Raw genomic sequence first — 117,700 nt, 5'->3', positions numbered from 1 at the left:
TTATCCATGGCCACGTACGGGGGGGGGGGGGGGGGGGGGGTGTCTTGTGTTGGCCGCTTTCCAATTTCCACGTACTGTCATCGAACTGAAAAATAATAAAGTATTAAAGTTGCTAATGTTTGTTAGACGTGTGATGATGATGAATGAGAATCGATCTTAACAAACGTAACAGATCGAAAAAGGTTGAGAGATCGAGAAGAGTATTGATCAGTTCCCGACTATATATTTTGGTTTTAATATATATTTTTTGTCGGTGGGTTTCCAACTGCAATATCTCAGCTCGGAACTTGGGGAGGCACATACGTACGTACTCTCTCTCTAATTATTTTAATTTTAGTGGAAATTTCACTGAAATTGATGTTCAAACTAAACAAATTGAGGTTGAAAGTGTTTATCATTGACTATAAAACAAAAGAAAGTGGGGGAAAAAGCAATTTGGCATCAGATTGACCACGCGCGACCTTTGCTGCACATGCACGTTGGCTACATCATCTGGACCGGACCGCAGTGTTCGGTTTACAGGTTGCCTGCTGCATGCCACTATTGAGTTTGCCTTATACGTTGTGCTCGGATGCAGGGTGAGTTTGTTTTCGCGTCTTGAATTTGGATCGTGTTGATGTATGGATAGGTCAAACCTCTCGACCCTAATTAACTTTCTAATTTTGTATTGAGACCGTGTCGGGTTCGAAAGTTATAATAAAAATTGACTATTATTATGTCTCGTGGCGGGTTTTGATCGTATCGAAGTATATGTATAAAACTATATAAATTTTTTTTTGATAAGTAATGTATAAAACTATATAAATATTCAACCTTAACCTGACTCATTTAAATAAACGAATCAAACTCTTAAATTCCAATTCGATCTTTAATTTCGTGTTAAGTTCATGTCTGGTTCGCAGATTGTGTCAAAAATAAAAAAATCATCGACTGTATGTAAAGAGGAAAATATGATTGGGACAAAATAGGATCCTCTACATTTAATTATAAAGGAGGGGTATAGTTGTCTTTTCACATTTTTATGGAATGTAAAAAGACAATTATGTCCTTACTTTATAACTAAATGGAGAGAAATTGAGAGGATCCAAATTCGGTTGGGACAAGGGGCGGAGTCACTAAGAAATTTGGGGGAAAACAAGATTTTTTAGATATAGATATTATGGAACCAAATCTCATCTATTTTTTTTTTTTTCAAGACTTAAACTTACACGATACACAAATATCTTTTTATTAGAATAAAATATTTGATGTGGTTTCCCCCAAGCATAAGCTATTTGAAAAAAATGAGATTGGGATGAATGTCTGAAATGCAAAGTTAATGCATCCATATTTAGATATCTATAGGGAGTCATGCGTCCCCCCCACCCCACACCTCAAGATTTTTCAAAAAAATCTAAAAGTTTTACCCTTAATTTTTTTTTTTTTTTTAATATGAGCCCCTAAGTTGCAGGTGCCGGCTCTGCCCTGGTTGAGACTAGTATAAGGAAGAGTTTTTCCATTTCAAATATGAAATACTCATCTATATATATATATAAAAGAAAAAAAAAAGAAAAAAAAGAAAGATATATGAAATACTCGACCTTGTAAAGTAGAGGTCGTAAAGGAGAAGATCAAAACAGATTTGTTAGGGATAAAATTAACCCTAGAGACATATGGATTCAGAAACATCTCAGAGTTAAGTCTCGGACACTCGTTCTGACCCAGGAAAGAAAAGATCGTCTAGGTATAAAGACGTCTCGGTCTTAACATTCCAGGTTACGGTGTGTAAAATATCTCGAGATCTCCTAGTCTGATCGGAGCGAACATATCTCGGATATTTGCGTCTCGGAGTAATAACGCCTTGGGGTAATAACGCCTCGGGGTGATATCGAGTCGGTGTGATATCAAGTCGGTGTGACAACGTATCGGAGTAACAACATCTCGGCCTTACACAACCCTGTTATGGTGCGGCGATATCCCGAGATCTCCAAGTCGGAGCGAACATATCTCCGGTATCATCACCTCGGAGGTTGGCTGAAGTGTATCGCAGTCGTCTTAGAATGCAATAAGGATAGAATCCCATAAAATCAGGGATAAAACCACAATTCCATAATTAATGGGATAAGGTAGTTATTGATACGGAATCAAGTTTAAAGAGGTACAAACGCAATCAACTTCGGACTTTACAACCTCATTCGAATTCCCTGAAGATATGGTTAAAGTTCAACCAAGTTAGGACTCAAACTCCTAATCCAACTAGGCGTCAAGAATTCTGGTAAGACCGCAAGTCTGGCCTATAAATAAGACTGTCGCACCAGGTATGAGACTGCGAATTCTCTGAGCTCTTGAGATTGAGATTGAAATACTCTTCAGAAAATTGATTTGAACTGACTTAGGCATCGAAGTGGGCGTAGTCGGCACCTCTGACGAGTTGTTTGTTCTTTTTACAGGATTGAAGTAGTAGATCACAACCCAGCAGCGAATCATCAGGCGACACGTCACCATACCGGAAACTGTACCAACAGTTTGGCGTCGTCTGTGGGAACGATAAGTTGTTCTTACGAAAAACAAATCCATGATGGTGACTACGAGACGTTCCAAGTCGATTCAAAACGATGCACGAGAAAAGGTGCCGCCTACCAGCCGAGACGATGTTCGTGGAGAAGCAGAATCTGCTGGACCAGAGGCCAGAATAACCCAACTGAGTCAACAGTTGGCCCAGGCACAGAAGAATGTGGAGGATTTGCTGGCTCAGAATGCTCTGCTCCTAGCTGCTCAGACTCCGCTGCCATTCAATCATGATGCAGTTGAAGGGACAAACCTTGGTGGCAACCCCGAAGGGTCAGGAGAGAAAGCCGGGCCGCGGAACGAAGACCATGGAGAGCCCGCCAATCCGGCTCCACCAACAGAATCAAAAAAAAAGGTTGCAGAAGATGGTTCAGGACCTGGGCGCAAAATATGATGCACTGTCGAAAACAATTGATCAGAAGCGTGATGGGAAGGAGTCTATCGTTGACAACCTCTTTCAGCACAAGGAGTCGATATTCACCGAAGAAGTATCCAACTTCGACCTGCCCGAAAGATTCAAGGTACCTGACATCCCTGTTTTTTCAGGCAGTGAAGATTCGGTGGAGCACTTGGACAATTTCCGATCCCATGTCTCCCTGCACAAGACACCAGAAGCTGTGGCATGCTGAGCTTTTCCTCTCACCTTGTCAGGAAAGGCCTGAGACTGGCTCAAGAATCTCCCACCGAGGTCGATTGATTGTTTCGTCGCCCTTGGAAGGAAATTCCTGGCCCAGTTCGTGTCCGGGAGAGCAAGAAGAAAACCCCGAGGGTACCTACTTTCTGTACGGCAGGGGCCAAACGAGTCTCTAAAAGACTATCTATGGAGATTCAACCAAGAAAAGCTGGACACAGAGAGTGCACCAGATGATTTTATCTACGGAGCAATCTTCCAAGGCTTGAAGAAGGATGGACCTCTGATGGCAGAACTGGCGTTGAAACCACCGAAAGATCTTCATACCTTTATGGTAAAGATGGACAGGTACATCAATCAGGAAGAAACGCTCCGAGCCCTTCTCGATAACTCCCAGCAACAACAACAGCCATCCACCGAGAAGCCTAAGAAGAAGAAGAATCCTGAGCCTATACAGGACGCCGGTCCTGGAGAATACAAGAAAGCAAAGAAGAATTTCGAAGATTACAAGTGGACATCATTGAACGTCTCCCTCACCGAGGTGCTCATGGAACTCAAAAAAGATCCAAATTACCAGAGACCGAGACCCATTCCAGGAGATCCGCCCCCGCGTTTGGCTCACAAATACTGTGCCTTCCATGATTCATACGGTCATCTGACCAAGCAGTGTGTATCATTGAGGCAGTTGATCAAGAAATTCATCGAGAATGGAAAACTAGTCCGATTTCTCGTCAATGAGAGGAATCATCAGGAGCAAGACCATTATCCGCGGCCCAGGAGGGAGGAGGATTGGAATGAAAGGAGGAATTATCAACCGAGACAAGAAGACAGAAGAGGAAGAAGCCGAGAGCCAGTACCTCGACCTCGGAGGGATAAAGGAAGGGAGAGAAGTAGGAGCAGACCTCGGGTGGTGCAGCAAGGTAATCTCCCTATCATCCACACTATCTCGGGAAGATTTGGAGGAGGAGGTGAGTCCAACTCGGCTCGGAAGGCGTATGCCAGGCAGCTGGACGATTTTGAAGTATACTCGGTCCAGAAGCCCCCAAAGTCTCAGAAATATAACCCTCTGGTTATAGGGTTTTCTGATGATGATTATGCTGGGGTCTCACTTCCGCACACAGACGCCCTTGTGGTCACCTTGACCATAGCAAATTATCAGACTCGGCGGATCCTTGTTGACACAGGGAGCTCGGCTGATATTCTGTTTAAATCAGCTTTCGATTACATGGGTGTTCCACGAGAAAAGCTGGTCCCGGTCTCATGCCAGTTACAGGGTTTTGCTGGAGAAAGGTGCTGCCTCTCGTTTCTATTGATCTACCTGTGACGGCAGGGACTTATCCGAGGCAGAAAGTCATTATGGTAAAGTTCCTGATAGTTCACGAAGTCTCGGCCTACAATGCCATTATAGGACGGACAGCTCTCAATGACTTCAAAGCTGTGACTTCAACACCGCATCTCAGCATGAAGTTTCAAACAGAAGAAGGAGTTGGAGAGGTGAAGGGAGACCAGAGGGAAGCTAGGCGATGCTACAATCTGTCCTTAAAAGACACCCTGAGGCAGCACAGTCGGGGGGAGAAAACTAAGGAAGATGAAAAATAGCAATCACCATTGGGGGAGCCTGTGGAAGCCTTGGAGGAGTTTGAAATAGGTGACTTAGGAAAGAAAGTTCATATAGGCTCACAACTCCCTCAACCTATGAAGGAAGATCTGGTGGCGTTCTTGAGGCGCAACATTGATGTATTCGCCTGGAGCCATGAAGATATGCCGGGGATTGATCCCTCGGTTATTGTCCATAAGCTAAATGTGCACCCAAATTATCGCCCTATGAAACAGAGAAGGAGGGCTTTTGCCGCCGAACGAAACATGGCTGTTGCGGAAAAAGTAGAGAAGTTGCTGAAAGCTGGATTCATCCGAGAGGTGGATTATCCCGAGTGGCTGGCCAATGTGGTGCTGGTAAAGAAGTCTAACGGCAAGTGGAGGATGTGCGTAGATTTCACCGACCTGAATAAAGCATGTCCGAAGGATAGCTTTCCTCTGCCTCGGATAGATTTATTGGTTGATTCAACGGCCGGACACGAGCTCTTAAGCTTCATGGATGCCTTCTCGGGATACAATCAGATCTACATGGAAGAAGCAGACCAGGAAAAAACTGCTTTCATTACAGACCGAGGACTTTACTGCTATAAGATGATGCCTTTCGGACTGAAGAATGTGGGAGCCACGTATCAGCGACTTGTGAACCGGATGTTTCAAAGTCAAATTGGCTGAAACGTTGAAGTATACGTAGATGACCTGCTGGTTAAAAGTATTCGGGCAAACAGACACATAGAAGACCTCCGAGAGACTTTTCGGACTCTAAGAAAATACAACATGAAGCTCAACCCCACGAAGTGTGCCTTCGGAGTTTCTTCAGGCAAGTTTATGGGGTTCATGGTGTCGTAGAGGGGCATTGAAGCTAATCCAGAGAAGGTCAGGGCTGTCCTTGAGATGGAAGCCCCGAGAACAACAAAGCAACTCCAACGGCTGACAGGAAGGATTGCGGCTCTGAATCGTTCATATCAAGGTCAACAGATAAGTGCATTCCTTTCTTTAAAATTTTACGAAAAGCATTTATGTGGAGTGAGGAATGTGAGGAGGCTTTCGGGAAGTTGAAAGAATACCTAGCCAACCCACCACTGTTGAGCCACCCAACCAAAGGGGAGATACTTTATCTCTATCTGGCAGTATCTCCCTCAGCGGTAAGCTCGGTGCTAGTCCGAGAAGATTCAGGAGTTCAGAAACCAGTTTACTTTACAAGTAAAGCATTACATGGCGCGGAAGAAAGGTATCCTCGGATCGAGAAGTTGGCATTCGCTTTGATTATTTCAGCCAGAAGATTGAGGCCATACTTTCAGGCTCACGCTATCAGAGTTCTAACCGAGTATCCGATGAAGAAGGTGTTGCAAAAACCTGACCTCTCGGGAAGATTAGTCAACTGGGCGATGGAACTCGGACAATTTGATATCGAGTTTCATCCTCGGACGGCTATCAAAGGACAGGTTCTGGTAGATTTCCTGGTAGAATTATGCAACATTCCTGAAGCAGAAGAACTTCCTAAGGAGTTAACCTGGGTTGTTTTTGTAGATGGCTCTTCCACACAGGGCAGAAGCGGAGTAGGAGTCCTCCTCAGGAATCCCGAAGGACAAGAGTTCGGTTTTACTATAAAACTGGACTTCGTTACGACGAACAATGAAGCTGAGTACGAAGCGGTGATAGCGGGTTTGGCTTTATCCCGAGAGATGGGGGCAACTAATGTCGAAATCCGGAGTGACTCTCAGGTGGTCGTAGGCCAAGTCCAAGGACAATTCGAAGCACGAGAAGACCGAATGGCCAGGTATTTGGAAGAGGTACGGCGATTCCAATCTTATTTTGAAAGGTTCGTTATCACAAAGATACCTCGGGAGGAAAACATCCGAGCCGATGAGTTCTAGAAGATTGCATCGGGAACGGAAGAGGAGATTGAAGCATCAAGGAGGCAAATTATTGTTCTGACCGAGCCGTTGATAGCCCCGAGGACCAAGGTTATGGAAGCAGATTCAGCACCAGATGAACCAGAATGGGCAAGAGACATTATCCAGTTCCTTAGAAATGGGTTGCTGCCCGAAGACAAGGTCGCGGCTCGGAGGGTGAAGATACAAGCAGCACGGTTTTGCCTTCTCGGGGAGATACTGTACAAAAGAGGATATTCCGAACCCCTGCTCAAATGCCTCTCCAAGACCGAGTCGAATTATGTTCTTAGGGAAATCCATGAAGGTGTGTGCGGAGACCACTCATGAGGAAGGATGCTGGCGCAAAAAAACATCCGAGCAGGCTACTATTGGCCTACGATCAAAAAAGATTCGGCTCTTTTCGTCAAAACCTGTGACAAGTGCCAGAGGTTCTCAAGAATTATGAAAGCAAGTCCCAAGAAGCTCACCCCCCTCACTTCTCCATGGCCATTTGCGAAATGGGGGGTGGATATAGTTGGCCCAATGCCAGTAGGGAAAGGTGGACGGAAGTTCTTGGTTGTAGCTGTAGACTATTTTACTAAATGGGCGGAAGCGGAAGCAGAAGCATTAGCAGCTATAACCACAGCGAATATCATAACTTTCCTCTGGAAGTCGGTGGTGTGCCGGTTTGGGATTCCTCATACTTTCGTCACGGATAATGGGAAGCAGTTTGACTGTGAACCATTTCGGAAGTGGTGTTCGGAGCTCCGTATCCGAAACCATTATGCTTCGGAACTATACCCAAAAGCAAACGGTCAGGTAGAGGCGACGAATAAGACCCTGGTAAAGACTCTGAAGAAAAAGCCTGATAAGAAGAAAGAAGCATGGGTTGAATATGTTCCAGAGGTGCTGTGGTCGTACCGAACCACAAGAAGAACTCCAACAGGCGAGACATCATTCTCACTTACGTATGGAACCGAGGCGGTGATACCAGTCGAAGTAGGATCTCCAAGCTTCCGTGTAGCTCACTACAATCCAGGACTCAACGACGAAAAAGCTAAGGTACACTTGGATCTTTTGCAGGAGAAAAGAGACGACGCTCACGTCACATGGGCAGCATATCATAATTGAATGGCTCGGTACTTTAACAAACAGGTGGTATCCAGAAAGTTCCAGCTCGGAGATTGGGTACTCAGGAAGGTGAGCTTAATGACAAAAGATCCAGCGGAAGGCAAAATGGGACCTGGATGGGAAGGTCCCTATAAGGTAGTAGGATGCCATCAGAAGGGAGCTTATCGCTTAATGACCGAGACAGGGAAGATACTCCCGAGATCATGGAATGCCGAGCACCTGAAGAAATATTTTATGTAATTTATTGCTTTTTCCAAACAATTTCATATTCAATAAAGAATGTTTACTTCCAGTACATATTAACAATTGCAAAAATCCGAGAATCAATCTGAGTTATACTTAGAAAAGAATCCACTTGCATCCTTTCCTCGAACAACCCTAGAGGGTCATGGAAAGGACGCAGTAGAAAGAAATCCCTCGATTAGGGGTTACGGGAAGACTGAGAGTATCTGAAGCTTCTCGGTTAGTCCAACACCGAGAACAAGAAAGAACAGAGAGTCTCCTAGATTCGATCAATCTATGAGCAGCAGTCCGGGATAGCATGGAAGCACTTCTCCATCAAACTTCCCTAAAGTTGATCAAGCTACATCAGCGTCCATCTGACTCCCCACCTCGAACGACTCGAAAGAGTTATGGTGGGGATGTTCGGGAAAGAAATCTGCCCGAATCCTTTCCTCGAACAACCCGAAAGGGTCAGGGAAAGGATACAAAGGGTTGAAACCTCCCGGTTGGAGGTTTCCGAAGGATGAGGACTAGAATCCGCCCGAATCCTTTCCTCGAACAACCTGCAAGGGTCATGGAAAGGATACAAAGGGTTGAAACCCCTCGGTTGGGGGTTTCCGAAGGATAAGGCTAAGGATATCCAAAGAAGAATCCACCCGGATCCTTTCCTCGAACAGCCCGAAAGGGTCAGGGAAAGGATACAAAGGGTTGAAACCTCCCGGTTGGAGGTTTCCGAAGGATAAGATGATGGATATCCCGATTAGAATCCGCCCGAATCCTTTCCTCGAACAACCCGAAAGGGTCATGGAAATGATTAAATGGGAAGAAACCCCTCGGTTGGGGGTTTCCGAAGGGATAAGATTAAGAACTGGTTCAAATCCTTTCCTCGGACGACCTGAAAGGGTTATGGAAAGGATACCACGACAAAGTTAGAAGATCTAAAGGAAAATAGCATTCAAGATAGTCTATTCCTCAGATGACTTGAAGAGACTACAGAAAAAATATCAAAGTAAAAGGCTCCTCCGAATGTTATGATTATTCAAGATCAAAGAAGAAAGAATCAAAAGGTAAGAGTTTCATTCAAAAGATTTCATTTCATATTTGAAGTCCTTTACAGGTTGATAAAAAGAAAAAGAAAGATTCAGGCCAGGGGACAGCTTCTAGCTTGCAGGATCGTCAAGAGGATCCTCTCGAGGATCTGGCGCGTCATCACCCCAACTCGGAACATCGGGCATAAATTCCTTACCGAACTCTTCCATCTCTAAGATGGCTTCTTCAGGAAAACCAACAAGCAGCGGCCCAACCGTCTCGGGATCGAATTTATACTGGGGATTCGTTACCAAAGTTTGAAAATTTTCGAAACCCCAATTGCACCCCCGAGCCCAACTCGGGTCCCGAAGGAATGGTACATAGCTCAATTGTTTCAGATAACGCTTGAGCTTTGCCCGATCCGTGTCATATCTGGCCCTGAGCCTAATTAAGAGGCTCTCCGAATGGTCCTGCGCCTTAACAACTTTATTTCTCTCGGCCTCAAGACATTCAACTTTAGCTTTCAGTTTATCCTTTTCGGCTTCGGCATTCAGAGCATTTTTGTACGCTTCGGAGCATTCGTTCTGCACGGCCGATAAACGAATGGACAACTGGTCTGTACGGTCCAACTCGGTAGAAAGGCTTGCAACAGAACGTGTGTACCGCTCATTGGCCTCTAGTACTTCTTTCTTCAAAAGAGCATTGGCAGAACGCATCTCGGGTATAGTCAAATCCCGAGATGCGAGTTCCTCATCCTTAGATTGAAGAAGGGCCTTCAGTGCCGCAACTTCGTTCTCCAAGCCCGAGATGCGAGCTTGCACTTCGGGGGTAGGAACAGGAGGGGGCGCTGGACGATTTTCGTACTTCTGCCAAAGAGCTGTCATCTTCACAAGAAGCTATAATGAGAAAAGTAAGCAAATTTAGAATCAAGAACTGAAAATTGGATAGAATGAAAAGGCCTGGTTTCAGAAACTTACCTGATAATGAGAGATAAGAATGCCTTGAGCAATCTTCTCGGGAGAAGACACCCCTGCATTTCCCAGATACCCCTCGGGAATTAGGTTCTTTATGGCCTCCATTGAAAGATGACCCAGAAGGCCTCTGCCCAAGACTTTAAAACCGGCTGAGACCCTAGAAGAGGAGATAGGACCCACAGGAGGTACAACCCCTATACTTGGAGCCGCATTGGACCCATCAAATCTTAATCTGGAAGGGCTGGCTTCAACACGAGACCCGCTCCTAGTAGAAGACTCAGGAAGCACACCTGCCTCAGGAATGATGTTCTCGGAGTCGATCCGAGACCCTTCAGGCACTCCGAGATGGGGAGTTACTTCGTGTTGACTTGCACCCTGTACTTCAGAAGCGGCGCCCGGCATATCCTAATCAACCACTTCCCGAGAAATTCCAGGCTCTTCGATATTTTCAACCTCAGGTGCTCCAGTATGAGTTTCAGGTTGTACATGTGTTGAATATGGAGCTTGGCGGGTGGCATGCCTCGTTTCACGGTTTTCCTCAGGAGGTTGTGGAGTTCCTGGACGTTCCGAGGAAGGAGTCCGGGGAGTACCTTCGGCCTCAAAATCCTCGATAAAAGGCTCATCTCAGGGGGTGCTAGCTTCTTCATCCCTCTCTTCAAGAGAGTCACCACCTGAAGCAGCGGGCTCTTTACGCACCTCCTCGGCATCAGAAGGTCTTATAACCGCCTTGCCCCACATCCACTTGGCCTCCAAGATCTTTTCAGCAATTCGGTCCTGGGCTGTGAACTTCCGCTTTCTGGCCGGATGTTTTACCCTGCGCGTGGAGAAGTTTCTGCACCCTGTTCACCCTGATACGATGCCTCGGAGCCGGACTCATCCCTTAAAACAAAGGAAGGAGCAGCACTAGCTTCTGGTGTAGGGGAAACTTTTGGAACAAAACCCCGAAAACTTGCAGATCCCTCTTCAACGTTTACTCTAGATGACGGTACCGAAGGGGGAGTTCTCCTTACACCCAAGGCAGCTAGAGGAATGTTCTGTTTCTTCCGCAAAGGGACATCTTCGGGAACTTCTTCGGTACTTTTAAATGGCCTCTTCTTAGTAACAGGCCTCGGAGATGGAGGGGCATCATTCCTCTTCTTAATAGCCCCTCTCTTGGTAATAAGCTGTTTGTCTCTCGGGATGTCGTATCCGAGAAATCGCCTTAAGTTCTCCTCGGTGACAAGATTGTCAAAATCAACTTCCTCAAATTTGTCAGCCTTGACCCTAACTGCGGAACACCCACTTATCTTCTTGACATCCTCCTGGTCGGATACACTGAGTGAAGGGGGGTCGCTTCGGTCAGGTCGTAGCAATTGCCAAATCCGAGGCATCCTATGATTCTCGGGCAGAAGAGTACCTTCAGGGCATTCCCACTCCCCAGAAACACTGAAAAATTGCATTTCTCAGAATTTGTTGTTTGTTAGCCCACTCTTGAGCTTGATGAAGATAGGCGGGTGACGAACACAGTTCAATCATCCCCTCTGAAGTTTGCCTCGGTCTGTAGATGTTGAAAAACTGCAGGATATCCATCTCCTTCTTCAGCACGAGCCTCCAAAGGATGTACGAGGCGAACAAATACCTCCAGGCATTAGGCATGATCTGATTGGGTGCAACCATCAGAAAAAGGACGAAATCCCGAGCGATCTCTGAAAATGGCAACCGTAGTCCAGCAAGAAACATCCTTTCAAACAAGGTGATGTCGCTGCCATCAATAAGCCGGGCTCCAGGTGCTTGATAGAACATCCTCACTGTCGGAGGAATTTCGTAGTTCATACGAAGAACACCCTCATGCTTCGCAAAAAGGGCGGTTTCCACCCTACTCTCTAGGGGAGAGAGATCCACGAAGCCGTCGGACCTTTTTGTCCTAGCCCGAGATGTAGCAGGAACAGTCGAAGCAACCTTCTTAGGAGCCATGGAAAAAAGAAGAAAAGAAGAAACAGAGGATACAAGGAAAGAAAAGAGTTTAAGAAGAAGGCAATAATGGAGGATCGAGAGAGAGAACGAGTAAATGACGAGGAATGAACAGTGAAAGTATTCAAAACTTTAAATACCCCTTCCCCTACGTGTCCAAAATATCAAAAGGCGCCATCATTTCAAGATTTTCGAAGATTGAAAAGGCGCGCGTTCAGTACTCAAGAATTAAATGCGCTACCTCGATAGTACCGTTTCATGATGACAAAGGACGACGGTTCAGAGCTGACGTCGTCATTGGAAAAAGAAGCGGCAAGGTTTAAATGTTTGAACTGTTGAAAAGACGTGCCCTTCACAGTAGCAGGTACAGGTTGGCAGGTTTAAATAATTCTCTTATTTCCATTTATTTCTAAAATTAGAGAATTAGGGGGTAACTGTTAGGCATAAAATTAACCCTAGAGACACGTGGATTCAGAGACATCTCGGAGTTAAGTCTCGGACACTCGTTCCGACCCAGCAAAGAAAAGATCGTCTAGGTATAAAGACATCTCGGTCTTAACATTCCAGGTTACGGTGTGTAAAATATCCCGAGATCTCCTAGTCTAATCGGAGTGAACATATCTCGGATATTTGCATCTCGGAGTAATAACGCCTCGGGGTAATAACGCCTCGGGGTGATATCGGGTCGGTGTGATATCAAGTCGGTGCGACAACGTATCGGAGTAACAACATCTCGGCCTTATACAACCCTGTTATGGTGCGGAGATATCCCAAGATCTCCAAGTCGGAGCGAACATATCTCGGGTATCATCACCTCGGAGGTTGGCTGAAGTGTACCGCAGTCATCTTAGAATGCAATAAGGATAGAATCCCAGAAAATCAGTGATAAAACCACAATTCCATAATTAATGGGATAAGGTAGTTATTGATACGTAATCAAGTTTAAAGAGGTACAAACGCAATCAACTTCGGACTCTACAACCTCATTCGAATTCCCTGAAGATATGGTTAAAGTTCAACCAAGCTAGGACTCAAACTCCTAATCCAACTAGGCGTCAAGAATTCTGGTAAGACCGCAAGTCTGGCCTATAAATAAGACCGTTGCACCAGGTATGAGACTACGAATTCTCTGAACTCTTGAGATTGAGATTGAAATATTCTTCAGAAAATTGATTTGAACTGACTTAGGCATCGGAGTGGGCGTAGTCGGCACCCCCGACGAGTTGTTTGTTCTTTTTGCAGGATTGAAATAGTAGATCAAAACCCAGCAGCGAATCATCAGGCGACACGTCACCATACCGGAAACTGTACCAACAAGATTGAAACGAAAAACACGAGCATAGCGAAAGATCGTTTTTATCATGATCACTTTTTTGAAGATTTGGCAAATATGGTTACGTTCTTATAATGCGGGGAATATATATTTGGTATACCTTTTTTCATAATATATACTTGTAAGAAAAGCGTTATTTTTATTTTTCACCAAAAAAAAAAAAAACCATTAAATTTTGATTAAAAAAAAATCATTATGAAGCAACATCTACCAAAGCATTATTAAGCAATATTATTAAACTACTGATCATTCTAATAAAATAAACAGCTCAGAAAAATTAAAGAAAAGATTAATTTAATAAAACATATATAACCCTAGTTTCATAATTTCCTAACATTAATTAATTAATTTTAAATTATCTTAAACTCAAACAGGAATGAGGTAGATATTAGCAAGTGCCCTCAAATTAAATGGCCTAACGTGAGCTAACCATCCGCCCCACAAGGCCTTTGCGATGAGTTCATAAGCATGCTGTGTTGGATGGAATAAATCCCAGAACAAGAACTCATTAGGGTTTGAACACATCGTATAATTCCCTATCCCACATTGCTTTTCTCCTCCCAGACTCCCGCCTCCACAGCATGCACTTGATACGTCCAAAAAACCTACACAAATTAAGGATTAATCCTAATATTAATATAAATTAATTCCATCAAATCTAGAAGTTAAATATATATATATATATATATATATATATATATATATATATAAACTTTATTTACCGAAGAATCTTGGAAATATTCGGAAATGATGGACAATATCATAAACTGCGGCATATGTTCCAACAGAACCGGGATGGTTAATGTGAATGTGTTTAGCCATTTCTTCCAAGCCATGGTTGTAGCTTCGGACCATTGCATTAATGTTTTCATCACACCTGTCAGTCGGTGAACCCGGCAACATAGCTCTTCCCGGAGCACAACCGACCGGACCCAGAGAAAATAAAACAATCCGACAAGCGCCAAGGCTGTAAATCTTTTCAACAAAATTTGTCACTGAAGAAAGCAGGAGTTTCACGTAGGCTTCTGGATCCATTGGAGGCTTAGTAGGTACAAAGAAGTCGAATATGTCATTAGAACCGGACTCAAACAAGAAGAGAGACTTTTGGATCAAAGTTCTATCAATCTGATTTTGCTCCACCATTGTTACAAATTGTTGCAGCTGTTCTTGGAGTGGGATGACTCCCTGTGCACATGTAAAATATATGATATAGAATGCCTTTTGTTTTGGAGCTAGACCGAAGATTTATTGACCTCCAGTAATATTAGAGGTATACATGCCGGCGGATATTAATCAGTTGTATCGATCATAGTTTATTATTCGTTATCCACAATTCACATATGTCGCATGCCCTTCATATATAAATATATATTTGATTTAATAAATTCACCAAAAAGATGTCGTTTTGGTATTTAATATACCACAATGACGTCGTTTTGGTTTACGTTATGTTTACATTATTTTAAGTTTTTTTGGTTGGTGCATAAAGGTAAAAGTAATATCTATATATATATATATATATACATGAAATTAATATATTTTCAAAATATTAGGACACTTTAAAAAAAAAAAGATTAAAACAGGCCCAAAATACTAAATACCGTCCCAAATTGTTTTCAAAATCGTTTAAAATAGGTCCTGATAGAGACCCGAATGAAGGCCAAAAAGACAATTACATAATATGCAGATAGTGAATAATAATCATAATAACCACTGAGGCATGCAGATATCTAAATATTGTGATATTTACATTTTGTGGATGCGGATCGGATGTTATAAATAGTCGCATGCGCAAGTACAGTAACCCTATCAAATATATGATATAAAATGCAAATTATTTTGCAGAACTACGTACAAATGTTGCAGGAAGATTTACATACTTCAGCCTTATCTGTGCCCGGCAAAACCCCACTGCCACCACTAGCAAAATTGACTCCATTGCTGGGATAATACTTGAGACTTCCATTCACAACGGCGACGTTTAACTCCAGGTATGGTTTCTGGAAACCAATGCCAAGGAACTCGGCTGCATGCGACATTCATACGTACAACTTGTATAAATAAATTAATTAAACCAAAGAAACAAATTAAACTATACAAATTAATAATTAACTAAGAAATGGAGAAAGTACTAAAGGTCGATCTCCTGATCCAGTCCTCACAAATGAAGTCAGGTACTGTTCTTCCATTAGTGAACCTGCCGGTGGGGTGGGGGAAGTAGCTTGATCCATAAGGTGGGAAATCTGCCCGGGCAGTGCAGTTCTTGAGGAAGCGGTTGTTACCGGCATCCAAGATGGAGTCGCCAAAACTGAAGATTGCCGGAGAAGAGGTTGAAGAAACTAGAACGTCTAGTGTAGAAAGGACAAATATTAGGAGTATAACAAAGAATTTCTCCATTTCAAATATATATGAATTAAGTTGATCACTTCGTAGTGATATATATATATACACGTGGATGATAAAAAATAAAAAATAAAAAAATTCCCATATTTGGATATCCACAACAAACCCAGATAGGATTTATGTAGAATTTATAAAAGATAAGGATAAGAAATCAAAGTTTAAAATTTAAATCCAAACAAATTAAACATCTATCAAATCACTACTTCAACAGGATCGATATATATATATATATAGCTCATCTCCAATAATTGAGATATATTATCATTCTAATTTAGAAAATTTAATAAGTTATAGAGCTTTCTAATACAACGAAGCGAAATAATGTTATTTACTAGAATGAGGTGTCATTGGTTCTTTAAGTGAAAGTGGCTTAATAAGAATGCAGAAATGATTAAAACACTCACACTACACAACAATGACACAACATCAAGGCACAATGGAGTGGGGCCCATACATTAATCTCACTCTGAAAATGTTAGATTTACAACACCAATACAACAACTGTACAACAATCCCTCACATGAGGGTGGGTCCCACATACTGGGGCCCACCCTCATGTGAGGGGTTGTTGTACAGTCGTTGTATTGGTGTTGTACAAGAATCAAATCCCATCTCACTCCATTGTACCTTAGTGTTGTGTCATTATTGTGCATTGTGAGTGTAAAGATCACACCCCATAAGAATGACACTCAGAACATCATATCAAGGTATGCAGTTAGGAGTTATTAAATGCTTTCGTCTATCTTTAAAATTGCTAATCGACGAGTGACATCTACATCTAGGCAGTTAGTCATTATGCAGTTTGGAGTAATTAAAGGAGATAATTGCACTGGCCACTAGTCTTTAGGGTTGGACTTAAATTACAAATTACTCCTTGAACCCGTTTTTCGTCTATCAAATTAACAAATTCCATTAGTTTGCCACGTCATTCCTAATAAGAAATTGACACGTGGCAACCCCATGCCTAGGTAGGGCCGTGCGCCACCCCTCGTCGTGGCCGGCCACCCTCGATAGCCACCCCTTTGCTATTTTTTATTTATTTTTAAATAAAATATTTTTTAAGTTTTATTTATTTATATTTTTTTTATTGTAATGGATACGTGTCAATTTTTTATTGGATATGAGTGGCAAACTAACGGAATTTGTTAACTTGGTGGACGGAAAACGGGTTCAGGGAGTGATTCGTAATTGTAGTTTACCACATAGAACCTTCATGAACTTTTTATACTATATGAATTAATTTATAATTTAAGCCAACCTCAAAGACTACTGGTACAATTATTTCTAATTGACGATTAGCGGCTAATAACCGCATACTTGTACGCTCTAGACTCCACATGGATGATGGACCCATCTGCTTCAGACGAGAGACGTCACCGTTTATAATACCGATCTTAACACCGCAATTCCTCAGGCAGAAACAAACGCTGCGTTTCGTACGTAGTCTCTCACACTTCGCTCTGTTCATTCTCGCAACTGTATCTGCTCACTGCGCATTCTCACTGAGATGAGCAACCAGGCAGAAGAAGATACAATGGCCAAAGCCACAATCGCAGCCGAGGACCTTTACCACATTCGGGACGCGTATTTTCCTGCAAACCTAGATGAGAAAATCTCCAAACTGCAAAAAGAGTCCGATCTTGCTCTCAAGCTCCTCGATTCCGTTCCTTCAGGTCATTTCTCTTTAATTTCAAGAACATCCATTTCGATTCTTTGCTCTATGTTTGTGTCACAACAAGTTTCTCGTATTGTGCCCTGCTTGGCTGCCGAGAAAATTGAGGAAGAAGGGAGAAAATGGGATTATAGGATTGTTCTTATCCCGCTTTTTAGCATTGAAAGTTGAAAGAAGGAATGATTTTCACAAACTATAGACGAATAGGTGTACAAAATACTTATGAGGTTGCAAGAATTCTTCTCTTTCAGTTTCCTACATCCATAGAACGGTAGAAGTCCCACGTGTGTCACTCTTGTTTCCTCAAAAAAAAAAAAAAAGTGGCTTTTAAAATCATCATTGGGCTATTAATTGATCGCTATTGAATTTTGATCGAAAGGTATTTTAAAAGCCACCTCATTTTAAGAGTGATACATGTGATAGTTTTAGAATTACTCCTTTATACAAACAAAGCTAGGTTATTTTCACAATTGCATTATAATAAGTTCATAATCGGAATTGGTTAAAAAAAAAAGGGTATAGAGCAGTAGTGAACTTGTGAGAAAGTTTTGTTTGTATTCAGGTCTCGTATGTTCCCATGAATGAGCTACTGACCCACTATTACCAATTTGTGAGAAAGTTTACATGCCTTCTCAAAATAGGGCTCACAAACCTTTAACATGCAAGGCCAGATCACAATCTTATTGATATTTGAGATACAAAAAGACTCTGAATTATGAAACACATTATGTGGTTATGATTGGACTGTACAGTTTTTACATGATTGGACTCTAGGGTTCTTTTACATGATGCTTAATTTATAAATTTTTGATTATTTGAAAATACCTATTGATGAAGGTGTTTAATAATATCTCGATTACTTATAAAAAAGATTGATTGATGGAGGTGTATAATTCTCTTTCTCTGTATATTGATGTTATTAGGACAATGCTTGATACCCATCTTTAGTAGATCAATGAGCTCTGCCTCAAACAGTATTTCCTCCCCCTGTAAGAATGGGATGGAGGGTGAGGTTGTAGGTTCAAAACCTGGTGGGTGTTTGTGTAACTTACTAATGATAAGAACAAAAGATACGTATGGTTTTGTCTCCAATTTATATCATTATCAAGAAATTGATGGAAGCATTTGCTTCAAGACTTATGGTTCCTAATGTAATCTACCATTGTCCAATTTTATATTTGCCCTAGGGCAATCATGTTGATGCTCTGAGGTGTCATTTATTCCCATTTGGTAGAGTGATAGGGAAATTTTGGCAGCTCCCGTTTGAAATTTGTTGGGGAATTTCTCAAGAGACAAAACCATAGGTACAGAGTGTGTCAGTAGTTCTATTAGGATATGGCAATCCAATTTTGTGCATATTTAAGGCAGTTTTTTTTTTTTTTTTTTGCTGTAGTTTGGAAGATTTCTTGATTTGGTTTTGCTGGAGTGGTCTATAGATTTTCGGATGTAGACATAAATGAAACAAATGATTGCATTGAGAATATTAGGTAACCTGAACCCTTGCCATTTATATGTGGAAGTGAAACAAATGATTGCTTTGAGAGCATAAGGTAACTGGAAGTACAGGCATTTGTATGTGGTTAACTTCTTAATGATCATATGCAGTATGTATGTACATGGGATGACACTCTACATTGCTTATGCCAATGATACAGCTGACAATAGATTAGTGCTTAAATGATTGTCAATACCCCTTATTATTTATTATTTGGGGTTTTTTTTCGTTCAGTTGTGTTGAAAAATTATTGTGTCCTCGGGCAGAACAAAGGAAATCACCCATGCAGCGTGCAACATATGAATATCTGAGAGGAAAGATACTAGATGTATTTCCAGACTATAGGAAAGAAGCAGAGGATCATCTCTCAAAAGCTGTAAGTGAGAAGCAACTGTTAGTTTCAATGGTTTAACATATTTTAGTGCCCAGGCTGAGGTTCCCATTTAAAATTTGGCTGTTCCATGCTCCAGGTTAAGTTGAATCCATCTCTTACAGATGCTTGGCTATGTTTAGGCAACTGCATTTGGAAGAAGGGAGATCTATCTTCAGCAAAGAACTGCTTCACTCTTGCATTAAGCAAGGTTATCACTGATATTAAATACTTCTTGTTCTTATCACCAGACCTGCCCTTGTGCTTTCATATCAGTTACTGATAAATGGTTATAAATTGTCTCATGCAGGGTCCTAACAAAAAATTACTTTGTCAGTTGTCCATGCTTGAAAGAAAAATGGCTCAAGGCAAGGCTCTTCTCCCTCTTGGAACTCATTTGTCCTGTAGTCCACTTTTGCTTGATTTTTTTGGTGCTTTTGAAGATAATACGAGAAGCCAGTAAATGTTTATGTGCTTTTGAAGAACTGCTTGAAGTTTCGGGCTTTTGGTGCTTTATGTCAGTCATTTGCATGTAAATTTGGTAGGAATTCTTAGTCCATTTGTCAACAAAGTGGTTTGGGATGATACTTGCATTAACATAAGAAATATTTGCTTAGAAGCTTTATGAAATTTACTTATTTATTTATTTGGGAGGATGGCTATTTTTTATGAACAGAAACTAATATTTCCAAGATTGTCAAAATCAGCTCCTCTACCATCCAAGCTAAGTTGCAAAACCATGATACTTGCATACACATAAGAAATATTTTCTTAGAAACTTTCTGCAATTTACTTAGTGATTTATTGGCGGATGGCTATTTCCAATTAACCGAAAACTAATTTTTCCACAATTTTCAAAATCATCTTCTCTACCATCCAAGTGAAGTTGCAAAGGCACAAGTGAGAAACTATCATTACGAACCACTTTGTTCACAGATGGACTAAGAATTCATGCCAAATTAACATTTAAATGACATAAAGCACCAAAAACCACTTTGTTGAGCAATGTTGTATCACATTATTGTATTCCCCTTTCCTCTGTTCTTTGTCAAGAGAAACCCAAAGTGAATAACATTGGACTTTTCTGTTGTTTTAAAATTTTATCTGGTCTTTTAACCAGTAAGTTGAGCTGTGAGTTCTTTATTCTTATTTGCTTCCTTTTTTTTTTTCTTTTTTTTTTTTTCATTAAAGGCGGCAAAATTGCTTCTCATAAAGTAGTTTAATTTGCCATTCACGCAATCTGCATTTTCTTTGATGCTTGCTATGGTTTTGTTTCCAATTAGAGTACTTTATCGAGAAAGTCTAGAAGACTCTACATGCAAAAGTATGTAGTTCTTCACTTTTGTAGTGATCAGATCTCAAAACTTGTTCTGCTTCATTTTTCAAGTGCTTTACGGAATACCTCGCTACTCCCAACAACATTACTTCCGTGAGTTTGCTAGTGCCATGATTTAGTTTAATCCAATTGCCTGCTATCTTCCTCTTGCAGTGAATACTAATTGATCAATTCCTTTTTTTGATAGGTATAAATTGATCAATTCCTAACAAATAAGATCTGTCAAACTGGTCTGAAAAGAAATATTGATGGAATAAACTGGGTAGAAACTATTTTGCTATGTTTAAGTCAGAAGAGAAGCCTTGTTGAGAGACAAGAGGGCTGTGTCTTCTTTTGCCAGAGAGAAGACATCACTGCAATATTTTATAAGAATACTTCCCTTGAATTTGGAGGGGTAATCTTTTCCTTCATTATCTTGCCAGCAGTAAACATGCTTGCAAGTCTCAATTATTCTCAACTTAATTGAACTATGTGGTGTTTATTTATCCAAAAGAAAGAAAGAAGCACTATGTGGTGTTCAAAATCAAGCACTTTGGGTGTTTGATGGGGGTTTCTTCTGTTTTTTGGGCTCTAGGTGTTATGGGTGCTCCTTGTGGGTTTCGGGTTTTAGGGTTGATCCTTGTGGGTTTGTTTTGGTTTTTTCCTTTTGTGGGCTGGCTTTGGTGATTCCTGTATATACTCCCGGTGTACTTAGGGCGCCTTACGCTTTTTAATAAAATCTTCGTACTTATCAAAAATAAATAAATAAACCTTAAGTTGGAGTTCGATTACATGATATCATTGATGGTGTTAATGTTCTGATCTTAAGTTACTAGTAACATCCATGGTTCCCTCTTCTTGAGCAGCTGAATTGTTCACTAGAGTTGATGTATAAATTCTTTGTGCTTGGCCTCTGATATATAGACATGATTATGGCTGCCAAAATTCCTGTTTTGTAGGAACTGAGAATGAGGCAAAACTTGTCGAGGAAAGCATTCAACATGGCAGGGAAGCTATTACTTTGGATGTCAAGGATGGGAACTCTTGGTGTAAGGATAAAGCTCTTCAAATGTGACATACATGTGACATGTTAAATTACCACTTATCCTTAAAGTTTAAGCCTATAGAAATAGTAAATTTAATCATTTAATTCATACTTTGGGTGTGTTTGGTAAACCCTTTTATAAGAGAAATGGAGAATGAATTGATTGATGTGATATTATGGTGAAAGAAGTTTTGAATTTTTTGTGAGAAAAGTGAAAAAATGAGTTTGACTTTTTTGGAAGAAATGAAGGGAAGGGGAAGGGAAGGGGTTGCCAAACACACTCTTTAACACTCTTCCTCACGTGTGGGCTCAAATTCTCTCTTAACAAGTGAGGTCCAATACGTGGAATATTTAATTGAAAAGGGAGGTAAATTGTAGAGTCAGGATTCGAACTTAAGATCTATGACTCTAATACCATGTTAAATCACCAGTTATCTCAAAAGTTTAAGTTTATAAGAAAAAGTAAATTTAATCATTAAATCAATGACATAAATTTCCTACAACCCACATATAAGATTGACATGGGTCTCTTGGCATGTGAGAAACACATGTTATTTAAATAGCATGTGCTTCTTATATGCTTTTTTAATAGGATTAATTAAAAAACATGTGATTCTCACATGTTTAAAGAACACGTCTTTTTTATATATGGGTAGAAAATTTCCTACAAACCAGTTTGTAGGAAATTTATTTCCTTAAATCAATACTTTAACTAAATATCACAATATACTCTCCAACATATATTGACTTAAAAATATGATTTATAATTCATTCTTGGTAGTCTTTCTTCTGACTTCTTTCAAGCATAGTTGATAACCTGACTGGTTTCTCTTTATGCTGCACATAGATATATATTGATACTCCATGTGCTTCTATAATAAGTATGATGTCTTTTTTACACTTAGGCTGCTGTTTTTACTTCTAGTTTTCTTATTTTCTTGAAAATCTTACTGAATTCTTGTTCATTCCATCTTCTTCAGTCTCTATATCCTCTAATATGATTTCATCTTATTTACAGACAACCTAGGAAATGCGTGTCTTACAAGTTTTTTTGTGACTGGAGCTTGGGATCATAGCAAACTTCTGCAGTCTTTGAAAGCATACCAAAATGCTGTAAGTCTACTGAGTAGGAACAGTTTCTTGGTAATTTCTGGACCATTGATGGTTTTGTAATGCTTATGGGTTGCTAAGCATGTTGAATTTTCTCTCATGCTTTTCTATAAAATAAAAAAAAAATAAAAAAAATTCTCTCATACTCTGTTTATTGAAGGGTTTGTTTGTTTGTTTTTTTTTTTTTTTTCCTTGTGTTGTAAATTTTGCCTGTTCAGTGTGGAAGAAGTTCTAATTCTTGATAATATATCAGGAGAAAGATGAAAGAATGAAGCCCAATCCAGACCTTTATTTTAATTGCGCCACTGTAAGTTGCAGCCCCTCTCTCTCTCTCTCTCTCTCTCTCTCTCTCTCTCTCTCTCTCCCCCCCAAAAAGGAAAAGAAAAGAGAAATAGAAAAGTTATGACCAAATAAATGTTGAACCTCCTTTTTTGATGCATAGACTGTTGGAAGATCACCAGTTCATGATGATCTTGATTCAGTTTGAGAGAAGGGCGTCTCTGAGGATGGGATAAAGAACTAGGATCTCAAGTTTTGTGAGGACAATCTCAGCCTACCTTTTTTTTTTTTTAGAACTCAGAATGGAATACAGGGATTTGATGGTTGTAATTGAGAGATTATTCTGAAGGATGGGTTAATACAGCTTTTTGGGTGGGCAACAGAGTTGTGATAAGAACTATAGAGAAAAGAATAATAGTAATAGTGAGATGCTGCAGGGTAGTTAACAGATTGGAGCACGTTGTTTTAGATGCAGGGTGGATCTCTGATCAAGCTGATGTAGGACAGCAAATTGGAGGTGAAAATTTGATGGAGATCTGTTTCTGATGGAGGATCCTTATAAGCTTCTGTGCTCATCAAGCACCCAAGTGGCTTGCCTTGGTGTGAACTGATTTTGTAATCTAATTGTCCTCTACGCCCCTTTCTCATTCTGCATCAACTAACAGCAACAAAAACATGAAGAATACAAGCATCTTGTTTTTAGCTAGTCACTGATCAATCACTCATTTTCTGTACAACCGTACAAGTATCTGATGGAGTTTCTGTTTTCAGGTAAACAAATATCTAGAGAACTATGAGAGGGCCCTTAGTGGATTTGAATCTGCTGCTTTAAAGGATCCTGGTCTCAATGCCACAGATGAGGTTCAAAAGCTGGTTAACCTTCTTGACAAGTTGGAGAATATGTTGAGGGTAATGCATCTATTTGTAAATGCAGCGATATGGCAAATTAGTATTTATATAAATCCAGTATTTTGGATGGTTTGGGTCATCTGTTCTGTTATTAATTTTTCTTCACTCCCACGGTTTCTAGTGTTTCAGACCATTTGCTTATGAGACTATGGGAATAAATTTAGGATTAGGATCCCCTATAATTTCAAAGAAATTGTAGATTCTAAAATTATGTGAATTCAGACCATTCCTTGCATCGAACAACTTGAAAAATATACATATTAAAAATGTGGCATGTTACTAGGCAGCCAAAAATATTTTTTCTCCCAAAAGGCTTTTTCTTCACTTTTGAAGACACTTATTCTTTAGAAAATTAAAAAACAGCTTTTGGCTCAAAAACTTTTCTGTAACAGAAAGCGCAAGAACATAATGAAAATATACTCAATTCTTATTGGTAACATGTCACATTTTAATAGGTAGTATTTTTTAAGCCGTTCGATGCAAAGAATAGCCTGAATTCACATAATTTTAGAATATACAATTTCAAAGAAATTGTAGGGGATCCTTATCCAGAAATTTAGAAGCACGTGCACATTGTTGTCAGTTTTCTTGCCATAGATTCGTATTTAAAGGAGCGGTCAACTAGTCAGAAGATTCTTAATTCAATACTTTCATTTCTAACAACATATTGTCAGTCTGAAGTCCTTATAAGATCTTTGAAATATCCTTTATAAATATGCAGCTGGTTCTTAACAAGATTTTTCTTTCCAGGGACATGCTAGAGCTAAACGACTAGCATCTTTAGTATCATCGCTGGATGCTGTTAATTGTAATAATCCTGACTCCTCCATGCATATAAGTTTGTGGTTGATTGGATCTGCGTAAGCCTGATTTATTTATTTATTCTGTTACTTTGTCTGCATCTTCTTCGGAAAGTGAATTCCTCATACAAAAGAGCCACTATAGATCTTCTGTCAGAAGGTTTAAACAAAGCAGTGGCAGTAGTTGGAAAAGTGCTATTCTTCATTAAGCATGAGAGTATCGCTCCCCTGTAAGTCTTCTGTTGACGACACTATCTCAATTTGTTTATGTGGATGTCTAAATGTATTTCATGTGAGAGTTTGCTATGCTGTTATAATTTCTTTTGCTTTTCATAAAACTCAAAAAATTTGAATTGTCAAGTGGTTGATAAACACTCCCTCCCTCCCTCCCTCCACTAATTTATTTATTTATTTTTGCAGATACTACCTGGTATGTGATTCAAATCAAATATGCTTCATTCTATCGGTGTATGGTATACACAATGATGCGGTAAGATTACCTGCTTAACTTGAAATTTATATATCTTTTCTACCTTGTTCTCTTTGGGGTTTTGGTTTTCCTTTTTTTTTTTTGGTGGGGGGTGGGGGGGGATGGAAGTTTGAAGCACGCTGGTTTCTGCTGCATGACCATGTGGAAAGCTTCTTTTTATCTTCTACAGATTTATTCTTTTGTCTTTCATTTTGTTTAGTTATTTATTCAACTCTCTGAATTCCTTTCCTGTATTAGAAGAATTTGGTATGGGAAATGACTTGCAGTGATTAATGCCCAGTGAACTTTACTACTAGGACTACCGCTGCTACTAATACTCAAAATAAGAATGATAGTGATAATTATAGAAATTAATAACATTGGGAATATTCATGTACCAACTCAATAGGGTAATTGACTTAGCGGAAGCGATATGAAAACTAAAGAAGTTCGACGACTTCAATTCTAGGAACTTAACAAGCTAACAAATAGCTTAGAAAAGCAAAGGAAACCGAAACTTTCACTATTATTCAAATATTTTTTTCTCAAAACTGTCACTCCATGCCAAATATATAGTTGCTTAATTCACCATTTGATCAACTTTTGTGTTCCATCGCTACTCTGGTGAAATTCGCCTATGTAATAGTTAAGACTAATGTGGAATTTGCCCTCACCATCCCAGGAATGTCTTTTAATTATTGTTATTAACATTTTCTTTTCATATGAGAAACATCAATAAATTGTTCATGGTTTTAAGTCTCTTCTGCTGAAGGAAGATATCTATAATCTTTAAATTCCATGAGTGCAAAAGCTCGTGTCTGTTTATTGGCGCACATGTGTGCTTTTGTGGTTCAACAAATGGTTTTTTGGTTACTTAAACTAATTGACTTCCCATTACTTACTACCAGCAGTATGGTAAATCCTGAGATTTTTGACGGAGGGTCATGGATCAAGAAAGGATAGTTCATAAAAATTTAATTGATTTGTGCTCAATTAAATCATGTCGTCGAAGATTATGTCTTCCCATGGATTAAAGAAGTTGACCAATGTTTTCTGAAAACTGTGCAAGTTTATAACACTTGGAAATGTTTGTCCATTAGGGTTAAGAGTCTTTATTTAGATCCATTAGGGATTGGAAGTCCTTACTTAGGATTAATGTTTTTTTTTTTTTTTTCCCTAATAATTCTAGGATAGAATTTTTAAGTAACCTTCAGGATTAGAATTTGTAGCCTACACAAAGGCATGCAGTGAACCTTATTTCATTATAGAGTTTTAGTTGGTTTTTAATAAAATTTCAGAGAGAGCTCTCTTTGTGTTTTTGCAACTGTTGCTAGTCTTAGGAATCAACAAACATTGATAACCATGGCACTCTAAGAAGAATAAATAGGTTCCGAAAAAACCATGTTTCGATATTCATGCACGAATCAGCAGAGTTAATCAACGTTTTATTTTTTTTTATGCATAATCCTTTAATCCTACGCATCTCCCTGCATCTGTTGGTATCATAGGTATGCTTTCCCTGCATCATAAACCTTGCATATACTTTGCCAACAGATGGTTCCTTCTATTCATTTTCTTAGCTAATATTGTAATTGAACCTTGTCCTCACAGATCAAAGAAGGTGATCAGCTAACTCTATTGGAACCTTGTTATCGTTACATTGATTTTTCTTGGAAGGAAAAGGTAATTTCTTTTGCAATATTTTAGACGTTCTTGCGTTTTGATTAGCAGATATAAAAACTAACTTGCTTCAATTCAACCTGTTTAATGAAATGTTGTATTATCCAACTTTGTAAATAACTACAAAATTTGCTTATTCCTTTTTTATTGATCTACCCAAGTTAAATAATGAAACCACTCTGATTTCTATCTTTCTATTTTTGTTTCCATTTATATTGAAACAGCACTACCAGTTCAAATCAATCCGTGTCGATTTCTTGGAACAAACTCTTGTGAATGGGAAAGCCCCGGCTCCTCGCCACGCAATCCGTACATCAATCTATGCACAACATAAACCATGAACAGTCAAATCAAGTCACTTGTGTACTTTGCCTGGGTTTTGGGTTTTTGTTTGCCCTCGTTGATTTGTGCTGTATCATTTGTAAATAATATAGGGAAAAAGAAGAAAGAGTAAAATCTGAGATACGTTTTTGCCCCCCCCCCCCCCCCCCCCCCCCCCCCCCCCCCCCCATGTCGCATGCGAGAATCGAGTACAGAAAGAAGTACATTATGTTGGAGTTGCACATAGATGCATATTAATTACTTGTATCAGTGTGTGGGCACCCTGGGATGCCACTCTATGATTTTGTATTTGCCAAATATTCATTTCAAAAACCTTTTACGATTTCATAACACTTTGTCATGTAATATTTCAATGTTCTACTCTGCTGATCGACAGGTTATTTTAAGACTTCGTTTGTTTCGACGTAAAATAATTTTTTGTTGAAAATATATTTTCAAAATTTTCAACAAAATCATTTTTTTATACGAACCAAACACTTTATATCCAAACAAACGTAGCCTTAGTTTTTGTTTGGCCATAACAGGATCATCTCGTGTTTACCTCTCATCCCAGCATATCTCATACTCTCTCAAAGCTTAGTTTTTTCGTCTTCTTTTTGTTGTTTCTTTTTTCTTTTGTTTTTTTCCTGAGAAATATGTCTTTGTATTTTGGGCGTCTATCTCATTTACATGTTGGCTGAACTGGCATATTTCATTTATCATTGATGTTTTTCTTTTTCTTTTTAATTAAGGTAAATGGAAGATGCCAACCCACCAAGATGCACACAAAATCAGTGCCAGAATTCAACTAAGCATTCCCCTTTTTTCTTTTTTGGTGTCGCTTCCGTTCGAGCTCACCCAACTTAATTAATTTACCTAAAGAAAAGCCAAAATATCTCTAAGAAAGGTAGCGGCTTGATTTTGGGCAAAAAAAAAAAAAAAAAAAAAAAAAAAGTTAACTGCTCTTTCCTCTCATCCAACGTCGTCTTTGAAAAGAAAGTTTGGGAATAGGGAACGCCAAATCCCATCAATAGTCATTACATTTAAATAAGATGTCTTTTTCAAAAGAAAATAATAATAATAATGACGGACCCAAAAAAAAAAGGTTAAGATGTACCTGCCCGTTTTAAATACATGCCAAATTGCCAATGATTTCGGACCACGGAAAACCAAATCACATCACCAGATCACTACATTTAAATAAGATGACTTGTTGCTGTATTGAGATAAGTGGTTCATGCACCACATAATAAGTTTTCATATTTTTTCTTCTTTAAAGTTGATTTAATTTTTAAAATTATCGTTATATTAAAATTTAATAATCATTTATCAAAAATTTAATGATAATTTTAAAGTCACTATCAGTTTTGGAATGATATAAAGAAAATTTTTAGCATTACTATGTACAAATTGTTTTTTTTTTTTTTTTGTCCTAAACACTTTTTTACTATTTACTATTGAGTTTTTTTTTTTCTTTAAAAAAAATAATAATAAAAATAAAAAATGAGTAAGAATAAATACAAACAAACAAAACAATTACAAATACAGAAAATTACATAAGTCAATATACAAAGTTCAAAAAGAAAAATCAATCTTAATAGTGATCTATATAGCCATAGCTCCAGAGTCTCGAAAGTGTGGAAGACAATCAAAAATGTTGCCAAGGAAGTTGATTGTAACGGCCTATGGTGGATGTTGTGGGTATCAACAAAAGAAACTCATTTTAACTTAGTTCATGTAAGACTAAGAGGTAGTTGTACATTGATGGGGGAGACACCATCTGGGCGATGAAGAAGAAAACTACTAAAATTGGATATTTTTTAGGTCCATATTTAAATAAGAAATTTTTGGTGGACTAAAATTTCTCTACAAAGGAAAGCCAAAGATATTGTGACAGAGGAGAACAATTGCAGAATAACAAAAGGAACATCAGCGCATATAACTCACGTGCGCCATAAAGGCTCATAGGCTAGCTACACAGGCGAGGGAGGGGCCAATGGATGGTTGAACGACTACCGGCGAGGGAGGAGGTGGGTAGTGGAGGTTGGGAGTTTTCTATAGATCTAAATTATAATAATCCAAACAAAAGACTAGAAAAATGAAATGAAAAAAGAAAAAAAGAGAGAAGTAACAAAGAGGAGATGGTAAAGAGGAAAACATGAGTGTTGTGGTGGGGCCTCCTCCTTGACTGAGAACTGAGAAGGCAGGAGGTGGGGGGGTTTGGAGAGAGAGAGCATTTACTATGAGTTAGTTGTTAAATAAGATTTTCTAAAGATGAATAGCAATTGTAAACTCTTAACACTTTTGAGACCGTCACTCTGAACTAATCAAAGCTAGCATAACAAGCAAGTATCTCTTGTTTGAAGATGAGACAGTAGAAGACCAAGTTGACATGATAGATCCTGTTTTTTATGAAGGCGATGACAAGGAAATTATGCACTGAGATGGGAATAAGACTCTTGTTGTCCGAAAAAGCTTACTCACTTCAAAAGATTACTCCAGAGAATATTGGTTGAGAAACAATATTTTTTATACCATCTACACGATTGCGGTGCAGGTTTTCAAGGTTATTATTAGGGATAATTATAAAAAGCCCCACAAACTACCGAAGAGTGCTAAAAAGGCACATTTTGTTGAAATATTCCTATAATACCCTTGTCAAGTGTCATATATTCGATTAAAATTTTTTTAAAAAAAATAATAAATAAAAGCTTAAAAAAAAAAAAAAAAAAAAAAAAAAAAAAAGGAGGGGTTGCTCCATGGTATCTTTTTAAAGCTTTTATTTTTTTTATTAATTTTTTTTTTCAATTGAATATATGACACGTGGCAAGGGTATTTGATGTAGTCTTTTATATACAAAAATATATCAATAATAAAATTATCACTCGCAATAGTACGAATCATTGTAGGATAGGACTATATTGAGGGTGTCAAACCTCAAGGACTGCTTAAATGTTGTTATCAAGCTTTTCGAGATTATAACTTAATTTAAAAAATGTTTGATTTTTGTTTTCTAAAAATAAAGACAGAAATGTAAAGTGAGTAGTGATGAGAGAAAGAATATGGGGTTGATTTCACCACTTACTGCATAACAATGGTCAATCATAAATAAACAAGGGAAATTCATACTATGCATAGGGCTCGTCTCACTCGAGTAGTCAAGAAATTACCTTTAAAGAATAAGTATAATCCATCTTCGGTTGGCACGGACCATCTACCTAAACACTAAGATGCGGAACGACCCGTCTTCCCTAGGTATAGATCAGCTACGTCTTTAATAGGATACATACAATCAATGGAAAAATATAGCTCATCTTCAGTTGGTACGAACTGTCTACCTAAATTACACTAAACTAGGGTGTAGTATAATCCGTCTTCCCTAGGCATAGCCTATCTAACCCTCTTGATCATATATCAATTAAAACCGTTGTTTAACAATCATTTACATAATCATAGAAAATATGAAGGATTGAGTTTAACCAATATAAAATACTTTCTAAGACAAAATAAGAAATTCATAATGATTGAATATAAACATTAAGATCAATTCTCACAGTTATAAAATCATCATGCATATAGAAAATCTCAAACTAAAATATAATTAAAACATTGTTACTTGAAAATGGCTACATCAACACCTATTACGAATTTAGCCGCTCATCGTGGTGTTGGGATGGCTTCCTGCCATGTTCTTTTCCTCTTCAACTTGTCAAGTCTCCAAGAAGAATTTTCTGTCTAAAGCTAAGGACACATTCTCTTGAAACTTAACAGTCTATTTATAGAGAGTAAGAGAGGCCTAGAAGCCCTAGAAATCCTAGAAAAATTGGAACTTAGTCTCTTAGTTCAAGTAAGAAATTGAAAATTTAATCCAAGTAGGAAAATGATTCAAAATTTGTCCAAATTTGCGGTCTTTTATTACGGAACAATTTTGGTATGGTAAATGTCCGAATTAGGAAAAAAGCTATTTCTGATATATTCATGTCATTTTTTATTAGCTTTCCAACGTTACCAATTTTATTTCAATCCGAAACTTGAACAGAAAGTTATGATCAAAACATTGAAATGTGTGCAAAATTCAAATTTGGATCCAATCCGATTTTGACTCTTATTGGAAAAATTCCGATTTAATTTTTTCTTGATTTGATTAAACTTAACCACATCATATAAGTCTTCTATTATGATTGGTTAAGCTTACCTATATTTTCTAGGTCTTCTCAAAGTGTGTTTTAAGCTCAAAATCAATAGAATTATTTGTATATTTATTTAAAACCTGAAAATAATAAAACAACACAAAATCAAACAAATAACAATGTTAAGGAATTAGCATATGCAAATTAAGGGGCTTGAATGTGCAACATTTAACGCGTATTAGTATTATAAGAATATTTCGATAAAATGGGCCTTTTTGGCACTCTTTGGTAGTTGGGGGGTTATATTAGTATATTTAGTAGTTCAAGGAACTACTTTAAAAACGGGGCTTGTAGTTTGGGGGTCTTTTCTTTTCTTTATATATATAGTTTTCCCTTATTGTTAACAATGGCAGTTGTGAGAATGTGGTGTCAGATGATGCAATTAAGAAGGTTCAGCTGAAGATTGATCGCCATCCAAAACCATACAAATTGTCCTTGATGAAAAATTGAAGTAAGGTAAAAGTAGATAAAAAGGTATTTGGTTTCTTTTTCAATTGATATAAAATATTTCAATAATGTATTGTGCGATCTAGTGTCTATAGATGCATGTCATTATTAAGTAGGCCTTGGCAGTATGATTGGAGCGTTGTCCATGATGGACGGTGAAATACTTATACCTTGAGCATCAATGGAAAGAAGGTGGCGTTAGCACCTTGGCTAGAAGGTGTCATCCCTATCCTAGTGACTGAGATGTTGAGGTTTATATTCAAAATTTTAATATACTGTTGACACATAAGTTTGTTATGAATAAATATTGTTATTCATTGATCTATTTTTTTAGCATAAGACATATGATATTTTACTTGCTTAATAATGATTATATATATATATATATATATATATATGAATTATTTATACTTAACCATATCACATATGAATTGTTAAATCATATTATATGATTTACATGATTATATCATACTTAGTCAATAGTCATACAAAATAAATGATGTTGATATCATGATACGAATCATATAATTATTGCATAATTTATATTATATAATGAAGATACATTAATTGTGCCACCCCGCCATCACTATATCAGTACATCACTTAACTTCTACGTGTTTGACCCATTACTCAATCAATTAAAGTAGATTTAGTGGCCTTACTTAAAGAATATTGACTATAATTAAGCCTTTAAATATCTTTATATATGTATAAAAAAAATCCTTATTAAGATTCATTAATTAGGAAACTTAGGCGATCGCCTAATTTTTTCTTAGGTAGAGCCGGCCCCGGTTGGAGTGGGTCGTTACAATTAATCTATGAAGAACACCAAACATAGTGTCAATAACACATAATAAAAACACTAAATTTTACTCATAACCCTAACTAAAAAGATTAGTCCCTCATTATCAAAGTGCTAAACATAAAATGTAATAATATAAAGAAGATACCCGTTTAATAACCTCCCTCCCCTCCCTTATGAGGAGAATTTTTTTGTTAAGTAAAAGTAAAAAGTAATTGATGTGATATAAAGTAAAAATAATTTATATGAAAAAGTAAATTTTTTTATTTAAATATTAATAAAAAATTATTGATGTGATATAAAAAATAAAAAATGTTATGAATACTTTGAAATTGATTTTTTTTTTTTTTTTTTTTTAGAAATGTGAAAAATAAGAAGAGGGGAGAGAGGTTATTAAACTGGCCAAATTTGGCTAAAGAGCCAAAATTCTTGTCCTCTTGTTGGTACTTGGTCCCATGCATGCATGCAGCTTGACAGATAAGGTGGCCAAAATTATCTTTTCACGTTTTCTTTGCTTTGTTGCCCCGTTGCTTAGTAGACACAAATGCTGGAGGTGTTCTGGCGTTATTATACGTAGCATTAATTACGAGTAGCTGGGCTTTGTAGAATCATATTATTGATTTCCATTAAGCAAGTTTTGGCCCCACGTAGTATAGAATCCACCGCCAAGTCATGCTGGTGAAGTAAGCGAAAACGAAGGTACGGAGCACTTCCAATGCTTGCCAAAACCATGACGCGAGAAAGTTGTTGAGAAAAGACTGAAGGACAGGGACTTGAGTGTTTAATTATAGAAAGTTTTATATGGGCTATTAAATTTAAATATTGGATGGGCAGCTAATGGGTTTTTCTAATTCTTTATATTATATAGAAGGTCGTTATATTTACACCCAACTCTTCACGTCCAAATTCCTACGACCTGACGTGGCCTTCCACATCAGGTTGTAAGGATTTGAAGTGTGAGTATAACATTTTCCTATTATATATATTTGATGGTATTGAATGAAAATGATTGTTCGAGACTGTGCATCAAGAGAAAGTAAGAACGAAAATGGTAAAAGAAGTTGTAATGAAATGATGTTAGCTTGCTTTGCCGATTGGGATTGGGATTGGGTTGATTACGATTTCATGTTCTTCAAATACAAAAAGTTCAAAAGTAAATGTAGTTTATTGTTTTAATGTTTTTATTTTCTTTCATACTTCTGTTTATTTTCTCTCTAATAAAATAATTTTTTTTCTTTCAATTTTAGTTAAAGTATAGAAATAGTTACATGTTTAATAATTTTGAAAAGTGGCCAATTAATTTAACTAAAAAATTATTAAAGTTAAAATTTAAAGAATTTTTGCTGCCTTCCTACTCCCGGTCTTTGGCCCTCCTGGCCTCTAGGAGGATTTTGTTCCTCCATGGCTCGTTCCATTGGAGGGTAGTTTTTCTCCCTGCCGTTAGGGCCGGGAGCTTTGTTTCCTCCCGGACTTGTTCCGGTGGAGGTTTTGTCCTCCTAACCCTTTTGGGTTGAGGAGTTTATGTTCTTGTTTTCTTTTTTCTGGCCGAAAAGCCTACATGCAGTGTTGGTTTGGAGGATCGGCCGCTTCTTCTTCGTGTCTCCGGTGGATCTCTTGCCGTGCTCACGGTTTGCTTTCTGTGCTAGATCTGTTATTTTCTACTGGGTTCCTTATGACACGAGCTTCCCATCTGCATTCACTGTCGCCATCTGGTTCGGCCGACTCAAGCTGGTGGTCTTGCCGCTCGTTCTTCCCGGCGCGTGGTCTGCACGTTGAGAATGACTTCTTTCTTTGGTTAGGCGCGTGTGGGTCACGCCATTTATTTCAGGCCCTAGCTGATGGTGGTTGGTCGTTGGCGGTGGTTGTTTGCTGTGTGGGGTGCATCGGGGGACGGCGCGTGTTTCGCACGCGCCATCTCTGTTTAGGCAGTGGTCCTCTTCTTTAACGCTTGCTATGTTGGTTTTTTGGTGTTGTATATTCTCTTGTTGCTTTGTTTTCACAGTTTGTCTATGTAATGCACAAATTTTACTAGTAATTTGTGCATTACATAGACAAACTGCTTTTAAGGAGTGGCATTACATAGACAAACTATGTAATTTGTGCATTACATAGACAAACTGCTTTGTGTAAGGAGAGGCTTTAAGGAGTGTCCTTGTAATTTTTGTGTATTAGTTTAGGCAGCTGCTTAATTAATTTTAAGTCAGACCTGGTTCTGACTTAAGATGTAGAGGTTTCTTTGTACCTCTAGTCTATCTCTGTAATGCTTGATGGCTTTGTTTAGCTTTTAATGTAGCACACGCGGCATGTTAAAAAAAAAAAAAAAAAAAAAAAAAAAAAAAAAGAATTTTTGAAGAGGTAAATGTAAATGCACTTACAGATTGTGCCTATAAATCTGTACGTACCTAGCATCTAGGCTCAAAGACTACATTTATCATTTATGTGTTTCTCTCTTTTCACGATTTATTTGATAGGGATAGAGTCATGGAAGTTCTCCTGGACTCCCACATCCTTCTCCAATCATGCATCTCTCCGCCAGCACTCTCTTCGGTTCTCCTTTCACCCTCCGCCAGATTCTACCGACGCCCGTGCTCCATACATGCCGCTTTGGCGCACGTGCAGCTTTGGAGGGTCGAAGGAGTAATGATGAATCATTTCCAATGCATGGCGGAGATGGAGCTTACAGCTATGCTCAAAATTCCAAATATCAGGTACCATTTTTCTGTTAGGAAAAATAAGATAGTGATACTGAAAAACACAAAAGAGAAATGCTTACGAGATGGTGACACATGTTTTTGAAATTATTAATCACGTGGGATTAATTGTGACCAAATTTTGAAGAAAAAATTTAAAAAGTGTAGCATTTTTTGAAACGAAATGCCATGTGTTATTGCAGATTCTAATGAACTGGTATGCAAAGAACTACAATAAATATTTCTGCTCCAAGATACAGTGAAGCCGAAAAAAACTTACGGTTGTTAAGTTGCGTTTTGCTTGTATGAAACCGAACACCCTAATATTTTTTATTCTGGCAAGAAAGAGATCACTCGAATTTTAAAATTAGATAAAAGTGTTTAGAGAGAGTTAAGAAAGATATCATTTTTCTTTCTCTATTTTTCCTTAACTCACCGTACGTATCTCTCTAAACTGTAAGTTTGAAAATAATGATCGAGTTAGCTGGTTTGTAGAGAGGATCTGTTGAAGCATCCAAAGAAATGATCAAGGAGGCAATTGTCAAGAAATTTGACATCAAGACCCTTTCTGCACCTTTAAACTCAATTTCTGTTGCAGACTTGGGCTGTTCAACAGGACCCAACACCTTTCTTGCAGTGCAAAACATTGTAGACGCCATAGAACTCAAATACCAGCAGTCAGAAAATGAGATCCCAGAATTCCAAGTTTTTTTTAACGACCATGTCTCCAATGACTTCAACACTCTTTTCAAGGCTTTCCCAGCAAAGAGAAAGTATCTAGCGGCTGGGGTGCCCGGCTCTTTCTATGGCCGCCTGTTTCCCAAAGCCAGTATTCACATTTTTCACTCCTCTAGTTCCGTAAACTGGCTCTCCGAGGTGCCCAAAGAGATAACGGACAAAACTTCTCCTGCATGGAATAAAGGAAGGATATCTTACACAAATTCTGGAAAGGAAGTTGCGGAGGCCTATGCAACTCAACATGCCATGGACATGGAGTCCTTCCTGTGTGCAAGAGCAGAAGAGCTTGAAGTTGGAGGGTTGATGGTGCTTCTCATAGCTGCTGTCCCAGACGTCATTCACTCTTCTGACACCACCATTTGTTCACAGATAGACCTTCTGGGATCTTGCCTGATGGACATGCAAAACATGGTAAGAAAAATAACATTACACTAACTTTAAAAAAAAAAAAAAAAATAGTTGATTTTCAGTACTGTCATACCATTCTAGTTGTACGAGAGTTTAGTAAGGTCCGTTTGTGTTTGTAATTTTAAAAAGTTCGATTTTAAAATTATAATTTTATATGTACAATTTGAAAAAATAATTTTTAGAAACGCAATTAATTAAGTGTTGGGCAAAATCGCAGTTTAGCCTTAATAATATGGCAAATTAGCCTTTAAAATTATGTACTTTCAAAAAAGCATCCCATTGAGTGCGATTTGAAAAAAATGTTTTATACGTTTTCAAATCGTAATTTTTTAAAAATGTAATTCTCAAACGATTCATTTTCTGTGATTTGGTTTAAAATTGTATTTTTTATTTACAAAATTGCAATATCAAACGCACTATAAATACCATTACTCAAACTAAAAGACCAGATTATTTATTTTTCATCCTGCATCAGGCCATGTCTTTCCAAAATGTCAAACACCGAAAGCAAAGATTTTGGTTAATTTATGGGAAAAGTACACATAATCCCCTCAAACTACCACCTCATTGTCAATGTACCCCCCAAACTACCAATTGTGTCAATGTCCCCCCCCTAAACTATCAAAAAATGTCAATGTCCCCCTAATGACAAAAATATCCTTTATAAAATTATTAAAATAAAATAAAACTAAAAAAATATAAAATAACAAAAAATTCTTCCAAAAAATAATAAAAAATTTAAAACTGTTTTTTATTTTTTATTTTAAAAAAATAATAATTTTCAGTTTTTTTTTCGTTTTTTTTTTTAAAAAAAAAATTGTTCTTTTTCGTTTTTTTATTTTAATAAAAACTGGTTTTTTTTTTTAATTTGTTTTATTTTTTACAAAAATAAATAAATTTCTGTTATTTTTGTTTTTCGTTTTTTTCTTTTAAAAAAAAATTGTTCTTTTTCGTTTTTTAATTTAATAAAAATTGGTTTTTCTTTTTCTTTTTTTCATTTGTTTTATTTTTTATTTTTTTTAAAATAAATTTCAGTTATTTTTTTGTTTGCTTTTTTAAAAAAAAAAAAATTGTTCCTTTTTCGTTGTTTTTTTTTTTAATTTTAATTTTTAGTTTTTAATTTTTAATTTTTTAATTTTTTAGTTGTAGTTTTAATTTTTTGAATTTATGAGGACATTTTTGTCTTATTAAAAAAAAATTAAGGTCATTTTTGTCTTTTTGTTGTTTTTAGGGGGAACATTGACATTTTTTGGTAGTTTAAGGGGGGACATTGACACAATTGGTAGTTTTGGGGGTACATTGACAATTGAGTGGTAGTTTGAGGGGGTTATGTGTACTTTTCCCTTAATTTATATATAGATGGTGTTTCCATGAGAGCTTAATTAATGGGGGTATATATATATTCTGATTGCAGGGATTGGTTAGCGAAGAAAAACTGGACTCTATTAATGTGCCCCTTTATTTCCCATCTCTTAAGGAGTCAATGGCAATCTTAGAAAGAAATAAGCATTTTAGCATCGAGAGCATCCAAGAGCTAGATATCCCAATAAGCCTCCGATCGCTTGCTTTGACCCTCAGAGCCGCAATCGGAGGAGTAATTGAAAAGCATGTTGGAAATGACATCGTGGATGAGGTCTTTGATCGCTATTCTAAGCTTTTGGGAAATGACATCGTGGATGAGAACAAAATTACATTGGTACTGTCTGTCATTTTGAAATGCAAGCCAAAATGATCGATTATTCTAATAATTAATTGGTGATGCAGGACCGACATTATTAGTCTTGGTTTAATTTATTTATGCATGAGTTTTATTTTTTATTTTTAGTTTTCGTTTCTATAAGTAATAAGGATTGGGTTTTTCCTTTTCCAATTAGGATTTGTTTAGTTTTTCGTTTTCCTTGTCAAAAAATAAGAGCGAGTGTATCTTACACTGGATTGAATAAAACTCGATCTTGCAATTCCAGTAGCACATGCATCTTAGTGAACGTGGGATTGGGATATTAGGTTTTTGGAGTGGCAAATCGTTTTGGTTAACTCTTATAGATTTTTCTTCAGTTAGAAAGGGTGTTTACAATGTTTGTTGCAAGGTAAAACTTTATTTCATTTATTAGTTTAATATCAGGAATGGATATATGTATATATATATATACTCCATTGAGAGTGGTATTACTATATATCATTCTGAAGCAGTTTGTCAGTGGTTGGCTGAAGATAAATTCCCACAATATTGAAACTGCGAATGGGCTTCTATTACACTAATATTATCCTGCATGGGTGTGTAAGTTCTGTCATCTGTTGGTGGCCGGTGTGTGAACTTGGTGTGTTGCTACTTTTATTAAATAAGATTGTTTATTCAGCCAATTATTTTGTGGGCTTCGACTGTAGAATCATATACTTTGATGATTAAAAAAAACTTAAGATCAAGATATAAAACTATTAAAACATGGGGAGATCACAAAAGGCAAAGAACTAGACAACAAAGATGAATTGTCTATATATTCACATGCAATGAAGATTATATATATATATATATCAGTGAGTGTGTAGGATTGATACAATATTTACATATTTTGGATATCAAACAAAGTAGAGAAGAGGAAAGAAGTAAATCAATCATATATACATACACAGGGGACACAAAGTTTACATGATTTGAGGCGACTAGAAGAAACTCCAATTGATAAAATATGAAGTGCAAAGGTGGTAAGAAACACTCGAATCCTAGCCCCAATATATTAGTCTTGTCTTGGATAGTGAGTTAGTAAGAGTAGGGTTGGAATAATAAAGTCATTTGGCAATTATGGGTTTAAGTAAACTAGGGTGTATTTTAATTCTTGTAAACCTTTGCAACCTAATTAAGTTAAGGTTGGATTAGAATATTAGTAGTTGAGTCATATTTATGGTTTGTAATGGTTGCCTATAAAAACCTGTTATTGCTTAATAAAAGCCATTATGAGTTTATTGTCTGTTAAAATATAAATGATTAAATTCATCTCTTTCCAAAAGTTTAAGTTCTTGGGATAAATGATGATTTAACATGATATTAGAGGCAGAAGTCATAAGTTCGAACCCTGATTTCATCATTATATTCACCCAAATTTCAATTAAATATTCTACGTGTTTGGCTTGGCCTCACCCTTATTAAAATGGAATTTGAGCCCACACGTAAAGGGGATTGTTAGAATATAAATGATTAAATTTACTTCTTTTTATATAAGCTTAAGATTATAAATATTAGAACATAAATGATTAAATTCACATATTCTTATATAAGCTTAAGTTTTTGAAAAAAGTGGTAATTTCACATTGCCTAGCTTGCTCATTTGCATGAAATAGGAGGACTGGCCCTATTTTGCTTCTACATTAGAAGTACATTTAGGTTCCAAACAAAGTCATGTTCCGAAATCATATCAAATTGTATCAGAATGCAGTGACGAAGGGTCGGTTTTATCAACTCACACAAGCTACACAATCCATTTTTAATTGACAAATAACAACTTTCTAATCAATTCTCTGAGTTGGCCCCCTTGTGATAGGAAGTTTGTGATTTTTTTATGTTCTTTTTTGTATATATTTATGTCCAAGTTGAAATTTTCTTTTGGATAGAATTTTTTAACTTTATTTTGTGGTAGCATTATTTCATTAGTTAGATCAAATAATGAAATAATACTTCCACAAATACTCTGGGGGACTATAAAATTTAAAATTTAAAATTTGGGGAGTAAAACTATAAAATAAAAAACTTTGGGGGGTAAAATTTTGAAGATCAAAGGATTATAATAGTATTTTGCGGAAAACATGGTAGCTTGGGAGGCCCACCATATAGCTCCACACCCAATTCCTGTTGATTCTGACAACCTTAGGTCGGACATGTAGAATCGTATAATAAACGGCCACGTTTTTTTTTTCTCCAATAGTTTATGTCTTCCTATGCACATTGCTGAGGACTCTACCTTGCTTTGGACAACATATTTTGTTTGTTAATTATATAAACACCTTACAATTTGTAAGTGTCTCTCGTTTCCAGATTTTATTTCTTTGAGCACAACTAGTTTTCTCTCTTTCAAATTGTGAATGAGAGGAGGTGGGCCTTTGGGCCCAAGCCCAGACCAACCGCCCGCCTTAAGCCCCTCTCTTTGCCAAAAGGCTCTTTCCTACCAGGAAGGCTATGTGTGTCCGTAAAGTTGTTCCAAAAGAGCCTCTAACCACCTATTAGACTGGAACCATTGCTATATCTCTACAGAAATAAAGGTCGAGGAGGTGGCCCAAATCATGCCCTACCGATGGAATCCTCAACTAATAACATAAATTTATTAATATTGATAATATTAACTCATTTAGGATAGGAGAGACCGTAATACCTCCTTCTGGGTAAGATATACCACAAGTTAATTCAATTAGTGCCGGAGACAAACCACAAGCAAGCTTTTGCTTAATAATTCTTAAGAAATTGCTAACATAATACCTACAGAAAACACTACTAAACTTAGATTATGAAAGTATCGTATAAAGCAAAAAATACTACAACTAGACTTAGGGTCCGTTTGGGTTTGTGATTTAAAAATTAAAATTTTAAAACGTGTGATTTAAAAAAGTAATTTTTAAAAATACAGTTTGACCTTTAACATCGCAGGTTAGCCTTTAAAATTATGCGTTTTCAAAAAAGCACCACATTGCCTGCGATTTAAAAAAGCAGTTTTTTGAGTTTTCAAATTACAATTTTTTAAAAATGCAATTCTCAAACAGTTCATTTTCTACGATTTAATTTAAAATTACACTTTTTATCTACGGAATTACAATTTCAAACACATCCTTAAACTACTACAAATAAGCTAAAGTCTAAAGAAGATAACTATTGAGATAAATAAGACGTCCACTTCGCTAGAACTTCAACTACACTTGATTTTCACTTGGTCTTGGGTCTTGGACTTCTACTGCATGTTGGAAACTTCCTTTGGACTTGCAGTCTACGTGGAACTCTATCATTCTTCCTCCCTTAAAAAGGACATTGTCCTTAAGGTCTAAGGCGTTTTCTCAAAAAATAAGAAAAGTACTCTTAAAATGCTAAACATATGATACCTTGGATATAAGGATAGAAACTAATTACCTTTCGATGAATCATAATTAAATAAATTTAGATGAACGTTTTCACCAATGTTTTGGTGGTCGAATATGCTTGGCCAATGTTTTGACCACGTCACCCCACCATTTGTAGCTCATGCATCCCCTTTCATTCTCTCCTATGTTTGCCTTTATTCCCACATTATAAAACAAATTCCACTTTGTGTTAGAAGATTAATTACCTTCATATGAAAGAAAATTATAATGAAATAGAAATAAAATATAAAAGCAGAATAAAGAAAATAAACGCAAGAATTTTATGTGGTTCGGTCTATGGCTTACGTGAAAGAAAAGATAATCAAATGAAAATATAAAAGAATAGTGGAATAAAATAAAATAAACACAAGGATTTTATGTAGTTCGGTCAATGACCTATGTCCACAATATAAAGCTCAAAATGCTACATTTTGCATTTATTCTTTAATATTTTTACAGTACATAAAACTCATATTTATAGGAGAGTTGATGTAGATAAATATGGTAATAGCATTAATTGATTGCCATAAAATCTGATTACAATAAAATCAATCAGATTTAATTACCATTAAATCTGATTATAGGAGATTACTATCAATTACAATAAACTCTAAAATCAAATCTTCTAATATATTCTAACATCCACCGTCAAACTCGAGGTGTGAGATTCTGAAACCTTGAGTTTGATTTTTTTTTTTTTTCCTTTTTTTTTGAAATGTCAATGTCAAGTGGCGGCAAAGACCGAAAACTTGCTGGAGTTGATGGCGGGCGGTGACTGGACGCGGTTGGCGACAGTGATCAAAGATTGGCCTTTAATAACAATAGGCAAAAAAAAAAAAAAAAAGGGCCGACTATTGGCCAAAATGATAGCCAACAAAGAGTTGAAATGAGACCAACTATCGGCCTTAAATGGGTCTAGGCTTAAACAATACTGCAAAGGCCAAAGAAATTAGGCCAACAAATGGCCAAAATGAGAGCCTATAAAGGGCTGAATTGAGGCCAACTATGAGTCTGAAATTTTAAACAATACCCCAAAGGCCAAAAATCATTGGGCCAACAAAGGGTCAAATATGGGCAACTTAGCCTCTTTTTGATTTTTTTTTTTTTCTTGGCTTTTTTTTTTTTTTTTTTTTTTCGTTTTTTTCGTTTTTTCTTTCTTTCTTTAAATCTTTTCATCTTCCTGAGAGTATACACCTTACTACCCATTCACCACACAAACCAAACTTTAATTTATTTATTTATTTTTGGGTTAAATACAAAAAAACCCCACAAACTACCACCCGTTCTCTAGATGGCTCTCCGAACTACCAGTGCTTGCAGTCCGGCCCCTCGAACTACCAATTGCTTGGTTTTTAGCCCCATCTGTCACTTTGTGCCGTCTAAGTGGATGGAAACCAAGTCACATGCCATGCACGTGACTCTTTTAGCCAAAAAGTCTAAAAATACCCTACTTCCTAATGTTGAAACTCCCACCCGCTTATTTGAGTTAAAACTTGATTCCCTTTTATTATTATTATTATTATTATTATTTTCATTCTTCACAACTCGACTCTGTCGCTGGTCACACGCCCGGAGCTCCATACAACCTGACAATTCCATCCACTGAACCAACGCAGCAGTTCGGCACTCCACCCAGTGCGACCTCGTCTTCCAGTAGCCCACCGGCGACAAATCCCGAGTGTGAGTGTGAAGTTCTCCGTCGACCAAGCCCGAGCACTTCGATTGAAATCCCACCACTGGAAAACCGAAATAAAGGTACTAAATCTCCCATATGTTTAGTTTTTAGGGTATATTTCTTTCCTATTGATGCTAATTCGTAGCAATTTACTCTTGAAGAGGTTTTAGGGTTTCGGGTTGGTTGATTGGGTCAATAGACATAATTCTCAAAATTGGGCTATTCGATTAGAGGTCATATATGATTAAAACAAATGGAATGTTGATGGAAGAACAAATTTAAGAAAAAAGTATAAGGGAAGTATAAAGTAAGGGACTAGGTTGGTTGTTGCTAGTTGGGTTGTAGCTGTAGAAATGCTGGTGGTTTACCAGTTATGGTTTTTGTATGTTTTGTTTCTCAAGAGTTTTTGTTCCGTTTGGTTGTGTTTTGTTGGCAACTGATTTGTAGTTGCTAGGTTGACGTAGTGGAAGACTAAGGTAACTAATCAAAGAAACTGTTTTTGATTCTGCATTGAGAAGCGTCTTCTACCCCAAAAAGATAAAATAAACCCGCAAGTTAAAAGAAAGATAAAACTCCGCAAAGTAGTTGAGAGAGAATTCTATGATTTTATAACAATTCTATTGAATGAGTTTTACATAGCAAGGAATCCTATTTATAGAAGAGAAATACTTGTAGAGAAAGTAATCATAATCCTAATAGTAATCGTAAACCTATTTCTAAAAAGGAAAATATTACAAAATAAATAAAAGTAAACTTATTCCTAATAACAATAATAAATCCAATCCTAGTAAGGAAAGAAATAAGTAATGCAAATCTAGTCCTAGTAAGTAAAAGAAATAAAATCATAATTCTAAATAAGGAAATAAAATAAAATAAAATCATGACTTGACAATCAAGTCTTTCCTTTTGTATTTCCATTGTCTGCGAACAGGTAAACTTCTAATCAAACAGTTCTACTTCAGTATTATTTTTAACATTTTTTATATTTTTGTTTTCACCGAAAATATTAGTAAATTACGTCCTACATCAGACACCCCCACTTGAAAAAAATTCGTCCTCAAGTTTTCTTTGCGATATGTCACGCGGGGCTCTTCCGGAGAAAGATACTTGGAGAAATCTACATAGATAGCACTAAGACACGACTTTTCCTTTTCGTCTCCTCCCATAAAAATTTCTCCAAATTTTTTTTTCTTGATGTTACCTTCAACTTTATTGTCTTCTTCAATGGAATCACCATTGTTATTTATTTTTGTGGTAATCATGATGAGCTGTGCTTGTGGTGGATATTCTTCCACTGGTATAGTAGCTGGAACCAATGGTTGTGGTTGCATATATTGTTTCTTTGACGGCAACTCCACTTTGTCACCGTAACTAACATTCTCTTCATGTGTGGGTTTCCTATTCGAAGATTCATAAATATGGTTAGAAACAGGTTGAACGCAACTTACATTATCGTCACCAAGATCTTCATAGACCGGTGGTCGGTTTATGGTTGCAAGTCGTTGGTGACGAGTAGGCCTCACTCGGATCCCATAGTCAACATGCGCATCATTGTACCTGTGATTACAATTAGGACTTATGTGCATGCGCTTTATCATCTCTCGCATCTGGCGCATCTCTTATCACATCGTTTGCCGGAACTCTTGGAAATCGGCTCTCCAAAGAGCCTCCCTGTCACAAACAATGTCGTTATAAGAGTTGTTACTGTAGTATAAGTTGGCCATCGAATCCAGATAACGCCGGCTCGGATACCCCATGGATTCGGCTCTCAAAAGAGCCCCTCCCCTACATGCAGCGTTGTTGGAGAAGTTTGTCACCATTGCACTGATTGGTCATGATCAAGATAAAGCCTGCTCTGATACCATCTGACGTAGTAGAAGACTAAGGTAACTAATCAAAAAGCAGTGTCTTTGATTCTACAAGGAGAAGGGTCTTCGTCTTCTACCCCAAAGAGATAAAACAAACCCCCAAGCTAAAAGAAAGATAAAACTCCGCAGAGTAGTTGAAAGAGAATTCTCTGATTTTATAACAATTCCATTGAGTGAGTTTTACATAATAAGGAAACCTATTTATAGAAGAGACATACTTGTAGAGAAAGTAATCCTAATCCTAATCCTAATGGTAATAGTACACCTATTCCTAAAAAGGAAAATATTACAAAATAAATAAAAGTAAACCTATTCCTAGTAACAATAATAAATCCAATCCTAGTAAGGAAAAAAAAAATAACACAAATCTAGTCCTAATAAGTAAAGGAAATAAAATCTTAATTCTAAATAAGGAAATAAAAAAAATAAAATCATGGCTTGACAATCAAGTCTTTCCTTTTGTACTTCCATTGTCTGCGAACAGGTAAATTTCTAATCAAACGGTTCTGCTTCAGTATTATTTTTGAAATTTTTTCTATTTTTCGTTTTCACCGAAAATATTAATAAATTACGTCCTACATCATGGGTTGTGTTTTGTTGTTTTGAGTGTGTTTTGAGGAATAGTTGTATGGTTTGATTTTGGTTTTAATATAGTTTAAATTATTCATAAAAAAAAAAAAAAAAGGGGCTATGTACAGATTTTAGAGAACCAATCATGCCAGAAGGTAATGTAAGGGAAGGGACTATGTATACTTCAAATGGTTACCTAGTTATCAATGTGTAATACATAATTTGGTGATAATTCAATTCTTTTAGAAAAGTTTATTGCTACAGCTGTTAGTGTTGACTCTGTATTTGGTAATAATCCAATTCTAAGACTGACGCTGAGACTTTTAAAATGATGTATAATGGTTAACTCATGGGATTTTCTAATCTTATTAATAAGTGCTGGATTTATTTGAATATAGAGTATGCTCTAGGGTAAATGCTGGATTATTGGCTTGGTTAAATGCACTTAGACCAACAACACCAAAAAAATGTACATATTTCTATTATTTTTTTGATAGGTAATCCATTACTACTAATCAGATTATACAAGCCATTTGTTGGTATGGTATAGAATTCAATTATAAATGTTATAAGATTCTCATGTCATGTGCTTTCCAATGTAGGCACGAGTAAATGTCTACAACTAGTGACTTGTCAAGTGGTCCCCTATTATGTCGATGTGAAATTCTGCACGTATAAGGAACTCTTGGACCGAGATCAATCTCAGTAGAAAGTGGTATGGATGTATTAACTACAAGGTAATTTTTGAACTTAGCTTTGTTTTATATTTTGTCGTTAGTAATTTATGACACTTTTTCCTATTTTTTATCATGTAGAAACCCGGTGATTGTGATTTTTTTGAGTGGGCTGATAAGGAAATGAACGCTTACGAGAAGAGATTAATGGAATATTTGCAACAAATGGAGTTGAGAATGCATGCTGCTAATGTCAGAGTTGAGGAATCGATTGAACGAAAATGCAAGGAACATTGTGATAAACTACGGCGGGAGTTAGGGTTGGGTCAAAATAATGGGAAGTTGTTTCGAGCTATGACATTAGTAATCGTGTTGTTGTTGGTCTATTATTTTAGTGGTTGTAGTGGTGGATCTAGAGGTACTAAGTTGATGTTAGAATGAAATTGTGGAATCAGTTTAGTTGTACTACTTTTTGTGATTTCGAACTTGTCTGTTTTGAATGTTATGAATGTATATTTACTAAATGGAGCATCTCATTGAGGACTTGGTCAATACTGTTGGTATCTCTATATTTGATCTTTTTTACGGCAACCCACGCATCATTTTGAAAATTTCCTACATAAACTGTACCAAAAGCCCCAGTTCCCAGCATTTTACAACTCAAAAAGCTTTGGTAAATAGACTGCACAACCCCAAAATGTATAAATCCTACCAAGTATTATTCACATTGCATAAATACTTATGTAAGTTACTACCAAAATGTATAAATACTACCAAAATGTAAGTCAAGGTGATTTGGTATGAACCACATTGCAGTTCCAATACAATCAAGCTATTGATTTGAGCCTCCTTAGATTTACATATTTCACATTAGATATCCAATATCAAATCCATCACTTAGCATCAAATAACATGTCCATCACTTAAGTCATCAAATAACATGTTCATCACTTAAGTATCAAATAATATACCATATCCATCACTTAAGTATCAAATAAAATAACACATCATATCCATCACTTAAGCATTGTCCAACACTTTGATTATCCTCAAATTACATAGCAACGACATATAACAATCCAACAAAATAGTAATAACACAGCAATACATCAAGTAGCCTAATATTTTTGCCATTCTAGCTTCTTCCTCTTTCTTTGATTAGCCTCAAGTACTTCTATTGCCTCCTCCACTGTTGGAACAATATTCCAAGCTCTAGTTACAGGCCTTGATGAAGATCCTCCTGTCTGTGAAGGCTGAAAAGGCCCTACTTCTTGAGAAGGCCCTGTTGGCTAAGAAGACCCTGTCGGTTGAGTGTACCCTGATGGTTGAGGAGGTCCATACAATCTCACTATATTGACAGTCCCTTGAAATTGTAAATTGAAATTAAAGCAATGTTGTGAGTCAAAAATTTAAATAAAATTCTACACATAAATGAATGTTTTGATTGCTCACAATAGCATTAGTATGTGGGTAAGGCTATGATTGACTTATTGTACGAGTAGGTCCATACAGTCTAACTGTGTTGACATTATCCTAAGTCTGTAAAATATTATTAATTAGGGCACACCAAAATTTACATAAACCAACAGATATAAAAGAATGGTGGATTGAGTGCTTACGAAAGCATTTGTCTGAGTCTGAGGCTGTGACTGACCTACTGTCGAGGGTCTATACAATCTCACAGTGTTGACGGTACCTTGAGACTGTAAAGACACACTAATTAGTATAGAACATAATGAAATATGAAATATAATAGAGGAAATATAAATGAGTGCTCACAATAACATTGGTCTGGGTCCGAGGTTATGACTTCGAAGGACCTACTGCTTGCGGTCCATACCACCTTACTATGTTGGCAGTACCTCGAGACTGTCAAGACACATTAATTGGTTTACACCAGAATTTACATAAACCAGCTGAGCCAACAAAATAAATAAACAACACATAAAATATGGGTTTTTTGAGTACTCACCCAAGCATTGGTCCGAGGCTGAGGTTGACCTCTACCTGCAGCCGAGTCCCTTGAAGCTGTAAGCCCTTGTGGGGTTGGTTGACCCCTACCCCTACACCTGCCAATACCCCTACTCCTACCCCTACCCTTACCCCTACCCCTAACGGTACCTCTAAACAATACAACATTGGTTTGTGGGGTATGTTGGGGAATTGAAAAAATCTTGTTGAGAGTTAGAGAGTTAATGTCAAATTCAATGTAAATGATGGAAAAATTATAAGAGTTTTGAAAATTACCGATGCAAAATCAACTGTAGATTGGGGATTCGGTTCAGTATCAACTGTGGATTGTACCTAGCACATTGAAAAAAACATTTGCCAAATATAAAATTAAGCATCATACTGAATACAAAAAAAAAAAAAAAAAAAAAAAAAAAAAAAAAAAAAAAGAGAGAGAAGAAGAAGAAGAAGAAGAAATAAATGTCCAAGGAATTTACATCACTCCTGCTCTATCTTCTGTAATTCACTGCCTCTATTCTTGCGCGGGGACATGTTCTTGCATTGTGTTCAATCTTTTTGCATCTGGAACATCTCATAGTTACCCCACCCTTCCTCATCATGTTTTGATTCCTGGGCTCATATAGTCTTTTGGTCCTATTAATCTCGGCCTCCCAGGTTGTATTCTAACCACTGGTGGGTCTACATGCTTGCAGTTTGTCTTTGTCCATTGTTCTTCTCCAGGCATGGGATACACGACCGATTCATATGCCTTTTTAAGCATATCCATAGTATACCAATCAAAACCATAATCCACAGGTTCAGCACCATCAACCCATATTGCACATATTGCATGTGCACATGGGATACATGTCACGTCCCATTGTCTACACCCGCAGGTTCTTATCACTAAGTTCACCACATATTGTTTCTGCTTGTCTATGATTTCAAAGAACCCATCCCCAGCATACACGCCGTAGCAATGACTAGCATCATGTGCGAGTTCATCTAACCGCGCCAGAATTTTGGGACAAATCCTACCATCCATGTTCATGATTCCTTCCCGCTTCTTTTGGTATTTCTTCAATAATTTTTTCCTCAACATTTATGTTAGTTTTTGATTGGTTACATTCTGTTGACAAAAGCACTATGTTTGTAAGGTTGCATTATTTCACAAGGATGTCGTTTTATTTCAGAGTCTTCAGGTGTTATGGGCAGTGCCTTATATTATGACAAGTGACAGTTCACATGCTTCTAGAAGATGTCCATGAAGATTCTACACAAGATTCCACTCAGACAAGTCGGATCCCATGCAACCGCCCAGACGGGCCTTTGAAGGCGTCTGGACTCTCCCAAGTGTCGATAAGCTTATTGGTAATTGCTTAAAAGTGCATATTTTTTCTATTAAAATAAGCATTGTCATACTATGTTTTATTCTAATTCTTACATTTTATATTTAATTGTGAAATATTGTTTAATTATTAAAGTTGAGCTTAAATTGGTATTAATGCAATGAATTGTTATTTTGTAGAAGACCAAAATAAAAGACGATAAATAAAAGAAGGAAAAGAAGAAAGGAAGTCAAAGAAATAAAAGATGGAAAGAAAGAAGGCGTAGACCTGGCAGCACCCATTCCTTCCATAACAAGAGAGACATGCATATTTTTATTTTTTTTTAAGTGGCGTGCATCTCCTTCCATACCTGAAGAACCGAATAGAAGATGGATTTCTTTCCAAAAGAGAATGCAGTACCAAAGATATTATTTCCTTTCCACACTTGGGTTGTGGTGCAATTAACGCAAGAAATTCAAATTCTTTCCAGATTAGAAGCACCGAAAAGACCTAGCAAGCTCTATAAATACCATGTTTTGCTCTTGCTAAAGGGAGGAGGAAGAGAAGAGCAAAGGAGCATAGAAGAGCATAGAGGCGCAGAATTTGAATTTTTATTTTCTTTGTTTTTAATTTATGTTTAGTACTTTGATTATGGAATTTATTTTCATAAACATGAGTGGCTAATCCTCTAGCTAGGGCTAGAGGTAAAGCCTAATATTTTTATTATGTGTTATTGAGACTATATTATTTGTTTTTCATAGATGAATGATTAAATTTTTGGGATGATTTTTATTGGAGAGTAATTTAATAGGACAATTTTATTTTGATTCCTTATGATTTTTGTCTATATCAAATGCTTACTTTGTTTGATTTGATATGATTCGAAAATATATGGAATGCTTAATTTATTGTTTCATGTTTTTGAAGTCAAATTCTCAATCAACCCATGTTTGATCTATTTTATATTTTTTTTATGTCTCATGAATACATAATAAAATACTAGGTGGATCCTTGAAACCCTAGTCTTTTTCAATATTATCTTCCAAATCAAATTTATTTATTTTAGTTTCATAGTTTACTTTTTAATTTAAATTATATTTCTCTGCTCCACTTTCGAGTGGAAACCAAAAGCAAAATTCCTATTTTTTTATTTATTTTTCTTTTCTACATAATAATAAAAATTATTCTCTCATGTCTAATCATTCCTTGTGGATCGACCTCGGACTTATCGTGATTTATTACTTGTGAAAACCTACACTTGAATTTGCACCCTTTATGGTCCAACAAGTTTTTAGCGCCGTTGCCGGGGAATGCATTTAAGACACTGAGTTTAATTATTATTATTTTTAATTTTATTTTGTTTTCTCTTTTTTTTAAAAAAAAAAAAATAATAATAATTGTGTTTTATTTTATTTTTTTTAACAGGTACCAACTTTCTAATCATTACAACTGAGAAACTCAAAGGAGATTTATTTCTGGAAAAGTGCGAAGGCATCATAAAGTCTCCAGGTGATATTGTTCTACTTTGTAGCGTATTGAGTTAATTTTTGTGTATGAGCGTTTGGCAACGCGATTACACAAAAAGGCTTAGTAAGGTAGAATTTGATATTTTCCCTATAGAGTTGCATAATCCTGAGTTAGAGTTTTTTAACGACTCTATAGATATGGCTGATGATGAAGGAAGTAACCATGAGGATGAATTTGAAAACCAAGCTGACCAACCTGTCAAAAGCCTTAGAAACTATTTGCAACCCACTAGGTCAAGTACCCCTTCTTGCGTGGCGGTCTCCGCCAATACAGGAAATTTTGACATTAAACCTAGGGTAGTCCAATTGTTACCTAAGTTTCGTGGGCTTGATTATGAAAATCCTTACATGCATCTCAAGGAATTTGATATGGTTTGTGCTATGCATCTTAGTAATCTTGATGATGTTGTTAAGTTGACATTATTCCCATTTTCTTTGACTGAGCCAGATATGGCTACACACCCTAAGGCCTAGAAAAATAGGGACATGGCAAGAGATGACCAGAGAATTTTTGAAAAAGTTTTTCCCAACTCATAAGACCAATACCTTGAGAAGGAGCATCATGAATTTTGCCATGAAAGAAAATGAAACATTTTTTCAATGCTGGGAACGGTTTAAAGAACTTTTACTCTCATGCCCACATCATGGGTATGAAACATGGCGGGTGATAAGTTTTTTTTTATGATGGTTTGACTTCCAACATGAGGCAATTTGTGGAGATGGTGTGTAATAGGGAGTTTATGAACAAAGCGCCCGATGAAGCTTGGGATTATTTTGATCTCTTGGCCGAAAATGCTCAAGTCTGGGACACCACAGAGAGGACTGATAAGGCAAAACTTGAACCTAGTTCTAGGGGAGGTTTATATCACATTAAAGCAGATGAGGATATAAGTGATCGTATTGCTACATTGACAAGGAAGGTGGAGGCATTAGAGTTGAGCAAAGTGGGTGTGACTAAGAATCCCAAACCAATTGAGATTAGCTGTGAGATTTGTGAAGCTAATGTGCATTTGACCAAGGATTGTCCCACAATCCTTGCTTTCAAAGAGGTGTTGCATGAACAGGCCAATGCAGCCAATGCATATCAAAGACCATTCAGTTCACCCTATTCTGAGACGTATAATCCTAACTTGCGGAATCACCCGAATTTTAGTTGGAGAAATGGTCAATCTGCAAATGAACCTCAAGGATCTTCTTCTCATGCGCCTTATGTGCCACCACATAAGCAAACCTTGGAGGAAACATTGCAAGCTTTCATACAAAGCCAAAATCAGATCAACCAAGAAGTAAAAAACTCAATTGGTAGAATTGAGTCTCAGTTGAATGTGAGAGAGAAAGGAAAGTTTCCAGCCCAACCTGAACCTAACCCAAGGACTCGAGCTGGGGTAAATGAAGTCAGCAATACTCAAGTGGAACATGCCAAGTCTATCACTATCCTTAGGAGTGGAAAGATGGTTAATAAAGAGGTCCCAACAAAAGTTTCACCATCTAAGGGAGATTTCGAAACCAAGGAAGATGGCAAGCCTAGTGAGGGTGGAGATGTTGTGGAGAAAGTGTATGAACCTGTTGCCCCATTTCCCCAAAGGTTGCTTGCACCTAAAAAGGGAACAGAAAATCAAGATATTTTGGAAGTGTTCAAGCAAGTGAAGATAAACATTCCTTTGTTAGATGCCATCAAACAAATTCCTTCATATGCCATAAAAACTTATGCCAGTGCATCCGTCCAGACGACATGGCAACACTGTTCGAACGCTAGGTCAAGCTTTTCAAGTCCTTCAAGTATTCAGATTTCTGAGAAGACACTGATTGGGAAAGTATTCTGCAACCGTCCGGGCGTATGGGCAACACCGTCCGAATGCTCTTTAGTGTTCCAGAAGATTCCAGTTTTCCTTTACTGATATGGAAAGGAATCACAGCTGTGACCGTTCGGACGAGGTCATGATATGGGAAGCTTTCAGCGCTTTTTCGGAAAGGCAGTTGCAGTTGACCGTCCAGACGCTCAGTCAAACCGTCCGGACGCCTCTTAGTGTCTAGAGGCTTCTGAACACATCTCAGTATTTTTATTATAACTTTTGCTTAAGTATCGAATTGAGACGAAATTGGTGTCGCTTGAAGCTTAGGAGTTTATTTATAGTGAGCACTCAAGTCCTAGAAGCCTTTGAAATTCTAGAAAAATCGTCTCTTGAGTCTTCTTGTCCAAGTATAAGATTGAAACTTCAATCTAAGTAGGAAAAGGATTTCAAATTCGTCAAGAATTACGGTCTTTTATTGTGGAGCAATTTTGGCATAGTAAACGTCCGAATTAGGAAAAAGTTATTTCTTACATATTTGTTGAATTTTTTTTATTAGCTTTCCAACGCCATCAATTTCATTACAATCTAATATCTCATCCAAAAGTTATGATCAAAACACTGAGACAGGTGCAAAATCCAAATTTGAACCCAATCCGATTTTGACTCTTAGTGGAGAAATTCCGATTTAATCTTTCACTTGATTTGATTAAACTTAACCACATCATATAGATCTTCTATTATGATTGGTTAAGCTTAAACATATCTTCTAAGTCTTATCAAAATGTGCTTTAAACCCAAAATCATTGAAATTAATTACATCTTTATTTAAAACCTTAAAACCTTAAAACAACACAAAATCAAACAAATAACAATGCTAAGGAATTAACATATATAAGTTAAGGGGCTTGAATGTACAACATTCGATGCTTATCACATACATTTAACTATAACACGAAGCCCATCGTAAACGCTTCCCAACTAAGTCTCCTACTTGAAGGGGTCTTTGATTGATTCCTTTACCTTAGGGTTGACCCTTAAGATAGATTTCACACGAACTGTTGAGCAGACACCGACAACGGCTAGAGAGCTAGCAGATCTTTAATTCTCCCTAAACACCCTCTCTAAGTACTATGAAATTCTATACTAAATTCTTACAAATAACAAGTCTAGAGCCATCTATTTATAGACTTACATAAAACTAAATTCTGCTCAAAATCAGACTCTGGCGAGTTGGCGTCCGAACCGAAGTTAGCATCGTTCGGACGGTCTTATGCAACCGCCTTTCCAGAATAGTGCAATTCTTTCCATAACAGGTATACGTCTAGACGGCTTGGCCGAGCGTTCGGACTGTTTTCACTGTCACTCCTTTTCGCATCCGTAAAGGAAACCTGAAATATTTTGGAATGCTGGGTAGTGTCCGTACTTGTTGCAGAAAACTTCCTAAACAGTGTCGACTGAAATCCAACTCCGTGTAGAACTTGGAGCAACTTGACCTTGCGTTTGGACGGTGTTGCTCTGACATCCGGACGTCGTCAACGCTGAAGCTTCTATACACTGTGGGGCGTCCGGAGGCCTTCAAAGGCCCGTCCGGACAGTTGCACAGGAACCAGTTGATCTGACTTTAAAATTGCATGGAATTTTCATGGACATCTTCTAGAAACTTGTGACCTGTCACATGGTATGAAACGAACACTGTCCATATAACTTGAAGACTCTTTAAAAAACTGATAAACCTGTTTAAAATGCAACCATTACATAAAGTGTTTTTGTCAACCAGAATGTTGCCAACATAAAATACTAACACAAGTGTTTTGAATTAGTTTTCAATTAAGATCTAAAAATAAGACAAAACGCAAAACTACAACAAAATATTATATTTACAACACAAACTGGGTATAACACATGTGAATTAAAGGGTCTTTAATAGAATATTTCAAGATTTATCAGTTGTACAAGCGGTTATGGTTATCGGTTATTGGCTAAAACCGCTAACTGCAACCGCCTAAGGTGGTTATTAAATTTTAACAACCGCAACCGCCTAGGCAGTTAGCTGTTATTATGTTTATAACCGGCAGTTTGAAAACCACTTTTTAATTTAAGTTTTGGGCCGGTTTTGAACTTGATTTAATTTTTTCAAAATAATAATAATAATAATAATAATAATAATAATAATAATAATTTTTTTTTTGATAGCTAAGAGATCAATTTTATAAAAAAAGTGTAAAACGCCCCTCAGTACACTGGAAGTATACAGGGAAAACACTTATCTAGAAATAGAAAAGCAAGTGAGAAAGTCAGAAAAAGAAATATACAAAGGATGGACATAAGTCGAAGTCTAACAATGCAAAGAGTGATAGAGCAAAGAAAGGATCTCTTCCAATGATCTTTCCAAGTCTTTAAAACTCCTATTATTTCTTTCCTACCATAAGCACCAAAAGATACAAATAGGCGCCATTTTCCAAACAACAGCACTCATTGATCTACCAGATGACCACCAACATGCAAGCAAGTCAATAACCCGTCTAGGCATAACCCAAAACATCCCGAAACAGCTAAAGAGGGAATTCCACAAAATAGAAGCCAAGTCGGAGTGGAGAAGTAGATGATCCACAATTTCCTCAGTCTTATTACACATGCAGCATCCGTTGATCACGATAACATGCCATTTCCTAAGGTTGTCCTGGGTGAGTATCTTACCGAGCGCCTCAGTCCACACAAAGAAAGTAGCCCTAGGAGGAGCTTAAGTACGCTAAACACTTTTTCAGGGAAAGCGACTGCTACCAGTACTAGTTAAGGAGTAAAAGAATGACTTGACTTTGAAAACTCCTTTTTTGGAGGGGACCCACCACAAACTGTCTTCATTGTCTCGGTTCACTTTGATTGAGTGAAGCAATTGAAAGAAATAAGCAAAGACATCCACCTCCCAATCATGAGCCTCCCTAATGAAGCTCACATTCCACTAGAATGAGTTACCCAACAACTCTAGATTATCTGCAACAATCGCGTCCTTAAGACAAGCAATGCCAAATAAAGCTGGAAAGGCTACTTTGAGGGTTGTGTCTCCACACCACAAATCATGCCAAAAACTGATCTTGGAGCCATCCCCCACGACAAATCTAGTGAAATGAGAGAATGAAATCTAGCCTTTCCTGATGGTTTTCCATACCCCCACCCCAAAGGCACCTGTCGGCTTGAGAGAGCACCAACCGCCCTAAGGCTGCCATATTTAGAGTTCACCACGACTCTCCACCAAGCATCTCGCTCAAACCCATAACGCCATAGCCATTTGCCTAGAAGGGCTCAATTGAAAGTCCTTAAGTTTCTGATACCCAATCCTCCCTCAAAGATCAGAGAGCAAACCTTGTCCCATCTAACCAAGTGATATTTGAATTCTTCGCCTATCCTTCCCCAAAGAAAGTCTCTTTGGAGCTTCTCAAACGGTTGGCCACACAAATAGGAATGAAGAAGAGAGACAAGAAATACGTAGGGAGGTTGGAGAGTGTAATCTTGATGAAGGTAACCCTAGCACCCTTGGACAAATACAACCTTTGCCAACTGGCCAAACAACGCTCTATATTAACCACAATATCATCCCAGGTAGATGTAGCCTTGTGGCGCGCCCTAAGCGGCATGCCAAGATACTTCAAGGGTAAAAAGGAAGTCCCACAACCTAAGATAGAAGCCAACTCGACAACATTGTCCACATTGCCATTAGGGACCAAGGGAGATTTAGCCAAATTGACCTTTAAACCAGAGACAGCTTCAAAACAAACTAGGAGTACACGCAGGTATTAAAGATGGTCAGGATTAGCCTCACTGAAGACCAAGATGTCATCTGTAAACAACAAGTGAGAAACGTTGATCACGGTAGTCTTAGAACCCACCGAAAAGCCTGAGAGGCGACCACAATCAATAGCACCAGAGAGCATTTTGTTGCCTCCATGACAACTATAAACAGGAGGGGAGAAACAGGATCACCCTGTCTCAGCCCTCTAGAGCTATTGAAGAAGCCAGCCGGTGAACCATTGTCCAAAACAGAGTGATGCGCCGAAGAGATGCAATGAGAAATCCAAGAGACTCATTTATACCTAAAGCCGCATCTTTTCAACATGTACAATAAGAACTTCCAGTTGACGTGGTCGAAAGCCTCGTAATATCCAATTTGCAAAGAACCCCTGGGATACCAGACTTGATACAGCTATCCAAGCATTCACTGGCTATAAGAACCAAGTCCAAAATATGTCTACCTTTACAAAAGCATTATGAGGCTCTAAAATAATCTTATCCAAAATATTGCTCATTCTATTAGCGAGAACTTTAGCAATGATCTTGTAAATACCACTCACTAGGCTAATGGGCTGAAAGTTCACGAGATCGATTGCCTCAGGGGATTTGGGGATTAAAGCAATGAAAGAGGCGTTGAGGCTTTTCACAAATTTGCTATGAGCATGAAAATCTGTGAAGACCCTCGTGATATCAAATTTGATCACATCCCAACAGTCTTGGAAAAAAGCCAAGGGGAAGCCATCAGGACCAGGAGCCTTGTCTCGGTTCATAGATTTCACCACCTCTAGGACCTCCCTTTCCTCAAAAGGAAGCTTCAACTGAGCGACCTCCTCCAAGGATAAAGAGTTGAAAGTAATGACGTTCAACTTGGGCCTCTAGTTGTATTGCTTAGAAAAAAGAGACTCATAGAATTGAACAACGTGGTCTCTGATGGCCGGATGATCAGAAGTGATTGAGCGATTAACATACAAAGATTCTATGGAGTTGGATCTTCTGTTCGAGTTAGTGATCTAATGAAAGAATTTAGTACATTTGTCGCCCGCTTTAAGCCAAAGGAGCTTGGATTTTTGTCTCCAGCTGATTTCTTCTTGGAGAATAATTCTTTCTAGATCACTAGCAATCGAGTTTCTCTTTAAAAGATCTTCGGAGTCTAAGCCTCTCTCTTCCTCAAGTTTGTCAAGCGCGTGCAATTCTTCAAGACCAACCAATTTAAGGGATTCCACATTTCCAAACACCTGTTCGTTCCAAGATTTGAGATCAACCTTTAAAGCCTTCAATTTTTAAGCAAGGACAAAGCTAGGGGAGCCTTGAAAGGAGTAAGACTCCCACCAAAGCCTCACCCTCTCCACGAAGCCGTCTTCTTGAAGCTACATATTCTCAAACTTAAAAGGTCTTTTCCCCCTAAGAATTCCACCGCAAACAAGGAGGATGGGGAAGTGATCAAAGCACAAGCTAGGAACCCTCTTCTGGATGAGACCAGGATATTTAGCTTCCCAATCCGGAGAGACTAAAAATTGTCAAGCCTAGACCGAGAGGAGAGATTGGATCAAGTGAACAACCCTCCTACAAGGGGAAGATCCATGAGACTATTCTCTAAGATAAAGTCCGAGAATTCCGTCTTCGCAGAAGAAATACGAGTGGCTCTTGAATGCTCACAAGGAAAGTGGATGACATTGAAGTCGCCACCAGTGCACCAAGGGAGATCCCACAAACTGAGCAAACTAGCCAATTCATCCCATAAACTCCTCCGAAGAGGATCAATGTTAGGGCCATAAACCCTAGCAAAAGCCCAAGTGAAGTTATCTGTACAATTTCTAAAGCTACAAGCCACGACGTATTCGATCCCCCACATGCGCCTCAAATTTTTCCACAACCCTTCTATCCCACATCAATAAGATACCACCGAAAGCCTCGCTAGAAGGAAGATAGCACCAATCCACAAATTGACAACCCCACAAGCTTTTCATAATACGGTTAGAGATAAGTTTTAATTTGGTTTCTTGCAAACAAATGATGTCAGCCTTCCACTCTCTGAGGAGGTTCCTGATTTTCAACCGCTTGCTTCTTTGATTCAGCCCTTTAACATTCCAAGAGATCAACCTGGGATTCATGAGGAACCACTAAGGGCCCTCCTCTTGTTCCTACCACGAGAGACACTGTTGCTGTGAGTATCATAGTTGATAGAGCAAAAGAGGCCATTAATTTATCTAACACCTTTTTTACCCACCTTCAAACTGGAGCACTTCCCTTGATCTTCATGCTTAGACAGCAAATCTAAAAACAGGGGCATGATATTATGATCAGAACCATTGCAAGAGAGGCCCACAGAGTACCAGGAATCCTTTAACATTGGCAAAAACCAGTCCGAAGAGCTCCTTCCAGTCTTTCGCTTGGGCTTGGATGGAGGGCAGCAAGCCAGAAGGGTGGGATAGACCTCAGTGGGGAAAAAAAAAATAAAAAAATTGGACCTTTTGTATCAAGAAAAGGGTTATTAAATGTTAGATAGGTCTTAGACTCTCAAATGGCCTTAAATTAATTGTAGCCTAGATTATATAATTATTGTTTATGTGGTTTTTCCTTTGTTATCTATTTATTTATTTTTCTTCTGGCGTGAAAAAAGGGCTGGCCGGGAGAGAGTATTCCAATCTAGTTCATTTTGTTGTGCTCAGCTCTGGTGTACATTTTCATCTATACTCATCATAACCATAACACTTCAAATAGCTTTGTTACCAAAGGGAATATTAGGTTCAACTTCCAAATAAAAAATATTGTTTCAAAGAGGAAGAAAAAGATGGCAGAGGAGTACCGATGAATAATAAAATCAGGATCTTGTTGTATCTACACAATATTATTCACACAATGTACATAATATATCTATATATATATTAAGGGTAGGCGGTTAGCGGTTACTAACCGCCTCGGCCTATCCTTAAAACCGCTAACTGCCTTCGCCTATGCGGTTAGCGATTATTTATAACCGCTTTTAAAATCATAAATCGTGTCCATTAGAGAGAGAGAGCTTTTCTTGGTCATTTCATTAAAATATGAACATCTTTTATGAGTTCAATATGTTAAGGCACGTCCATGCTCCACCAAAAGTTGGGAAGTTTTAGTGATTACTTTCATCCATTCACAAAATATACATGACTTTAGAATGGAAACCGCTTTTGCCCCTTTATAATAAGTAAATTGGCTAATTTATTACCTACATTATGTCACGCCCCCGTTTTGGGATATAAGGGAAACGCAAACTTGAGTGCTAAAAACATTTAAATTGAAGCGTACATTTAAAACATATAGATTTTAACTTTCTATTTTATTATTTGTGCCTATAATCACTCTTTACATTGTCATGAACTCCGAAAAGAAACATACTATGCAAAGTAAAGATTTTGTTAGTCCACAAAGATCTATTGCTCTTAGCGAGATCTACGTCAATACCAAGAATGACATAGTCTTACTGGGTCATCTGAAAAGATTTGGGGGAAAAATGGGTGAGTTCGACAACTCAGTAAGGAAATTACAACACCAGGGAAATAAAACATGCTATAAAACATGCTATAAAACCTTCATGCCATAATCTTTAATCATGCATAATGACAGTTTATACAAAATATCAAAATGAACAATTCAACATAATTTATGAGCAAGTGAATGAGGAATATGAATAATGGCATAAGAAATTTATAATGATCCAGTAAATTCTTTTCATTTCTTTTCTTATAAAATTGTCACTGTGGTTTAACCCCTTATAGACTCTACTCCGCTATTACTCGTGAGCGGAGCACGTTGGCTTTTGTCTCAAGGACCTGTGGACTCAGCCTGTCGTCACAGAGAAGAGTCACCGGGTTGAGGATCTTCCCTAGGTGAAGGCCAACCCCGGCCGATAGCACACACCGTCTTTCGGTATGCTTGCCATGCTACCGATTATAACTGTAATAGTGCCTCAGGGTTAAACAATTACTGCATATGAACATTTTTTGTAATTCTGTAGGCTCTGCTATAACTGTGCACTTTTCTTTAAAACTGTATGAGCCATTTTCATAACTATAGTCATGTGTATACTTTAGATCATCTTTTCATTCAAAACTGTATTCATGTGTAAATCATAAACTTTGGAATGCTCTATAATCACAGCTTTGAAATGCTTTTATTCATAACTGTAAGTATGCATAATCCATAACTTTGAAGTGCTATTGATCATAATTGTAATTATGCATAAATCATAACTTTAAAATTCTCTTAATCATAACTATAAATTTATGCACAAAATTGCATGAATAATAACATTTGAGTAATAAAAGCTTGACATTGATATAATTAAAATCACATGAGCAAATACTTTGTAAAATTCCCCAAAACTTTTTCAAAAGATTTGTAATAAAATCTTGTTGGGGTTTTTTCGGTGTTGTATCCCCTTACCTGAACTTGCCATAAGCGTCAGAGTCGAGCTTTTACCTAAATAAAACACAAGGATAAACTTAGCGGAGCGTTCTGAAATTTTAGTTCTAAGACGTAAACTAAATTATCCTATATATATATATATTCTATATACAAAAATATCTATCCAAACTTAACACATATAAGATTCAATTTTGAATACAAAGTCTACCAATTCAACTAGATCCCAAACCCAAAGCAAATCATCCCAAAAATCACTCACAAACAGAACAATAACTATAACTCAATAATCCTAGCCAAGCAGAATCACGCCCACACAACCATACACCAACAATAATTAACTTCCACATTCTTCCCATTTGGTCAAGGCGGAATACTCAATCCAAATACCTAGAATTGGATAATACTCAAAATCAGTACACATTAAACTATCAACACCACAACCCAAAACATTACACACGGCTACTGCCCACACAATCGGTTAAATAGAAATTAAAGGCTCCTAAAATTGATCCGTCTGTGAATCATTATCCCCAAAATACAGCTCAAACACACGCAATCTGTTAACAACCAAAACCTCCAATTAATAATTTATCATCTAGATCCACACCCTATTTAGACAACACACAGGGAACGCAATTAATAGGAATCCAACTCAAAATCATCCATATCATAAAACACTTAATCATTCTACAATAATTCTAGCTTCCAAAATCATCACAAACCAACTAATCAAAACACTGTTAACAGAGAACAATTAACCGGCTAGCAAGACCCAAAAATAGTAGCCTCTCAGCCATCTTACAATTCAGTCCACAAAACCACCAAATCAGAATACTCATCATCAAATCTCCACAACCCAACCGATCCCAAAACTCATATACACCTATCCACCATCACACACATATGCCAAAAATACACCCACTGCCGACACCAACAACAGAGACACACACCCACAAACACTCAATCAGCCCACCAACAATACCCAACATCAATAAATTCAATTCCCAAAACATCACAATCTATTTAAACACAATCGGTTGAAAAGCTCCAAAATTATCAAACTCTAATTTCATAATAAGCAAATTAATCCCCATAATAAATCATCATATATTATAAGAAATTACCCTAATGATTTTCATAGTAAATTCACTGAAATTTGCCACTGATTCCCGGAAAAGTCGCCAGAAATAGCTTTGAAGACCCGGGTCTGGCGGGTCGATCGGGTTTCACACAAATGGGTCACGGGTTCTCAGGTTTTTTGGGCTACGGATCTTGCAGGGTTTGGCCGAAAAATCCACTGGAACCGCCGGATTCCGATTATGACCGCCGATCCTGGAGGATCGGACCTCCCTGGGCTCACGGGTTCACAGGATCCTTTCCGGGTTGATGGGTTTTAGCCCATGGATTCGTCGGTTGCAGGGCTCACCGGCAACGACCCATCGGAAATCGAGTCATGGCTTCACCGAAAATCGGCCTCCGTTTCTCACTCTCGATCTCTCTGTCTCTCTCGGCATCTCTCTCTCAGCACCTCTCTATTTCTCTCCTTTGTGTCCCTCGAGTCTCTCTCTCATTCGAACTATCTCTCTCTCGATTTCACTCTCTCTTCTTTCAAGTCTCACTCTCTCTCGCTCGGTGGGTCTGCTCGGCGAGAAGTAGAAGAACAGAAGAAGAAAGAAGAAACGAAGAACAGAAGAAGAAGGAAAAATGAAAGAAGAAAGAAGAAGGATAATAATAATAAAAGAAGAAGAAAACAACTTGCTATGCAAGTTATAAGTTTTTTTATTTTATTTTATTATTATTATTATTATTATTATTATTTTATATATATATATATATATATATATATATATATATATATATATATATATATATATATATATATATATATATATATATATATATATATAATAAAATATTGTGTCTAATAAAATCTGGGGCATTACACATTAGGTGGCAATTGATGTGACTCATATTTCACCAAAATTCATATAATACGACGCTAAGAAGTGAAACAGTTTTGCCGGGAAATAGCTCATTAGATCAGTTAGGTTTTGAGCGGAGTGGCCTCGCATTTCGCCTCTCTCTCTCTCTCTCTCTCTCTCTCTCACAGCAAGAACATATAGCGAAATCCAATGGCGGTGAGACTAGTTCAAGATCATATTCTCACGTGTTTGTACCTCATTGTATCTCTGCCATTTTCTAACAGACGCTCATATTCCTCAAAATTACACGCTTTTTTATACTCTACTTTCTCTGCCTCCCCCCAAAACCTCCCTCAAGGGTTTCGATTTTTAGGGAACAATTACAACTTTATAATTTATTATATTCTTTTTCTTGTTGTTGTTGAAGAATTGGAGATAGATATTGTGAGAGAGAATCTATACAAATGGAGCGGTTATAATCGCTCCGCAACCGCTTTTGAAAGTGGTTATAAATAAGCACTAACCGCCTAGGCGAAGACAGTTCGAGGTTTTATGGGTAGGTAGAGGCAGTTAGTAACTGCTAATCTCCTACCCTTATATATATATATATTACGTGATTAATATTGTGTAGATACAACAAGTTCCTGATTTTATAATTCATCGGTACTCCTCTGCCATCTTTTTCTTCCTCTTTGAAAGAATATTTTTGATTTGGAAGCTGAACCCAATATTCCCTTTGGTAACAAAGCTATTTGAAGTGTTACGGTTATGATAAGTATAGATGAAAATGGACACTAGAGTTGAGCCCAACAAAATGAACTAGATTGGAATGCTCTCTCCCGGCCTGCCCTTTTTCCACTTTAGAAAGAAAAATAAATAAATAGATAACAAAGGAAAAACCTCGTAAACAGTAATTTTTGGGCTACAATTAATTAAAGGTAATTTGAGAGTCTTGAGACATATCTAACATTTAATAATAACCCTTTTCTTGATACAAAAGATCTAAAAATTATTATTCTTATTTTTTTTTGAAAAAATTAAAGCCGACCTGAAACCCAGATTAAAAAGCGGTTTTCAAACTGCCGGTTATAAATATAATAGCCGCTAATTGGCGATTATAAAAATAACCTCTAACCGCCTAGGTGGTTGCGGTGTTAAAATTCAAAAACTACCTTAGGCGGTTGCGGTTAGCAGTTTTAGTCAATAACTACTAAACGTAACCCCTTGTATAGCCTTAGGTTTAGCCGTTTAGGGAAGGGATATAGAGCGGACTTTGTTTGAACATCACTTTTAGAAGTTAGGTACTAGTGAAACTTATTCATGAAGTGAAGTGAAAGGTCTTCAGTTTCTTCTACATTCATTGAGGAACCTTGAGGCAATACACTACGATGTTCAACTTGAGATGAACTCTCTCCGACGTTAAAGGGATCATATAATTTCTAAAAGTGGTGCCTCAATTTTTTCATCATATTAGTATATGGCTCAACACTAAGAACATCTTTGAACCAAAATTCTAATGACCTCAATTTGGTTCGTGGATCAAGTATAACATCAATAAGTTAACCCTATCAAGATCTTCCCAATATTTATTGTATTTCGTCATCATTTTCTCCGTCATGGCACTCAATACATAATCACCACTCTCACTGTACACTTGTAAATGCATTTGAATGCATCAATTTTTTTAAAAATACATATTAAATGTCACATACAAAGACTTTGAAAGTCGTATTCTGGTGTCATAAATTTTTTTTGAAAAACTTAGAAAAATTCTAATACCTTACCTATCAGCAAAATAGGAAGTCCCAAACCTTTTCTATAGTTCTTTTTCGTCAAAGAACGAGGGAACAAAAGTGTCCATAATACTCTAACAGTGTCCGCAACACTCCCACACCCTCTCAAAAAAAAAAAAAAAAAAAATTTACACGACCCCTAGCAGGCCTCTCCAGCAGCAGCAGCAGCAGCGCCGCCCACTGCCCACCCAGGTGCGCCTTCCTCCTTGCTTATTGATTTTGTTATTTTGATTTTATTCCTCTTCCTTGTCTCTTTTGACCAGATAAAAGATCCCCTTCCCTTTAAATCACTATCCATCTTGATTTTCCTCTCGATTTCCAAAACCTGCTGCTATTTTGGTTCAGAAACAAGGGGTTTTTTAACGCCTTTTCCTTCCAATTTATTAGCCGAAGAATTCCCTTGGGAATTAGGCGAGGATTTCGTGAATTAGGTCTGGATGTGTTTCTCTTTTTCTTTTTTTCTTTCGTTTGAAACCGTGGAAAAGTTAAATTAACTTTGTCCGCGTACCTATGTTGTTAAGAAAAAACGGTCTTCTTAATTAGTCCCAGTGATTTCCCTTCCTTTCACATTGAAATTTCCGAATTTTAGGTTTCTGCCTAGAAATGGGTAACGTCATGAGTTTTCTAGGGTTTTCAAAAGTTTCTTTTTCTTTTTTCTTTTTTAATGTTTTGCGTATGTGTATTTGGTGAGTTTTGATTTTTTTGAAGTTGTTTCAATTTAAGATTCTTTTAAGCTTTACGCGTAGTTGAGTAATTGCAATTATTCTTTTTTTCGGGGATATAGTTTGGGGAACAAGTTGGGGAATAGTTATTTTTGATACAAATTGCTGTAAAGGCCACACTGCTGCCTGCTGGTGTAACTGTAAACCAGCACCATCCACAGGGTCCTTTTGTTGTGAATTCTGTGTTCATTCGTGTTCTCTACTGGAAGCTTTATGTTTTAGCAGTCTTATATCATTGTGTTATACTATACGCCCATTGCCCTTTCTGGAGACGAAACTGAACCTAAATATGCATTCCAATTGTTTGTCTAGTTTAGACTAACATGGCCGGACTTTTATCTGGGGAATCATCACATCATGTAACATCTGATGGTGGGTCTTCAAGAAATTCCCAAGACAGGCAAGAGGAAGTGGGTCGCTGGTATTTGTCGAGAAAGGAAATTGAAGAAAATTCTCCATCAAGAGGAGATGCGATTGACCTGAAGAAAGAAACATATTTACGCAAGTCGTACTGCACATTCTTGCAGGATTTGGGCATGAGGCTAAAAGTGTAAGTCCACAATTTTCCATTTATTTTAATTCTTGCAAAATATCTCACTAACTTATTATATGCAACACTTCTGATTATTATTCTTATATCATTTTGTTTTATCAAATAAATCTTTGCAAGTTTAATTTCTGCACAGGATAAAATCTGTTGTTGATTCGAGTTTCTGGTTAAATAGTGAGAAAGAAAAAGGGTTCTTTACTTGATGGCTTTGTTACATTAAATTTGTGGATGACAGAAACTGCCTACTCAATACATGAAGCTTCTTTATGGTGGAAGATTATTGCATCTATATCTATGTTGTTAATTTTTATGATGTTATATGGCAGACCGATATTAGATCTTTGAGCCTGTAGAACTGAAGGTGCATGGTTAAAATTGATATTTAGATTATTTGTATTAACTTCTCACATTACCGATGAAATAAAGTTTTTAAAATCATTCGAAGCTTTCTTGGTGAAAATTATTATTATTATATTTTTTTATGATGGTGGGGTTTTTTGTTTTTTCTTTGAAATCAAGGCATTGTGAACATTATGTGAGGCCAATGGATTGGAGAAACTTGTGAAGAAAAATTGCTGGTGGCAATGTGAATAGTGTAGATATACGTAGCTCTAGCAAACCAAGCAACAAAAAGGATATTCTTGTGATGGACAATCATTTTTTTTTTTTTTTTTTTTTTTTTTTTTTTTTTTTTTATGATGAGAAACTCCTCCAAGGCAAGGCTACTTCGTGTACCCACCTCTGGCAAGTAAACCTCAAACCCGTGTAAACCCCTCCTCCACACGGATTGGGTCATACTTCAACTTCGCTGGTAGGCTGGTCCCAAGGAATTGTTTGCATTGAGGGAGATTCGAACCTTAAACCTCATGGGACTAGACCAAGACCCTTACCACTTGAGCCAACCCCTTGGGGTTAAATGGACTATCATATATGATATAGGTCCTTTTGAATGTTGTCCAAATTCTTGGATGTTAACAATATAGGAGTGGCATCTCTACAGATAAAATAGTTATAATTCATCTAAAAAATGTAGTCTTATTTGAGATATTGATATTTGAAAAAGCTTTGAGCCTGTTTGGTTGCTGTTTTGGAAACAGGTTTTCTGTTTCCAAAACATCAAAACACGTTTCACGACTGTAACAAGGTGTTTGGCAATCGGTTTTAAAAACAGAAATGTAAGAAAACAAAAAAGAAGTAAAACACGAAATATGGAAGTTGTTTCCGAAAACAAATTTCTGTTTTCAACCCAAAACTTGCGTGAATCTATTTCCAACTTAAGTACACAGTAGCACGCACAGTACTCTTGATCCATAGTTCTAATCTTCACAACTCTGTTCTTACAAAAATGCTTCGTTGGAGCTTTCCCTTCCCATTTTCTTTCTACAAGTCGCACCAAACCAGAGTGAACAAGAGAGAGAACGAGCAGATCAGCAATAGAGAGAGAGAGATGGTTTGAGAAAGGAATCGGTGAGGATGGTGGGTGAAAGGGTTGAAGCTGTGGACTATGGGTGGTGGTGGCGGCATGCCCTTGCTGTGTCTTTCTATGATTAGTGGCTATGTTTCCATTGGGGATTGTTGGAGCTCATAGATGTGTTTATGGGAACTGTAGTGGGGCAGGGGATATTTTATTGTGCCATCTGTGTATTGTTTCGGCACTGAAATGTGATTCTTGGTACGAGTTGTCTTGGGATGAGTGGAGGTAGAGATGGGTGGGTTGAGTGTTGTAGGTGCAAGAGGTGGTTGGCTTAATGTAATTGGTGATTGGGAGGAGAAGGATGAGGTTGTAATGGGATTAGGAGAGGTAGAGACATGTGGTATATGTGCTGGTGATGTAGGAGGTGGTTGGGATATAGGAATTGATGATTGTGAGGATAATGGTGCTGGGCGGTGGACACGTGATGTGTTGTGGCTTTGTGTTGGGGAAGGAGTGGATTGTTGTGAAGAGGTTACATGTGGAGGGGTGATTGGCAACGTGGAAGCTGTTGTATGAGGTCCATCTGTAATCATAGATTGATGTGGAATTAAAGTCTGTCGTAATTCAGAATTATCTGAAGTAAGCTGTTGCCATGTTCTTTGTTCTTTTTAAGCTGTACGAGGCCTATTTTAAGTATGCTGCTGCCATGTTCTTTGTTTTGAAAATGTAAGATAAAGAAATGCTCAGCTGAAGTAAGGCCTTTAGGTCTAACAAGAGATCCATGCATGTATTAGAATAGATATATATGACAACATTAGTCAAAACTCTGTAGTTGTATTAGAATAGAGGATTCCTTGTAGCTTGTAGTAAAATGGATGCAGTCTATTGTATATATACCTCGTGCTTTAACCATTCACAAAAATCTTTTGGATCTACAAAAATTTCAAGGATTCTGCAAATTTTGTTCCAGGACTCAAAAACTCAATATGGTAGTAGTTATAGCTTCATTATTAACCGAAAGCATCTTGATTCATTGTCATATTGTTTCATCTTATTCCCTTTATCATTCTATATATTCTCTCTACCACCTGGCAGCCTGTTAAATAATTTAATCAATACAAAGATCTGTCTCCATTTGTTTTCTTTGTGTGTGTGTCATTTTCTTTCCCTTTTCTTTTTTTCTTTTTCCTTAGGTGGGGGTGGGGGTGGGGGAGGGATGAGGGGTTTTTCTTCTTTGATCATTATGTAGATCATCCTAATAGTTTTCGCTTTTGTATACTCTAATGCTGAATTTAGATTATCTCTTTTGGTAAAAGATAGATGCATCAGTTTATAGATGCTTGCAGATGAAGCACCTTAGTTAAAAGAAAGAGGGATATTAACAATCTCCACTCAGATGTAGAACACTCAAATAGTTTTTGTTTTTGTTTTTTTTTTTTAAGTGAAAACTGTTTTGAAAACAATTGTTCAAATGCCTTAGATACTGTTTTCGAAAACAGTTTGCCAAACACTTTTTAACGAAAAACAATAGAAAACTGTTTTTTGTTTTTGTTTTCGAAAACAATTTTCAAAAACAAAAACAGAAATTGATTTGCTAAATGAGCTCTTTATATTCTTGTTTCACTCACCTGAACTTGTCCTTACCTGAGTTGGAATTCGTTCAACACATTTTTTTTTTTAATATGTAATCGAATTTATTTAAAACGCAGAAGAGTGTAACCTAAGTACACAAGAAGTATACAAGGGAGACACCTAGCAAGCAAAAGATAAAAGATCAAGAAATTCATGAAAACTATAAATAGGAAAACAATTATAGTTAGTCGTCCAGTGGTAAAGGGTTTTGAAGAAAAAAGATCTTTAATTTCATCACCATCCTCTCACAAACTTCAAAACTTCGCTCATTTCGTTCTCTCCAAATACACAACATGAAGCAAGGCATAATCATCTTCCACGTTGTTGCTTCCCTCTCCAACAAGCAAAAATATCTACCACTTGTTGAGGCATGACCCACTCTATCTCAAAAAGACCGAAAATAGAGTTCCATAAGGCACTAGCTATCTCGCAATGGAGCAAAGGATGATCAATGATTTCCCCACTCTTATACATTTAACACCAATCTACCACTATGATATTCTGCTTCCTTAATGATCAACGGAACTCATCAAACATAGACACCTACATAACTCTTCTTTCAATAAAAACTGTTAAACCAATTTCCATTGTTATAGAGGTCCAATTATTTTGACAAGGTTATGGAACTGCTAGGAAGAAAGTAAGTATAAGGTAATTCGGTCTACCAAATGAACACTACAATACAATAAAAGCATCAAATAAATAATAAAACTTTGCTGATAAGTATAACCATCCAAATAATAGGCGACAAAAAGGGTAAAAACAATTAGTTAGCGATATGGTTTGTGCTTTATATTTCATGGTTGTCTAGGTGTGCATGCATGTTAACATGAGAAATCTGACTGCAAAAGGGAGTCTTCAATCAAAAGGAAATTGATTTTTGTTAAATACATTTTTCCCATATTCTTTATATAATAATTTCCTTCCTTCTCTCGGGATTTTTGTTGGAAGGAGATTGGGGGATTTTTTGTGGAGTGAAAGGGGATGAATTAAGTATGAAATCTTGGAGATCGTAGAAAGTTGCAAAGGATGTGATATTCTTGTTATTAACCTTGTTGGTCATAATTTAACAAAATCTGCACATGTGAGAGTACAATGATATCTTAATTAATCAAATTATGCTATGTTGTCACTAGTTTTAAATTGTCTTTTTCTTTCTTTTTTTTTTCTTTTTTTTTTTTTAATAATAATTAAAAAAACTATTGGCAGCTGAATGCTGATAGGTTGCCGTTTATATCATCAAACAGAATCTTCTTTGACCTCTATTTGCCAAATAGGAGAAATCAAAACTTCCACACAACAAATAAACAAAGCAATGCGGTTTTAGATTGTGGTGGGGGAGGGAATGATTTAACTGTTCTCTCTATATGATTAATAGTTTTCCCTTTTTCTTTTGGCATATAAAGGTGAAGATGTTTAAAATTATTATGCTATATAACCGATAGCAATATGGCAATAATTTCTTTAATTGGTTTCGATGTTGTGTAACTCAAATATCCAATTTCTGTTAACAGTCTATCTACACCCATTTTCTTAATCCCAAAGGGTGTAAGTGTCATGAAAAGAAATAATACTTCAAAAGTTATCCCTACTTTACTAATGTGGAGCATTTGGAGAGAAAGAAATCAGCGTCTTTTTGAGGACTGCGAGTCTAATGTGCTGTATCAAAATCCTCCTTGGGTTCTCTTTTAGATTGGGCTGTAACTTTTGTTCCTAATTTTTCTTCCTCTAATCTTGTGGATCTTGTTAACTTTTTAGATTTTCATCCCCATAGGGTGGTTGTTTCTCTTGTATACTTTTTGTGTACAAGAGCTTTGCTTCTTCTTCTAATGAATTATTATTCAGAAAAAAAAGAAGAGAAATAATACGTCCTCCGTCCTAAATTGATTGTCTTGGATTGAAATGCCACCGAGGCCAATTACCATTTGAGCCAACCCCTTGGGATGAACATGGTGTATGTTTGTGAAGCACATTAGGAGTGGCTGGTAAAATGTATCATATATAATTTTGGGGTGGGAGTAGAATCCCCTTTTTGGCAAGATTTATGGTGTGGAGTGGTGCCATTAGGACTCCTTTTCTATGAATTGTTTGTAATTGCAGTGGATAGAGATGCAACTATAGTAAAGTATATGCATAGAGTTAATAATGAATTTCATAGGTGTCCAAGATTCTTACAAGGTATTGCAGGATTAAGAGCTTGACTCTGTTGGTAATTTTTTACTTTATCTTGTGCATATCAATGGGAGGGGAATGGATAGGGTTGATGGATGGTGTCTAAAAATTAGAATTTCGATGTGAGATCTTATTATCGGGTTTTGGGAAGAGATTCATTGGTGGATTTTTCATGGCATTCCATCTAGAAAGCGAAGATTCTGGCAAAGTTTCTTTTTCCCCCTCGCTTGGACAGCAGCATGAGGTAAAATCTTAACAGTGGATAACTAAAGAAAACACAAGAAAATCGTTACTTGGTGTTGTATGTGCAAAGCAAGTGGGGGAGATATCACCTCCTACATTATGATATTGCTAGGGAGCTCTGATTGCTTGTTTTATCTTTATGTGGGATTTCTTAGGTTATGCATAATTCAGTAAGGGAGCTTTTGGTGTGATGGAGGGATGGCTGTTATTAGTCATCAAAGTAGTGATCTGTGGAGTGTTGCATCTGTATGCTTGATGTGGAGTATTTTGAGGGAAAGAACTGTTAGAACTTTTTATGGAGCTAAAGGGTTGGATGAGAGTGATAAAGGGTATTGCTTTTTCCTCCTTTTTTGATTTTTAGATCTTTGTAATTTTAGACATTGGTTTTTTCTTCTTTTTGTATATGTCTTGTATACTTTCCATGTACTAGAGCTACGCCCTTTTATTTTTCAATGGAATTTATTAGTAATAAAAAAATACAGGTGAGACAATCGATTAGCTCTTGCTACATTATAGAGTTCAAGGGATCTATGGTCACTCATGCTATCAATTTTTGGAGAAGATTTTGTGATGCGTAGGACAGTTGTGGACATACTATCTTGTTTGAAAGGAAGGTTTGATCATATCGTTGATTCCAGGACTTGGTATGCAGTGCCACTTTGTATTATGGGGCATTGTGAAGAGTGTAATTACCGAACTCCTATTGGTTCATTTTCTAGGCTGTGTTCATTGTAGCCCTTTTTCAGATTTTTTTTTTCTTGTTTAAAATACAGGTTGTTTTAGGAGAGTTTTTTTTTTTTTTTTTTTTTTTTTTTTTTTTTTTTAATTAATACGAAAAAAGACCTCCTAAAATGGAACATGTATGTATGTCTGTTAATTTTCAAAAACATATTCTGTGGATTGAAACTCCCAACTATTTAATTTGTCTAGGAATGTCTTTTTCTTGTAAACAAAGTGAATTGCGTATGCTGTTGTCCTACTTTGACAATGGTGATACACCAGAAAAAATCTGATGAGGGTAACGGAAGTGAACCCTTCTGTTGATTTATTCTCTACTACTATTGGAAGCCTCGTGCTCACAAAATTAATATGCCTTTATTATCCAGCATTTTGTGTGTTTGAGAATACAAAATAAATGTTGAATGTGGGTGGAGAAATATGCCATAATGCAAGCCTCTAACATGCCAAGTATTATAGAAATCATAGTCCTATGTGCTCCCGAGGGCATCTGATGCATAGAGCTTACCATTATAGATAATCTTGTTTTTAATTGGTAACTTTCGTGTATACCTTGAAGGGGTTCCTCGTAATAAAAAATAAAATAAAAAATATCCTCTGGCCCCCTTGTGATAGGAAGTTTGTGATTTTTTATGTTATTTTTCATATATATTTATGTCCAAGTTGAAATTTTCTTTTGCATGGAATTTTTTAATTTTATTTTGTGGTAGCATTATTTCATTAGTTAGATCAAATAATGAAATAATACTTACACAAATACTCTGTATCTTTGGGCAGCTCTTTTTTTTTTTTTTTTTCTTTTTTCTCCTGTTGTGATTAGTTATCATGATTTTCTTGCTCTTTTTGTTCCTACTAGTTAGGTGTTTTCTCTTGTATACTTTTTGTGTACTTGGGGCATTTTACGCTTTTAATAATATTTTGATTACTTATTAAAAAAAAATATTTTTCATTAGTTGGGTCCTCCAAGAAAATCTTGGCTCTGCCATTATTTGTAACATGGATGAGTAGACATACATGCACTGACGCCCAAAATCATAAGTTTGTGATTTTTTAGTATATGTACGTGTGTATATATAGTAGATCTGCTGGTATATAGTAAGCTTCATTAATTATGGTGATGCGAGCACGTCCTCTCGGCAAAGGAAACGCAAGGCTCACGTGTTGTAGAAGGGTATGCTTCTTAAGGGTTCGAGTTTGAGGGCTTTTGGTTTTTGAGGGTTTGTTGGGTTTCTTTCTTTTTGTGGGTTGCATCGGCTGCTCCTGTGTATACTTTTTGTGTACTTAGGGACGCCTTACGCTTTTTCTATAAATTTTTATTACTTATAAAAAAAAAATAGTAGATATGCTGGTATATTCTTCAACTATTAAAAAAATTGATGATACTTTGTTCCCTAGATCATGGCCAGAATTACATGTTCACTGGACTTGTTCTCAATGCAGGCCCCAGGTAACCATAGCCACTGCAATAATATTTTGTCATCGGTTTTTCCTTCGTCAATCACATGCAAAGAATGACAGAAGGGTAGGTTGTTTTACTCTCTGGAATGTATATTTCCTTTGGAATTTAATCCATCTGAACTTCTAATTTGTAGTGCATTAGTATCTGTTTAACTTGGTTCTTGCATGAGTGATGGATCAGATGAGTTTAAATGGCCTGTAGTGTTATCTGGTGGTGTAGTAGATTAAATTGGAAAGCCATTTAGAGAGAAGATGTTGCTTTTGAGAATTTCAATGTTTTCTAGACCAAGTGGAATTGATGCTCTTAAGAAGGTCTTACGTATATTTTGGATATCAAAGCTTCTCCAGCATTTCTTTTGACACATGCTCACACATTCCAGATGTTTCCAACGTTTAAACTATTTTCTTTTTCCTTTTTTTGCATGGGGGCCGGGGACACTCAGGTAAAAACTTGACAAATGCACATTGGGTTTTGTGACAGCTTTTCATCCAATAATGAGTTAGTGTGGTGTAAATGCTACTTATTCAACAAAATAGGCTTATTTTGCATAGTGGAAAAGTTTGATCAAGCAATGGTTGAATGGGTTCTTAGAGTTTGCATATTGTGTGAAGTCACTCTTGTCAGTTTGTCTTTCATTTTATCTCAGTAGTACTTGGCCTTCTAAATTAGAAGTTTTATTTTTTCATTTTTATTTTTTGCTTCATTTTCTACTGTTAAAGACTGTTATTTGAATATTTTTTTTTGGGTGACGTCCCCAAGGGGTGTGTTACAAAGATTAAAGGGAGTGAACATTTTAAAGTTCAAAGAAACAAAATTCTCTTTAATAAGATTTACTACGATTAATTTATTTTATTTTATTTTTTATTTTATATAAGTATTAAATTATGTTTCATAATTGTATGATTTGTAATGTTTTTCATGTAAAACCAATGTTAATCAGTTGTGGTAAGTTGTGTACATAAGTTTTGAATTTTTATGGTTTGACTCTGATGACCCTTAATTGATCCTTTCTTGAATCTTGATTCTTAGGGGCAGAACTAGCATTTGAAATTTTGGGGGTAAAACTAAAAAATAAAAAACTTTGGGGGTAAAATTTTAAAGATCAGTGGATTATAAAAATATTTTGGGGAAAACATGGTGTCTTGAAAGTAAAAGTACGCTTACAGGGCATTGAAAATGGTTGTCTTGATTAGATTATGACCATGTAGGTTTATCTCCTGCTTCTTCAAACATGGAGCACCAATGTTGCTGTGCCATTCTGGTGGATCCTTGTTTTTTATTTTACCAGTTATTCTTGTATTTCCTAAGTATTACTTTCTGATATAAAATAATTGTTATGCTTTTTCTCTTTTTTATTTCCCCTCATTTTCTGCTATTAAAGAATGACATTGTTGGTGAACTTCCAAAAGGGGTGGGTTACAAAGATTAATGGCGGCAGACACTTTTTTTAGAGTTCAAAGAACTGATTTTTTTTTCTTTGTTTATTTAAAATGTACAATTATTAAGTTATGTTATTTGCAATGCTTCACATCTAAACTAATTAATACCAATAAGATGTTGAAAGTTTTTTTTTTTTTAATAAATATGAATAACTTAATTATGGAAATGATTTTCTTTCTTGATACCCCCTGTTGTACTTGCTCAGTCTATATGATAGTAATGATGTACCGGTAAACGTTTTCTTACTTGGCTCTTTGTGTTTTTATGGATTTTCTGATAGAGTAAATTTTAAAGTGGGGTAGCTGAATTAAGAAAATTGTCCAATTTTTTTTTTTTTGCCTAACTTCATTAATATGCTTTGCAGACTATTGCAACTGTGTGTATGTTCTTGGCCGGGAAGGTTGAAGAAACTCCTCGTCCATTGAAGGATGTTATTCTGGTTTCTTACGAGATAATCCACAAAAAAGATCCTGCTGCAGCCCAGAGGATTAAACAGAAGGTGTCCACTTACTGATGGTCCTTACCCAGTTTTTTTGTATGGTTCCTCAGGTTGATGTTTCCCTAGTTGAGTTGTACTGCCAGTACTTCTCATGTTCCTGCTACTCCCCCTCTCTTTGACGGAAATAGAATTTCTGTCCCCAATATTCGTGTTCTCATGATGACAGAAACATCCATCCTTCTAATCCGGTTTTGAATTGCTTTTTCACTGAAGAGTCAATATAGGTAGCCATGTAGAGCATGAGTCTGTACTTTTTGGCTGTCCACTTGTAAAGAGATTGTTTGTTTAGTAATTATGGTACCCAGCAGATGATATTGCTAAAGTGCCAGAATATACTTATTTATGGGAACTTCTTACCCTCCCCTTCCTTTAATATTAAAATTCTTGCTCCTCACTTTTCTCACCAACAGCTGTACCATTGGTAAACTATCTCCTTGCTTTAAGTTCCTCCTCCCCTTCCCCCATCCCTTTACCTGTTTTATGGTATTGTAGGTGTTGGTGTTGTAGTTGTCTCATTGATCCTCATCTATCATTCAGGAAGTATATGAGCAACAAAAGGAGCTAATTTTACTCGGGGAGAGGGTTGTACTTGCCACTTTGGGTTTCGACCTCAATGTTCACCACCCATATAAGCCCCTTGTTGAAGCGATAAAGAAATTCAAGGTTGCTCAGAATGCCCTTGCTCAAGTTGCATGGAATTTTGTAAATGACGGGTATGACCCAATGTTGTTTATTCTTCTAAGTTTTAATAATTCCAGTTCAATGTTTTCTCTTCCTACTCTTGCTTTTGTTCACACACTGGAAAATGGCTTGCAGGCTGAGAACATCGCTCTGCCTGCAATTTAAGCCTCATCATATTGCGGCAGGTGCCATTTTCCTTGCTGCCAAGTTCCTCAAAGTGAAGCTTCCATCGGATGGTGAGAAGGTCTGGTGGCAAGAATTTGATGTCACCCCACGTCAATTGGAGGGTTGGTCTCCTTCCTTCCCTTCATCTAGTAGTTGAAATTCTTTGGACCCAATGGGATAGCCTTTAACTGCCTTGTGGCTCAAATGCTTCCGGTTGTTTACCGGCAGCATTTTTCCCTTTCGGAATAGTCAAAATTGAACAAAACCAGATGATTCTAGCTGTCTTTTATGTATCATTCCTTCTGATGACGCCTAACAAATGAAAATGGTGGGAAGCCTTGAAAGAATGATAATGGATGGCTTCTATCACCTGATGAAGGTCAGAAGTTGGCTCAGCCACAAGCTGGCCATACACCAAATGATGTGGCATTGTTATTGCTGTTCAAATGGCGGGCTGTCCTTTTGTGTCGTTATTTGGTGGACATATATAAATATTTTCTTAAATCATTATTGTTATTTTTGTCTTGCAGAAGTTAGCAATCAAATGCTGGAACTCTATGAGCAAAACAGAGTGCCCCCATCCCAGGGCAGTGAGGTGGAAGGAAGTGTTGGCAGTGGGCCTGGGCCAAGTCATCGGGCCCTGTCAAAACCTGCATCTGTGACTGAGGAACAGGCTTCAAAGCAGATATCATCTCGTCTCGTGCCTGATTCATCTGCTGACAATCATAGCATGCCACAAAGAAGCATGCAAAATCAAAGTAATGAAAATGGGAGTACAGAGATGGGTAGTGTTATTACTGATCACGAGGTGGATGTTGAAATTAAAGATGGTCAGCATCCTGAGCATTTACTCCAAAAGGAGGTCATGAGAGAAGTTCCAAATCGATTCAAGTCTGGAACAGAGCGAGTTGGCGGTGAAGACCAAGAAAGGAATGCTGAGAGAAATGAGAGTGCAGAAGCAGGAGAGTGGAGGGATGATGGTCCCTCACGCAAGTCCAGCAGTATGGTTGGTCGAAATTTGGAGCTTCGGGATGGCCCTGTTGGCCAGTCACCCAAAGAAGCGATAAAGATGATTGACAAGGACAAGGTTAAGGCAGCACTTGAGAAAAGAAGGAAGTCTCGTGGGGAAATCACACGCAAGAAAGATGTGATGGATGAGGATGATCTGATTGAGAGGGAACTAGAAGATGGTGTTGAATTGGCAGTAGAGGATGAGAAAAACAAGCGTGATAGAAGGCAAAGCTGGTCGAAATACGAGAACTTAGATCAGGAGGAAATTGGAGAAGGAAACCATTTGGGGATAAAGGGGCAATCGTCAAGGGGATTGGAAGTGGTGGAGAATGCAGAAGAGGGAGAGATGTTGGATGAGGCTTCGCCTATTTTGAACAGCCGGAAGAGAAAAGGCGGAAGTCCAGTGGAGCGGCAGTTAGAGGGGAAGAAGAGGCATGATTACATTTCGTCTTCTTGGAAAATTTAGTTGGTTTTGTTCTATTAAATGTATTGATGGGAGAACGTGACCAAATTCAAACGGACTAGGGAAAAATTTATGTTTATCGGTATGTACTTTGGTGTTCAGTTTGAGGAATTGAATTGGGTTTGTAAGTTCATGTTGTGGTAAAAAATGGTGTACTCTATTTTTGTCCTAAATGCTTTGACAGGGTAGATGAGCTGTGCGATACTTATCTAAAACAATCCCCAGTGGGATCTGTACATTGGCACAAGTCCAGATAACTAATCTAATATTTGAAGTATAAGTAAGAGACTAGACATGAGGAACTTACTCACAATGGGTTAAGCTTATTGAAAAATAAAGTAATCAGGATATTATTTCTGATAAAAGTAATGGTTCCTGATCGTAACTATACTTCCCACATGGCCGTTCGTGCCCTCTTGTTCCACACAACCTCAATTTGGGGGATGTGTTTTATATATATATAGCTACCAGGGAGTGATAAGAACTCATCCAATCACGTACATGAATTGCTTCTGAGATCAGTCAAGTAACAACCATCAACAGAAGAGTGAAAAACTTGTTTTCAAGTCATTACTTTTCACCTTGTTTGTTTTTTTCTTTTTTGTGCTAGGAAAATTGAAAACATTTTTTTTTTTTTTTTGGCGTTTAAATATTTCCTAAGAATATTACCATTTATTGGCATATATAATAAAATTCCTGCGGTTTAGGCATATGCCAGAGTTTTTGTTTTGGGAAAATAAAAAAATCCCCCGCTAAATACTCTTATACTTTCGTGCTTCATCTAGCTAGTCTTCTCTCACTCTTCGACACACACGTACGCGTATAGTCCGGCCAGGGGAAGCTCTCTGTTTAATTTCTAGCTATTCAATCTCTGGATCTCCTCCCTCGAACCCATCGGTATGTTATCCCTCTCTCTCTCTCTCTCTCTCTCTCTCTCTCTCTCTCTCTCATCCTCCAATCCACCATATATACATGTTATCTTTCAGAGAATGGGGTACTACTGAGGATTTTGATTTAGGGTTTTCTTCTTCTGTGAGGTAAAACCCATGATTATGCTGTAAATTAAGATTTTGTTGCATGTTCTACGTAATTTTTGGATTCCTCTAGTATCCAGATATGGAGTATGTTCCCCTAGATTTTTGGATTTCTCAAAATTTTTTGGAGTAGAATAGCAAAGGGGCCTTCGGTTGAGGGGAGGGAATTAGGAGAGGGAAGAGGGGCCTTCGGTTCTTTAGATCTAAAGAACCGGCCGGAGGCCCCTTTTCCCTCTAGAGGAGTTCATTATTTGGCAGACAAAATGGTGCAGTTAATTTGTTGTATGGAAGGGAGGGAGATGCTCTGATGCTGTGTGCTATATATATATATAGAAATAAATCGAAGACAAGTGCGACGGTGGCAATAAATAATATTATAGAGCAACGTGAAGGGTTGGGCTTGTTTTGTAACAAACAGAGGGCCCTGCTATTGACTTGTATGAATTCCTCCAGTATCCAGCTCTCTTGTTGCCACTTGTTAGACTATCAAGCACATCGAACTAGCTTGGTGTTATAATTATAAGCATCAAACTTAGGATTCCTTGGTATCACACTTCTGAGAAGGGTTGCATCACACAATTCTTGTTGCTGGAAATTTCATAGCCGACTTTTTTCATTCAACCTTCATTGAGAAAAAACCATTACATCCATATTTATAGGCATGTAATGCCTAACCCTAATTGACAATTTATCGCTTGCTGCATCTTTCTCTCCTGGTTGGAGAAAACTTTCCTTGAGTTTTGAAATGTTGAAGTACAATGATCCTTGGTTTCTTTAAGTGCATCGTTGACTTTTGGTTTATTTTCTTTGTTTGATACAACAATGATGATAGTGATACATCCATCATTTTAGTTGGACCATTAAAAATTTGATCTGTGTGGAGGGGATGCTTTAAAAGGGTCCGGGGTTTACTTAACAGGAGTGGGTACACAAAGTGGCCCTGCCTTGTAGGAGTTTCTCGTCATAAAAAAAAAAAGATTGGAACATTAAAAATTTCTGGTATGACAAAAAGAAATATTTTGAAAATTCAGTGTAGACGATATGGCCTTGTCTTGATATGCAGCATAAACCAAGGAATGAAACTCCTTGTCCCTTATATTCATTGCTTCTATCCTGCATTCTTTCCACTCAATTCGTTCAATTTCAGTTTCATCCATAGCTCCTATCTCTTTAAGGTTTCTTTCATTACGAGGTCTTTTATTTTTTTATTTTTTTATTTTTTTATTTTTTTCACTTTAACTTTGTTGGAAATGGTGGCCAAGGCTAGTTTCTCCCACTTCTAATTCGTGGCCTGATGATACTTTATCAGCACACTTGTCAGTTATCATATCTTTCTTTGATTCTGACTTCAAGCTTTCCTTGAATTCTTTTAATAAGATCTCATCTTCTTTTATCTCCAACTTGGCATGATTTTTGTTGCTCAGTAGACAGCATTTATCTTTGACTAAATCAGTTGAGTACTCATGCATAGGTGGCAGGAACTTTTGCAAATCTTTCAAAGAAACATTTTCTGACAGCTTAACTAGTACTCTAGGCACTTTTGTAGGTTGATTAGTGGCTGGTTTGGTGGTGTTTACTACAATAGGATTTTTAAGCTCCTTTTACTTTGCCTTTGTTTTGAAATTTCTCTTTGTCAAGCAATTCGAGAACCTTCTTAACAAAGAAGATTCTGCCTCTAACTTTTCAACTTCTTCTTTCGGCTTACAAATTTAGGCTTCCTTCACTTCTTTGTCTGGTCTCAAAACCTTTATTATTGTCTCCCACACGATAGCCATATCAATTGGCCCTAATGATGACAGGGATAGGAGGGATTTATGGATTGAGTTAGCTGGATTGATGAATTGTTGGGAGGTGCCGTGGTGTATTGGGGGAGATTTTAATGTTGTTCGTTTTCCGAGTGAGAGGTCGGGCATGGCCAGTTTCTCAGCTGCTATGGAAGAATTTTCAGACTTCATCTTCATGCAGAACTTGGTGGATCTACCTCTTCAAGATGGCCAATTTACATGGTCGAATAACCACACATGGTCTAGAATTGATAGATTCCTAATTTCTGTGGAGTGGGAGGAACACTACCCCGAAGTAGTCCAAAGGAGGCTTCCAAGACTTCTGTCCGATCACTTCCCTTTGTTTTTGGATTGTGGGGCACCAAGAGGAGGAAAAAGGTCTTTTAAATTTGAGAACATGTGGCTGAATTATGAGGGCTTTGTTGAGCAAATCAATAAGTGGTGGTTGTCTTATGAGTGTTCGGGTTCTCCAAGTCACATTTTGGCGTTTAAACTGAAGGCATTGAAGACGGACTTGAAGAAATGGAATGCTGAAGTGTTTGGTGATATAGGGAAGAAGAAGAAGGAATTATTGGAGGGCATTTGTGAGCTGGATGCAGTTGATGAAGACCGAGGCCTAGAGGAGGAAGAGAAGGTTCGCAAGATAGATATGTCTAGAGAGCTGGAGAAAACTCTTCTGTGTGAGGAAATAATTTGGAGACAGAAATCCAGAGCTTTGTGGTTGAAGGAGGGGGACAAGAACACAAAATTTTTTCACAGGATGGCCAACTCGCGTCGCAAATTTAATCAAGTGGATTCTATAAGTATAGATGGTGAAATCTCCAAAGACCCAAAGGAAATTCAGGAGCATATAGTTCAATTTTTCAAAAACTTGTATGTTGAGAATTCTTCTTGGCGGCCAAGGGTAGAGGGCCTTTCTTTTCTTTCAATTGATGAAGATGAGAGTAGCTGGATAGAGAGAGGGTTTGAGGAGAAGGAGGTGTGGGAGGTCATCAGAGATTTCAATGGAGATAAGGCTTCGGGCCCCGACGGTTTCACTATGGCTTTTTTTCAGAAGTGTTGGGATATCTTAAAGCATGACATTATGGCTGTTTTTGCAGATTTTCACTCTCGAGGCAAGTTTGAAAAGAGTTTTAATGCTACTTTTGTCTCTCTGATTCCAAAGAAGAATGATGCTGTGGATGTGAGTGATTTTCGGCCTATCAGTCTTATTGGGGGAATTTATAAGATTATTTCCAAAGTCCTTGCGAACAGGTTTAAATCAGTGTTGGGTAAGATTATCTCAAACACCCAAAATGCGTTCATTGGTGGTCGACAAATTTTGGATTCAGTGCTTATTGCTAATGAATGTGTGGATAGTCAAATCCGTTCAGGGGAGTCTGGGTTGCTGTGTAAGCTGGATCTGGAAAAGGCCTATGATCATGTGAATTGGGACTTCTTACTCTACTTATTACAACGTTGTGGCTTTGGGGAGAAATGGAGAGCTTGGATTCGTTTTTGTATCTCTACGGTGAGATTCTCCATCCTTGTCAATGGAACTCCGACGGGTTTCTTTACTAGCTCTCGCGGGTTGCGACAAGGTGATCCTCTGTCGCCTTTATTATTTGTGGTGGTTATGGAGGCTTTGAGTCGGATGTTGGCTGCTGCGATGGAGCAGGGTTCGATGACAGGCTTTACTGTGGGACATAGTGAGTCAGAGGCAATAGTAGTGAATCATTTATTGTTTGCTGATGATACGTTGATTTTTTGTGGAGCGGAAGAAGAACAGATTCGACATCTGAGGTGCATTTTCCTTTGTTTTGAGGCAGTTTCGGGATTAAGGATTAATTTAGGAAAGTCAGAAATTGTTCCTATTGGTGAGGTGGAGGATGTTGAAGGGTTGGCCCATCTTATGGGTTGTAGGGTTGGATCGCTTCCTATGACATATTTGGGTATGCCTTTGGGTGCCTCTTACAAGTCCGTTCGTACTTGGAAAGGGGTGATTGAGAAAATGGAAAGGAAGCTGGCTGGTTGGAAGCGTATGTATTTGTCAAAGGGCGGTCGGTTGACTCTTATTAAGAGCACGCTGTCCAATATCCCCACGTATCTCTTGTCGTTGTTCCCTATTCCTTTGAGGGTGGCTAATCGTCTTGAAAAAATCCAGAGGGATTTCCTATGGGGTGGCATAGGGGATGAGGCCAAATTTCATTTAGTGAAATGGAACAGGATTTGTACTCCGTTGCATTCAGGTGGATTGGGAGTTCACAATCTTTCCCTGTTTAACCAAGCTCTTTTAGGTAAATGGTTGTGGAGATATGGTAGGGAGAGAGAGGCTCTATGGCGTTTGGTGATTGACGCCAAATTTGGGAGCCTAAAGGGTGGGTGGTGCTCTATTGAGGTGTCGGGTTCCTATGGAGTAGGGGTTTGGAAATATATTAGGAAAGGGTGGGAGAAGTTTTGTAATTATGTTCGGTGTGTGGTAGGGGATGGCTCATATATCAGTTTCTGGCATGATCGGTGGTGTGGGGAGATTTCTTTGAAGCTTTGTTTTCCAGTTCTGTATAGTCTTGTGAGGAACAAAGCGGCTATGGTGGTAGATAATATGGCTGTTCATAATGGCAATATTCATTGGAATGTTCTCTTTACGCGGCAATTACAGGACTGGGAGTTGGAGATGGTGCTCTCTTTCTTCGAGCGGTTGTACTCCACTCCGATTCGACAAGGAGAGGGTGACAAGTTAGTTTGGAACCTCTCTTCAAGGAGCTATTTTGAAGTAAGGTCATATTATGAAGCACTTAGTCGGAAAGAAGGTCCATCATTCCCGTGGAAGAAGATATGGTGTGCTAAGGCTCCGACAAGGGTGGCGTTCTTTGTATGGACTGCAGCTTTAGGAAAAATTTTGACTCATGACAATCTACGAAAGAGGAATATTGTGGTTATTGAGTGGTGTTGTATGTGTAAAAAGAAGGGGGAGTCTATTGATCATCTGTTACTTCATTGTGACACCGCCCGTGAGCTTTGGAGTTTTGTGTTTTCTTTGTTTGGAGTTGAATGGGTCATGCCACAATCGGTGATGGGTTTGTTGACTACTTGGGGTGCTTTTCGAGGGCATGGCCTAGCAAAAAATGTTTGGCGTTTAGTTCCTCACTGTGTTTTGTGGAGCATTTGGAGGGAGCGGAATGCGAGGCTTTTTGAAGATGTCGAGACGGTAATGGTGGTTTTAAGGAAGCGTCTTCTTAACACGTTATATCTATGGATAGCTCCCCATCTTTGCCACCTAGGTGTTTCTACTTTTGTAGACTTTCTTAATTTATTAGTTGTTCCTCCTGTTTAGGGGCTCTCTTGTATACTTCCCGTGTATTAGGGTTGCGCCCCTCTGCGCTTTTTTATTGAATTTTAAATTACTTATCAAAAAAAAGATCTTCAAAATACACATGAGACATCTTTTCTTTAATTTCAGATCTCAGCCCACTTTTAAATCAAGCAGTAGTCATACACTCACTTTCAACTATTCCAAACTTCAGAGAGAATTCTTTATGTTTTCTTGTATACTCAATCCTCCACAAATTACCTTGTTGAAGTGAATAGAACTGATCAAGAAGATCATCTTCAAGATCTTGTAGAAGAATCTCTCCTTTAAGAAGCGATTTACCCTCTTGCCAAATCAATCCACTCTTGTTGGATCTTCTACGATGTGAAAGCATCATGCGGCTCCTCGTTTTGATACCAAACTGATGAAGGACAGAAGCTTGATTCCAAAATTGATGTAGAATAAATGATTTGATGCCAAAGTTGATATAGGAGAATCTAGGCGGCGACTTGTTTTAGGGTTTAGGACAAGTAACTGTTTGGATTTTGGTGGGAAATTAGGGTTTTATAGGGTTGTTTGGTTAGGGTTTTGTAGTGAAAAGGGCTGGAAATGTTAGAGATTGAGGGTTTCAATTATGGTAAGAAATGGGATATAGTTTGATGGCAAATCAAGGAGGAAAACCCCAAGTTTTAGGTTGCTGTTCCTGGGAAATGAACAGTAATTTGAGAAGGTTATTTTGATATTTTGAAGCTATTTAATGGATAGGTGATTTGGGGTTCTTTGGGATTGGACTCTAGGGAAATAACCTATGGAAAATTAAATCTGATATTGGTTGGGATTTGAAACAAAATTGTTAAAAACTGAAATGAAAAAAGAAAGAAAAAGAAAAGAGACAAACCTAGGCCTCACACCTAGTTTTCCTAAGCATCACACATAGGTTTCCTCGGCATCACATTTCGAAGAAGGGTTGCATCACACATTCCTCGTTGCTGTATATTTCATAGCCATCTTTTTTCATTCAACCATCATTGAAAAGAAATCATTACATCCGTATTCTAGACATGTAGCATAATCCTAATAGATTTAGACTCTTTTTGATTTATTTACTAAATGCCCAAAACGAAATAACTAGTGAAACTCAGAATGAAACCTAAAATAAAATTTAATATTCTCAGCCTATACTTAGAAATCTGAAAATGATAAAAATATCCAAACTCCTAGAATTGAGTAAAACTAGAATCAAACAAAACCAGCTTATTGCTCCCTGCATCACCACCTGCCAATAGGTAACCCCATAGATGACTTAACTATTGCTTATTCTTTCCTTCTTTTCTTTTTTTTGCTCAGGGGGTCGGGTACAAACTAATGAGCGACCATGGTTCTTATTATAATATTTTAATATACAATGTCACTATAACTTAATAGCACATGAAAGCTACACTTTGCTGATGGTTCTATACATTTCCATTATATTGGAAGACTTAAATAGGAGAAAACTAGTGGGTTGACAACTAAAAAACTTCAAGGCTCTGAGGATAAAACCATTATGGATGTGGGATTTGTGGAGTTAGGTACTATTATAGTCTCTGCCTCCCTCCCTTCCCCCACAGAAAAGAAGAACAAGAAGAAAGAATACAGCTTTTAATTTTGCGGTTATGCAACAAATTTTAGATTAATTGATTAATGGAATTAAATGAAATATCATTAATCGGTTGTGTAGGCAGGGACAAAGTTAAAGATGTTTATCTAGGGGGTCCAGGTATAATTCTAAAATAAAATATATTTTCTAACAATTGATTGTATGATTAAATCTTCAAGCACTTACAAAAACATATTTTATATAGATTATAAAATGTATTCAACACATGAGATAATTAGAGTGATAGATTATAAAAAAAATTATTAATTTTGGTCCACTTTCTTTTCTACATAGGGTAGCGCCTCTTGGCTCCCCTACCCTGGTGGTTCCATATCTGTGTAGGTGCTATGCTGGAATATAAAGGTATGGTGGGTTTACTAGTGGAATGTAAAACTCAAAAAGTAATTTGAGTATTATTTTTTTTTTAAAAAAAAAAAAAAAAATTATGGAATACTATTTGGGTTTTGAATTCCATGTGAAGTCTAACTCAATCCCAAACAGCAATCTATAATTCTGTGAAGTTCTAAATTCGTGAATTCCAATTTAATAGTATTAGAATGCCAAATCAATACCAATTCAATGTAGCCAACACATACTTTGAAAATTTCGTGGCCGAAGTACCTCAAGTAGAGGGAAAACTAGGGTTTTGATTAGCCTTTCCATGTCTTTTAACTAGAAATTAAATTTAGACTGCTAACAATAGCAATTAAGTATTTATTTTATTTTTTATTTTTTTTTCATTTTTGACAATTGTGTAACAGCATTTGTCCGGTTTTGTTAGGGTATGCATTTCATTTATCTATCTTATGATTTTATTTTATAATTATTTTTGCCTTTTGTTTTTATTATTTTTTTTGCTTTTTGTTTTTATTATTTCATTATTTTATGGTCTTTGCTCTGTTTGGAATTTATACAAAGACATTCTTTTCCTTTAATTCTGTTAGTTGAATTTGGAGCCTAAGGATGGCCTTTTTGAAATTTCTTACGTACAAGATACTTGGGGAGGTTATTAGTGGAGCTTTATGTTGTTTATTTTCATGCAGTGACTTATCTTTAATTGCAATGGAAAGGAGATGCAGTGTAAGGTTGTTGTCATAGGGCTTTAGAGGGTTTATCATTTTCTTTTGGCTTTCATGCATTTTTTTTGTTACTTATTACGAGAAAGTGATTTTTTAAGTCTATTATACGAACAAAAGTTGAAGCTTTTGAACCTGGTTGTTTGGAGTGTAAGTGAGTGGCAAAGGAGGAAAGTTCTAAATTTGATCCTCCTCCACTTTCCTTGCTATATGGAATGTTTTGCATAGAAATCGTCTTCTTCGAGAAGAAAAGATAGGTCATAGAAAATGTTTGTGCTACTTAATTGGTGGTAACCTGGTAGAGTTGCTTGCAATTTTATGAACAGTTTATGAGTCGTATACACCATATCTAGTTTTCATATGATACCTTAGCTTGTTAATGTTGTGTGATACACTTGCACTGTATCAATGGCCACTTAGTAGAAAATCTGTATGACGTGGAATACTTTTTTGGTTATTGTTCTGTATGAGTATGTGAATCATGATGGGAAAGTTATTCTTGGGTTGGAAACATATGCCCTATTCTTCTAGCGTAATGTTGCTACATGGATTCCAAATGTTGATTCCACATTTATCTAGGGTTGAGTGTCAATGATTGCAGGCTGTTCCCCTTGGTTGCTGAATGGGCTTGGGCTATTCCAATTCTGGATACCTGACTTTGATTGATTAGGATTGTCTTGAGTTAAACCACTGGCTTGGGTTGAACCTTTTGATCAAGCCATAAAGAGTAAAGAGCGAAAATTTATTTCAGGAGGAGAGGACAGTGGTGACTACAAGAGGGCAAAATGTCTAAGTCTTGCAAAGGCCTAGCAATGGAACTGGTGAAGTGCCTCAGTGAATCTGATTGTGTTAAGGTCCGTAATCTCTTACTACATCTATCATGCTTGAGATCTTCCAATGATGATATGAGCTAGTAGTTATGAAATGCATAGAAATACTTGTATAAATTGTTTGACATGATCTATTGGTTGCCATATGCATTGACTAAAGGTTGAGAAGCGATCATATAGGGAATGTGCCGGAAAGAAGAGCCCATCAATATCAAGTGAGTGTGTGGGACTTAGGGAAACATATTTCAATTGCAAGAGAGGCCAGGCATGTTTTCTTCTCTTCATTCTTCATACTTTGTTTTCTTTTTCTTGTATCTCTTTTCACATGCCTACTTCTTCTTCCCTTGTCTTTTGATTACTAAATGAAAAGCCAACTGCCAATGAAGTGGCTGCTAATACGGAAAAATGTAATGAAACTGCAGGATATAATCCTAGTTTAAAGGGACCTGACTTGGTTTGACATAATTTGTACAGCATCAGTGTCTTTGTTTTCTTGAGTGGAAACACAGTTCATATCTAAGTCACAATTTATTTTGGAGGGTTGCCGTTCTGCCTCTCGGACTGTGGATGCAGTGTCATTTCGCAAACTTGAATTTCCAAATATTGCAGATTGCAGATCCCCAAGTCATGAATTATTTGTAGTTTGCTCTTGTCAATCTTAAATCTTGGATAGATAGAAAATGTTACCTTCTTGATAGTTAACTATGATCGTGATGCTCAGGTTTAGTTACGGTTTTCTCAGAAATTAGTTGTAGGTAACTCTCAAGATTTAGTTTCAATTCTCTAAACAGGTGTGTGCAAAGAGAAGCAGCACAGTGGCAGCGAATTTGATGTAGACTCCATAAAACGTAGTCACAACTAGAGCCTCATCAAAAGCCTCTTCTTCTCTCATGCATATATCTAACGGGATGTGCTTTGAAATTTCTAGTAGGGAGCTACCCATTTTTTTCTTTATTGAACCCTTTTCTAGTACTCTTTCTAAATTTTCATATTTGTCCTTGCATTTATAAGTATATCTATTCACATATTAAGGAAAATAACAGAACAATAATTTTATTTTATTATTATTATTTTTTTGATAAGTAAGAAACCAATCAAAATAACAGAACAATACTTATATGTACCCACGCCCAAACAGACATACACAGACTTTGGTGACACCTTTGGTCATTTAATTTTGAAACCCCATTGCTCCTGCTTTGTGTAACTTATATATGGATGGGCATTGGGTTCTCGGGAAAATCAAGTGATGTCAACACGGTGGTAAAAGATGGCAAGTTGTATGGGATGAGATTCGCCATGTGGAGAAGGTTGAAAAAAATATTATACGTGTAGTTGAAAATGACCTCATGATAATAAGACTTTAGATGGTACGTACTCAAAACTAGATTCTTTATAATGAGGTCTAAATCAGATGGCACCTTCTTCCCCTTAAGAGAGGTGGAGAGTGTCGTTGGTGGTTGAAGACCCCAGGCAAGTGTGTAACTTACTAACTACGAAAAATAAAGAAAAATGTTTTTACATTTGCATAAAATCTTAGTTAAAGTACCTTGGTCTTCCGTTGGGGGCTCCTTTTAAGAATAAGTCTAGCTGGGATGAGGTAGTTGGCAAGATTGAGAGGCGGTTGGCTAGCTGGAAGCGGTTGTATTTGTCGAAGGGTGGAAGAGTAACCCTTATTAAAAGCACTCTCTCTAATCTTCCTACTTATTTTCTATCCCTTTTCCCTATTCCTTCAAGTGTTGCTAATCGTATTGAGAAGTTGCAACGGGATTTCTTGTGGGGTGGCATAGGCGAAGAATTTAAGTTTCACTTGGTTAATTGGGCCAAGGTTTGCTCTCCTATTTCTAGTGGTGCCCTGGGCATCAGAAACTTGAGGATTTTCAATATGGCTCTGTTAGGGAAGTGGCTATGGCGCTATGCCTTTGAGAGAGAGGCTTGGTGGAAATCTGTTGTGGATGCAAAGTTTGGATCTACTCGGGATGGTTGGTGTTCTTTAGACCCCCCTGGGTCTCATGGAGTGGGGTTATGGAAGAATATTAGGAAGGGGTGGAGGTTGTTTTGTAGCTATACTAGACTTATTCTGGGAAATGGATCTAGGGTCCGTTTTTGGGATGATGTATGGTGTGGTGAGGTGCCTCTCAAAGAAGCTTTCCCAGTTTTGTACGACATTGCGTGTGACAAGGACGCACATGTTGCAGACCATTTGGTTGTGGTAAGCGGGTCCTATCAGTGGGATATTAGCTTCTTCCGAGCGGCCCACGATTGGGAGGTGGATGTTTTGGCTTCTTTTTTCTCTTTGCTGTATTCAACTAGAGTGAATTGTGATGGGGAAGATCAGCTCCGGTGGTATCCTTCTCACAAAGGGAAATTTGATGTTAGATCTTTCTACAAGGCTCTTGTTTGCAAAGAGGCTATCCAGTTTCCTTGGAAAAGTATTTGGCGGACCAAGGTTCCCTTGAAAGTGGCTTTCTTTGCTTGGACGGCAGCGCAAGGGAAGATCCTCACCTTGGACAAAAGCGTGTCATAGTGATTGATAGATGTTGCATGTGCAAAACGAATGGGGAATCGGTGGATCACCTTCTTCTCCATTGCGAGGTTGCACGCGCTCTATGGAATGCCTTTTTTAGTCGCTTCAGTTTGTCTTGGGTTATGCCTCTGCGAGTGGTAGATTTATTCGCTTGTTGGTGGACGGGTGGACGTTCTCAGAGTGCAGCTGCGTGGAAGATGGTCCCTTGTTGCATTCTGTGGTGCTTGTGGAGGGAACGCAATGACAGGCAGTTTGAGGACAAAGAAAGATCCATTGAGGAACTCATTTCCTTTTTCTTTCATTCCTTGTATTCTTGGGTGGCGGCGTTCCTCGCACCTTTACCTCTTAGTTTTAATGATTTCCTTGTTCTGTTTTCTTTTTCTTCCTAGCTGCTTTTCTTGTATACTTCCTGTGTACTTGATTGCGCTTTGCGCTTTTTAATGATATCTCTCTTACTTATCAAAAAAAAATAAAATCTTAGTTTCCATCTTAAGTATGAAGGTTTCCTAGAGTATTAAAGGTTAAGAATCAGTTAATGATTTATTAAAAACTGTCCCATGCAATTGAGAAAATTATCTTTTCAAAAACTTGTCAATTTGATTTTCAGTAGAACACTTCGGAAAATGATAAATTTTCTCCATTTTTTTGCTGAATCTTTTTACTAATTGATATTGCGGTTGATTTGTTATATAAGGATTTTGAACTGTTTATGTGGTATGTCATGTGAACTTACACCAGTTTAGAAAGGAGTTAATTGCTATCTTAAACCATTGGGGAAGACGTGGATGTCTTTGTTTCGTTTTTCAATTTATTGTACTCCTTAGATTGAGACGAGGAGGTGAAGACAAGCTTCGTTGTGCCCCTTGCAAGAGAGGGAAGGTTGTTCAATGTTAGATTGTTTCACAATGTCCTTTTTCCCCAAGATAATACTCCTTTCCTTTAGAAGAGTATTTGGCGGAATAAGGTCCTCTTGAGAGTGACGTTTTTCGCTTGGTCGTCCGTTTTAGGAAAGATTGTCATTATGGATAACCTAAAAAAGCTGCATGTCTTAGTGGTTGATTGGTGTTGCATGTGTAAGAGGAGTGTGGAGTTCGTAGATCATCTTCTACTCCATTATGAGATTGTTATGGCCTCATGGAATGCTTTCTTTAGCTGCATTGGGTTAGCATGGTTTAAGCCAAGATGAGTGGTAGACCTCTTCGCTTGTTGGAGAGGGATGTGTGATAGTCTTCAAAGTGCAGCAGTGTGGAAGATTGTTCTGTCTTTGCCTAATGTGGTGTCTTTAGAAGAGAAGAAATGATATAAGTTTTGAAGACTGCAAGAGGACGATTGTGGAACTGAAGTCTTCTTCTTCAATACTCTTTACCACTAGACAGCTGGTATAAACTTTGTCTAATTTTCTTGACTCTTTTTTTTTTTTTTTCCTATCTTGTTCTGGCTAGGTGTACCACTTGTATTCTTCATGTGTACCTGGGTTGCGCTTTTGACACTTTTTTAATAATATTACAATTACTTAAAAAAAAAAAAACTTGATTCATCGATAAGACAACCACGAGACGGGATATCCTAAAAAAGGAAAGAAAGACCAACAAAATAGGAAGGAGGGAGTACAGGTGTTTTGAGGATGATGCTAACCATGTAGCATACATATTTGTTCTTGTTGGAGTATGTTCAAGTGGTGGAGAGAGAGATTTTGGAGCTCAAAGTACTTGGATATTATATTGGGAATTTGGGATTAGTCAAGGAGCCCCAAGTACTTAAAGGTTTCAACTAAGTTCAAGCCCAAAATCCTCTAATTTAAGGATTTAGCTACTTTTATAAAAGTGCATTAGCACCTATTGTATTGAGTCATTAAAACTGGGGAAATTTTTGTTTGTGAGCGAAGTTTCACTGAACAGCCCCAAATGGCATTTTATTTTTCCTGTTATATCCTTAAAAGGAGTTGACAGTTTTGCTCTTCATATCAGAAAGTGTCATCTTAGTTCATAGTATCAAGTAGGTCTTTTGGATCTCTCTCATTCATTCTGAGTTTGTGCACACTGTATAATTACCACTCGTCATTCTAATGAGATGGGAAAAAAGATCTTTGTGAGCATTATCATTATTATGATATGTATGGGGCTGGTGTCAAGTGGAGAGAATAAAATCAGTATAAATTATATTATGGTTGTGGAAAAGATCTGCAAGTATATTGTTCATTTCATTAGATGATAACCCTTTTTATTCTGATTGTGAAATCAATCATGGTACGTTCATTAATGTGCTATATCTTTTTTTTTTTTGTTTTTCCCAGGTTGACATGAGAGCTAGGATTCGTGGAAACAAGGGATACTAAGTGGTGGGCATGTTGTTTTCCAAATTGCGAAATCAATTTGTAGGGTTTGAACAAAAAGCCTCCTGCACTTGGGCATGCAATGTCAGCAACTATTGGAACCGTTGTAATATGGATGTGGAAAGGGTATCAGATTCAACGATATTTCACTATCTAATAAAAATACATCAGGAGTGCCCGCTGGTTTTGCTCTATAAACTTTCTTGTCCCTTTGAGCAGCTATCCTAAATTGTGGGAATATTCTATGGTTTTTTTCTTTTAGTATAACGTATAATGACTCCTTTTCTTTATGTGTCTCTTAATTGCTACTCATGTTTGCTGGATGCCTAGAAATGTTTGTGTGCTTTGAATGAGTTAGGAAAAGCATTTGGCAAATTGATCCAGTGAGAAAGGCAGATTAGAGTTTTATAACTTTTCACTGCTAGATGTATGAAGCAGATCTAACTAGCATCAATTTAAAGTAAAAACCAGCACACCACGAAGCCAAATCAGCACCCCTACAAGTGCAAATCAATTTAAAGAAAAAATAATGACAATTATATTGTAAGAAAAATAGCAAAAATAAAATAAAATGAAGAAATAATATCTAACCTTCATTACATACAAACTTTTAGCCAAAAGATGATTCACTTCTTGAACTTGAAGGTTGAGGCTCATCTACAATAAAAGAAACTTGACTTAAATGAAAAAATAAGTAATAAAAAAAATCTTGAATTAAATGAATAAATAAGTAATAAAAACTAAGTTTCAACTAATTTATTTTAACATATACCTTAATCATCATAACTTCCTGCAAATTCCTCCAACTCTCGAATATCAATTAGCTTGTTCTTGATTTAATTTTGTGTGCAAATCAAGGCCTCAATGGTAAGTGGAGACAATAAACTTCTAAATATAAATCTCCCGGTGCTAAAGGCAAACTTAAAGGCGACTGTGAAATTGGGGATGTCCAACACATCACGTGCTATATTTGTAGGGATAAGATATTTTACCAAATTCATCTTCTACCAAGCTAATGTTAGAGTTTATGCCCTAAAGTCTAATTAATTTGTATGATGTTTTAGTTTTATTAAATCAAGATGGTTATTTACTTATTTATTTCAAGAACATTTGGCATATTATTGTTTACATGTATAAATTTAGTGATTATTATTTATCATACGCGTATAAAGTCTATAAGTTGCATTGAATACGGTTTAAGTTGTGTTAATGAGATTGTCACACGGAAGATTTTAAACCATAAAACTTGTAATTTATAAATTATTGTTCGTAGTCAGTAATGAAATTTGGCATTCCATTTGATAAGATAATAACAAATTAATCATTATAATCTATCTTGATCATGTGAAGTTGAAACTTCTGATTGAAGTGTTGGTGCAAATATAATGCACTGAACGAACTACATAAGTTATTATTCTTTTTATAACATTGTCAAAAGAATAACTTGAACTCATGACTACTTATAATATTGACTCTCAATCTTGACATGAATATGAACTTAAATGTGAAGTAAAGGCCACTTTGATACATTTAGGAGTGAGCCCTTTTGTAGTCAAAATATCGGTGTGTTAGGTGATTACATATAAGCATTGTGGGAACACTACTCCTCAAGATGAAATCCATAATCCTTTGATTTAATCAAAGCGATATGAAATATCCTCTTAAGATAGATTTAATGAAATTGATTATTTTTAATCTCGGGTCTCGGTGTTTTAGTAAGAGTTACTAAACATTTATGTACAAAGTTAAATGAGATTTCAAAAGTACGATAATAATCAATGGATTAAATTGAGTACTCAATGATAAGAGATAGTGAATTAAAGTAACAGTTATTTTATAACTTTAATTCAATTACAGATTATTTCATTGAGGGATCAATTGCAAAATATAAAGTCATTGGGATTATTTGAATGATAAAAAATAAATTACTGGAGTGCAATTACAATTGCTTAGTGGAATTAATTGTAATTAATAGAAACCTAGAATAAGTCAAGAGATGACAAGTATCTTAGGCATATCGGAGCTAGTTTTTATTTTTCCTCTAAATCTCTCTCCAAGTTGATTAATGATTATTACCCATAATGTGTTTGACTTGATTTACACAAGCACTCTAACCCTACTTGGTCATGTATTTGGAGTGAGGTTAGGGTTTTTCCTAACAACTTTCAATAAGTTGCATGAGCCTATATAAATGAGCTTGTGTAGGCATAAGAGACATATAACTTGAGAGCTCACGCTCTTGGTCACTAATAGGATATTGGAGAGAAGGTTAAGAGATCTCCAACCCTAACTCTAGCTGTGGATAGTGATAATGAGAGAAAAATCAAATCAGCCTTCGTCCCCAAAGGGGTAGCCGAATTGCATTGTAAGTATGGCTCTTGCATATTTTTTTGTTCTCCATACATCCACGCCACGTTCTCTTGAAGCTAATTCCCGATATTCTCCCGCCATGTTTTATATATACACAGAATCCAAACAACTAAATATCAAACTTGGGTGTTGATGTTTTACACCCATACAAAAAATACCTATCTACCTCTGATGTACACCCCAAATCATTCTCCTCCTCAACGTATTGGTGAGTCATGAATTAAATTTAATCAGTGCCTAGAACCGGGTCATCATCAATAATATTAAAGGGAGTACGATTTAAATTTTCTTGAGCCATGTCAAAAAGTCCACTAGTACCAAAACTAAAGATTCAAAAGGTGTCCCATATTTGCTTTCTATGTCATTTGCCCACTCCTTCCCATTGCAACTTTTAAACTAAAACACCAAAGCTTTCATCTTGTAGTGTGGGTCAAGAACAAAAAAGAAAGCGGAAACCTTACTTAATCCTTCTTAACTTTTATCACTTTTGCAATCACCTTCTAAAGTTCAAAACCTCTTAGTAGTGTATCAAACTTTAAAAAGTTTGCAATGTCACCCTTCTCATCAGGGTTTGAGTTTAAATTAGATGACAAAGGGGTGGAACAACATTTATACCACTATAAAATTTATAAAATTACAAAATTATTTTAATTAAGTGTTTTTTCTTTTTAAAAAAAACAAGGGTATTTTTGTAATTTTCAAGGCCTCCGTTAGGGGATGATTGTAAAAGCAATGAAAATTCAAGAGGGTTAAGTGAAGTTTCCTAAAAAAGAAACATATAACATTAAGTTGATTATATCTATATTTCTCCAATACTTCTCATACTTACTTCTCATTGTAATAGCCATGATACTCACGATAGAATCATCACTAACACTAGAGGTGTACAAGCGGGGCGGTTATTAATCACTAACCACTTATAACCGCCTAGGCCGGTTGTAGTTACCGGTTATAGGGATTCAAAAATCTGGTTGATAACTGGGTAACCGGTTATATATATATATATATATATATATATTAAAAAGAAGTTAAAAATATAAATAATTAAAACCTAATTCTAATATAATTCTTTTCTTCTTTTCTTTTTCACACGTGCTCCCTACCTTTGCCTCCCCACTTTCTCTTCGATCTTTTCTTCATGATCTATTGACTTTTGACCTAAAAAAAAAAAAAAAAAAAAAAACAGCATTTTCAATTCCTAGAATACCATACATATATACTAGTCACGCGTGATGAGATTATCCGGCATTCTCAATTCCTCAAGCAAGGCACCTCCATGGACATATATCTGGCGAAATGACACCAGAAACCCTGTTGGAGCTGAAATCAACAATTCGTAAGCTTTTGCAAGATGATACAAATACATGAAATGATCCAGAGATGAGATTAATTATTACTCAAAAACAATTGGCCCAATGAACCAAGGTTCCCAAACAAGGAATCCGGTAAGGGAGCAGATAGAATTGGTAGATTGTTATTAGACATATCAAGAAGCTGCAACCAAGAGCAAGAAGATAAGGAGGCTAGGGAATTGAGCCTGAAATGTTATTATTAGAAAGTTGAAGTTCTAAGAGTGACCCATACCAGAAGTAAAGCCAGAAATAATATTTTGTCCTAAACTAGAAATAATATTTTGAATGAAATTATGCATGTCCATTAGTATTTAGCATTGAATATTTTCCTGGTTGGATTTTTCAAAAGAAAAAAAAAATGAACAATTTATGGAAACTAGTTATCGGTTAATAACTGGATAACCGCCGGTTGCTAATAACCACAATCGATGGTTGCGGTTATTTAAAATTGAATAATTAACTGAATACCCCAGTTGCGGTTATAAGGAAATAACCACAATTGGTTGTACACTCCTAACTGACACACCTATCATTTAATGAGTTTTGAATGATACACAGTTGTCAAAAATATAAATTGGAGGTAACATACATTAAACAAGAAAGGCTCAATGTGGCATCATAAAAAAATTTCATGAACTTTACAAATATCTAAGCATTTTCACAATCAACATATCTAGGAACAACTAACTATTTATCCTCTTCTCCCATTAGTTCAAAGGCTCTTTGGTACTTTCCAATGATGTTGAAATTTTTAGTATGTCGAGTTTCATGTAGTGGGAACATTTAGACATGTCATCTTCTTACACTAAATATTTTTTGCCCTACATACTCCTTAAACTTGGCCATCCTCTTCGACGAAAATGGCATGTGAAGAAGCTCACCCCCCAAATTAGTAGAATTCTTATAATTTATCATCATTTTCATATAACAATAACAACATCATTCGAGGAGACATTACTCGTTGTAATTGTGAAAATTCTATCAACTCACCACTCTAGTAATGAAGACTCCAACACTATTCCAATGGCCTCACTCCTCTAGTAGGAACTTGGCAAAATTTGAGGATTTTCTTGTAGCGCATCGATTCTCGAGCGGAACTAGCACCCAAGCCTCATGAACATGAGGAGCTCCCTCAACATGAGCCATTTCCGCTCGAAGCTCAGGGTAAGCGTTGTCCCGAGAAGAACTTTCGGACCAAGTTTGTGAGGAAGACATTTTTGAAAGAAGTGGGTTCAAAAGCTTGAGAAGTAAGAGAACGAATATAGTGAGAGCGACAACAGAAGTGTGAGAGCAAGAGGGTCGTAAAAGTGAAAATGAGAAAGTGAAAAGGAATATTTATAGAAGGAAACAAATGCGCCAGCTATTGACGCGTGCCCCGGAGTCTAATCGACATAATTAAGGCGCCGGTTGTCAGCATGCGCCCGAGAATCAAGGCATCACCAATCAAGTCAGCCGCCAACGTACACCCGAGAAACGAGGCATAACAATCAGTGAGACACCTCGATCGAGCAGTGTATACCTGAGACACAAGGAAAAATCATCATTACTCTTGAAAGGAGCGGCTGCGTTAGACACATAACTCGAGGAAGAGATTTGAAATGATTAATTCTCTTAAACGAGGTATTTCAAATAAGAAAATTATGGGGTAACTGTTGGGAAAATTATAAATCCCAAAGCCCATGAATGGCTCTTTGGGCTCGGTCGGCCGATTAAGCCTTATACCAAGGAGTCACATTTCGTCAAGGGCCCATGAAGATCTGGGCAGTCATAAATGCCTCGGATAGTGAATACCTCGGATACTCCTTAGAGAATCTTATGAATATCCCTCGATTGGCTGAATCGGGGATAAACACAATCGGTGAATCTCGGGACATTGCTATCCCGAGAATATGAGAAGAATACACACGGAATGCCCATGTCCAGATGGTCCCGAGAACGGATTTCTCGAGACTACCACGAGGTGATATGGATGGAATATGTTGGAACCTTATCCCGGAATTATCGCAGAGAATTATGGAAATATCTGATCCATGATCCCTAGAAAGACGTAGAAGGTCTCTATCCCAGATTTTTCAGGATGATCTCTTATCCCACACGATATGGGATAAGATCCCGGAAATACCAGGATAACCTTTTATCCCACACGATATAGGATAAGAGACCTGTTTGAATTCACTTGAAGATTAGTCCCAAGGGATAAGATCTAATCCCACACAATCTGGGATTAGAATCCTAATTGAACTCTAATAAGAGCATACGTAGTGTACCAGAACTACATGCCTAGCTACAAATAGACAACTGCTACAGGTATCAAAAGCTAGCTCTGATCTCTCTGAATTCGTGTGCTCTCATATTCCTTGAAATTTGTCTACAAGAATCTAACTTAGACATCAGAGTGAGACCCCGTCGACACATCCGACAAGCTCATGCGTTTAATCTTTTGTCTTGTAGGTGGCGGAGAGAGTGCATTCTGAGACGACACGTCATCATACCGAAAACTGTACCAACATATCATAATAAAATAAATTTAGTACATCATGTACCGAAATTGGATATTAATTGGTTGTTCAATATGCATGCTTTGTCTCTTGAATCTCCAGAATTTCTTCTCCAGTGGTGGAGTACGCTACAGGAGCCATACCCACAATACTCAGAGTAATTGCCTCGCTACATTCTAGAAAACTAGAAAGAGTCAGATAGAGATGACTCATTTGATGTGATTTTCTCAGATGGGCCTACAATATCAAAACACTGCCTTCTTTTTATTTCCGTTCCACCATCTAGTGCTATTTAGTGCATAGTAACGCACTTTCAAGTCAGAAGGCTACTGCACAAGATATATACTTGGCTAGTTGGCTAGGCTGGCTGCCCACTGACGGGCGCCGCCTGGCACTAACTTCTGCATAGCCCATGGATCGTAACAGGTACTTGAGTGTCTAATGAAGTTGACGAAGTGAGATTCTTTGAAGCTGTCATACTAGCTAGTGGTGAACTTTCAGTGCTTGCCAAAACCATCACGCAAGAAACTTGCTGAGAAATGATTGAATGACAGCAGGTACCTTCATCTTAATTGCATGCTGCCTATAAATAAGTATGTGCCATCCTGGCTCAAGAGTACTGTAAGAGACATCGATCACATAGGCCTAGTGGGAGAGTATAAAATACACACGTTCAGTGACTGCAGATGGAGGATAAAATGAATATTGAATTTCCTGAATCATATCCAATGGCTGGAGGAGATGGAGCTCACAGCTATGCTCAAAATTCCAAATACCAGGTACTATTTTTCAGTTTTTTATTTACATGGTTTTTTTTTTTTTTTTTTTAATATTTGCACCATTGTTTTTCCAATACTGTCGGTACGTCTGCCACTTGCATGTAAAAAGCACATGGTTGATAACCGGATAGAAATCTTTAATAATCTGTCGGTACGTCTGCCACTAGATTAAAATCTTCTGAATTTCCTAAGATGGTTCTATGGTATTAATCATAAAATGTGTCACCTCCATCACAGGTTCGGCTTTCTTGTCCCTCGTACGTGTATAGCTTTTCCTTTGAATTATTGCTTCTCCCCCGTGCATGATTATTGATCTTGCAAAAATGGCTTAAAGAAAAGTAGTACTTGGAGAAAATGAACGGTTTTTGCTTTAGAAAACACGATTGATAGGAAGATTTGAGCAACAAAGAATCTAGGACAAGCAAGGAACTTGTTTCGATCATGGTAAGAAAAAAAAAAGTATTAGAAAGAAAAAGAAGAAGAAAAAATATTTTGAATTACTTACATAATTAGGAGTAGGGCAACTCCTTTTCTTTTCTTTTGTTTTTTTTTTTCCGAGAAATTCTACACGTACTCCCGATTAAGTGAATGTACGTTATATGCACTTTCATTTGTTATTTCATTCAATAATAATTTTGTTGCTACGTCGACAAGGAGTGAACACTTGAGAGTATGTGTAGCACTCTTCTATTTATAAATTTTGAGTGTTGCTAGGAATACCATAGCTTTTATTACAAATAATTAAATTTGTCAGTCAATTTCTTTTTCTTTTTCTTTTTTTCACCGTAAAATTAGTCATTGAACTCACAATGTCTATTTTACTATTGTAGCATAAGTGAATAATTGGTAGATTTGAATCTCAACACAGCCAACCACGCGCGCGTCTTCCATTATTATCATCATGCATAATATTAATGGTTATAAATGAAGTCATTCAAACTGAAAACAATGACTAATTTGCTGGTTAAATTTGTAGAGAGGATATGTTGAAGCAGCCAAAGAAATGATCATGGAGGCAATTGTCAAGAAATTTGACATCAAGACCCTTTCTACACCTTTAAATTCAATTTTTGTGGCAGACTTGGGCTGTTCTACAGGACCCAACACCTTTCTTGCAGTGCAAAACATTGTAGACGCCATAGAACTCAAATACCAGTCAGAAGATTACTGTACTAGGGAGATCCCAGAATTCCAAGTTTTCTTTAACGACCATGCCTCCAATGACTTCAACACTCTCTTCAAGTCCTTCCCACCAAAGAGAAACTACTTAGCCGCTGGGGTGCCAGGCTCTTTCTACGGCCGCCTATTTCCCAAAGCCACTATTCACATTTTTCACTCCTCTAATTCGCTTAACTGGCTCTCCAAGGTGCCCAATGAGATTACGAACAAAACTTCTCCTGCATGGAATAAAGGCAGGATACATTACACAAATGCTAAAAAGGAAGTTGTGGAGGCCTATGCAACTCAATATGCCATGGGCATGGAGTCCTTCCTGTCTGCTAGAGGAGAAGAGCTTGTGGTTGGAGGGATGATGGTGCTTCTCATAGCTGCTGTCCCAGACGTCATTCTCTCTTCTGACTTCACCATTTGTACACATCTAGAACTTCTGGAATCTTGTCTGACGGACATGGAAAAAATGGTAAGAAAGCTTACATTACATTAAGTAGATAGGGACTAAAGTACGCGAACGCTTTTCCATTTAAGAAAAAAAAAAAAAACATAAAACACTATCCAATATTGTTGAGTCTTAGAATTGAGGTATCTTCCAAATGACCAACACTGACAGTAAAAGATTTTGGTTAATTTATAGATCGATGGTGTTTCCATGAGAGCCTAATGGTTATATATCCTGATTGCAGGGACTAGTTTCTGAAGCAAAACTGGACTCTATCAATCTGCCCCTTTATTTCCCATCTCTTAAAGAGTTAATGGCAGTCTTTGAAAGAAATAGGCGTTTCAGCATCGAGAGCATCCAAGAGTTAAGTCTCCAAGACAAGCAAGTAAGCCCCCAAACGCTTACTTTGACACTCAGAGCCGGACTCGAAGGAGTATTTGAAAAGCATTTTGGAAATGACATCATGGATGAGGTCTTCGATCGCTATTCTAAGAAAGTTGCAAGCACTCCCATTTACTTAAACCTTGGTCATGAGAACCAAAAAACATTGTTACTGTCTGTCCTTTTGAAATGCAAGCCAAATGATTAATTAGACTTGTATTTTCTGTTGGCCAGAAATGTCGAACAAACTTATGGACTTATATCACGGTATACGATGCAATTTAATTCATAGCCTTTTTACATGCATATATTTACAAATTCATTATTTTTATTATCTTGTTATTCATAATTTATTTTCACAAAATATAATTCACATTAATTCAAAATATATTTCTTTTTTGACATGATTCAAAATATATTTCATGTGAGTAGTAAACATGCAGGTTTGATATATAAAATAATCATGCATGTTACGCATACAAATAATAACAAGTATTCGTGTGAGTTTCACTCACTTGAGTCGTAGGATTTCACCAGTTAGTCTTCCGTACAAGTTCATAGGGTATAAGGGCATTGTGATAATTAAGTTAATAGAGTTTTTGTTGTTAGTGTACGATATATATCCAATGTTGCACTTCCGAGTTGGATTGATGATCAACTATCTTTTCGCTATGTTAAGTTATCTTCCGATGTTTTAGTTATTGATTTGGATACTATTATTGTGATGTACGTGGTATAAAGATGACTATCTTAGCTATTATATATACAAGTAACCCTTAGATCCTTGGGGCTTATTTACTTAGTATATAGGTTCGAGGAGGCACATCGAATTAATCACTAGTTAATTAATTTTGGAGACGTTATAAATGTACAGCACGTAGTTTGTGCGGACTGAAGGTGTGCTGATCACGGACCACCGTAAGAATAATAGTTTTTTAATAAATGCGATGGTCATTGGTCAAATTCCAATAGCAGCTCACAAACTCAAGAACCAATGTATTTCAAAAATAGAAACACATAGGAACAACTTACTATGGCTCGATCTGATACGTACCAAATGTTAGAAATATACACATGCAGCAACATAAAATAAATTTAGTACCTCATGTACCGAAAATTGGATCTTAATTAATTGGTTGTTTAACGAGCTTTGTGATCTCTTGGATCGATCTCTAGAATTTTCCTAAAGCCATGTCCACAATACTCACCGTCCAAGTACCTCAGTCCACTCCAGAAAACTAGTGATGTCATTTTCGCAAACGGGCCTCCAATATGAAAACAGTACTGCCTAATTAATTTTAATTATTTCCGTTCACCATTTAGTGTTATTTAGTGCATAATAATGGACTTTCAAGTCTTGTGGAGAAGGTTACTCCACAAGATACTTGGCTTGGTTTGGCTGGCTGCCTACTGACGAAGGGCGCCGCCTGCCACTAACTTCTGCATAGTCCATATATAGATCACTACAACAGGTATATACGTGATCAGTGTCTATTGAACCAATATCAATGCTTGCCAAGACCATCACGCAAGAAAGTAGTTGAGAAAAGATTGACCGCGTACGAGTACCTTCGATCATCTTGCACGTCACTGCCTATAGATCGATCCGTATCTCCCATCTTGTCTTGGCTCAAAACTGTCTTCACACTCTTAAGTAGTTCCAGTACCTCTGGGCTCTGGCCACCCCGACCCCATAGTTACCGGAGATAGTAGAGTCACCTTTTTTTGGTCAAATGCCAATGGTCATGAGGTGGTTCGATCGTATTTTTTGAACATATCTGATTGTGTCCGAATCATCTACATGGTTATTGGAAGTGGTTTGGCCACCCTTTTAACTATATAGACAAAACTAAAAATTTAATATTAGAGAGTTGGACCGTACGTTATATCAATTATTTTTGTAAGGATTAAAATAAGAGAAAAAAACATATAAATTCATTTTTTAACAAAATTAAAAATTTAAAAACCTTTTTTAACAAATTTTTTTAGGAGTGGGGAGCCCGCCCGCCTTAGATCCGTCTCAGCCCTCAAATTTTATCTTTTGCCGGAAGAAATTTACTAACATGCATATATGCAAAAGATGAAATACAAAATAATGATAAAGAAAAAATCACTCACACCCAAAATTCAATACACACGTCTCTATCCCTAACACACAAAAGAGAGCATGAGAAAAAAAGAAAGAATGAGAAAAAGAAAAAGAAAAAAAAATAAAAAGAACATTTCAATCAACCACCCACGTCAACAAATTCTTACATGGGCAAAAGCTAAAAATCTATCTTTTCCTTTTTTTTATTCCACTGGTGTCACTTCTCTTCGAGCTCATCCAATACAAGAAAAGCCAAAATATCTTCAAGGAAAGTGGCGGCAAATTTTTTTTTATGCATTTGATAGGATCGAAACTCATAGTTAAATTGAAAATGTTTTTAGTTGACTATGAAAGCTTTTTTTATTTTTCAGTAAAATGGTGTATTTTTTTTTTAAAAAAAAAATTATAAATTATTTTTTAAGTTTGGGTTTTTCCTCCTTATACGTACTGATCCCTCGTAATTCATTATTTGTTGTTACTACTAGAATTCAATGCGGGTCTTCAGAGTTCGCCGGAGCTCTCTGACGGCTGCCGCTGGAGTTCATCGAAATCCATTGTTGGCCACCAATTGCTGTCGAAAGCCATTAGTCTTTTTTTGCAGTTACAAGTTATTAGCACGAGTCAACCCAAAAAAACATATTGTCAAAATACTTTACGTCACCCAGGAAACCAAGACACCAAGTCACATCAATGCATTTAAATAAGATGATTTTTTTTTTTTTTTTGAACAATTAAATAAGATGACTTTTGTATTGAAATTAGTCGTCAGCGGACCCAAAAAGCAAGGTTAATGTACATATATGCCAACCAATTCAAACATGTAACAGTGAACTTGTTTGACAAAAGTATGCGCGGAACAAAAACAGAATAGCGAGTTGTTAGTTTTAAAATTAGTAAAAAATATGATGTGATATAAAATAAAAAAAATTTGTATTAAAAAGTAAAAAAAATTTGTATTGTAGTGAATTTTTTTATTTGAATAGTAATAAAAAATTATTAATGTGATATAAAAAGTGAAAAAAAGTTAGAATGTTTTGATGTTGATCAGTGGTAAAAAATATATAAAAAAAAAAAAAAAAAATTACATAAACAGTAACAACATTATGATGATATGTTCTATAACTTATCAAACAAGCCCAGTTTCTTTTTGTACTAAACACTTTTTACTATTTAATTACCATGAGTCGGTGGAGCTTTGCTAAAGATAAATAGTACTGAAAGCTCTGTTTGGATGGGAAACCAAAAAAAATATCTATTCGGAATTCTTTTTAAAATTTGTGTATTTGAATAACAACCCGCATTCAACTCAAAAAATAATTAATCCATTTCTCCTCTGACTTCAAAAACAAACTGAACTCCAAGGGCCCCACCCATGTACGTCTGACGCATGGAAAAAATGGGTTGCTTTTGTTATCAATGATATTACAGAAATTAATAATTAAATAATAATTATTTAAATTAAATAATATTTTTTTCATATTTATTTATATTAAATTATTATTATTTCAATCATTATTCCACACTAATTTTCATAACACCAATTATTATACACAACTTTTTATATCTTTAATCATTTCCTACCATGGTTATCCGTGAAAAAACAATTTCATATAACTCTCACACAAATACAATTTCAAATAGAATTTCAATTCTACTCATCATCCAAATACCTTATTTGCCTCGAAATTCATGAACCAAATAAGAATTCAATTCAGATTTCAAAAATCGAACACCCAAACGAATTAATTACTCACTCTGTGTTAAAGTATTAATCCTTAAATTTACCTCATTTTACTAGCTTAAGTTTTTTAGATAAGTGATAATTTAATATGGTATCAAAGCAAATGTCCTAAGTCTGATCCCTGACTTCGTAATTTACTTCCCATTTCAATTAAATATTTCACGTGTTGAGCATCATGCCTATTAAAAGGTAGTATAAGCCACACGTTTTGGAAGTGTTAAAATATTAATTAAGTGATTAAATTTATTTTTTCTTATAATTAGCTCATAGGTTGGAAAATGAGGGTGTCTTGCATGGCATTAATCGAGCTTGATTTAATGTTATCTTTGATTTTATTTTTTTTGTACTAAATTCATAGCAATAATCTTTGGTTATTTAGGGCTTTCTGGGCTTTAGTTTGTATGTTTGTTTATGCAATAAAATATGTTACGTACCTAGGGTATATAACACGGGCATTATTAGAATTATATTTATACCTTCTTTAATAAAATAATTAGGTTAGGTTTTTAAATAAGGTAAGAGTCGTGTTGTCTTTCGGAAAGAATAATAGATTATTATTTTTAGGAAAATAAGGAGTCTTGCTCATAAAGCAATATCTCCAATATGAAAGAAATAAAGGACTTAATTATTGTCTCTTGGAAAGAATAATAAGGAGTCTTGATCATAAAGCTATATCTCCAATAGGAAGGAAATAAGAGAATTAATGACCCCATTAGGTTTAGTAATATTTATGTAATATTTACTTATTTATCATTTCCGTATTTTCAGATTTGTAACCCTATAAATAGGGTATTGAAGAATGAAATATATCAAGAAGAAAATTATTATAATTTAGCTTTTGTAGTTGATTATGAGTTTTTTAGGGTTTCTCGAATAATCTTAACTTTAGGAGGCCCAGGGTACCTCGAATACCCTATTATCCCACGCACTTTCCCATCCAAATCACCATCGTCCATCCCTTGTTACGGAGGTCCGTAACAACTAGTGTTACGTACCTAGGGTATATAACACGGGCATTATTAGAATTATATTTATACCTTCTTTAATAGAATAATTAGGTTAGGTTTTTAAATAAGGTAAGAGTCGTATTGTCTTCCGGAAAGAATAATAGATTATTATTATTAGGAAAATAAAAAGTCTTGCTCATAAAGCAATATCTCAAATAGGAAAGAAATAAATGACTTAATTATTGTCTCTCGGAAAGAATAATAAAGAGTTTTGCTCATAAAGCTATATCTCCAATAGGAAGGAAATAAGAGAATTAATGACCCCATTAGGTTTAGTAATATTTACTTATTTATCATTTCCGTATTTTCATATTTGTAACCCTATAAATAGGGTATTGAAGAATGAAATATATCTAAAAGAAAATTATTATAATTCAACTCTTGTGGTTATTTAGGAGTTTATAAGGTTTCTCGAATAACCCTAACCTTAGGAGGCCTAGGGTACCTCGAATACCTTATTATCATACGCACTAACTAACCTAATTATCCACCGTCCATCCCTGTTACAGAGGTCCATAACAAAATATCAGTGATATTTTCGTAAAAAAAAAAAACAAAAAAAGCAGCTAAATCTTTTGGTACAAGTTTTTAGGCGACAATTAACATATTAATAAAGCGTTTATATATATATATATAAAAGAAAATGATCAAAACACTCACAATGCACAACAATGGCATAATACCAAGGCACAATGAGGTGGGGTCCACACATTGGGTGGGACCCAATGTACCTTTGTGTTGTGTCATTGTTGTACACAAAGAGTACAAGAATCACTCCTCGTATATATATATAGGGGTTTGATTCCTACACTTCACCGGTACAACAATTGCACAACACCCCCTCACATGGGGTGGGCTCCACACACTGGGCTCCACCCCCATGTAAAGGGGTGTTGTGTAATTGTTGTAGTGGTGTTGTAAATCCATCATTTTTCATATATATATATATATATATATATATATTATCTTCCAGGAAAGAAGTAATCAAAGTCAAGGGTTTGAATAAGTCAACGAAGTCAATTCGTGTGCTGCTGGAATTAATATAAGCGAAAACAAAAGGTACTGAACTTTCAACGCTTCAACGCCTGCGTAAACCAGTTGTTGAGAAAAGATAGAATAACAGGTAGTTGAGAGAAGTTTTGTGTACGTGGAGCTTCATGCGTGGTGCCTATAAATTATCCGTATCGGGCAGCTCACATACATAGATCGACGATCTAGTGGGAGGGGAGAGACTTAGAGATGGAGGACAGAAGGAGTATTAATGAATTTCCAGAATCATATCCAATGAATGAAGGAGATGGAGCTTACAGCTATGCTCAAAATTCCAGACATCAGGTATCATTTTCAATTTTTATTTTATTTTATTTTATAATTTGCACTGTTGTTTTTCCAATACTATTCTGCCACATGTATGTAAAAGCATGCACATAGAAGCACATCTACTGGGTTGTCTGACATTAATTCCTTCTGACAATTTTTATCGGCGGATGTACGTGTCTAATACCAAAATATTTTAAATTTCTCTTATCATTTTCCTATTGCTTCCGATATATTTCTCTATTTATATTTTATTTTTAAATCTTCTATGTATACCTTCTAAATTAACGTATGAATTATCTTTATTTTATGTTGTTCTTGATCTATTTTGTGGAAATCCCCTTCTGTCGAAGTATGACGGAAAGGATTTTCATAAAATAGATCAAAAAATAACAAAAGAGATAGATAAATCTTACGTTAATTCAAAGTCTCACTAAAATAATGATATATAAGAAGGGGTTGAACCAGATTTTCACTAGTCTTGACAAAGTCTCATCACCAAAAGAGAAGATAAATCACATTTCAAACAAAACATCTATTTTCGTTATTCATAATTTGTCTCCATAGAATACAAAGCATTTAAATAGACACTGAAAATAAATTCTAACTCTAATTTCACTATCTTTTGGGCCAAGTCCATTATGAATTGCAAAATACATTAACTCTTAAAATATAAAGCCTAAATAAATTTAAGGACCAAGTATTCTTGCCTTATCTGCATCAGAATGGTTTTGGTACAGGAAACACAATTGATAGGAAGATTTTAGCAACAAGGAATCTAGGACAATCAAGGAACTTGTTTCGAGGGTCAAATAATATATGGTAAGCAAAAAAAAAATATTAGAAGGAAAAAGAAGAAAAAACAATATATTAATGCACAGGAATGGAGCCAGACATTTTAGTAAGAGGGGGCCAATTTTATTTATTTTTTTTTGAAAGTAAGGGTTTCATATATATATATATATATAATTTGGACCGAGTTAGAATTCAGTGAAATTTTTGTTTAAAAAGTAATTAATATGATATGAAACATGAAAAAAATTAAAACATTTTAAAGTTAATTTTCTTCTATAAAAAGATGAAAGTGAAAGAAGAAATTACCAAACAAATCCACCGGTACCCACAAATTCACAAAATAAATTTCAAATGTCCCGAGTCAGCAAAAACCACATCCGTTTGCTAATTTAATTTTCAACGGCAATATATGAGACCACATGATAACTATAATAGGGATGCTCTTTTCTTTTAGCATTTTCTCCTCAATAAAGACAGTCCCACTTTTGACTTTTGTGGAATTTTGAGGAATTGGGCCAGCCTTTTCTTTTGACTTTTGAGGAATTTCCCCCCTCTTCTTGATTGTTCCAAAGTCTATGCAACATTAGAAAGCAAAGCACCTAATCTGAAGAAAGAGAGAGAGATGGGAAGCGTGGCAGAGGCGGTGGGAAGCCTGACATCCAAGCTACCACTCTTCTCAGTCCCACTGATGCAGTCAACGGCGCCTTCCGACATGCTAACCCCGCCACTCCATAGCTCAGCCTTGGTCCCATTTCGCTGGGAGGAAAAACCAGGCAAGCCCAGGCCCTGCACCGCTCTCGCCACCGTCACTGACGTCTTTGTCACCAAGTGCTTGGAGCTGCCTCCAAGGCTACTGTCAGATACAAAACTGTCTTCACCCACCACGGTCTTGGAGGATCTTTATGTGGGCAGGTCTAAAGGAAAAATCTCATGAGCTCAGACAAGAACAGGAGCATTTCAAACTTATAAATTTTTTTTTTTAGAAATTGTGGGGGGGGGCGCCATGGCCCTGCCGGCCCCCTTCCTCCGTCACTGTTAATGCACGTAATATGTATGTTGCATTGCATGGTTTACATTATTCACCTTTTTTCCTAATTATAATTAACATATTTATACGCCCTATATATCCAAGCTAGCTAGCTTGGATATAGTTGTTTAAACACATATTATACGCTACTCAAATAATTAGAGTACTATTCTTCGACCATTTTTTTATTTTTTCCCAACAAAAAAAAATTACTACATATTACCTTTTATGTTCGTTAGAGAAGTTCTAGATTGAATATTTCTTTTTTCCCCATAAAATTAGTCATTGAACTCACAATATGTCTATTAATTTACCATTGTAGCAAAAATGAATAATTGCTAGATGTGAATCTCCACACGTCCTCTCCATTTCAAATGAATTAAAAAAAAAAAAAAAAAAGCCGGTTCTTTAAAAAAGAAGAGTAAGACAATTTTACCCCCTTTTTATTCAAGCAACCGGCTCGTCTCTTGTACCCATCTTCCATTATTATAATCACGCATAACAATGGTTATAAATGAAGACATTAAAACTAAAAATAATGACTTTGCTGGTTTACAGAGAAGATGTATTGAAACAGCCAAAGAAAGTATCAAGGAGGCAATTGTCAAGAAATTTGACATCAAGACCCTTTCTGCACCTTTAAACTCAATTTTTGTTGCAGACTTGGGTTGTTCTACAGGACCCAACACCTTTCTTGCAGTGCAAAACATTGTAGATGCCATAGAACTCAAATACCAGCAATCAGAAAATGAGATCCCAGAATTCCAAGTTTTCTTTAACGACCATGCCTCCAATGACTTCAACACTCTCTTCAAGTCCTTCCCACCAAACAGAAACTACTTAACCGCTGCGGTGCCAGGCTCTTTCTACGGCCGCCTATTTCCCAAAGCCACTGTTCACATTTTTCACTCCTCTAATTCGCTTAACTGGCTCTCCAAGGTGCCCAAAGAGATTACGGACAAAACTTCTCCTGCATGGAATAAAGGCAGGATACATTACACAAATGCTCAGAAAGAAGTTGTGGAAGCCTATGCAACTCAATATGCCATGGACATGGAGTCCTTCCTGTGTGCAAGAGCAGAAGAGCTTGCCGTTGGAGGGTTGATGGTGCTTCTCATATCTGCTGTCCCAGACGTCATTCTCTCTTCTGACGTCACCATTTGTACACATCTAGAACTTCTGGAATCTTGCCTGGTGGACATGGAAAAAGTGGTAAGAAAGCTTAATAAGTAGATAGAGACTAAATTAAGTACGCGAATGCTTTTCCATTTAATTTGGAAGTATCATACATGAACAAAATTAAGAAAAACAGAACAAAACTATCCAATGTGGAGTCTATGTAGAATTGAGGTGTCTTCCAAATGACCAACACTGAAAGCAAAAGATTTTGGTTAATTTATAGATGATTTTTCCATGAGAGCCTAATGGGTATCCTGATTGCAGGGATTAGTTTCTGAAGCAGAACTGGACTCTGTCAACCTGCCCATTTATTTCCCATCTCCTAAAGAGGTAATGGCAGCCTTTGGAAGAAGTAAGCGTTTCAGCATCGAGGGCATCCAAGAGTTCGGTAACCAAGACAACCAAGTGAGCCTCCAAACGCTTACTTTGACCCTCAGAGCCGGACTCGGAGGAGTATTTGAAAAGCATTTTGGAAATGACATCGTGGATGAGGTCTTTGATCGCTTTTCTAAGAAAGTTGCAACCAAATTCTTAAACCTTAATGAGAACCAAAAAACATTGTTACTGTCTGTCCTTCTGAAATGCAAGCCAAATGATTAGAATTGGATTTTCTGGTGGCCAGAAATACAAGAGCAGTGCTACGGAGAAGGAAAAATTCCGGATTTCATCCGGAATTTTGGCTGTGCAGTGGCATTTTTGTAATTATTTACCTTCTCCTCAGTATTACCCGAAATTACAATGCTTGCTGCGAACTAAAACTTTATTTCATGTATTAGCTTAATGATGCATAATAAAGTAAGAATATTATTCGGTCTTTAGATTTATGTAGGTTTTGTATTTTAAGAGTTAATGTACTTTACAATTCAATAATGGGTTTGACCCAAATTCAATCAATTAGTCAAAATAAGGTTAGAGTTATTTTGTAATTCAATAATAGGCTTGGCCCAAAGTTAGTCTAATTAGAGTTAGGGTTAGGGTTTATTTTACAGTGTCTATTTAAATGCTCTTTGTATTCGTATGGAGATAGATTATGATCTATAAATAAATAAAGATATTTATTTCTTGGAGGCATGATTTCTCTTCACTTTTGGTGGTGAGGCTCTGCCAAGACCAGTTAGACTCTGGTTCAACCCCTTTTTATCGTTATTTTGATAAGACTTTGAAATAACGTAATATTTATATTTATTTTATATTGTTTTTCCTTTCAGTCCAGCGTCACTTAATTTCAAGAATGGATATATATATATATATATATATATATATTCTCAATATTGAAAATGCTATTACTATCATACTTTTCTTTTTCTTTTTTTTAATGAATAAGTCGATCGATTTCATTCAAACTAAACCAAAATACAACTTAGACAAGAAATAGGGACACAAGAAAAAACCATGTACAAAAACACAAAAATGAAAATAGAAATTGAAATCACATCAACGCATTAACATGAAGATTCCAGTTTTGACAAAGATTAAAGTTCTCCCTAGACCTTTTGAATCACCCTTTTCCTGAAATTCTAGAATGGACCTCCCAAATAATCACCTTTAAAACTTGTTCCTTTATTTTTGGTTGACCTTTATACTTAAACTCATTTCTAGCACGCTACAGATTACAGACTGTAGAACTCATGACCAGTCTGCTCAGCACATCAACCATGGACTTCGACTTCCAACTTCTACACCCCATACCAATCACATCCTGCTAAGAGGAAGGAGGTGAAGAAATACTGCACTGAAGCATTCCACCCAGCTTCCAAATACAGGAAGAGAAACCAGACTAAAAAGAAAAAAAAAATAATAAAAAAAAAATAAAAAATCTCGACTTTCCATACCACTTCTGCAGAAAAGGCACAAAACATCACCCTTATACCCCTATTTGGAGAGACGATCACTAGTGAAAAGGCAATCCATCATAGCCAACTACAAGACAAAAGCATGTATAGGAATAACATATGGAAACCCACTACAAAAAAAAATTACAAATTGCCACGTGCATTTTGACACGTGTACAGTGTCGTACACGTGTCAAACAGTTTGACACGTGCATTTTGACACGCGTCTCACGCGTGTAAGATGTGCAAGTCACTAACTGCACAGTTTGACACGTGTATGAAAATACACGTGTCAAACCGATTTTTTTTAAAAAAAAAAATTCAAATTGAAATGTGCATTTTAAATAAATTTTTTATTTAATTAAATAAAAACTTCAATTTAGAATTTTTTTTTTCAATTAAATTCTGTTATTGTTTATTTAAATTTATTTGGGTTAATAAATAAAGACATAGAGAGAGTAGAGAGAGAGAGAGAGAGAGTAGAGAGAGACAGAGATACAGAGAGCGGCAGAGAGAGATAGGGAGAGAGCGAGAGAGAGAGAGAGATAGAGAGAGAAAGAGAGAGATAGAGAGAGACATAGAGATACATAGAGAGAGAAAGAGAGAGAGAGAGAAAAAGATAGAGAGGAAGAGAGAGATAGAGAGAGAAAGGTAGAGAGATAGAGAGAGACCGAGAACGAGCAAAGAGAGGTGGAGAGAGGGCGTCTCACTGGCGGGAAGGGCTGATGTGCGGTGGCCGAAAGCTGGCCGGTGCGGCTGTGACAGAGAGGGAGAGAGAGAGAGAGAGAGAGAGAGAGAGAGAGAGAGGGAGAGAGAGAGAGACTGAGAACCGAGCAGAGAGAGGTGGAGAGAGGGCGTCTCACCGGCGGAAAGGGCTGATGTGCGGTGGCCGGAAGCTGGCCGGTGCGGCTGTGACGGAGAGAGAGAGAGAGAGAGAGAGAGAGAGAGAGAGAGAGGGAGAGAGAGAGACCGAGAACCGAGCAGAGAGAGGAGGAGAGAGGGCGTCTCACCGGCGGGAAGGGCTGATGTGCGGTGGCCGGAAGCTGGCCGGTGCGGCTGTGACGGAGAGGGAGAGAGAGAGAGAGAGAGAGAGAGAAAGAGGGGGAGAGAGAGAGAGACCGAGAACCGAGCAGAGAGAGGTAGAGAGAGGGCGTCTCACCGGCGGGAAGGGCTGATGTGCGGTGGCCAGAAGCTGGCTGGTGCGGCTGTGACGAAGAGTGAGAGAGAGAGAGAGAGAGAGAGAGAGAGAGAGAGAGAGAGAGAGAGAGAGAGAGAGAGAGAGAGAGAGAGAGAGAGAGAGAGAGAGAGAGAGAGAGAGAGAGAGAGAGAGAATTCAGATCGGAAATGGGTAGCTTCCTACTACCCATTTCCGATATATATATATATTTAATCTATTATTATATTATTATATTATTTGAATTTTAAAAATTATATATATATACATATATACACATATATAAGCCAGCATTTCTCCCGCGCAACTGTCCCAATCCGGGACGTGTATTTAAATACACGTCCCCAATTGTTGAAATTTTATTTAATTAAAAAAAAATTATATTTGGAAAAAAATAACAGTTTGACACGTGTATTTAATACGCGTGTCTAATTGTTGAAATTCTATTTAATTAAAAAAAATTATATTTGGAAAAAAATAACAGTTTGACACGTGTATTTAATACACGTGTCCAATTGGACACGCGTATTAAATACACGCGTCCAATTGGACACGCGTATTAAATACGCGTGTCCAATTGTTGAAATTCTATTTAATTAAAAAAATATATATATTTGGGAAAAAATAATAGTTTGACACGTGTATTTAATACACGTGTCCAAATGGACACGCGTATTAAATACACGTGTCCAATTGGACACGCGTATTAAATACGCGTGTCCAATTGTTGAAATTCTATTTAATTAAAAAAAATTATATTTGAAAAAAATAACAGTTGGACACGTGTATTTAATACACGTGTCCAATTGGACACGCGTATTAAATACACGTGTCAAATTGGACATGTGTATTAAATACGCGTGTCCAATTGGACACGTGTACTAAATACACGTGTCAAACTGTGAAGATGGTACAAATAGACACGTTTTTCAGAAGACAAGTGTCTAATTGGACGCGTGTCTACAGTAACCAGTACTGTAGACACGCGTCCAATTGTAGTGATTTTTGTAGTGACCAAACAAGTTGCCACCAATCAACTTTTGTTTTCCTTATTTTGAGAGCATCCCAAGTATCAAAACTGACATAAAAGCCTTTTTTAGAAGTCGACCAAATAGGCTTATTACAAACACCTATTTTGATCTCCAGGAGATGACTTTGGATTTCTATAAGGGCATCAGACTTGGCAGGGTGCCAACACTAATCACCATTGATGATGACAATAGAGAGTTTAGCCTCCAACCTACTTTCAGCATCTTACACAACCCAAAAGCCATATTGCTCAAATAAAGCACCAGCAGGATGCCAATTGTCCACCCACATGTGAATATTTGACCCATCTCCAGCGTCAAAGTTTAGGAAGAGCTTAGCAATATCTCGTAACTTCAGGAGCTTTCGCCAGCTCCAAGAGCAATCATGAGGAATAGTAATACTCCAAAAGCTTTTCCTCTTCAAAAGGTACTCGTGACCCAAACAACCTAAATGGAGCCTGAACGAGCAAACAGACTCTACACATGACGCAACATGGAAGAAATATATATTCCAAACCTCCATACTTTTCAAGCCTAGACCACCTTCCTTCTTAGGATAGCACACCTCATCCCAAGCCACTTTTGTCATTGCAAAACCAATATGATTTCTTTTTCACAAAAACCGATTGAATTTCTGCTCAATAGCCTTAATAATCTTATTAGGAAGAATGCTATTACTATCATTCTGAAGTAGTGTATCAGTGGTTGGCTGAAGATATAAAGCCCAAATTGAAACTGCGAATGGCCTTTTATTACATTGATTTGATCCTGGGTGTGTTATGTCACTCGTCGGCAGTGTGTGAGCTTTGATGTTACTACTTCGATTTGTTACAGAATTAATATATGTATATACTAACTTTACTTTAGTCTAAGTACATCTAATAAGGGTATTTTAATCTTTGTCTTGCTTTTAGGGTTATTATATTATATTTGTTTGCCTTGTCTTGTTGTTGTAATGAACATGACAAAAACGAGACCGAGTGTCAACGGTAACAAATTTCATATGTCTCTATGTCAAATTTATTATAATTATAAAATAAATATAATTACGTTATTATATTTAATATTATTTTGATTTTATTTTTTTATGGGAGGAAAAAAATCAGCTAACCAATAAAGATTGAAAGTCCTTGGCCTAATTATAAATAAGTAGGGGTGTAAATCTAGACCAATTATTACCAGCCGAGAAACCGGCTTCGAAAAATCGAAAAACCGAGTTGGTACCCAATTATTTATAACCGAATAACCGGGGTACCCAGGGTATTAGTTTTCAAAAATTTCAGTTATAACTGAGTAACCGGCTTCATGTCTATTAATTTTTTTTTTTAAAAAAATATTATTTCTACATGCATGCAGACATGCAGTACGTTTAGAAAATATTAAGAGGTAATTACCTTTTCCCCCCATGAACTACCGGCCTATGTCATTTTGTCCCCACGAACTACCACCTCGACCAAAAAAGAGTATCAAACTACCATCTTTACATACTTTGTCCCCTTTCGTCAGTCTAATTCATGCAAAGACTTAAATGCCCTAACTCAATTTCAAAAATTACCTAAATATCCTCATTTTAAACAACCAAAAAAAAAAAAAAACTGAAGGAAAAGGGGGTGGCTGAGGTGGCCGGATGGCCTGCGAGCCACCCCGGCCTAAGGGCTGGCCGCGCGGCCACCCCAGAGGCCGTGGGTGGCCCGCGAGCCACCCTAAGGTGGCTCCGGCCACCCCTTAGGCTGGAGCAACCTCTAGGGGTGGCTCGCAGGCCACCCGGCCACCTCAGGGGTGGCTGTCGCCACCCCCTTTCCTTCAATTTTTTTTTTTTAATATTTTTTATTAATTACTGTAGGGACATTTTGGTCTTTAAATCAAACTTAACGGTAAAAAATGGCATATTTCATCCAAGTTAACGGGATTCCTTGACGAAAGGGGGCAAAGCAGTAAAGATGGTAGTTTGATGCTCTTTTTTGGTCGAAGTGGTAGTTCGTGAGGGCAAAATGACATAGGCTGATTGTTCATGGGGAAAAAATATAATTACTCCTTATATTAAAGAAAGTGTTACTGTACTGTAGCCAAAGCAAATATTCTAAACCCTTTCCAGACTTTCTTCTTTTGCCCTTTCCAAGTTTCCAGTTTCCACTTTTTGCCCTTTTACCCTAATACTTCTTTCACCCTTCATTCTTCAAGCTGCGCGCCGCCTCCTTCTTCTTCTATTTTTTTTTTTGGAACAGCCTTCTTCTTCTACTTGAATCTTCACGCCGCCTGCCTCCTTCTTCTTCTTCTTCTTCTTGAATCTGTCACGGTCCAATATCTCAGGTCGACAGGTCCAATATATCTAGAAAGAGAACTACATGAGTAGATGTCTTGTGAAGAACGTTCTAGAGAGAGAACTAGTTATACCAGGGTGCTCCGCGACACGTTCGACTTGTATTTTTCAGATCTATTTTTTTATTTTTATTTATTTTTTATTTTTTATTTATTTTTTTTTTTTAAGTAGCTGGTCCGAATAACTGGTTTTAGCCGGTTTAGTTCCGGTTACTGAAATTCAGTAACCAACCGGGGACGTTCCCGGCTATTGGGCAATAACCGGAAACCCACTCCAAGTTTACACTCCTATAAAGAAGAGCAATGTATAACCATCTACAAACACTAGTAGCCATATGTCAGAATAAGTTCTTTCTAAATTTCTGTTTTTCAGATTCTTTGATTGTTGCAAAAAAATTTTCTTTCACCTCACTTGAGCAAAGTAATGACCGGAGGTATTTATATAATTAAGAAAAAAATACACATTTCTCCCTTAATTTACCAAAATATGTCAATATCTCCTCCGAAGATCAACAAAAAGACAAAATGGCCCTAATTTTTTTCAATAACACAAAATTGTCTTTATAAATTTGAAAAAAAAAAAAAAAACTACAAATTAAAATAAAATTAAAAAAATTAAAGAGAAAACGATACCACATGAATATAGTCTACGTATACCACATGAAATTCTTCTGAGACGTAGTA

The 117,700-nt window shown here is 37.0% G+C and overlaps 8 protein-coding genes across 11 annotated transcripts; 7 read left to right on the top strand and 1 right to left on the bottom strand.

Annotated features, from left to right (window-relative positions):
* Nucleotides 1-13,650: 13,650 nt before the first annotated feature.
* Nucleotides 13,651-15,681, bottom strand: LOC133851036 (GDSL esterase/lipase 6). The gene is made up of 4 exons (XM_062287367.1): nt 15,447-15,681; nt 15,165-15,310; nt 14,007-14,469; nt 13,651-13,889 (listed from the first exon to the last, which is right to left on the bottom strand). The coding sequence occupies exons 1-4, from the start codon at nt 15,679-15,681 to the stop codon at nt 13,651-13,653; spliced, it is 1,083 nt and encodes a 360-aa protein (XP_062143351.1).
* Nucleotides 15,682-17,082: 1,401 nt separating this feature from the next.
* LOC133858654 (uncharacterized) lies at nt 17,083-27,325 on the top strand. Its single transcript, XM_062294126.1, has 13 exons — nt 17,083-17,360; nt 19,121-19,230; nt 19,325-19,435; nt 19,535-19,592; nt 21,499-21,588; nt 22,603-22,697; nt 22,948-23,001; nt 23,745-23,882; nt 24,633-24,690; nt 24,798-24,912; nt 25,103-25,172; nt 26,763-26,834; nt 27,056-27,325. The coding sequence occupies exons 1-13, from the start codon at nt 17,195-17,197 to the stop codon at nt 27,170-27,172; spliced, it is 1,254 nt and encodes a 417-aa protein (XP_062150110.1). The 5' UTR covers nt 17,083-17,194; the 3' UTR covers nt 27,173-27,325.
* Nucleotides 27,326-34,934: 7,609 nt separating this feature from the next.
* LOC133858723 (loganic acid O-methyltransferase-like) lies at nt 34,935-38,509 on the top strand. The gene is made up of 3 exons (XM_062294192.1): nt 34,935-35,299; nt 35,777-36,430; nt 37,842-38,509. The coding sequence occupies exons 1-3, from the start codon at nt 35,111-35,113 to the stop codon at nt 38,157-38,159; spliced, it is 1,161 nt and encodes a 386-aa protein (XP_062150176.1). The 5' UTR covers nt 34,935-35,110; the 3' UTR covers nt 38,160-38,509.
* Nucleotides 38,510-51,816: 13,307 nt separating this feature from the next.
* Nucleotides 51,817-62,495, top strand: LOC133883038 (uncharacterized). Its single transcript, XM_062322257.1, has 2 exons — nt 51,817-52,828; nt 62,377-62,495. The coding sequence occupies exons 1-2, from the start codon at nt 51,817-51,819 to the stop codon at nt 62,493-62,495; spliced, it is 1,131 nt and encodes a 376-aa protein (XP_062178241.1).
* A 2,355-nt stretch (nt 62,496-64,850) lies between these two features.
* On the top strand, nt 64,851-78,175 carry LOC133876368 (cyclin-T1-5-like). 2 transcript variants are annotated; one of them, XM_062314641.1, is made up of 7 exons: nt 64,851-65,005; nt 65,853-66,085; nt 73,725-73,806; nt 75,548-75,682; nt 76,220-76,395; nt 76,499-76,650; nt 77,059-78,175. In XM_062314641.1, exons 2-7 carry the CDS (start codon nt 65,859-65,861, stop codon nt 78,003-78,005), a joined length of 1,719 nt encoding a protein of 572 aa, XP_062170625.1. In that variant the 5' UTR covers nt 64,851-65,005; nt 65,853-65,858; the 3' UTR covers nt 78,006-78,175. The 2 variants fall into 2 exon arrangements, with proteins under 2 accessions (XP_062170625.1, XP_062170632.1); XM_062314648.1 differs by having other exon boundaries at nt 64,885-65,005; nt 65,848-66,085.
* A 536-nt stretch (nt 78,176-78,711) lies between these two features.
* Nucleotides 78,712-92,803, top strand: LOC133876387 (mitochondrial protein pet191 homolog). 3 transcript variants are annotated; one of them, XM_062314675.1, is made up of 5 exons: nt 78,712-78,899; nt 86,043-86,111; nt 87,576-87,678; nt 87,815-87,919; nt 92,475-92,803. In XM_062314675.1, exons 3-5 carry the CDS (start codon nt 87,610-87,612, stop codon nt 92,514-92,516), a joined length of 216 nt encoding a protein of 71 aa, XP_062170659.1. In that variant the 5' UTR covers nt 78,712-78,899; nt 86,043-86,111; nt 87,576-87,609; the 3' UTR covers nt 92,517-92,803. The 3 variants fall into 3 exon arrangements, with proteins under 3 accessions (XP_062170659.1, XP_062170650.1, XP_062170642.1); XM_062314666.1 differs by lacking the exon at nt 86,043-86,111 and having other exon boundaries at nt 78,713-78,899; XM_062314658.1 differs by lacking the exon at nt 86,043-86,111 and having other exon boundaries at nt 78,715-78,899; nt 87,426-87,678.
* Nucleotides 92,804-99,419: 6,616 nt separating this feature from the next.
* LOC133882914 (loganic acid O-methyltransferase-like) lies at nt 99,420-101,716 on the top strand. Its single transcript, XM_062322180.1, has 3 exons — nt 99,420-99,512; nt 100,489-101,151; nt 101,372-101,716. The coding sequence occupies exons 1-3, from the start codon at nt 99,420-99,422 to the stop codon at nt 101,714-101,716; spliced, it is 1,101 nt and encodes a 366-aa protein (XP_062178164.1).
* A 5,827-nt stretch (nt 101,717-107,543) lies between these two features.
* Nucleotides 107,544-111,481, top strand: LOC133876358 (loganic acid O-methyltransferase-like). The gene is made up of 3 exons (XM_062314630.1): nt 107,544-107,680; nt 110,043-110,696; nt 110,928-111,481. Exons 1-3 carry the CDS (start codon nt 107,585-107,587, stop codon nt 111,261-111,263), a joined length of 1,086 nt encoding a protein of 361 aa, XP_062170614.1. The 5' UTR covers nt 107,544-107,584; the 3' UTR covers nt 111,264-111,481.
* The last annotated feature ends 6,219 nt before the right edge of the window (nt 111,482-117,700 follow it).

Source organism: Alnus glutinosa, chromosome 1 (assembly GCF_958979055.1).
Source record: "Alnus glutinosa chromosome 1, dhAlnGlut1.1, whole genome shotgun sequence".
NCBI lineage: Eukaryota > Viridiplantae > Streptophyta > Magnoliopsida > Fagales > Betulaceae > Alnus > Alnus glutinosa.
Note: the sequence above shows the minus strand (reverse complement) of the source record. Positions and strands in the feature narration are given on the sequence as shown.

Excerpts from the sequence above, each read along its gene's own strand:
- LOC133858654 (XM_062294126.1), top strand. The coding sequence starts at position 17,195 with ATGAGCAACCAGGCAGAAGAAGATACAATGGCCAAAGCCACAATCGCA. Across the intron at positions 17,361-19,120 it reads CCTCGATTCCGTTCCTTCAG|AACAAAGGAAATCACCCATG; the intron begins GTCATTTCTCTT and ends GTCCTCGGGCAG. Across the intron at positions 19,436-19,534 it reads TCACTCTTGCATTAAGCAAG|GGTCCTAACAAAAAATTACT; the intron begins GTTATCACTGAT and ends TGTCTCATGCAG.
- LOC133858723 (XM_062294192.1), top strand. The coding sequence starts at position 35,111 with ATGCATCTCTCCGCCAGCACTCTCTTCGGTTCTCCTTTCACCCTCCGC. Across the intron at positions 35,300-35,776 it reads CTCAAAATTCCAAATATCAG|AGAGGATCTGTTGAAGCATC; the intron begins GTACCATTTTTC and ends GCTGGTTTGTAG. Across the intron at positions 36,431-37,841 it reads TGATGGACATGCAAAACATG|GGATTGGTTAGCGAAGAAAA; the intron begins GTAAGAAAAATA and ends TTCTGATTGCAG.
- LOC133851036 (XM_062287367.1), bottom strand. The coding sequence starts at position 15,681 with ATGGAGAAATTCTTTGTTATACTCCTAATATTTGTCCTTTCTACACTA. Across the intron at positions 15,311-15,446 it reads AACAGTACCTGACTTCATTT|CCGAGTTCCTTGGCATTGGT; the intron begins GTGAGGACTGGA and ends TGTCGCATGCAG. Across the intron at positions 13,890-14,006 it reads AATATTTCCAAGATTCTTCG|GTTTTTTGGACGTATCAAGT; the intron begins GTAAATAAAGTT and ends TAATTTGTGTAG.
- LOC133883038 (XM_062322257.1), top strand. The coding sequence starts at position 51,817 with ATGAGGCAATTTGTGGAGATGGTGTGTAATAGGGAGTTTATGAACAAA. Across the intron at positions 52,829-62,376 it reads TGCCATAAAAACTTATGCCA|GGTTTGGCCGAAAAATCCAC; the intron begins GTGCATCCGTCC and ends CGGATCTTGCAG.
- LOC133876358 (XM_062314630.1), top strand. The coding sequence starts at position 107,585 with ATGGAGGACAGAAGGAGTATTAATGAATTTCCAGAATCATATCCAATG. Across the intron at positions 107,681-110,042 it reads CTCAAAATTCCAGACATCAG|AGAAGATGTATTGAAACAGC; the intron begins GTATCATTTTCA and ends GCTGGTTTACAG. Across the intron at positions 110,697-110,927 it reads TGGTGGACATGGAAAAAGTG|GGATTAGTTTCTGAAGCAGA; the intron begins GTAAGAAAGCTT and ends TCCTGATTGCAG.
- LOC133876368 (XM_062314641.1), top strand. The coding sequence starts at position 65,859 with ATGGCCGGACTTTTATCTGGGGAATCATCACATCATGTAACATCTGAT. Across the intron at positions 75,683-76,219 it reads CCCAGAGGATTAAACAGAAG|GAAGTATATGAGCAACAAAA; the intron begins GTGTCCACTTAC and ends TCTATCATTCAG. Across the intron at positions 76,396-76,498 it reads TGGAATTTTGTAAATGACGG|GCTGAGAACATCGCTCTGCC; the intron begins GTATGACCCAAT and ends AATGGCTTGCAG.
- LOC133882914 (XM_062322180.1), top strand. The coding sequence starts at position 99,420 with ATGGAGGATAAAATGAATATTGAATTTCCTGAATCATATCCAATGGCT. Across the intron at positions 99,513-100,488 it reads CTCAAAATTCCAAATACCAG|AGAGGATATGTTGAAGCAGC; the intron begins GTACTATTTTTC and ends TTAAATTTGTAG. Across the intron at positions 101,152-101,371 it reads TGACGGACATGGAAAAAATG|GGACTAGTTTCTGAAGCAAA; the intron begins GTAAGAAAGCTT and ends TCCTGATTGCAG.
- LOC133876387 (XM_062314675.1), top strand. The coding sequence starts at position 87,610 with ATGTCTAAGTCTTGCAAAGGCCTAGCAATGGAACTGGTGAAGTGCCTC. Across the intron at positions 87,679-87,814 it reads GTGAATCTGATTGTGTTAAG|GTTGAGAAGCGATCATATAG; the intron begins GTCCGTAATCTC and ends CATTGACTAAAG. Across the intron at positions 87,920-92,474 it reads TCAATTGCAAGAGAGGCCAG|GTTGACATGAGAGCTAGGAT; the intron begins GCATGTTTTCTT and ends TGTTTTTCCCAG.